The sequence below is a fragment of the Pistacia vera genome, unplaced genomic scaffold (assembly GCF_008641045.1).
Source record: "Pistacia vera cultivar Batoury unplaced genomic scaffold, PisVer_v2 Contig65, whole genome shotgun sequence".
NCBI lineage: Eukaryota > Viridiplantae > Streptophyta > Magnoliopsida > Sapindales > Anacardiaceae > Pistacia > Pistacia vera.
Window position 1 is genome coordinate 201,850 of NW_022196501.1, and position 142,723 is coordinate 344,572.

General features: G+C 37.4%; 13 protein-coding genes and 1 pseudogene across 19 annotated transcripts; 6 read left to right on the forward strand and 8 right to left on the reverse strand.

Moving 5' to 3' along the window:
* The first annotated feature begins 1,668 nt into the window (after positions 1-1,668).
* LOC116111736 lies at positions 1,669-3,699 on the forward strand (annotated as a pseudogene).
* Positions 3,700-5,794: 2,095 nt separating this feature from the next.
* Positions 5,795-7,866, forward strand: LOC116111737 (probable LRR receptor-like serine/threonine-protein kinase At3g47570). Its single transcript, XM_031397884.1, has 2 exons — positions 5,795-7,756; positions 7,858-7,866. Exons 1-2 carry the CDS (start codon positions 5,795-5,797, stop codon positions 7,864-7,866), a joined length of 1,971 nt encoding a protein of 656 aa, XP_031253744.1.
* A 61-nt stretch (positions 7,867-7,927) lies between these two features.
* LOC116111738 (probable LRR receptor-like serine/threonine-protein kinase At3g47570) lies at positions 7,928-13,934 on the forward strand. The gene is given in 4 exon segments (XM_031397885.1): positions 7,928-8,438; positions 8,551-8,949; positions 10,586-13,321; positions 13,431-13,934. Coding segments are annotated over 4 exon segments (4,059 nt in total). The 3' UTR covers positions 13,844-13,934.
* A 136-nt stretch (positions 13,935-14,070) lies between these two features.
* LOC116111710 (pleckstrin homology domain-containing protein 1) lies at positions 14,071-15,721 on the forward strand. Its single transcript, XM_031397856.1, has 2 exons — positions 14,071-14,618; positions 15,512-15,721. The coding sequence occupies exon 1, from the start codon at positions 14,184-14,186 to the stop codon at positions 14,616-14,618; it is 435 nt and encodes a 144-aa protein (XP_031253716.1). The 5' UTR covers positions 14,071-14,183; the 3' UTR covers positions 15,512-15,721.
* Positions 15,722-21,218: 5,497 nt separating this feature from the next.
* LOC116111739 (secreted RxLR effector protein 161-like) lies at positions 21,219-21,791 on the reverse strand. Its single transcript, XM_031397886.1, has one exon. The coding sequence runs from the start codon at positions 21,789-21,791 to the stop codon at positions 21,219-21,221; it is 573 nt and encodes a 190-aa protein (XP_031253746.1).
* Positions 21,792-55,310: 33,519 nt separating this feature from the next.
* Positions 55,311-58,462, reverse strand: LOC116111740 (receptor kinase-like protein Xa21). The gene is made up of 4 exons (XM_031397887.1): positions 58,054-58,462; positions 57,359-57,619; positions 55,847-57,166; positions 55,311-55,735 (listed from the first exon to the last, which is right to left on the reverse strand). The coding sequence occupies exons 1-4, from the start codon at positions 58,460-58,462 to the stop codon at positions 55,338-55,340; spliced, it is 2,388 nt and encodes a 795-aa protein (XP_031253747.1). The 3' UTR covers positions 55,311-55,337.
* An 11,450-nt stretch (positions 58,463-69,912) lies between these two features.
* LOC116111741 (probable LRR receptor-like serine/threonine-protein kinase At3g47570) lies at positions 69,913-73,172 on the reverse strand. Its single transcript, XM_031397888.1, is given in 2 exon segments — positions 69,913-70,361; positions 70,461-73,172. Coding segments are annotated over 2 exon segments (3,123 nt in total). The 5' UTR covers positions 73,135-73,172.
* A 2,464-nt stretch (positions 73,173-75,636) lies between these two features.
* Positions 75,637-79,766, reverse strand: LOC116111785 (anthranilate synthase alpha subunit 1, chloroplastic-like). Of its 4 annotated transcripts, none has more exons than XM_031397938.1 (11): positions 79,524-79,766; positions 78,976-79,160; positions 78,699-78,888; positions 78,435-78,586; positions 77,990-78,105; positions 77,663-77,909; positions 77,528-77,584; positions 77,206-77,358; positions 76,344-76,424; positions 76,152-76,238; positions 75,637-76,042 (listed from the first exon to the last, which is right to left on the reverse strand). In XM_031397938.1, the coding sequence occupies exons 1-11, from the start codon at positions 79,696-79,698 to the stop codon at positions 75,719-75,721; spliced, it is 1,767 nt and encodes a 588-aa protein (XP_031253798.1). In that variant the 5' UTR covers positions 79,699-79,766; the 3' UTR covers positions 75,637-75,718. The 4 variants fall into 4 exon arrangements, with proteins under 4 accessions (XP_031253798.1, XP_031253797.1, XP_031253796.1 ...); XM_031397937.1 differs by having other exon boundaries at positions 76,152-76,265; XM_031397936.1 differs by having other exon boundaries at positions 77,528-77,909.
* Positions 79,767-84,302: 4,536 nt separating this feature from the next.
* Positions 84,303-88,775, reverse strand: LOC116111782 (probable zinc metalloprotease EGY2, chloroplastic). Its single transcript, XM_031397931.1, has 12 exons — positions 88,452-88,775; positions 88,297-88,363; positions 87,954-88,103; positions 87,275-87,325; positions 87,067-87,177; positions 86,683-86,757; positions 86,488-86,593; positions 86,247-86,340; positions 85,852-86,005; positions 85,206-85,413; positions 84,797-84,957; positions 84,303-84,716 (listed from the first exon to the last, which is right to left on the reverse strand). The coding sequence occupies exons 1-12, from the start codon at positions 88,604-88,606 to the stop codon at positions 84,468-84,470; spliced, it is 1,581 nt and encodes a 526-aa protein (XP_031253791.1). The 5' UTR covers positions 88,607-88,775; the 3' UTR covers positions 84,303-84,467.
* A 324-nt stretch (positions 88,776-89,099) lies between these two features.
* LOC116111742 lies at positions 89,100-91,579 on the reverse strand. The gene is made up of 5 exons (XM_031397889.1): positions 91,468-91,579; positions 90,987-91,048; positions 90,775-90,867; positions 89,714-89,879; positions 89,100-89,527 (listed from the first exon to the last, which is right to left on the reverse strand). Exons 1-5 carry the CDS (start codon positions 91,577-91,579, stop codon positions 89,217-89,219), a joined length of 744 nt encoding a protein of 247 aa, XP_031253749.1. The 3' UTR covers positions 89,100-89,216.
* A 16,639-nt stretch (positions 91,580-108,218) lies between these two features.
* LOC116111765 (auxin transporter-like protein 2) lies at positions 108,219-112,090 on the reverse strand. Of its 4 annotated transcripts, XM_031397909.1 has the most exons (10): positions 111,614-111,872; positions 111,167-111,358; positions 110,898-111,083; positions 110,687-110,799; positions 110,406-110,589; positions 110,216-110,313; positions 109,481-109,688; positions 109,137-109,394; positions 108,408-108,617; positions 108,219-108,324 (listed from the first exon to the last, which is right to left on the reverse strand). In XM_031397909.1, exons 2-9 carry the CDS (start codon positions 111,338-111,340, stop codon positions 108,408-108,410), a joined length of 1,431 nt encoding a protein of 476 aa, XP_031253769.1. In that variant the 5' UTR covers positions 111,341-111,358; positions 111,614-111,872; the 3' UTR covers positions 108,219-108,324. The 4 variants fall into 4 exon arrangements, with proteins under 4 accessions (XP_031253769.1, XP_031253767.1, XP_031253766.1 ...); XM_031397907.1 differs by lacking the exon at positions 111,614-111,872 and adding an exon at positions 111,955-112,090 and having other exon boundaries at positions 108,219-108,617; XM_031397906.1 differs by having other exon boundaries at positions 108,219-108,617.
* A 10,765-nt stretch (positions 112,091-122,855) lies between these two features.
* On the reverse strand, positions 122,856-126,209 carry LOC116111767 (syntaxin-31). Its single transcript, XM_031397911.1, has 6 exons — positions 125,880-126,209; positions 125,199-125,449; positions 124,981-125,123; positions 123,974-124,012; positions 123,594-123,791; positions 122,856-123,395 (listed from the first exon to the last, which is right to left on the reverse strand). The coding sequence occupies exons 1-6, from the start codon at positions 126,097-126,099 to the stop codon at positions 123,236-123,238; spliced, it is 1,011 nt and encodes a 336-aa protein (XP_031253771.1). The 5' UTR covers positions 126,100-126,209; the 3' UTR covers positions 122,856-123,235.
* An 810-nt stretch (positions 126,210-127,019) lies between these two features.
* On the forward strand, positions 127,020-129,097 carry LOC116111714 (60S acidic ribosomal protein P0). The gene is made up of 5 exons (XM_031397859.1): positions 127,020-127,466; positions 127,565-127,633; positions 128,108-128,206; positions 128,288-128,680; positions 128,797-129,097. The coding sequence occupies exons 1-5, from the start codon at positions 127,209-127,211 to the stop codon at positions 128,938-128,940; spliced, it is 963 nt and encodes a 320-aa protein (XP_031253719.1). The 5' UTR covers positions 127,020-127,208; the 3' UTR covers positions 128,941-129,097.
* Positions 129,098-129,525: 428 nt separating this feature from the next.
* Positions 129,526-131,490, forward strand: LOC116111712 (60S acidic ribosomal protein P0-like). Its single transcript, XM_031397858.1, has 5 exons — positions 129,526-129,861; positions 129,960-130,028; positions 130,503-130,601; positions 130,683-131,075; positions 131,192-131,490. Exons 1-5 carry the CDS (start codon positions 129,604-129,606, stop codon positions 131,333-131,335), a joined length of 963 nt encoding a protein of 320 aa, XP_031253718.1. The 5' UTR covers positions 129,526-129,603; the 3' UTR covers positions 131,336-131,490.
* Positions 131,491-142,723: the final 11,233 nt, after the last annotated feature.

Consider the following 142,723-nt stretch of genomic DNA (forward strand, 5'->3'; position numbering starts at 1 on the left):
TCTTCATTTGACATCTTTTTAGGTTTTGCTTCTAAGAGAGGTAGATGTAATTTTCTGCCATACAGATGATCTTCAATCTGCATTTTCCAAAATGTGTAATCTGTTCCATCAAACTTGTTGATCCCGGGTGCAGATTCTCCTTCTCCAACCATCGCGTTCTTCCTCAAACCTAGCTCTGATACCAGTTGTTGGGGGTATTTAATTGAATACTAGCAAATCTTAAATCCCTAAAAGTGAAAATAATGCGAACAAATGACCAAAAAAATAATAATAATAATAACCACACACACAAACACAAGATTTATAGTGGTTCACTCTCCGTATGAGAGCTACGTCCACTTTTTTACTGCGGCATTTCACTATGAAGAAAAAGAAAAAATACAAGAACTCTCAAGCCTCACAAATTGGCTCACTCACTAAACCCTATTTGGTGGCTCTCACTCTCTAATTGTGGCTTTGCCTTCTATTCAATTTGTAATATCTAACTCTAGGACTTAACCCCTTTTTATAGGTAATATATGGGACACAATTCCTAATAGGACTCAAATCCCATATCCTAATAAGAATTATATTTTAATTCCTAATACAATTATAATCCTATTTCCTATTGTCTTCCTAAAAGAAAACAATTCTACTTAAACACAAATTAGAAAAACCCATGTCCTAATCCAACTCTAATTTGGATTGACTTTGGCTTCACAATCTCAACATTGAGATACTTTCAGCAAGTAGAAATCAATTTGAAGGAAGAATTCCAACAACACTTGGTCGGTTGAAGAGGATTCAAGTTATTCAAGTAGAAGAAAATAAGCTATCAGGTACAATTCCTCCCTCAATTTATGACATATCTTTGCTCGTGGTTATCAGTTTTCAGTTGAACTAACTTAAAGGGAGTCTACCCTTAGACCTAGGCTTCACTCTTCCTAATCTTGTACAACTATATGTTGGTCTCAACCAATTTACCAAACCCAATCCTCTTTCAATATCCAATGCCTCAAATCTAATCAGTCTTGAGATTGAAAGAAATAGATTTCGTGGAAAGGTGCCCACGTTGGAAAACCTACACAAACTACAGAAGGTTAGCCTTTCTCTAAATGAATTAGGATATGGTAAAGAAGATGACTTGAAGTTTCTCAATTCCTTGCAAAATGATTCGAGCTTAGAGCTACCGACTATTAATGATAACATATTTAGAGGTATGTTGCCAGAAGTGATAGGAAATTTGTCAACCCAACTCAAAATACAAGCAGTTATGAATAATCAAGGCTTCGTTTGTTTCGCTTTTGGGAATACTATTATTAGTATTCCCAAAAAAGTTAAACAGTAAAATGTCATTATTCCCAAAATATTATTCTATATTTTTCAATTTCTTTTAAACCTCCTAAATTTGTTAATTTAACTAAATACCCCCAAATATTTTTTTTAGAAATTGCAAAAACACTCCAGCCACCCTTCGGCGGTGGTGGCCGGCTGTCCATATTTAATGGGTGGGTTGGGGGTGTTTTTGTTTGCTTTTAATATTTTATTATAGGGGTGTTTAATAAATAAACAAACATAGAGTATATTTTTATTAATTTTCAAATCCTACATCGTAATACCCGCCCAATTTAACTTTTTTCAAAAGATTATTCTAAAAACTATCAGAATAATGAACCAAACGGACCCCAAATGTTTGGAAAAATCCCAACAGGAGTAGACAATCTTGTTAACTTGGAGTGTTTACATCTAGCAAGGAACCATTTCACAGGCCATATTCCCAACAATATTGGGAATCTTCAAAAGCTACATGTTATGCTGGTCCAAAAGAACAGGTTATCTAGGGATATACCATCTTCTCTAGGCAATCTAACATTGTTAACAAAATTTAGATTAGATAGAAACAACTTACAGAGGAACATTCCTTCAAGTCTTTGGGAGATGCACTAATTTAGAAGTATTAGATCTCTCTTATAACAATCTAAGCGCTGCCATACCCCCTGAAGTGATTGCTCTCTCATCCTTGTCAATTTATCTTGATCTATCTTGAAACCAATTGACTGGTTCCTTGCCCTCAAATGTTGGTGACCTTATAAATCTGGGTGGTCTATATATATATCTAAGAATAAATTGTTTGGTGAAATTCCTGATAGTTTAGGCAGTTGCATTAGCTTGCAACAACTATTCACAGACGGTAATTTTTTTCAAGTGAATATCCCATCATCCTTGAGTTCTTTTAGAGGCATTGAATATCTTGATCTTTCATCCAACAACTTGTCTGGCCAAATACCCAAATTTTTAGTGAACTTCCCCTTTTTGATGAACCTAAATTTATCTAACAACGACTTCGAGGGTCAAGTACCAATTGTGGGAGTCTTCAACAACGCAAGTGTTGTTTCACTTTTGGGAAACGATAAACTTTGTGGTGGCATAATCAAGTTACATGTATCCAATTGTCCAATCAAAAGATCAAAGCAAACTCGATCTATTTCAAAAACAGTGAAAATTCCTATAATTGTTGGAATGTTGTTGCTAACTATGTTGTTATGTTTGATAATTATTCGTTGGTGGAGAAGAACATAAAGAAATTCCTCTTCTGCATCACCATTGTTGGCTTCACTTCTACAAGTGTCCTATGAGAATTTGCTAAAAGCAACTACTGGGTTCTATTTAGAAAATTTGATCGGTTCGGGGAGTTTTGGTTATGTGTATAAGAGGATCCTAGACCATAACAAAATGGTAGTGGCAATGAAGGTTCTTAACCTTCAACATCGAGGAGATTCCAGGAGTTTCTTGGCTGAATGTGAAGCCTTGAGAAGTATCAGACATCGAAATCTTGTCAAAAGAATAACTGCTTGTGCAAGTGTTTATAACTAAGGAAATGATTTCAAGGCTTTGATCTATGAGTTTATGGTTAATGGGAGCATAGAGGAGTGGTTACATCCCAATCTAACAACGAATGCATTGCAAGTGGCGCCCAAGAATCTAAATTTTCTAAAAAGACTTGATATTGCTATCAGTGTTGCTTGTGCAGTGGATTGTCTTCATAACCATGGCCAAACACCAATGGTTCATTGCAATCTCAAGCCAAGCAATGTTTTTCTTGATGATGAGTTGACAGGACATGTAGGTGACTTTGGATTGGTCAGATTCCTTCCAGAGGGCATCCATAGCCTTTCATGTAATCAAACAAACTCCATTGGTGTAAGAGGAACTGTTGGTTATGCTGCTCCAGGTAAATACTTTTACCTATTTTATCATTCCTTTAAAATGTGGTTATACAAGCTATATTATATATAGGGAGGTTTTTTGTCCAAATATATGATATTTCCAATTGCAGAGTATGGTATGGGAAGCGAGGTTTCAACTCATGGTGATGTGTACAGTTATGGCATACTTATATTGGAGACGTTTACAAGGAAGAGGCCAACCGATGAGAATTTTAATGGCGATCTGAATATTCATAATTTTGTGAAGGCAGCTATCCCTAAAGGAGTCATTGAAATAGTGGATCCAGTTCTTCTTCAAGAAATAGAAGAAGGGCAGACAAGCTTGAGAAGTCACAATGTTCAGGGGTGCTTGATTTCCATATTTGGAATTGGAGTCATTTGTTCTTTAGGGTTGCCTAGTGAAAGGACGAACATGGATGAAGTTACAACCCATTTGCATTCTATCAAGAACAAACTTCTTCAAACTCCAAGACGGGGTGAGAGACTACTGTAACTATATGAGTAATTTTCTTGTGTTTTATAATTAAATGTCTTATACAACTTTAGAATAAGGTCTGTTAAACAATTTTCAACTCGCAATATGTTATAAATGGATGTATAATTTTATTTTTTACTGATAATAAATAAATCTGGGTAGTCATTGTTTGCCCTTAGAAGGTAACTGATCAAATTTATATTAAGAAGTGTAGTGTATGAATATTAAGCATAATCCAGAGCATATACTGTTAAGATTTTGAGGTTAGTGTAACTGAAACATAAGCCAAGTTCTGAAATTAAGAATTATTTAGTTATTATGTAGTTATGAAGTGCTTAATATAATATTTTTTTTTTTTGGAACATTAAAGTTTGTCTAAAATAACTAGGATTCAAATTAAGCATCACATACGGCATAAAACTTTGAATTAGAATTTTGTTGTGGATATATAGATTTCTAAGTCAATTGGAGCCGTTTTGGTTACAAACTTTGAATCAACTTACACCAATAAACCAAATTTTTCCACAGACAACGACAACTGATGAGTCAAGTCTTTGTCTTTAGTAAGATTTGCATTGATTAGAGAGCCATGGTAAAATAAAAAATCTTTATGATATTTTATGAAATTTTTTTTTCCTTCAAGAAATTAAGAATTTCAAAATTATAAAAATAGACTGATTTTGATTTTCTTGTAGCATCTTAAAAGGATAAAAAATAAAATAAAATAAAAAGAAATTCTACTTTATACACCTTTTATTAACCTTTTCTCTTCTTTCATCCAAGTTTGGCTTACGTTAGTCTGTTAGACCCTGGTATCACACACGACAGAAAAATAAAACATGAGATTCGTAATTGTAGATCAAAACACCAAATTTTCTCATCACATAACACGGAAAGGAAATTTTTATTAAAGTTATAAATATACAGTGAATCAAGTCCTCGTTTCAAGCCCAAATTTAGTTTAATTGACATGCCATTGAATTGTCGTATGAGCTCTACCAATGCAGAATCATCGAGTTCTTTTGGTTTATAATTTAAGTTTTGAGTTGGTGACTTGCTGGATGAATATCATTGTTTTGGAAAATTGATTAAAATTCTTTCTAACTGCAAATTCGATAGTATGTTGCAAATATGCTCCTGTCGCTTTACTTCTGTATGAGTTTTACATAAAGTGCTCTTGGTTTTGTCAACTTGATGGGGATTTTTGTAATTTTATATATACATAATATCATATAATTGAAATAACAAGAATTAAAGAACTGAGGAATTTGATTTCGTGTGTGGTCTATAATCTGGAATGGTCCTCTAGTAGAAAAAACTAGAAATGCAGTGAAAATTCATTAGGGAATGTTAGGATACCATATCGGAATCTCACACCTACCAAGTTTGATACTTAAGCCTAAAGGGTCTCCCACCTATGAGATTGATCTTTTAGGTTAAGCTCTTTTTTAGACTTAAATCCTAACATTGGTGCTTTCGTAGAGAGTTTGATTGCAAAATGGCCTGTTTATATGCTAGATTAAGATGCAAAGTCCAGACTCCAAGTATTCAAACAGTACTTGTGATAATTAATCGCATTTAAAAGCAATTGGTAGGAGAAATTTTGGTTATCATGATTCGAAATGAAAGGTGAAGGCTCTTTCTTCAACATAGATTTTTATCTTAAGTTGTCGGTTTGTGTAGCACCTTCCATTCCAAGCCTTTCATGCAGGAAAGTCAACCTTATAAAGCAAATCAACCGTAGAAATTAAGAGTAGCTTTTAAGGTTATGGCAACGTCTTGTGGAAATGAAGCGTTGAATTGGAAAAAGTGTTGAATTCAGCAGTATGAAAGCTAGAAAAATAAGCCCAAATTATCTTCACCTTTAAACACGATGTAAATGAGAATACATGAAAAAAGTTTATATAAAATGAGTCCAGTCCTTGTTTTAGTTTCATACTAGCACTTTTTCCTTTGAATTTTGAACTATCATTTTCAGAAGCTCCATATATATAGTTACAAAGCTAGCTGAAGCTCACATAAACTAAACAGAAAGACAAGCAAAACCTAATCGCTTTCTGCAGCAATGAGTACAAGCAATTTATACTTCTTTTTCCTTTTTTGCCTCATAGTGATGCATTTTACAAATTTTGCCGCTTCCACCACCTTTATCGCTAGAGAATTGGGTGAAAATGAGACTGATCATGTTGGCCTGCTGGCCTTCAAGTCAAAGATAAGTGGTGACCCTCATGGGGTCCTGAACTCATGGAATGATTCTCGCCATTTCTGTGAATGGGAGGGCGTTACATGTAGTCGCAGGCATAAAAGAGTCACGGTCCTAGACCTAAGGGTAAGAGCCTTGTTCGGATCCTTGTCCCCCCACATTGGCAACCTCAGCTTCCTGAGGGAGATCAAACTCTCAGGAAACGAAATTCAAGGTGAAATCCCAGGCGAAGTTGGCCGGCTATTCAGATTAGAAGTTCTACTTCTCGGCAATAACTCACTTGTAGGGAATATTCCTGCCAACTTGTCCCGTTGTTCCAGGCTCAGAGAACTATATGTGGGACGCAACGAGCTGACAGGGAAAATTCCAATGGAGTTAGCGTCTTTGTTCAACCTGAAAGAATTAGGTACACACTGGAACAATCTGATAGGAGGCATCCCCCCTTTTCTTGGGAACCTTACCTCCCTTGAAGCGTTATCTATATCTTACAACAATTTCGGAGGAAATATTCCAGATTCATTGGGTCGATTGAAGAAATTAACATCTCTGGGACTTGGCGGAAGCAACCTCTCCGGTACAATTCCTCCTTCCATTTTCAATCTTTCCTTGCTTGCTAATTTTACTGTGTCTGAGAATCAACTTCATGGAAGTCTTCCATCAAATTTAGGCCTTGCTCTTCCCCATCTCAAATTTTTTCAAATCTCACAAAACTTATTTTCCGGATCCATTCCAATGTCTTTATCCAATGCTTCTAAACTCGAATTTATTGAAATGTATGATAACAATTTCTCTGGAAAACTGTCAGTTGATTTTGGAGCAATGCAACACCTTTCATACCTTAATGTAGGCAACAATAATTTAGGAAGTGGGGAAGCTGATGAGATGAGTTTTATCAGTTCTTTGGCCAACTGTAGCAGTTTGTATAGTTTGACTTTAGCTGTAAACCAATTCAGAGCAACATTGCCTCATTCATTAGTTAATCTTTCTACTCATCTCCAACAGTTAATTATTAATAGGAATCAGCTGTATGGAAGCATCCCTTCAGGGATAGGTAATCTTGTTAGCTTATATTTATTGGGTATGGAGCGTAACCAATTTACAGGCACAATTCCCAAAGAAATAGGTAAGCTTCAGAACTTACAATGGATGGCTCTTAGTGACAACCAGCTCTCAGGGGAAATTCCTTCTTCTCTGGGAAACGTGTCGGAATTGGTTGAACTTCTCTTGAACAATAACAAGTTATCAGGAATCATCCCTTCTAGTCTAGGACAACTGAAACGGTTGTATAGTTTGAATCTTTTCCACAATGATCTTCGTGGAACTATACCCATAGAGATTTTCAATAAATTGAGTCTGTCACTCTCACTAAATCTATCCCAAAACCATTTGGTCGGATCTATACCTCCAAACGTTGGTAATCTGAAAGATTTAACAGGATTTGATGTGTCTGACAATAACTTGTCCGGAGAGATTCCAAGTGAACTTGGTTATTGTTCTAATCTTGAAAAGCTTTACATGAAGGGCAACTTCTTCCATGGATCCATTCCATCATCAATGAGTTCTTTGAGAGGTATTCGAGAGATAGATCTTTCTCAAAACAATTTGTCTGGTCAAATTCCAAAATTCTTGGAGACTCTGTCCTTGGAGAATCTTGATTTATCCTTCAATGACTTAGAAGGTGAAGTGCCAGTGAAAGGAGTTTTCGGAAATGCGAGTGCAATATCTATTACTGGAAATAGTGATAGACTTTGCGGGGGCATAGCCGAACTGCAACTGCCCAAATGCACCAACAACAACTCAAAGAAAGAAAATATCTCTCAGAAACTCAAAATAATAATCTCAACCACAAGTGCCCTTTTCGGATTAGCCATGGTGTCATTTTTAGTTTTCTATTTTCTTAAAAAGAAAAGACGAAAACAACTTTCTGCAGAAACTGTACTGAGAAAAGCACTTTTGAAGGTGTCTTATGAAAGGCTTCTTAAAGCAACCGATGGGTTTTCTCCAACACGCTTGATAGGTGCGGGAAGCTTTGGCTCTGTGTATATGGGAAACCTTGATGAAGATACTGTTGTTGCAGTTAAAGTACTTAATCTTCAACGCCAGGGAGCTTTCAAGAGTTTCATGGCCGAGTGTAAAGCATTGAGAAATATCCGCCACAGAAATCTTGTCAAGGTTATAACTTCTTGTTCTAGCACTGATTTTCAGGGTAAAGACTTCAAAGCTCTAGTTTATGCGTACATGCCGAATGGGAGTCTTGAAAAGTGGTTGCATCCAGCTTGGGAAACAGAAGGTCGGCAGCTTGAAATTCGGCATCTTAACCTTGTTCAGAGAATAAGCATTGCAATCGATGTGGCATCTGCACTAGATTATCTTCATCACCATTGTCAGGAACCAGTCCTCCATTGCGATCTAAAGCCAAGCAATGTTCTTCTTGACAATGACATGACTGCTCATGTTGGTGATTTCAGGCTAGCTAAGTTTCTTCCAGAGATCTCAGATGCAAACCAAAGCAGCTCCATCGGAGTAAGAGGAACAATTGGATATGCAGCCCCAGGTAACCACAATATCTTGTTCTCTGCTGATACTGATACATGCTTTCAACATAACTGTAAATGTCTACAAAAAAAGTTGTATAAATTTTAATGTAAAATCTTGTAAAATTGCAGAGTATGGCCTTGGAAGTGAGGTGTCAACAAACGGGGATGTGTACAGTTATGGGATCCTACTATTGGAGATGATAACAGGAAAAAGACCCACAGACCACATATTTGAAGGAGGCCTTAATCTTCACAACTTTGTTAGAATGGCGTTGCCTGACCGGTTGATGGAAATTGTGGATCCAATGCTTCTAAACAGTGATGACGATGAAGCTGATACCAACTATAGGCTGATTCAACAAAGAAACAACATCAGAAAGGAATGTCTCGTTCCTATGGCAAGGATTGGAGTGGCATGTTCAATGGAATCACCACCAGATAGAATGAACATAACCGATGTTGTCCATGAATTGCAATTGGTCAGAAACTTTCTTCTTCAACCTAGAACGGTGTTCATTAATCAAAGAGGTAAGATTCAAAAAATTCTAACAACTTCCGTTCTACTTCTACGTAATGACATGAAATTTCCTGTAGCTGTTATCAGGTAATGTAAAAAAAAAAAGTGGATATATCTGGGTGAGATACAACAGGGCAGGACGTAGTAGTAGCTGAATCAATTTTCTCTAATATTCTGAGTTTCGTAGGATGGAATTTAAGCTTTGAAATTAGAACTGAGGTGAATTGGATATTCAACACTCTAGTTTTTTTTTTTTTTTTCCCTAAGAAGATACTTCAAATTCCATCCAATTCTATTTATATGGTTGAGTTCCATGCCTCCAGACTCTTTGTTATGAAATTTATAGTCTAACCTGAGAAAAGTTCTGTACTCTTTTTGTCTCCCTTTTATTCTTTAATCTCTTTAACAATACCCTTTTAACTCATCACAGGGCAATCAAGTTAAGAGCTTCATCAATCAAAGCAGTAAACGGTGGCCGCATCTTATCAACTTATTTTTGTGCTTTGGATTTTATGATTTTATTTCACGTCATTGGTGATTATACAATTACCATAAATAAAATTTAGATTTTATACTACATTTGAGAGTGTATTTAAAATGCGAAAGTACCCTACCGAAATCTGGGCCATGCCAGAATTTTCCATTTTGTGGGTCTGGTTAGTAGTTTCTTCTTTCAAGGTGTTCTGTTATGTATGCAATGAATGTGTTTGTAATTTGTAGTTTTCATCGGATCTTTCCTGGAACAAGTTGTTGCAACCTTCTATGATTCCTTGTGGAAGATATTTACACCTTTTGTAAAAAAGTCGAAAGAGAATTTGGCATTTTCTGCTCACCTTTCCTTAACGTGAAAATTAAGTGCCTCGACAGTGACAGACTCCAGCTTTGACTATTAGGGTTTAGGACCCTACCTAAAATTGAGAAAACGGATACTGATTAGGTAATTTCTTGTGTGTAAAACTTCATATATTTTGTAAAAATGAGCTTGATGAAAACAGTCAAAAAAGTTCCACTAGTTAGTGGGGAACATTATAAATCACTTCCATCATTTTCAAAAGTCAACCACTAGTTAGTGGCCAAAACCAGGAGCGGATGCAATACTAGTTGGCCCACCCTCAAATTTTTTTTAGTATACCCTAAACCCTATAGCTGAACAGAGAGGAAATTTACAGAATAATGGAAATGTAGCTTAAATAAGCCAATTATCTTGGTTGAAAATGCTTTTAAACAATCAGTAGAAGTACCATTCATGGGTTATCTTTATTTGAAATGAAAGCCGAAGCCTTCGAGTAATGTTCCATTTCTTTTAAACATGTCTAATGTCTACTGTCCCTCAATTTGATAGATACTAACCTTTCTGAAAATCAGATACCTTGAACTTGTTGATGAAGTTAGAATTTGTTGTCAAAATATGAACAGTTGAACTGGACTTTTCAATTCGTAATTTTGAACCAATAATCAACCAAATTTTCTTCACCTTTAGATGGGACATGTCATGGAAATTTGTGTTGAAGCTTTATCCAGTGAGTCAAGTCTTTGTCTTAAGCTCAGACTAATGCTAGTGCTTTTGAATTTCGATTTATGAGTTCACATGCGTCTAAGCACTATATAAGCTTTGATGAAACTCAAATAAATGAACAAAAAAACTAGTTCAAGCAATTGCCTGCTCTGTTTCAGAAATGGGTATATGGATAGGCTGTTCAATTTATTTTCAGTCTGTTTTTCTTTTCTGCATCACAGTGATGCAAGTTACAACCATGGCTGCTTCCTCCCTTTTCATCACAAAAGAATTGGCTGAAATGGAGACAGATGGTGTTGCCTTGCAGGCCTTCAAGTCAAATATTATTCATGATCCTCAACGGGTTTTTAACATGTGGAATGATTCTCGTCATTTCTGCGAGTGGGAGGGCATTACATGTGGTCGCAAACATAGAAGAGTCAGCCTGCTAGACCTAAATTCAAGAGGCTTGATTGGCTCTCTGTCTCCTTACATTGGCAACCTCAGCTTCCTAAGGGAGATCAATCTTTCAAACAACAGTTTCCAAGGTGAAATCCCTCGTGAACTTGGCCGTCTGTTTCGGTTACAAGTTCTACATCTGGGTAATAACTCCCTGGTTGGGGAAATTCCGGCCAATTTGTCCCATTGTTCCAGGCTCACAGACTTATTTTTGGGCCGCAACAAGCTTGAAGGGAAAATTCCATTTGAGATCACTGCCTTGTACAACCTCGAAACATTAGCTGTACACTTTAATAATTTGACAGGAGGGATCCCAACTTTTCTTGGGAACCTTACCTCCCTACAGATTATATCTGCTTCATACAATGCTTTTGGAGGAAATATTCCAGATTCTCTTGGTGGATTGAAGGAGTTAACATCTCTTGGACTTGGCGGAAACAACTTGTCCGGTACAGTTCCCCCTTCCATGTACAATCTTACTTTTCTTGCTATTTTATCTGTGTCTGAGAATCAACTTCATGGAAATCTTCCACCAAGTTTAGGTCTTACTCTTCCACATCTCCAATTATTTCAAATCTCACAAAACTTCTTTTCTGGATCCATTCCAGTATCTTTATCCAATGCTTCAGAGCTTAAATTTTTTGAAATAGTTGGTAATCATTTTTCCGGAAAACTGTCAGTTAACTTTGGAGCCATGCAACACCTTTCATACCTGAACCTAGGCTCTAATAATTTAGGAAGTGGGGAAGCTGATGAGATGAGTTTTATCAGTTCATTGGCAAACTGTAGCAGTTTGCAACAATTGAAACTGGATCAAAACCAATTCAAAGGAGAATTGCCTCATTCAATTGCTAATCTCTCAACTCAATTCCAGTACCTAGTCATTAATATAAATCAGTTGTATGGAAGCATCCCTTCAGGAATAGGTAATCTTGTCAACTTAAATTTATTAGGCATGGAGAATAACCAATTTACAGGCACAATTCCCAAAGAAATAGGTAAGCTTCAGAACCTACGTTGGTTGGCCCTTCATGACAACCAGCTCTCTGGGGAAATTCCCTCCTCCCTAGGAAACTTATCGACACTGGATGAACTTCACTTGAATAATAACAAATTATCCGGAGTCGTCCCTTCTAGTCTAGGAAATCTGAAACGATTGCAAATTTTGCATCTTTTTGAAAATAACCTCAGTGGAACCATACCCGAAGAAATTTTCAATATTGTACATATGTCAATTTCCCTAAATCTAGCCCAAAACCATTTTGTAGGAACTATACCTCCAACTATCGGTAGCCTGAAAGACCTAACGAGATTTGATGTGTCTAATAATGAGTTGTCTGGTGAAATTCCAAGCGAAATTGGTCTTTGTTCTATTCTTGAGAAGCTTTATATGGACAGCAACTTCTTCAATGGATCTATTCCATCATCGTTAAGTTCTTTGAGAGGTATTCGAGACATTAATCTTTCCAGTAACAATTTGTCCGGTGAAATTCCGAAATTCCTGGAAACTCTTCCCTTGAATCATCTGGACTTATCCTTTAATGATTTAGAGGGGGAAGTACCAATGAAAGGAGTTTTTGCAAATGAAAGTACAGTATCAGTAGCTGGAAATAGTGGTCGACTTTGTGGGGGAATAGCTAACCTGCAACTACCCAAATGCACAAACAATGGCTCAAAAAAAGAAAAGACCTCTCGAGCATTCAAAATAATAATTTCAGCTGCAGGCGCCTTTGCAGGATTAGTCATGGTGTCATTTTTGATTTTCTATTGGCTCAGAAAGAGGAGAGGAAAGCAACCTTCTGGACTGATCCTGAGAAAGAAAATTTTGAAAGTATCTTACGAAAGGCTTCTTAAAGCAACCAATGGATTTTCCTCAACACATTTGATTGGTGTGGGAAGCTTTGGCTCTGTGTATAAGGGAATTCTTGAAGAAGATGGAACAGTTGTTGCCATCAAAGTACTTAACCTTCAACGTCAAGGAGCTTCCAAAAGTTTCATGGCTGAGTGTAAAGCATTAAGAAATATTCGTCACAGAAATCTTGTCAAGGTCATTACTTCATGCTCTAGTATTGATTTTCAAGGTAATGACTTTAAAGCTATAGTTTATGCGTACATGCCAAATGGGAGTCTTGAAGAGTGGTTGCATCTTGCTCCAGAAACTGAAGAAGAGCAACTTGAAATGAAGAATCTTACTCTTCTTCAGAGAATAAACATTGCAATCGATGTAGCATCTGCACTAGATTATCTCCATCACCACTGCCAATAGCCAGTCCTCCATTGCGATCTAAAGCCAAGCAATGTTCTTCTCGACAGTGACATGATTGCTCATGTCGGAGATTTTGGGTTAGCGAGGTTTCTTCCAGAAGCCTCAAATCCAAACCAAAGCAGTTCTGTTGGTGTCAGAGGCACAATTGGGTATGCAGCCCCAGGTAACCACAAGATATGAATTTTCCTACCATGTTGATAATAACATACCCTTTCTACATAATCTCTACAAACTAATAATTACTTCTCAAAAATCATATTTGTGGATTGCAGAGTATGGTCTTGGAAGTGACGTTTCAACAAATGGGGATGTTTACAGTTTTGGGATCTTATTGTTGGAGATGGTAACAAAGAAAAAGCCCACAGACCTTTTGTTTGAAGAAGGCCTCAATCTTCACAACTTTGCTAAAATGGCCTTGCCTGACCGTGTGATGGAAATCGTTGATCTAATGCTTCTAAACAGCGGTGAAGATGAGGCTGATACCAACCATAGGCTGATTCAACAAAGAAACAACATCAGACAAGAATGTCTCGTTTCTATGGTGAGGATTGGAGTGGCATGCTCAATGGAATCACCACAAGATCGAATGAACATAACCGATGTTGTCCATGAACTGCAATCTGTCAGGAACTTCCTTCTTGAACCTAGAGCCCGGTTCAGCCGGCAAACAGGTGTAAATCAATAGCTTTTGTTGTATAGGAGTTACATTCTACGAAGGCATTTGTCATGTTTTTGGAACTATAAGTCCAACTTTGGTATTATGATAAAATAAAAGGATCTAAATGATATATATCAGCACCACATGAGCGAGTGACAACCGACAACACACATCTAGAAAAATTATTATAAATTCAGTTTTGGCGGGTATATTTGATATATCTTTAAAAGTATAAATACCAACAAGTAATTTACCAAAAATAAAGTAAAAAATTCCATTGTACTTTGTGCACAGAGAGACGGCCAAACTTTTAGCTCCTTATATTCCTACCAACAATTCGACCGAAACCCAACCCACCAATTAACCCATGGCTAGCCTCTGGCGGGCCGTGTCGGGCCAAACTAATCAGCTCAGCGACTACGACGGCGTCGAGTTCTGGTCAAACCCTGAGCGAACCGGCTGGTTGACCAAACAAGGCGAGTACATTAAAACGTGGCGTCGCCGATGGTTCGTTTTAAAACAAGGCAAACTCTTCTGGTTTAAAGAGTCAACTGTCACACGCGCCTCTAGGCCACGTGGCGTCATCCCAGTGGCCTCCTGTCTCACAGTGAAAGGAGCCGAAGATGTTCTTAACAAGCAGTACGCTTTTGAGCTGAGTACGAGGAGCGAGACGATGTACTTCATCGCCGATTCGGAGAAGGAGAAGGAGGACTGGATTAACTCAATCGGACGTTCGATAGTTCAGCACTCGAGATCGGTGACGGATTCGGAGATCGTTGATTACGATAGCCAGAAACGATAGGTGAGGTTTTGGTTTGGTTTAGCCACGTGGCAATAGTCGGTTAAATAAGTTTTGTTTGGTTGTACTTTGTATATCATATGGTGTTGCTTAATACTTCAATTGTGTTAAATAAATTTGTGATTAATAGTTTTTGTTTCTAATTGCGATGTTTGTTGTTATAGTAAAGGAATTACTTCAATTGTAGTATAAAACTGAAATGAATTTTTCGTGTTAATTTTTGTACTGTTACTTGAAGTACTTTCAATACTTATTGCTTAAGATTTATGTTCATGTCAATGGATGGCAAATTTATTTATCAATTTTTTTTATTTTTTGGGGTTAACTGTTCTGAAATACTCAAACTTGGTTTTAAATAGACTTCCCTATTGAGTTGTAAACCTTTTCGCTACTCAAGTAAGCTTACAGGGTTCTGTTCTGATTCAGAATATTGTGTTAGGGTATTGTGGTTGAGGGTTATTAGTGAAATGTACATAGTGATGAAAGCTAGAAGGTAGGATTTTGTTATGTGAGTTAAAGCTCAAGCGTTGATAATTAAAGCTTGTGGAGTGGGAAAAGATGATTATGTTAAATACTTCATGGAAATTGAGTTGGTTGTATTGTAGATAGTGACTGAAAACTGAAAATAGAGATAGTTATTCATGAAATTCAAGTTCAATAGTTGCATTCTTATACAGTTATTGTATTCTAGAAACTGGCTCATGGAGATATATTTCTCCCTGTACTAATGCCTAAATTTACTGATGGACTTCACCTTTATAAGCAGTTTTTATCAAATGCAATTACCTTACCACGTCTGTTATTTGCATCTGGTGTCTAGCATTTATCATTGAACATGAAATTCCAATCCTCAATACTGAGATCATGTACTCCTGCTTCTTTGTGTCTTTTTCCAGCGGCATATGTGGGTCAAATGTCGATCACTTGATCAGGCAGTGCCTTTCTAGTGAGATTTTGGAGATTCAGATCTTCCTTAAACATGTCACGGTTGGTCTCTTTGATGTAAATAGTTCTAGCAGAAATATCCGATAACTTACGTATCTCCCTGCATAGACTCCTGTTCACACATACCGTACTCTGCGGTGAAATTTATATTAAATTGATGAGCCGAGTTATTTCTAAAACGTTTGTTTACTGTCCAAATATTATATAGAAGTTAACATGGTTTTATATATATACTTGGAGCAACATATCCAGTAGTCCCCTTTATTATAACTGTGCTAGATTGTTCATTCACATAACCACTAGAAATCTTAGAAAGAAATTTTGCCAACCCAAAGTCTCCTACATGAGCAACCATGTTTTCATCCAGAGGGCTTGAGATCACAATGAACTGCAATGATAGATTCATTCTGATGAAGGATTCCTTTATAGACAGAACCATAGCCACCAATACCAATTAGATTATCCTCAGTTTCAGGAACTAGCATTTCTGAATATGCCAGTTTCAGGAACTGCACCTTCAAGCTCATTGAAAGAGAGATTTTAACTTTTGCAGAAAGGGAAGCTCTCCTAGATAACCTGGTATCATCACTGACAAGTTATTACATGAGAGATCCAGCTCATCTAATCCTCTCAAAGCATGTAATGCTTGAGGGATTGCTCCTTGAAAAAAAATCCCTTTAATGCAGAGAGACACCAAGCTTAACAAGAGCCAGATAGGTCTGAAATGCCAACCATCAACTTGTTCTCGGAGACATCTAATCGTTCAAGTTGTTCCAGATCAGCAGCCAGAAGAGAACAAACAAAGAATTATGAGATAGGTTGATATATATATATATATATATATATATAGTAGAGAAAAGGCTACAAATTGATGGAGTTGTATCACCATTGATGTTATTGTGAGAAGTATACAACATTTGTAGCTTTTGGCAGTTACTGAGACTTGGTGGTATTTTTCCTGACAGTTCATTTTGCCCTAAATGGAGATCATACAAATTAGTTAGGTTACCAAGGAGGGCCAGAATTTGCCCTGACAATCTGTTTCCTTGGATGTACAGTTGTAGCAATTTTTGTAGATTGCCAATAGTGTAAGGAATATTCCCATTCAACAGTAAGTACTGCATATCCAAGAACTTTAATTCTACTAGGTCCCCAATCCCTACAGGTAGAGTACCACATATCAGACTTGCACCTAATGATAAATATCTGATGTGGTTTGAGAGATTTGCCATGGAATACAGCAATGGGCCATCTAGAAAATTGTTGCCTATTGTTAGAATCTCTAGTCTTGAGCAATTTGTCAAGGAAGGTAGAAAATTTAAATCATTTGCTTCTCTAGTTCCTTGCATGTTAGCTCTGAGAACAGCAATGATAGATTCACTAACCTTCCTAGTTCCGCTGGTATTGGTGCACTGAACCTATTTGCTGTAAAAGAAATAAGTTCAAGATGTGAAGCATTGATAATGAGACTGGAATGGCACCTGAGAGTCTGTTTCCTCCAAAAGCAAGTTGATGTAGGTTGGGTTAAGTGGAACCAATATTAGCTGGGAGATTCCCCTCCAGCTTGTTTTTGGGTGCTGCAAAATTGATGAGGTCTGAGAGGTTATAGATGCTGGAGGGAATAGGACCATTCAGATTGTTATGTCCCGTTAGCAGATACCGCAATCTTGTCAATCAACTAAGATCCTTGGGAATGCTTCCTCGCCCGTCTCTGTTAGTGAGAGCAGAATCAGAGATGATAAATTGCCTAGGGCAGGACAGATTTTTCCTTTGAAATTATTTCGATCAAGGCCCAGAACAACGAGATATGGTAGAGAACTTAGGGCTTGTTATCAATAAGATTGAGTTGCTTGAGGTGTGACTGGTTAAATTTGCTGGAAATCCTCCTTGGAAGGAATTATTGTTTAGGTGCAGTATATTTAGACGATGCAGCTGACCAAGCTGTGATGGAATTTCTCCATACAAGCCCTTTTTTTGGAGTATGAGGATCCTGAGAAAGCTGAGGTTCCCTATATGTGGTGAGAGGGTTCCCACCAAACCCTGTGAGCTTAGATCCAGGACTGTCACCCTTTCTCAATGCATGCGGCTGCACAATACTCCTTGCCAGTCACAATAATGAAGAGAATTGTTCCATGACTTGAAGACTTAATGGGGATCCTGGGTTACATCTTGCTTGAAAGCCAGCAGAGCTAGTCTATCTGTTTCATTCTTAAATCTTGTAGCATACTTCAGGGAATTAGAGTTTATCCACCACAGGATGATGTTATGGAAGATGAATGACCAAAAAGCTCTCATTCTTAAACTCATACAGGGCACTACAGATTTCTCCTTCATAAACAGTGCGTTTAGATTTTTGCTTGTGGATTTATCTGTATTGCATATTAGCATCACTCAGCTTCATTCTACTTGGTTTGGCTTTATTAATGTTACAGATCTATCAATCACCATTGGATTGGAATCTTAAATAGTATACAGTAAAACAAATAGTGGTAATTGACGGACCAGTAACATTACCTATTTGGTACCGTATTATTTGCCCCTTCTAGCAACCTATGGCTTTCCCTTTTTTCTTGTCTATTAACAATACCATTTATTGCTGGACTTGTTGCCGTGCAAATTTTCGTGAACTATATCAACCCTTGTACCCAGAAATGATAATGTTAACGAGGTTGGTATAGACTATAGTATGTCTGGTGAAAACCACAAAGGCCTAAATCAAATAACGGTAAAGCCTAAATCAAATCACTTCATATGTTTCACTTGAAACTCGTATGGTTGCAGAAATTGAAAATCATACAGCCAAGTTTGTTTGTTTGTTTTTTTTTTTTTTTTTTTTTTTTTCAGTAAACCACTCAGCAAAATCAAGTTTGAAACTCAAGTTATAGAGTTTGACTGGCTGAATTGTAGATAGAGAAAGAAAACTGAAAATTGGAGCACTTCATTATGAAGCTTCAAGCTCAATTATGGCTGAAAAGTTATTGTAAGCTAAATACTGCTAAGCAAAGACGCCTCAGTTTATGGCTAGCCGTCTCCTGCATAAGACTTTTTTATCAGATGTAATTCCTCTACGCTCTGATTACCATCCGGTCCCTGGGAGTTTCCATTGAACATGACACTCCAACTCTTAATACCTGCTTCTTCTCTGTCATGTCTTCTTCGAGCAGCAGACGTGGATCCACGATGTCCATCACGTTGGACAGCACCATTCTAGTAAACCTGTGGAGGTTCTTACCGTCCTTAAACATGTCGTCAGTTGATCTCTTTGCTGTGAGCAGTTCCAGTAGAAGTATTCCATAGCTATATAGATCTCCCTAAATGGAGATTTGTTGACCCATGCCATATTTTGCAAATATGTCCACATGAAATTGATAAGCTGTTTTAGAGACCAAAAAGTTCTTCGACATAAACAAGGTTGTATATTTATACCTGGAGCAACATAGCCAATGGAGCCCTTTATAATGTTTGAGCTAGATTTGACATTTAGAGAACCACCAGAAATGGTAGGAAGAACTTTTACTAACCCAAAGTCACCAACATGAGCAACCATGTTTTCATCAACAAGTACATTGCCTGGTTTTAGATCACTATGAATTATTGGTGTTTGGCAGTGACAGTGAAGATACTCAGCCGCAGAAGCAACAACAATGGCAATGCTTAATCTCTGAACGAAACTGAGATTTCCACCTCATGCTCAGAGTCTGCAGCTTGTTTTAGATGTGACCAATTTTCTAGACTTCCTTTCGACGTAAACTCGTGGATTAAAGCTCTGAAATCATTACCGTGATAATCCACACTTGAGCAGACACTTTATTTTTACAGGAGATTCCTGTGGCGGATGTTTCTGAGGGCTCTGCATTCCGAGGTGAAGCTCTTTGAAGCTCCCCTTCGCTGATTGATTCCCTTGGGCGAAGAATTCCTTTATAAACGGAACCATAGCTACCGACACTGATTAAATTTGCTTCAAAGAAAGCATCAGTCGCCCTAAGAAGCTCACCATAATAAACTTTCTTCAACTGAGGATCAAATGAAGCAGAAGAAGGCTTCTTAGTCGACTTTTTTCTCTTGTACAGTTGTACCTGCTAACAAAGTTAGGCAAACAGCTACTGCAATTATTGCAATGACAGGTTTAAGAGTGCAAGAATTTCCTCGATTGTTGTCATTAACAGAGCAGGCTTGCAGTTTCAGTTCAGAGATTCCGCCACAGAGCTTTCTGTTTCCAGCAAGAGAAATAGCACTAGCATTTCTGAATATGCCAGTTTCAGGAACTGCACATTCAAGTTCATTGAAAGAGATGAGAAATTCCAGGATCCTCAGGAATGCTTCCTTCTAACCTTGCCTCATTCAGTGAGAGCTGGACCAGAGATGAGAAATTCCCTAGGAAAGGTAGGGATTTTTTATTTTTCCTTTGAAATTGTTTTTAGTAAGGACTAAAACTTCAAGCTTTGGTAGAGAGGTCAACTGAACTAGCAATTTCCCTGCCAGATTGTTCTGAACAAGAATGATTCACTTAAGGTTTGTACAACCAGTGAGGTTTGTTAGAACTTCTCCATGGAAGGAATTGATATCCAGGTGAAGTACTCGCAGTCGATGAAGCTGGCCAAGCATTGACGGGATTTCTCCATGAAAACTGTTCTTTTGGATGTTGATGATCCTGAGAAAGCTGAGGTTCCCAATGTGGGGTGACAGGGGACCCACCAAGCCATGTGAGCTTAAATCTAGGATTATCACCCTTTCATGGTGCCTACTGCTGCACGATATTCCTTGCCAATAACAATAATGAGCAGAATTGTTCCATGAGTTGAAGACTCCATGGGGATCCAGGGTTACAGCTCTTTGAAGGCCAGCAGAGCTAGTTTATCTGTTTCATTCTGAAAGTTTGCGGCGTATCCCAGAGAGTAGGAGTTCATGTACCACAGGATCATGTTGTGGAACATGAAGGACCAAAGACTGGTCATTCTTGAACTCGATTTCATCTCAATAAATTTCCTTATTGAGAATTTTGTTATGGCTGTTAGTGTTTTTGTAAATGCCGGTTGTCCAAAGAAAAGAGAGAGAATGAATAACAACTGGACTACTTTTCATTAGACAGAAAACTGAATATAACATGCTGTTGTTCAATGTTCCAACTACTGTCAGAACTTTCACTTAATCTCAGCTAAACCACTCACTTCTAACAACTTCAAACAACTTCATTACAAAATAAGCTGAGTCAACTAATTCAAAATTAACACTAAAATATACAGAAGGACTTAAGCTATTGAACTTCAGAACAGCACCATGCACGTCCATCCACAGCAGCAAAACAACTTCAACTTACAGCAAATCTTACTTCCAGCACAGCACCAATCTTCAACACTCCACCTTGGTGCTTTGGCTGGAAACACCAAGTTTTAGCCTAAAGGCTTCAAACTTGGATTTGCACAATGCCTTTGTCATTATGTCAGCAATCTGATCTTCCCCTCTGCAGTGCACTAAGGTTACTTCCCCACTCTGTTCAGCTTCCCTAACAGCATGATACTTGATTTTAATATGCTTAGTTCTGCCGTGGAGTACAGGATTCTTAGCCATTGCCACAACTGACTGGTTATCACATAGGATCAGCATAGGACTACCCTGCACTTGGTGCAAGTCATCCAACATTTTCCTCAGCCACATAGCTTAGTTCACTGCTGCTACAGCAGAGACATATTCAGCTTCAGCAGTAGACTGTGCCACAGTCTCTTGCTTCCTTGATATCCAACTGATTGCACCCTTATTCAGATAAAACACATAACCAGAGGTGCTTCTTGCATCATCCAGGGATCCAGCCCAATCACTATCAGTGTACCCCAACAATTTCAGACTTTCAGCCTTCCTAAAACAGATGCCTAACATGATAGTTCCCTTTACATATCTCAGCACATGTATTGCAGCCTTAAGGTGCAATTCACTTGGGTTGCTCATAAACCTTGAGAGATAACTTGCTGTGAACATAAGGTCAGGTCTGGTGGCTGTATAATACAGCAGACTTCCCACTAAGCTTCTGTATTTCCCTTCATCAACCCTCTCTGCACCATCTGTTTTGCTTAATTTCAGGTTGGGAACAAGAGGAGTATTCACTGGTTTGCAATTCTCCATTCCAAACCTTAAGAGAAGCTCGGTTGCATATCTTTGTTGACACACAAAAATCTCACCGGCAGCCTGAGTTATCTCCATGCCAAGAAAGTACTTCATCAATCCCAAATTTGCCATTTCAAATTCAGCTTGCATATTGATGAACAACCCAGAGGATTGGTATACCATAGGAAGGGCAAGAGGGTAAAACAGTAGAGGAATAAGTAAAAAGGTTGGAGTTTGTTAGAGAGGACAGATGGCTTGACAGGAGCAAAAATAGGAATTCGGTTAGAAGTACAAAAGGTGCCAGGAATGAATAAAAAGGGGAGGAGAGAAAAAGAGGAATCAAGCAGAAAATTGTTAATTTGGCAAGGAGGCAGCTAACCCTCGAAGTCAGTATTCTGGGAGGTGACTGACCCTCGAAGTCAGCCTTAGTACCATTTCCTTTATTGCGTTTTCTGTGTTTATTTAGTACATTTGATTAGTGAGTACTGATAGAGCAAGGCTACTGGAAGTATTGTTCTAGTTGTAGTGTTCTGTGCAGATATTAATAGAACTGGGCATTTTATTGTTGATTGTGAGTGACTGGTTGTGTGTTGTGGTATATTCTGTGGTATTGCTGGTGTTTTTGCAGGACAGGTTCTATCACATATCCAACTTGAACTGGTCCAATTCATCAGGATTACTCCCTGTCACCAACAAGTCATCAACATATAGGGAAACCACAGCCACTCCTTTCTCAGTTTTCCTAATGTAGAGAGTGTGTTCATTAGGACTTCTAGTGTATCCAAGGCTGCACAAGTGGTCATTTATTCGGCTGTACCAGGCTCTAGGGGCCTGCTTCAAGCCATACAAGGCCTTCCTCAGTAGGTACACATAGTCCTCATTTCCCTCAACCTTGTAGCCTTCGGGTTGCTCTACATACAGCTCCTCTGAAATCCATCCATTCAGGAATGCTGACTTGACATCCAGCTGAAAAATTTTCCAGTTGAACTGAGCTGCAAGTGCCAACAGCAGCCTGATTGTGTCTTGCCTAGCAACCGGGGCAAAGGTTTCTAAAAAATCAATACCTGGTTGCTGTGCAAAACCCTTTACCACCAGCCTTGCTTTGTGCTTGTAGATTGAGCCATCAGGGTTGATTTTCAGTTTGAAAATCCATTTCACCTGAATGACTTTCCTTTTTTCAGGTCTTGGTACCAATTTCCAGGTTTGATTTTTATCAATCATACTCAGTTCTTCCTGCATTGCAGCCCTCCACAATTCAGATTTTGCAGCATCCAGGTAGCATCTTGGTTCCACCACTGCCATATTGCACCTATCATACACATCAGCCAGAGTTCTAGTTCCTCTAACAGCATGTTTTTCTTCCTCATCTGAATCTGCCTCTTGAATCAGTCCCTCACTTCTCTCATTCTGACTTGATTCAGCCTACACATCAACCCTTTTTTCTTCCCAATTCCAGACTCCACATTCATCAACCTTTATGTCCCTTGTGATTACAATCCTTTTGGACTCAGGAACATAAACTCTATAAGCTTTAGAGTTGCTGCTGTAGCTTATAAATATCCCAATTTCTACCTTGTCATCCAACTTGGACCTCTTGCTGGCTGGGATCATCACAGAGGCTATGCTTCCAAATTCTTTCAGGTTCCTTACTGCTGGCTTGACTCCACTTCATGCCTCAATTGGTGTTTGATGTTTGACTGCCCTGGTGGGCAGCCTATTCAGTAGGAAAACTGTTGTATTAACTGCTTCTGCCCAGAACATTTTAGGGAGGTTTTTTCCAGCCATAATACACCTGGTCATTTCCATAATGGTTCGGTTTCTTCTTTCACAAACACCATTCTGTTGAGGGGTGTATGGTGCTATGAACTGCTGCTGTATTCCAGCTAGGCTGCAGACCGTCTTGAACTCATTTGAAGTGTACTCTGTTCCATTGTCTGTCCTTACTGCTTTGATCAAGGTTCCAGCTTCATTCTCCACCAGTAACTTAAATTGTTTGAACACAGTAGCCACTTCATTTTTCTGCTTCAAGAAATAAACCCAAGCCACCCTTGAGAAATCATCAATGAAGAGTACAAAGTACCTGCTGCTATTTAAAGATTCTGTCTTCATTAGACCACACACATCCGAGTGGATCAATTGCAACTTGTGACTTGCTCTCCAGGCTTGATCCGAAGGGAATGATGGCCTGCTGAGTTTGCCAAGCTGGCAGGCTGTGCACAAAGTCCTTTTCTCTTCTATCTCGGGCAGGTCTAATACCATGTCCCTTGACTTAAGCTCTTTAATTCCAAGGTAATGAAAATGTCCAAGTCTTCTATGCCATAACTCAGACTCTTCAACCTTGGTGATTAATGCTGAGTTTTCTGGTTTTTTCCAGTCCAGAGGAAAGCTTTTACCAAGCATCCTCACGCTCAACAACTCATTTCCCTCACTATCCTTTATAATGCAAGAATGGTTTTGGAAATGCAAGGTATAGTTTTTCTCTAACATTTGACCTACACTTAGCAAATTTTGTGCAATTTCAGGTACAAATAGAACATTAGAAATAACCTTAGTCCTTGCCTGAGTTTGGACTGCTACATCTCCAATTCCTCTTGCTTCCACATAGTCCCCATTTCTAACCTTAACCTTGGAGCCGTAAGTCCTGTCCAGTCTAACAAAATTCTCCACATTTGCTGCCATGTGGTTAGTATATCCGCTGTCTATCAGCCAAACATCTCTGTTGGTCTGCATTGAGTAGCATGAAGCTACAAACAGTTGTTCTGGTTCACTGGTCTGCTGCTGGTCATCTGCACTTTGTGCTTGCTGTGGTGGCTATGCAGCCTTGTTCCTACACACTTTTTCAATGTGGCCGAACTGCTTGCATCCCCTACATTGAATCCCAGGCCTGAACCAGCACTTGCTGTCCGGATGTCCCTTCTTTTTGCAGTGGGAACATGGTGGATAATTTCTTCCTCCACTTTGCCTTCCCCACTGACCACCAGCCTTCTCTTTTCCTCTCTTATCTCCAGCATATTTTCTATTACTTCCCTGCATATTCACTCCCTTTTGAGCAGCAAGGAAGCGGGACGTAATAAAGAAAAAAGAAGAACAAAAGAAAAAAGTAGTGGCTAGTTGGGTTCTAAATGCTAGATAGAGCCTAATTTATGTTTCCGCTTGTTCGCTGCGAACATCCTTGTCTTTGTTGCTTGCAGTTCTGAGATAACATCTTCAATGTTCATTGCTCACCAGGCATCTGCAGAACATGCAACTCCGATTTACAAAAAAGAACCAACACTCCAGCATTTACCTTCTACAAGGGCCCATTTCTTACATGGAGATGTTTTCATCCAATAGTCCAGCAAATCCGAATCCACGATGTCCCTCACTCGCTCTGGCAATGCCATTTACAGAATTCATGCAGGCTCAAACCTTCATTGAACATTTCATCAGTTGGTCTCTTCCTGTAATCATTTCTAGCAGAAGAATCCCATAGCGTAGACATCCCCTTCTGGGGACACAATAGCGCCCACTCCATATTCTGCAATAAGTCAATAACTATTTTAATACACAAACAATTTAAAAGCACAGTAGATTACCTTAAAAGTGCTAGACTATATTAAAGGGATAAAATAGTGGAATGTACCTGGGGACATAGCCTATGGTCCTTTAACTCCAGAGGAAGTAGTTTGATCTCTACTGAAGTTGACAAAAGCCCCAGAAAGGGCTTAGCCAACCAAAGTCACAACATGGCAACCATGTCATCATCAAGAAGAAATTGGTCGCTTTAGATACAATGAACGTAGCAGTCTCACAATGGTGATGAAGATAATCAATGCATAGCCACATCGATTGCAATATCTAACCTTTGCATAGGTTCAAATTTCTCATCCCGATTGTCAGTTGTATGCAACCATCTTTTAAGACTAACCATTAGCATGAACTCGAAAACTAGAGCCTTAAAATCATTGCCTTTGTGTCCAAGCGGAGCAGGAGGTTATTATCTTGAGAGATTTCTATGTCTAACTTTGCTCAAAACCTTGCATTCAGCCATGAAACTCTTTGAAGCACCACGATTTGCAGGTTAGCACTTTATGCAAACAGGTTTTTCTAGTTGTGAATGGATCCTTATATACTGTGCCAGAACTTCCAGCACCAATCAAGTTATGGGATGCAAAATTATCGGTCGCTGAAGAAGCTCTTTGTAGGAAATCGCAAAAAGCTACCACCCAATATGGATGTAGGGCAAGTTGTTTTCCATATGTTCGCCTCCAGCAAAGAATAAGAAGTACAAACACTATAGTAGTAGAAAGAGAACGCAGAGGACTATAGCAATAGTGGCCTTTGTTGACAGAGAGTGAAGTCTTTCTCGGCTCTGATTTGGGCATAAAGGGAGCCGTATTTCAGGAACTCCTCCACAAAGCTTATTGTTTCCTATGATGAAAAGCATTTAATCCTTAAAAAGCCTCCTGTCGGTACCTCCCCTCGAGTGGTTAAAACAGATTCAAACTTTTCAAGAAAGAAAGATTTTGTAGTTGTTGGGGAATTGTGCCAGATAAACTATTACGGGAAGATTCAACATTTCAAGAGATTTCAGAGAACCCAATGACAAAGGAATACTACTTGAAACAAGTTTCCCGCCAAGTCGAGAATTGATAACTCAGAACATTCACCAAGGCTCGCTGGAATTTCACCAGAAAACTTGTTTTCACTGACAATCAGTACTATAAGATTCTTCAAATTGCCGAAATCTGATGGGAGGGGACCATTGAAGAGGAGTATAAGATATGTTAACAACTATCAAGCTTTCACAAAAGCCAAATACCTGATCCGGTATATTGCCACTAAGGATTTTCGCCAAGGTACAGGTTCTGCAGATTGGTGCAGTTCCTTAGGGTTAATGGAACGCTTCCTTCAAATTGTTAGTGTGTAGATAAAGATCAAATAATCTAAGAGATTGCCAATGATGACGGGATATTACCAGATAAGTTGTTTTAATGAAGAAACAATCTTCCAAGATTTTTTAGCTTTGCAATGGAAGCCGGAATTCCACCCACAAGGAAGTTCACATCCAACTCAAGAATAGTTAAACTGGACAGACTCCCCATTCTTCAGGAATACTTCCAGGATCTGATTTCGTCCCATGTATAGCTCTCTGATCTGGGTTGATAAATTGGCTACAGACTGCGGCAACTTCCCACCAAATTATTACGTCATAGCTAGACTTTCCAAGGGCTGCAGTTGGTTAAAGAGGAAAGAAAACTTAGTCACCAGTTTTCCCACTTCCCAAACTGTTGTAGCAACTCAACAGCTGAAGATTCTTCAGTTTCCCCAAGTATTAGTACCGACCCTTCAAAAAAATTGTTACTACCTCAAGTTGCATATTAGAAATATTGGATAAGAAGTCGGAATGGTTCCAGTAAAATAAACTCCTACAAAGCATCTCAAGATTTGGAAAAGCAAGATCTATGTTGGGAATAAGACTCCCTGAGAATTGGTTTGAACCCACATCTAAAACACCAAGGATGAAAGATTGTAAGTGGAGCAATCGTGCAGACAGACTATGTCAAGATAAGTATTCTCAAGCTTGACATCCCACTCATAACATGAGGTATACTTCCAAAATTATTGAAAGCAAGTGAAAGAAAAGATAGGGATGAATATTAGCCAGAAAAGGTGGAAAACCCCGTTAGATTGCACCAGAAATAGGAGACTTAGCTTCAACATATATCCAAACTGGAAAGGAATTTCACCTGTGTGGTTTTGCGAGTTAGAATTAGGACTTGAGATTTGAGCAGTTGGAAGCTCTACAGGAATTTCCCTTGCAGTTTATTAGACGTCAGGTTAGAAACTGCAGACGCCTTAAACGGCCGAATCACTGGGGATATTGCCTCTCAACTTGTTCTAGGAGAGTTCAATCTTGCTAGGAAAGTTAAATTACTTATAGAAGGAGAATATACCAGCTAATTTCAGATGTTCATGCTAAGCAGTGACCCTCTGGTGCCGCTTACACCAACTAACACCTTGCCACTACAAGAAGTGGAGAGAATCATTCCAAGAACTCAAAGCTCCTGAAATGCCATCGTTAGCTATCCTTCAAAGCAACAATGCTAGTTGTCGGTTTCAGCCCCCAAGGTTAAAGCATAGTTGAAGGCATAACACACAGTTGAGCAAGATAACAAAAAGCAGAAAGGTGATTTGAAGGATCGAGAGGTTTTTCAAATTTGAGAGGATTATCCATTATTTCACAATTATAATAGACTGGAAAATATCTCAGGGAAAAGGCTTCGAGCTTTCTAGTTATTGATGTCTTGGTAGTGATTCAAGAAAGTGCACTAATTAACTAGTAATTTTCTTCAAATTGCTGGAACTTCCATGTGTAAACGTAAAAATCTACCTGTACGAAAAAGGGGGTCTGATCCCGTGAGGTCAAGGCCACTAGCGATCTGCTGCACCTGACACGTAAAGAAACACACGCGTGAAGCGAACGAGAAAACACCGGGGTGGTGTTGCCGTAGGCACTCCGACGCTCAAGTCAGCAAGGCTGAAAGGGGCTAATTTAGTGAGGGCTAAGGAATAAGGGTTTACCGGAAGTTAGTCGGGGACTGTGACTACGGCGAATTAGTGATACTCTAGAGTAAAGAGTCTCGGGTGTGAGGTGTAATTCGATCTCCCTTGTGAGAGGGTGGCCTTGTTTATATAGTGATCGTCTGGTCTCCAATCTTGGTAGAAGTAGGAGTCCTAGTACGACTCTGATGCAAACCCTAGAAGAATTAGGGTTGTGGTAAGCTGTCTTACCAGTGTCGTATAGGAAGGTGATTCTGATTAGGAGAGTAACTCCGAGTAGGAAAGTGATCAGGAATAGGAAGGTGACCTTGAATGGGAGATTGATCAGGAGTAGGAAAGTATTCTTGAGGGGGTTGTGGGTTTGGATTTGTCCATGGACCTAGGACATGGGCCAGGTTTGAGAGGCTTGTGCCCGCTCAGTTTGGGCTGGTTGTTCCTCATGTTAGAAGAGAACTATGGCTTGGGCCTTTGCAGGACTGGGCTGGTCCTTCTTCACTAATGGTCTTTTTCTATTTGGGCCAAGGACGATTTTTGGCCCAACAGTTTGTCCCCACTCTCTGAGTTGAGTATCTCAAGTTAGAGAGTAGGTCGTACTCAAGGCGAGTGCGTTCTTTCCCATGGAGAGCAATTATTGGGAGAAAGTTGACGACGTAAGTGATTTGATGGGTCTTGTCGGTATCCATTCCCGAACAAGAGCTGCGCCCACGCGTTGTGCCTGATCGGTTAGATGAGCCGAAGAGCGAAAGCTAGGGTCGGGTCGCTCGGTACGTTAGAACGATTATCGCGGAAACACCGCGAGGGCGGTTATTCGTCCTGCCAGGTCGGGCGAAACCAGGAAGTTTACCGAGATCCATTCGGTCGGGCTGTAGGGACGACCAGATAGATGGGGAGACCAAACATGTTGACTCCTCGTTCGCCTCGGATGGGAGAATGGACGAGGTTGATGGCTTCCTGAAGGTTTTACTTCGGGCTACGCCGAGCTCGTGCGTCCATCGTTCGGGCCTTCGCGGTTCGGTCGAACGTGAGACGTCTGAGAGGCTCCTGGCCTGAGAAGCTCGATCGGTGGGATGGGCCGACAAGGCCATGTGCGCTATTGGGCGTATCAGGACTGACTGCTGGATGTTCCGGCTGAGTCGGTCGGGAGGGGCGGTCAACAGAGATGCGGAATCTGTACAGTTCCACGATTTCCCAGGTGGTTAGGATCGCTGCCACGTGTATGGTGAGAGAAATGATTCGTCGTTTGAGAGCGGGAAAACGAAGAGACTTCTGACAATGATCAATTATAGCCTGCCGGTGTCTGCCTTTTTCTTTACAAAATTGGGGAGCAGACTGTTCATCTTCCATTTCAGTTTGGTTTTGCGTTTCTCTCAAAAATCTTCTTCCTTTTTCTGCGTTTTGTCCCAGGTTCTGAGCGAAAGTGATCTATTTCAGTCTTCCAAGGTAATTCTTCTTTTTCTGGCGTCGTTTTGTGTTCTTTAGGTGAGATTTTTCTTTTGATAGGATTTCTGGAAAGTAAAAACAAGGAAGTTTGAGTTTGGTGGGTTTAAACTGGGTTCTAGGCGTTTTTGGTTTTTGGTGTTAGGATTTTGGTAAATTTTTGGTGGTGTGAGTTTTCCGGTGAATTTCCGGGGAAGATTTGGTTGTGAGGTGAATTTTCTGGGTTTTGGGTTTAGGTCTGGAAGACGAAGTCAATTTTGGCGTGGTTTGGTCGGTCGGTACGTCTAACGAGTGGCGAAAAGTGTGATTAGGGGACGGTTCGCTCAGGGCGAGTGAGTAGTGATCAAGGATAGCAGACTGATAGGGTTGAAGTTCGGGGTGGATCGGTCGCCGGGGTGAACAGAGTTGGGTGTTGAATTTGGCTTAGCTCGTTCGGTGGAGAGGTGACCTAGAGGGGTAATATTTGTGGTGAGAGCTCGACTAGCAAGTTCGCCCTTGGGTGGTCGGCTGGGTGGGGCGACGTGGTTCAACTACGGTAGAAAGGGTCGACCGAGGCTGAGGAGTCGGTTTTGAGGGCCCGTTCGGTGTGAAGGGCGATCTGTGGTTGGTTTACACTTTGCTTAAGTTTCATTAGGGAGTCGGTCGGTTGGAACGGGGAGTGATCGATGTAAGAGGACGTCCGCAGGTTCGAGTCAAGAGGTGGATTGTGGGGACGAGTATGAGCGTGCCCAGACTATGGTGGTAATGCCTGAAGGGAGTGTTCCGGCGGTGTGCGACCGGTGTTAGTGTGGCTGCTCCAGGGTCGAGCGGAGCTGGGCCGAGTGGCGCGGTCGGTATGATAGGAGTGGGGAAGACTGGAGGAGTGACAGTCACATCTTTTTCGGGAGTGGCTCTAAGGAAGAGCCGAGCCAACAGGGCAGAGGGATCCTTACTAGAGGACTATCGCCGTACTAAAAGACAGTGATGTGTGGGCATCCGAACCTTGTATCATATCCCGAGCTCTGTTGATATTCGGACGCCGCGGTCGTACGAGCGAGTTGATGGGAGGCGAAGGGTGGGTCAGTGTTTACGAGAAGTGGGTTTCACGAGGATGAGGTTGCTGTGCAGTCGGTCTGGGAGGTTCTGAACACGTAGATTGCCCCGTCTCAACTTATGCGAATGCGTGGAGATCTGATGGCTTTGGAGGACTTGCGTTCGGAACCAAGTGAGGTTGGGTTGCACGAGCTGCTGAGATTCTACTTCTTGAAGGAGAACGACAAAGAGAAGGGTCGTACTTGTTGAATTTGAGGCATGATCGGTCTCACTGGTGACCGACTGCGGTCCAGCGATAAAAACTGAAAGACCGCTCTTCTCTTGAGGGGGGTCAGGCCGTCTTCGGGGAGAGGGGCCAGGGCGAGATCACGTTTGGTTGGCGAGATATGGTGAGCACTAAGTGATTCCTTCATACGTGATTACTAAAATCTTGATTGTGTTTTTGTGGCAGAGCTTGATTTCAATCGGCGGTCAGAGTGGGGACGGCTTGGACGTGGTGACCAGAGGGTGTTAGCCATCCATAGAGCAAAGGGACATGGCGGAGTGTGTGCTAGCAGAACTAACTGAGGAAAGGTATTTCGGGTTGGGTAGAAGCTATCCAGAAGGTATCCCGTTCCACGCTGAAGAGAATTGGGATGTGCTCCTAAGTCCGATACTGCAAACCAGTCATTTTTGGGAGTTCGAGCTGAACCACTAACCGTTGGAGATTTGCACTTGCAGAATCGCTGATGAAGAAGTGGACCGTTCGAGCCGGCGCAGCGAGTCATCGACCGAGCCCGAAAAAGGAGGAGACGAGTCGGGCTAGGGCAAGAATTGTGTGAGGACAGTATTGGAGGACACCGCCGAGTCAGAGCAGCCGAGCCAGCAGCAGTCTGCGGGGCGCGGTCGTCCTCGGCTGCGTGGGATGAGGAGGCCGGGACATTACTATCACGATTCGGCTAGCACGACTTACTCTGACGCGACGTCTTAGAGTACAGCGTGGCGACTCTTTTTTGTTCAACAGCGGATTAGGGCGCGCATGAACCAAAATGGGTGCGGTCGCTGAGCTGATGGGGGGTAATCCCGCGCAGGTTAGGTATGGCAGTACTAATTTAATTTTCGTTTTGGATAGGCTCTCACGCTGAGTTTCGTTGTGCAGGTACTCAATAGCAGTCGTCATCGAGGAAGTCTATCGCGCGCGCAGGGAAACGGCATACAGGACGATCCAAGGCAAACTGGTTTGCGCCAGAAGGGAAGCGCGGCCCGGAAGGGCTGAGCGAGGAGAGGTCAAGCAGCAGCCCTCGGAGAGTGAAGCCGAAGTCGGAGAGGTTCTACGAGCGTTGGCCGGGAAGACCGAGCTAGATACGGAGTCCCTTCAGGGAGCAGTGCATCTCCATTGCTGAGTGACGCTATCATCAAGGCCCGAGGCGAGCCATGCTGGAGTTCAAGGCAAGGACGGACCTCCTCAGTAGGATCGATGACAGCATTCGCTCATGCAGGAGTTGCTGAAGAAGGGTGTCATCAGGGGGGCCAGGTGCGAGCAGGGCGCCGACTCAGCCAGCCGAGGCAGTTGGATGTCGGTAAGACGGGAGTGACCATGCTACGAATGCGAGTAATAGGGGTGCGAAGTGGACGATGATTTTGATGTGGAAGCATGAAGCTCAGCTGAGGGGCTTAGCAGCTTAGATTTCAGTTTTGTGGGCATGCGACGCCCTTTGTCTGGCGTCTGTGCCACTTTGTATTCTAAACTGGGGCGGTTGATGCCATATATACCCATTTGACTACTCTGATTTTAGTATCGTATTCCTCTCGGGTGAATGGATTTGTTCCTTATTCTCTCTGTTGGGCATTACGTTTGTGTATGTTAGGCTGGGTTGGTGTGCTGTCACGGTGGTCAGAATGAGTTCGATCCAGTAGAGACGGACGAGTGTAGTAGTTTAATGGATGGGTGACGTTGCATTTCAGTTTAGTTTCTTTGGTTGAAAGAGGCCGGTTACGCTCGGTGCCAAGTCGCTTGGGGAAAACCAAGAATGTTCTAAAAGGTGTATCGCTGACTCAAAGCGGGTTGATTCGAAGTTGAATTAATTCATCGGGCAAGGCTGATTTGAAGGGTCGAAACGCTCATCGGGCCGGATCGATTGGAGTGTACAAAACGTCATCGGGCGAGGCCGATTATGAAGGTGTCCGACGTCATCGGGCGAGGCCGATTTGAAGGTGTCGAAACGCTAGGGCGAGGTCCGATTTGGCAGGTGATACAAACGTAATCAGGCGGAGGCGATATGAAGGTGTCCGAACGTTCATAACGGGCGAGGGCCGATTTGAAGGTTTTCCGAAACGTTCATGGGCCGAGGCCGATTGAAAGCGTGTGGGAACAGTTTCATAGGGGCGAGGCCGATTTGAAGGGTGAGAACGTTCACGGGCGAGGCCGATTTGGAGTTGTACAAACGTTCATCGGGCGGGCCTAGAGTTCGAGTGTCGGGCAGAGGGATGTGAAGGTTCGGAAACGTAATCTCGGGCGAGGCCGATTTGAAGGTGTGACGAACGTTCATCGGTCGAGGCGCTTTGAAGGTTGTCGAGAACGTTCCTCGGGGCCGTGAAGGGCCGAAAGTTAGGGCGGCGATTTGAGGTGTCTGACACATTCACGGCAGAGGCCGATTTGAAGGTGTGAAAGCGTTCATGGGCGGAGGCCGATTTGGAGTTGTACAAATGTTCATCGGGCGGGGCGATATGGAGGTGTCCGAACGTTCAGCGGGCAAGGCCGATTTGAAGGTGTAAGCAATCTTCAGACCGGGGTCGATTTGAGAATGACAACTTCTGAATAATATTCATTAAAGTTTGCCGTGACAGCCGATTGTCTAAGAGAGATGGATAGGCCCCATCATCCTTAAAAGAAACGAAACAAGAACAAAATTAAAAAAAAGAAGGTTCCAAAAACCCCCCCCCCCCCCCTAGAGGTAGTAGCGTTTGAGGTGAGGCATGTCCAACTATGGGATGTCTTTTGCCCTCAAGGGGCTGGAGTGAAGGCCTTTCACTGCTTCTTTGATTACTGTGTAGGGGCTTCCAGGTGGGTCGGAGTTTGCCCAGAGGTAATCTCCTTGGTGTTTTGGGAAACTTTACGAAGGAACCACGTCGCCTATCTTGAAAGTGCGGATCTCACGCTGTGTATGTTAGACGGGCGGCTTGGGGGGGGTTCTGGGGGTGGTAGGCTGCGTTTGGGGATACTGATGTGTTCTCGTAGTCGATCACAGTGCAGGTCTGGACAAGGTTTGGCTATTGATTCCTGCGTCAGCCACTGGAGCTGGTGGATGGAACTGATATTTCGATGGGCGGGGACTGCCTGATCGATACCTAAGGGAGAACGGTGTTTCGCAGTTGATGATCGGCCGTGGTGCGGTTAGAGACACAGAGGAACTGGGCTAGCTGTCGCCAGCGCCCTTAGCTTTCTGTAAATCGTCTTTCAGTGTCTGCCCATGATTGTTTGGTTGACGACTCGGCCTGGCCGTTAGAACTGGGGGTTGCGGGGTGGTCGGAGAAGCTGAACTCTTACTCCCAGGTCACAGAAATCCCTGAAGCCCGAACTAATGAACTGGGACCCATGTCGGTGACAATCTCTTTGGTATTCGAACCGACAGATCACGTTATTCCAGATGGAAAGCTTTGACTTCTCGTCTTGACTTGGGCCATGCCTCGGCTCGAACCACTTGGTGAAGTAATTGTTACGCCAAACATGAACCCGATTGCCCTGGGGCAGGAGGTAACCTTTCCCACGATGTCCATTCCCCACTCATGAATGGGCATGGTTGTCAGAAATGGAGTGGGTACGTTCTGGTGGGAGGTGTGAGGACGTGGGGCAAACCTTGGACAGTGTGTCGCATCTCTTTGCGTAAGCCCGATCGAGTCGGTACGGAAGTCGGCCAGTAGTAACCCGACGCAGTGATCACCGGTAGAGCAAGATGCGTCCCCTGCGTGGTTACCGCATTCGCTTAATGGGAGTTGAATAGGGGGGGGGGGGAAACATTTGGGCTCTTTGGGCTTATGCCATTTGAGGTGAGGGACCGAGAAGACTTTTCTGAGGAGATCTGACCGGCATGTAGGGGAATCTGGCGGCCTTTGCTTTCATCGGCGTGCTTCGTTCTTGTCTAGATGGGAGTTATGTCTTCCAGGTACTTCACATCGGATTCACACAACAGTACGTTTGCTCAACTGCCCATGGCTTCTCTAGCAGAGATTGTTGGGTGGTGGTCTTTCCAGTAGCTGGCCCACTGCAGGAAAGGAGGGGATGGATGACTAGGGAACATGGGAAGGCTGAACCAAGGTTGGCGAGGGCGTCGGCATGGCTGTTATCAGCTCTTGGGGATCTGTGCTATCGAGACTCTTCGAATTCGGCCTGAACTCTTTGACCATGCATTAGATAGATGTGCATTTAGATTGGCAGTGCTTGGACGTACCTTGTATTGTTTGACCACGAGTTGAGCATCTAGACTCACTTTCTAGTCTCTTGGCGCGATTCTCTGGCAAGGTGAGCCAGCTAGGAGGGCTTCGCTATGGGCCTCAATTCGTGCACTGAACCCACAAGGGACTGCTCAGCTGACTGATGTCCCCTGTGGTGTGTATCAGTCATATTCGATCCGCTTTCCGTTGAATTACTCGATCGTTACTAGGAGGGTCCACATTTGACGGTGTCGCCGTTCATGCATAGTAAGTCTTTGTCGGCCTGGGGTTTCGCTGGTGTGAGTCGGCAATGAATCTGTAGGCTTGGGAGCTTGACGGCGGTGCGGGTTCGTATGATACGTGTACTCGCTGAGTTCTACTTCCATTGCAGCGTGAGTCGGCCTGACAGCTCTGGCTTTGTGCAATATTTTCTTGAGCGGGAATGCAGGTGATCACAACTATAGGTGGCATTGGAGTACGGCTCATGAGCTGCCTGATGCATGGATCGAGGGAAAGGGCAAGCTTTTCCAGTTGGTGTATCGGTTCTTGCGTCGAGGAGCGACTTGCTAATGTAGGTAGGACGTGATGCTCGTTTCATTCTTACTCGGATAGTACTTGTGATATGGCGTCTCCTGGAACGCTAGGTAAGCGTAGAGCTTCTCTTGTTCATGGGTTGGACAACAGCAGGGTGTAGCAGATACATATTCAGTGTTGTAGGGCTTCTTCGCATGAGGGGGTCCAGCGAACCTGGTTGGATTTTTTGAGGGCGTGGAAAAGAAGAGGTGCATATGTCAGCGGACTGGAGATGCAAGAGCGGCTCAGGGCGGGCCACTCGTCCTGCAAGCGCTGGACGTTCTGACGCAAGTTGGGGATGGTATGCTTGAGAAACCGCTCTGATCTGGTCGGGGTTTGCTTTATTCCGTCGCTGAGTCAACATATAACAAGAATTTACCTGACGAGAGACGCAGAATGAGCCTTTCTGGGGGTTCAGTTAATGTGGTATTTCGGAAGAATGGCGAAGGCCTAGGGCTAATGGGTGGTCAAGGTGTTGATTCAGCATCCGGGATTGAGAGCTGCTCCGTCGAGTTAAACTTCCATAGTATTGCCCAAGTGGCAGAGAACATTTATTGACAGGCGTGGTAGGTGGCTCGGCGGGGTTTTTTTCAGTCCAAACGGCCATTACTTGACAAAGGTTCCCCTCTTTGTAATGAAAGCTGTCTTTCTCATGGCGTCCGCAGCATTATGAATTGATTTGTATACCGAGAAGGCATCATGAAACTGGAGGGAGTTCGTCGCCGTGCGGTCGCGTCTAATCTGTCGATATTATGGGAGCGGGAAAGAAGATTGGGGCAGGTTTGTTTAAGTCTGTGAAGTCGTGCATACTCTCACCCTTCCGTGTTCTTCTTTACGACCTACGACGTTGTAGCAGCCATTCGGGGTAGGTGGACTTCTCTGATCATGCCGTTGTTTCAGGCGTTTTCGATCATCTTCACTTGATGATCGGGGTTACGTTCAGCTGCGAATTTTACCTTTTCTGATTGAATGGACGTGGGTGGGATCTGGATCTACTTGACTGGCTGACCATTGCGTCCGGGTGATCCGGTCATGGCGGCATGGGACCAGGCGAAACAGTATCATTCTTTTTTAGAAAGTCTATGCAGCTTCTCTCTTGTTCGGGTCGCGGCCCGGGAGCTAATGTTTGTTTTCTCTCTGGTTCATCGGAGATCTGCACCTCATCCGTATATCCGTTTGTCGGTTGATCGGGCTCGGTTAGGAGGGGTACGGTGAGACTGTATGCTATGAGAAGCCCTGCCTTTGAGGCGTCTTGGTGCAATCACTAGAAAGGCTTTAGGGTCGCCTTGATTCCTGTTACTCCCCATTGTTGGGAACCTGATCGTCTGGTGGAAGGTCGATGGCACTGCCCGATGTCATGGATCCAGGGTGACCCAAAATGACGTTGTAGGGGGGCTTATGGGCAGTCGATCACCAGGAAGGAGTTTGTTGTTTGTCACCCCGACCGGATAGATAGGAAGGCGGGTGATTCCCGATGTGTACTCCTGTTTCGAGTGAATCCAACCAGCAGTGTTCGGTAGTCTGTTGTATATTTGTCTCTTCAGTCCCATCGCTTTTACATGCTTTCGAGGAACAAGGAATCGCTGACGAACCCCAGTCCACGGAACACCCTTTCACTTAGGTGTTGGCTATTTGCAGGGAGAGGCCATAGAGCATCGTGGTGCAGGGGCAAAAACCGGGTGATCGGCTCGTCATCCTCGAACTGATCACGTTGATGGGAGTCATGACGCGCGACTTTTTCCCCAGGCTTTTTTCTTCCACCCCCAGCATTTGAACAGACATGGCATTTTTCATGGCTGGTTGGTTACTAGCATACCGCCCTTGGCTGGCCGAGTAACGTACCCCACTGATTTCGACCTCGGAGATGACCGCGAGCAGGAAACCCTTAGGTGCGGTTCTCGCCGGAGGGGGCGACGGTGTTTGGAGCTTTTCTGCCTAATGTTGTTCTCCTTTGCGGGAGTAGGTAACGGGAGGGGTCCTTTCTTAGGAGTGCGGGCAACCTCGAGCCGCCAAGGCGATGCAATCCGTGGGTTAATGACCATGGTAGTTGTGAAACACTCGCACCACTTGGGTGGTCTCTCCTTGCTCGGAGAGCTCATACAGGCCATTGACAGCGGATCCCAACCTTTCATTATCGCTACGACCTGGGTTGGTTCGATGCTGCGTGAGACTATATTCTGGTATGTGTGAAATGATTAGAACCCGCTTGTCTGTTATTGCTTCTGAGGGTTGGCGGTCATATGTCTCCTGGCTCTGACTCATATTCTTGAGGGGGGTTGGTAGCGGTGCTCTGCCGGTCTAGGTTCCGGTGTCCTGTCGTTTTCTCACTTAGGTTCGTATCTGGATAGGGGGTCGGTTTTATTTCTTCCTCCCACCCTATCTGGATCGCGGCTCGGGACACCGAGAGTCTTCCATGGTGTACAGCCTAGCTTGTGAGACCTTGTATAGTTCCCCGTCTGGAAGAAGGCCTTCATAAAAGCGTCAACAGCAGTCTCGGGGTTACAGGAATGATAGAGATTTTCTCCTGTGAATCTGCTAACGTACTCTTCAATGGTTCCCCTCTAGTGGTATATCGTACAAGTCGGCCGACAGCTCTCTAGCTTCTTGCTGTGGCGAACGGTTCCACAAACGTGTCAGTAAGCTGAGGCGACGAATTCGATGGATCCGTTCGGGGATTCGTGTATCCAGTGGAGCGCCGTTCCAGGACAAAATAGAACGAAACTTTTGCACCTACCGGCTTCCTAAGCGGTCTGGGTATTGACACAGTAAAAATCCGCGTTTGTACGAGGCTATGTGGTCGTCCGGGGTCGGTGGTACCGTCTGTATGGTTCATGTTGGGGCTATGAATTGTTGGGGCAGTCAGCCAGGGCGATCTCGTCCGCAAAAGGTGAGGTCCGCGAACAATTCGGTTGCTTTTCTTGTTGGGTTGGCATTCCTGGGATAGCCTATTACTGCCTCGACGTAGGCCATTCTTTTAGCCCATAAATGTTCTAGGGGGAAGGAAATGCTATAGGGTCATCCCGTCTTACCGGTATGGACGCCTGTGGGGTAATCCCCCGGGGGGGTTTTTTTTAAGGTGGGGGGGGTGGGGGGGGGGGGGGGGAATGAAGGATAAGTCCGTCGTGCGTTCCCTTGGTAGCATATGTCTCGTTCAACCTTCTGGATGGATGACTCCCATTGTCATCTGTTCTGTTGTTCTTCCCATGGATGGTCAGGGGAGGTGTTGGTAGCGTTCGGTCTTTCGGGAGTGGGGTGATGTTCAAGAGCTGTGAGTTGGTTTGGTTTGGCTGTTAAAACCCGCGAGATGAGCTCGGCAGGAGGGTGTTGGTTTGAGTGATGGAGGGGGGAGTGGCATGGTGGAAATGGGAATCCTAGGATTCTCATTAGATCGTTTTGATCGTGAGGCTGGGATGGATCGAACTGAAACGCGCGCATGTGTCTTTATCTCCGTTAGTCGAACGGAATAGCTGGCACGCAACGCGTCAAGCGGACGCGGCCGTTACCGAATCCGAGGGTTGATGCTATGGTGTGGAGAGAGGTGTGCCAGAGGGGATAATGGTGCCGGAACCGGTGGAGGGGCTTGGCGGGAGAAAACTCGAGTTACGAGAATTGACCGTACTTTCTCTTTCAGCGAATGGTTCTAGACCGGATGGCGGCATTTCAGGTTACAGTGCGACCACTTGTCTAAGTTCTGTTGCATGAGGCGGTCAAAGCTCTCGTCGGCCTCGATGACTGAGGTTAAAGTCCTCCGGATTGTCAGCCATGGAATATTCCTCCAAGTAGCAGGGTTAGTCACGCCGATTATGAGTGCTAGAGGCCCCACGTGTGGGCGCCAAACGGTAAAACGTAAAAATCTCATGTACGAAAAGGGACCCCCCCGGGTTGATTCCCGTAGGAGGTCAAGGCCAATAGCGATCATGCTGCACATGCACACGTAAGAACCACACCGCGTGAAGCGAACGAGAAACACCGGGGTGGGTTTGCCGTAGGCAACTCGCACGCTCAAGTCAGACAAGGCTGAAAGGGGCTAATTGTAGGGCTTAAGGAAATAAGGTTGACCGGAAGTCTAGTCGGGGACTGTGACTAGGCGCAATTAGTGATACTCTAGAGTAAAAGAGTCTAGGGTGTGAGGGTGGATGTCGATCTCCTTGTGAGAGGGCTGCCCTCTGTGATATAGTGATGTCTGGTCTCCCAATCTTGGTAGAGTAGGAGTACTAGTACGACTCTGATAAAACCCTAGAAGGGTGGACTTAGGTGGTGGTAAGCTGTCTTACCAGTGTCGTATAGGAAGGTGGATTCTGATTAGGAGAGCTAACTCCGAGAGGAAACGTGATCAGGAATGGACGGTGACCTTGAATGGGAGATATCAGGAGAGGAAAGCTATTCCTGCAGCGCGCGGGTTGGGGCTTTGGATTTGTCCATGGACTAGGACATGGGCCAGGTTTGAGGGCTTGTTGCCCGCTTCAGTTGGCGGTTTGTTCCTAGGTTAGAAGGAAACTATGCTAACAAAACTAATGTGCTTATGCAGAGCTATCGGGGCCAATCGAAGAGTGCTTTACGCTATTGGGTACCAAGACATCTTTATGCCTAACCAGATTTAGACCAAAAAGGCAACTGGGTCAATGAAACTGAAAGTCAACGACCCCCAGACCACTTTTGGGAGTGAACTGTTGATTTTTCATCAAGGAACTCTTAGGCTCCACTAGGGAGGAAAAATCCTGTGGCATTTTTCCATCAATAAGTAAGTTGAGTTGTCGAAAAGGAGCTGAACTGTTTATGCTGTGTGAATAAACTCCAAAGGGAATTGTTCACTAGAAAAATGATATTATATTTGCACATCCACAGAACACTCCCAAACCTTACTGAATTCCTATGTTGTACATTTTCATTTCAAGTACTTTTCACCAAAGCACTTGGGCTTTTCACTTTTCCTTAAATTTAATTGAAAACTAATATCTTTTAAAATAAAAATCTGTTCATATTTTAAAAGTCAAAGAGTAGAAAAACACCCTTCGTAATATAATGTTTGATTTTGACACTAACTATTTGCACAATCAAATACTAACAAGTTCTTAGAAATCACGTGATATGATTCATGAGAGAAGTGTTTATGTTGTGAGATTATATATGTTTGTAAAAACATAAAAAAAAATGGCAAGAGAGATTTTATAGTGGTTCGGATGTTAAAGGAATCATACGTCCACTGTTCTTTTCATTATTTCTTGGCTATTCTATGATATGGCGGTAAGGCATAAAAAGAATGGAGAAAATATTTTTTTACAGAGAAAAATAATAAAGCTCAAATCTATAGCCTCAACTTCCTTTTTTACGAAGAGAGAAGTCTATTTATACAGTGGGATGGGTCAATGTAATTAGTGTTTGTAAGTATCTAACATATGAAAACTCTATATCATTCCTATTTTAAATAAGGAGGGTTGATATAACAATCTTTAAGACGGTTTAGGCTTGACAATTATATACCTGTATCTTTTAGGCACTTGTTGAGTGGACAGTTATGTTTTTAGGCCATAACAAATAAATTAGCAGTTCTTTATTTATCTTGAAAATTAGTCAATCAGTAGCAATTAGATAAAAGAAAAGATAAATAAATGGGTGGAAGATATTATAAACCAGGCATGCCATTCTGTCATCCAAACGATCGTTCTCAAATGAGAAGAAGGATAGGGCCCGTCTAGAACAAAAAATCGTAGGAAAAAATGTAATCCTTTGAAAAAAATTTGGAAATTAGGGAAAAAAAAAAAAATGAAATTGACTTGCGTGGGCTTTTCTTCAGTAAGTGCTAGTGGTTCAACTACATGGCTTCAACGCGCCATCAGTTAGCATGTATTTTCATTGCCTGTGCACTCAAGAATGGCACCACAATTCATGGTATTTTCTGAAAATGCTTGCTACTGCAAGCATTGAAGCACTTGTGGACTCCAGCTGTAAGGCTTAGTGACGGCTTTCTGTGTTTAAACTAAAGTTAATCCCGAACACCAGTCAGAGTCCATGGATTTTTCCAGAGTAAAGATGATATTGGTCGCCTGCCTTAACCGGGCACAAGAATGGACGGTCTAGTTAGCTAAACCACAAGCTGATCCAGCAGCTGAGAAGACTAATTTCTCTAAACTGTAAAAGGAAATTCGTGTGCTCTACGTGCTACGGTTCCTCTGGGTCAAATAAGTCAATCCAGACCAATGACCTAAATCATATCTATGCTGTTGAGTGATTAAAACAAAGGGATACTGTGTTGGGTGGCTCCAAGCATGAGTAAGACCCAGCTGTCCATAGAAAGAATAAGACTTTCAGCATGTGTTTGCTTCATTATTTATACATATATCCAAAATACATATGTTTCTCCAACCTAAAAATTCATTTATTTTTATTCAACTATTTTAAACCTCTTAGGTTTGTTAATTTAACTAAACAATCCAAAGAAAAAAGTTTAAAAATTGATAAAAAAAAATCCATCACCCACAGATTAGCCACCTTCATTCGACCACCACTGTCAGAAGCGGCCAGGAATCTGACATAATGATGCACTACCAACTAAATTGGGCTAATGTTGCCGATCTAACTTTTTCCAACTAGATCCAATGGATTTGACTGAAAATGGTAGATTTATGGCCAAAGATCTGGCCGTTAGTAGCTAGTCGTCAACAATGGCGATATCTTTGCCCATCGTTGACGACCAGACGTGGCCAGATCTCGTGATGCATTTTCAGTCAGATCCACCGGACAAGCCAGTCGACACACGATACAAAATAGATCAGCCGATTGTGTCATTACGGTGATAACGACCATCCAACGGTGATAGCCACTTCAGTATTTAAAATACTGGGTGGGGAGTGTTTTGGTTAATTTTCAATGTTTTATTGTAGGATGTTTAATAAATTAACTAACCTAGGAAGGTGTTTTATTAAATTTTTAAATTTATCTCGTAATAATCCACCACTCTAACTTTTCAAAAAACTATCCAAAATAATAAAATAAAACACACCTCAGATGGCATACTATAAATTTTGTGAAAATTTGGAAGTGTAGAATATAAACGAGAACTGTCTAGCTCATTAAGTATCAAACTTAACAATACTAGATTTATATACACGCCAATTTGCTCTACTCCAACTCTTGTGTTATTTTTTTTTTTTTTTTTCTCTTTCCCTAACTTGAGTGAAAAGTAGGCTTTAATAGCGTAAGGGTAAGATAAACCCCTAATCCTTACAAAACAGAAAATTCTAATAGGAGTGGTTGTAGAAAAGTAATTTAATAAAGACATGACCCACGTGTTAAATGCAAATCTACATTCCCCACTTCCTTCTGTTCTCATGCAAGCATTTGAAATTGTAGGGCCAATTTCACTTTGGTCTCTAAATTTATTCTTCTCACATGGCTCCTCCTAAACTTCCTCTTGGGCTACATCTTCACTTGATCTTCAGTTAACTAGTCCAAATAAAGCATACTTTCTCTCAAATTGGACAAAAAAAAATATAATTAAATTAAATAATTAACAAAATATATTTAAGAGTAAAATAAAAATAATAACAAAATATGTGACAAATTCTTGTTCAACACTTAACGACATGAAAATTTTGAATCTTCAGTTCTGACTCAACTTGAGTTCACCTTCTTCGAACAACCTTTTTCAAGATCTAACATTTGTCCTTATGTTCTGAATTTTTGCTATTCTACTGCTGTAAACGTGAATCAACCATGGCGCTTATTTATTCCAAAGATTTCTTAAAAGTTCAAATTTTGTAACGTATTATCAAATCTTAAATTTCTAGTACTGTTGCTAATGTGGATCAGTTTTTCATGGCGCCTTATTTACTCAGTCGCAAGAAGTTCTTGATCATTATGCATTTGTATTGGCATACTGAAAACAAACCGATGTAGGAAACTTATTTCTGTTTCCGATTGGCTTTTGTTCTCCCTTAAAATTCTGGCAAGATTTAAAAACTTTGCACTACCAAGCTATAACTTAATAAGTGACCAACAATGCCAAGTAAATCAATCCATATATTTATTCCACCAGCCTAGGTTATACAAAGAATCTGGTTTCAATTCTCCGTAAACACGCAAAAATATTGAAGTCATAACTTGTTATTTGGGGTTGTTCTGCCTCGCAATTCTAAACAGCCTCTAGTGACAAATTGCTTGACTTGCATGCATCTTGACTCCAGCTAGGCTAGTGGGGTTTTCACCAAAACTTGACCACACACCAGTCAAGTCCATGGAATTTTCCACCACAGTAAAGATGCGGGTACGTTTGTTTTCTATTTTGAAAAATCTTTTTCTATCCAGAAAAAAAAAAAAAAAGCATATTTGTCTTATCTTCTCAAAATCTCATCTCAAAATCTATCTAATAACATTCAATTATTTTAAACCCACGTAAGTTAGTAATTTAACTAAAAAAAATAAAATAAATAGAAACACCCCTATCCCCAGTTGTCAGATTCCGACCACCCACCCTATAGAATATGGTGTCATTGGTACATGACGGTCAGATCTAGACCTGGTACGTGCACCGTCTATGGATTTTCCAGGCCAGATCCACGGCAAAGATCTGGTCTTGATGGCTCAAATTTTGGCCAATTGGCTGTCCAAAAACGTGGCTAAGTATATGGTCGTCATTGACTATTACTCGGCTAATCTCGGCTAGTCAGTTGAGGCCCAAGTGGCCGATTCACCGTCAACGGCCAGATCAGTCGAGTAGCGCCAAAAAAGGCCATAGCAAGCACCGTGATCGGGCCAAACATGGTCTTTTGCGGCCATGACACAAATTTCCTGGCCAAAATTTCGACGGTGGTGCGGAATTGGCCAATTGTGGAGGAGGGGGAGTGTTTTTTTCCAAATTTATAAACTTTTTATTATAGGGAGTTTAGCGATAAATAAAAACTATGAGTTTTTTTTTTTTTTTTTTGTAATTTTTAAATTTACCTCATACATAATAACTCACTCATACTTAGCAAAATATTTCAAAAATATCTACTCAAAATAATAAAAACAAACACACCCGGCAATGTCAACCTAACCAGTACATGAAATGGGTAGGGGAGTTATGTTGAAAAATGGATTTTAGCACAAATCACATGTGTAGAAATGATAATGGAGAAAGGTTTAGGAACTTACTTATATGTAATAGGACGGCAAGAAAAATGTTGTTGTCCAACATTGAGTAGATTGAAAAGTGGAAACTTGTGGCAGGCTATATATAAGGACCATATCATGGTATAGAAGGCACCCCCAGTGTAATCCATTATACTTCTTTTGTTTAGGGTGCTTCTTTAAGGACCCTTTAGATTTGACAGTTTTGTTGTATCTCCCTTTGTTTTGGGTTATTTGTGTATTGCCCAAAAGTTTGTATGTTTTGGGAAGTGGAGTTTTCATTTGCAGCGCCCGAGGAGTAGGTTGTAATAACCGAACCTCGGTATTCCTTGGTATTCTTTATTTTGATTTAATTTTGGCAATTTATTTATGCTTAGTACTTGTATTATTTTTTCAAAAGCTAGCGTTAGAGTTTATGTTTCCGTTGCATAACAATGTATCAGAGCCTAGGTTTGACAATGAGAGCTATTTGTATGGGTTAATGTATATAGAAAATTCTGTCAAAAGACGATAAAAGTCGTAAGGAGACTGGATTTAAGTGGGACCATTCGTGACCCCCGATTGTTTCTTTGGGAATTTTCCTGGTGCGTATTAATCATTTCAAGCACTTACTACTAATAGGGCTATTGTTGATTTGTTGGTTAGCTATGAATATAATAATTTGTGGAGCTTGGTGTTTGGGAATTGTTTACCAAGTAATTGAGTAAGAATAAATGCATCATGTCCGAGATTCATCGTCGATGGCATCACCGTACGCGGCACCCCATCCGCACCAGGTAAAGATGATAACGTTTCAAAATGCAAAAATTGATGGTGAACCCCAATTTGATGGCAAAAAATTTTGGCTTTGTGGAGAGTGAGGTAAGGATGCTTGTATCAGTGGGGATTAGATATCGTCTGGAGGAGGAAAAACCAGAAGATGTCATGAGAAAGCTTGGGTGAGGTGAATGTAAAAGAGTGTGGGATGATCGGCTCATGTCTTGTGAGAGCAGAAATATCAGTCATGAAGAGACGTCTGCCAATAAGTTATGCAAGCGTGGAAAAACAAATATATGAAGAGAAGTAATGGAGAACGGCTCATTTGATGAAAAGACTGTTTAGTCTTCAGTGGAGACCAGGTAGAATATCAGTAGCCATAGTGAACATTTAACAGAGTAATTGATGAGGATTGTTAAATTTGGATGAAAACATTCACAGCTGAGAATTAAGGCTAGTGGTTTAATGGATCTCTTCCAGATGACGTTGACTATCTAGTATTACACTCTTCATGGGAAAGAAAATTGTCCTTTGAAGAAGTTTGTGCTGCTTGTCCAATCATGAAATTCGGAAGAAGACAGGATCAAAGGAGAATAGAGATGAGTCAGCAGAAGCTTTGTTGCAGAGCGGCGGAGTCAAAATCAGAGTCGTTACGAAGGAGGAAGAGGAAGGATTCGTTTCTAAGGGAAAACTCACAATAGGGATCCTGTGCTTTGCGTGAGAAAGGGCATTGGAAGAAAGATTGTCCGACGTTGCACAAAGAAAGAGGGCAAAGGCTACTTCTGATGCATACATTGTGAGCGTGAAGAGGATGAGTATGATTTCTGTCTAGTCAGCTACCATCCACCGTTGGGAATCAAATGAAGTGGATTAGGGCATTATAGGTGGTACCTATCATATGTGTCCCCACAGAGTGGTTCTTTGAATTTTGAAAGAACTGATGGTGGAGTGTTTCTATGGGAATGAAATGATTGCTGTGTAAAAAACAATGGGATAGTTCAATTTCGGTTGAAGAATCATGATGGAATCTTTTTTTTTTAATAGAACGCTGCAGATTTCGGTATGTACCGAAGTTGAAAAAGAATTCTATCTCTTTGGGAGCGTGGAATCTAAAGGCTTCACAGGGAAATGCGAGATTGAATTCTAAAAGTTTCTTCAGGCGCTCTTGTGGTAATGAAGGCACGAGAGAAGAAACAAATTGTATACTATATGGTAGTACAGTTATTGAAACGACAGTGCAGTCGTGCAGAGGAGGCAGATACAGAAATGCTCAAGCTATGGCATATGCATTTGGGCATGCAGTGAAAAGCCTTACTCCGTTTGGTGAATCAAGGCTTATGAAGGTGCAACGACCCTGTAAGCGGATTTTTGTGAGCATTGTGTTCTGGGAAAACAGAAAAGAGATGAAATTCAGCACCGCAACCATATATACTAGGAGTATTTGGATGATGTTAATTGATGTGTGGGGACTACCAAAACAACATTTTGGGAGGGTATGCATATTTTGTTCAATGTTGTAGATGATTTTTCCAGAAGAGTTTGGGTGTATGTGATAAAAACTAAAGATAACGTACTTGGTGTTTTCCTTCAATGGAAAAAAGACGATTGAGAATCAGACTGGCAGAAGATCAAGCAGGCTATGTACAGATAATGGTGGGGAGTATGTGTGATCCGTTTTTGAAAGTTTGCCCCAGATGAAGGAATAGTACGTCACTTTACATTGGAAATCACACAGCAGAATGGCGGTGGCGGAACGCATGAATCGAAATATACATGGAGAAAGTTGGTGTATGTTGTCAACTTCTGGGTTGGGCCAAAGAGTTGGGCTGAGGGCGTTATATATTGAGGTATCTCATTATCGTCTACCATCAACTGCATGAAGGAAGAAGCGTTGAGGTATAGTCTGGAAAACTGTTTCGATAGACTCTTTACAGGTTTTGGCTCCACTGCTTATGATCAGTAAGAGTCTAAGTTAGATCCGAGAACAAAGAAAGCAGTATTTATTGGGATTACCTCGGGTGTGAAAGGATACCGTCTTTGGTGTCCAAGTTCAAAGAAAATATGTTTAGTAGGGATGCTGACATTGATGGTCTTATGTTAGAAAAGAAAACAGGAGCAAGATGAAGGTTTTAGTACTTCCGCAAAGGTGGAGCATACGCAGCAACAGGTGGAGCTTTGAAACCAACATCAGTTGGGCCAGCTGGAATGAGACTCTTATGATAGAGGAGTTCATTGGAGATGAGAAGAGGATTCTCCCAAGAACCTCACAAGAATCCATTGCGTTAATAGGCAAGACGAGAAATTTGAAAGCTGACGTTTTGCTGATACCGGTTGGGCAATGCACTCCCAATGAAGATGGTGAAGTCATTCCACTTATTAATGAAAGTAGCTAGCCGTTCGACATGGTAAGTGGAGAAAGCATGAAAGAAGAGATGCAGTCTCTCCATAAGAATGAAAATGGGAGGTGTTAAATTACCAAAGAATAAGAAGGCAATTGGATGCAAATGGGTATATGCCAAAGAAAGAAGGATCTTAGAATTTGAAAAGACATCCGATACAAGGAAGGTTGGGGCGAAAGGCTACGCTCAGAAGGAAGGACTAGATTTCAATGAGGTGGTATTTTCTCCAGTGTAAAGCATTCTCCATTAGAATTTTAGTTGCCTTGTCAGATGAATCTTGAACTTGTTCAACTGATGTGAAAACGCGTTCTACCCGGTGATTTGGAAGAGGAAATTCTAATAGACTCAGCCAGAAGGAATTTAAGACAGTATTGGGAAGGAAGATTGGGTTTGTAAACTGAAAAGATCGCTTATGGTTTGAAAACCATCTACGAGGCAGTGTACAGCGATTGATAGGTTTATGATGGGTTAGGAGCCAAAGAAGCAAATTTGACAATCGTGTGTATTTTCAAAGGCTACAAGTGATACTTCATTTATCTACTTTATATGGTGATTGCCTTCAAGAATGTAGAAGAAATTGAGAAGTTAAAGCTCAAAAAAGATCAAGAATTGAGATGAAAGGATTTAGGGGAAGCCAAGAAGATTCTCGGTGGGATATTAGAGCTAGAGGAAATGGCAAGGTTGTTGTTGACACAAAAGCCGTATATCAAAGAGGTCTTACAACGTTTTGGCATAATTGAAAGTACAAAACCTGTAAAGTACTCCACTTGATCTCATATAACAGCGTAGTGCGTAATTATCTCAAGTAACATGAAGAACGAGAGTATATGTCAAAAGTCCGCTATTCAAAGCAGGTTGGTAGCTCGATGTCTTCAATGGTGTGTACTAGGCCGACATTTCACATGCAGTTGGAATTGTGAGCAGGTATATGCACATGATCCGGGTAAAGGACATTGACACGCTGTTTGTGAGGGATTTACGGTAGATTATAGGTTACTGGACACATTGGTTTAGTTTTGGCGGGATGAAAATCTAGTCAATTTGCTGTTGGTATGGATTCGATTATGTGGTGTGATTTGGACAGCGTGGTCAACTGCTAGATGTAGTGTATTACTCGTGCTAGAGCTTCCAGTAAAGTTGGAATCTTCTTGGCAGTCTACATTGCTTGTCTAACTACAGAGGATAATACCTGGCAGTAAGAGGCTGCTGAAGGAAGCTATTTGGTACACGGATATGGAGGAATTGAAAAAGTCAGAAGAAAGATACTATATATTCTGATAGTCAGAGTGTATTCACTAGCAAGAATCAGTATTCCACTTTCGCCACCAAGCAATATAGATGTTTCGTTACACTTTGTGCGGGAAATTATTTCTGAAGGAAGAATTTATTAGAGAAGATTGGGACTGTGAGAATCTGCAGATGTAGTTAACAAAAGTAGTGGACAATGATCAAGTTCATCACTGTTTGAACTTAGATCAACATCCTGCGAGCTTGATTGTGTTTTGGTACATTTGGAGGTGTTGCAACAATTTGACAAAAGAATACAAAACTTTGAAGGTTTGCTAATTCGCCAAGGTGGGAGATTTGTTGAAAAATGGCTTTTAGCAAAAATCACATGGGGTAGAAAAATTTTTGAAATGAGAAAGGTTTAGGGACTTATATGTAATGGGCAAGAAAAGGTTTTTGTCCCACATTGATTAGGATGAAAAGGGGGAAATTTTGTCGCTATAATAAGGGACCATATCTTGTTATTAGGCCATCCAAGTTGTAAGTCTATTATATTATTTTGTTTAGGTTCTTTCTTTAAGGACCATTTAGTTGAAAGTTTTTTTGTATCTCCCGTTGTTTTGGGTATTGTTGTATGCCAAAAGTTGGGTAATGTTTGGAGATAGTGGAGTTTCTTTGCAGCGCCGAGGACGTAGGTTTAATACCGAACCCGTAATTCCTGGTATTCTTTATTGTTGCATTTAATTTTGGCAATTAGTTGGATTTATTACTTGTATATTATTTATTCAAATAAGCTAGCGTTAACGTTTATGTTCGTTGCAAAAGTTAGAAACTAAAGCTGACTCAAGCTTACAGAATACAATGGTAACGGCGAACTGTCAGGCATAAGGGAAAAAAATTTAACTGTGTATTAGATGACATGGATGTAGGAAAGATGTTTCTGACCTTCTATATGCACCTAAACACTTGACGCCATGAAACGTTGAACTCTTAAATTGGTCTTGGGGTTGGTTTGCTCTTCAGTCTGACTCAAAGTGATTTGGTTCTGATTAACAATCTTCTTTCAGGGAACATAGACGTTGTGCTAGTAAAGTTGACTTAGTGTCAAATCTGAATTCTCTACTGTGTAAATGGGGAACAGTTTCTGAGAGAACCATGGCGCGTTATTATTCAGAAAAATCTTAAAAGTTAACTGAAATTTTGTGACGTAGTCTCGTATCCTACATTTCTACTGTCATGAATCTGGATCAGTTTCTAAGAGAACCAAGGCGCCGTGTTTAATTCCATAAAGAAGTTCGTGATTCTAATCTTAAAGGGATTCCGATATAATTATGCGTATTCACATATTGCATTGGATTTGAACATAGTTAGACAATAAGTAGGAACTTTTTTAGTTTCCGAATTTTTTGTTCTACTTACAAATTCTGTAAGATTTAACAAATGTACACTACAAAGCTATATACAGAAGAAGCTGACAACAGTGTCAAGGGAATAAATACATATCCGTTATTCACACAGCTAGTTCATACCAAAGAATCCTGTTTCAAGTCCTCGAATGAAAACACGCAAAAATATAGCTAAACACAGTAAATCCTTATATTAGATCATTTTACGTATTTATGTGTAAATAATGCTACAGAATTTAAAATTTATTCAGCTGAGATGTCCCTCACCAGCAGTTGAATTTAAAGTCTCTCGCATGAATGCCTCTCCAAGAGACACTCATTAGTTATATTCATCTCATTACTATATCACTAATTCACTCGTTCCCTCGGTGTTCTGTGAACAAGCAACTCCAATTCCTTACAGCGAAACAAGCATTCCTTTCTTTTAGCTTATGCTCCTTCATTGTCAATATCAATAAGTTTCACCAGGTTCTTCTTCTAGTAGCAGTCGAATTATCAACAATCTCCATCACTGGTCAGGCAATTGCCGCCTTACAAAAAAGATGAAGGCTTAGGCATCTTTAAACATTCATTTGTGTCTCATCCCTGTGACTATCTCTAAAGAAAAATCCAAAAGTCGACACATCTCCTTGTGTGATGCTATCACCATTACCATATTTCTATACTTACATTTCAGTATAGACTGGTGCGTAAGTTTTATTATTATTTCGAAGTAAAGAATATGAACAAAAAAATGGAAGGAATTGATTATAACATGGTTTTTTTTTTTATTTTTTTAGTGCAAAGTTATCCTATAAAGCCTCTGGGTCAGTTGAATGGTCTGGCCATTTAATTGGATTGCTGATATTATAGGAAGTAACCTGGCCAACCCAAAATCTCCCACAATGAGCAGTCATATCACATCAAGAAGAACATTGCTTGGCTTCAAATCACACATGAACAATTGCGTGTTCACAGAATGATGAAGATCTCCAGATGCAGTAACAAACGTTACTGCTAGGTTAAAGCCTTTGAGCGAGGTGTAATTTTCTCTCCGTATCTTACGTGGATGCAACTGGTTCGTTTTTGTAATGCGTGATTCCCAAAGAAAGAGAGAGAGAACTCTAACAATGGGACACTTTGTACATTAGACAAAATCGATATACAACTTCAACTAGTGTTCAACAACCACGTCAAGAACTTTCACTTAATCTCAGCTAACACCACTTCTAACAATAAACAACTTCATTACAAAAGCTGAGCTATTAATAACAAATTAACACTAAAATATACAGAAGACTTAAGCTATGAAAACAAGCACTCCATGCACAGCTAGCAGAGCAGAACACTTACAAGGTGCTAAGCAATCTACTTCCAGCACAGCACAATCCTCAACAATCCACCTTGGTGCTTTGGCTGGAACACCAAGTTTTAGCCAAAGGCTTCAAACTTGGATTGCAAATGCCTTTGTCATTATCATGCAATCTGATCTTCCTCGTGCAGTGCACTAAGGTTACTTCCCACATCTGTTCAGCTTCCCTAACAGCATGATATCTTGATTTATATGCTTAGTTCTGCCGTGAGTACAGGATCTCGCCATTGCACAACTGACTGGTAACAATAACATAGGATCTTTGCACTTGTGTAAGTCATCCAACATTCCTCAGCCACAAAGCTTAGTTCACGCTGTACAGCAGAGACATATTCAGCTTCAGAGTGACTGGCCAATCTCTGCTCCTTGAACCAATAGATGCCACCCATTCAGATAACCACTAAACCAGGGTTCTTGCACTCATCCAGGGATCCACACCTCACTTCAGTGTACCCACAACAATTTCAGACTTTCGGCTTCTAAACAGATGCCTAACATGATGGTTCCCTTCTACATATTCACACATTGCAGCTGGGCAATTCACTTGGGTTGCTCATAAACCTTGAGAGATACTTGCGTGAACATAAGGTCAGGTCTGGTGGCTGTATAATACAGCAGACTTCCACTAAGCTTCTGGATTTCCCTTCATCAACTCTCTGCCCATCTGTTTGCTTAATTCAGGTGGGAACCAGAGGAGGTTTACTGGTTTGGAATTCTCCATTCCAAACCTTGAAAGAGCTCGGTTGATATCCTTTGTTGACACACAAAAAATCTCACCGGCAGCCTGAGTTATCTCCATGCCAAGGAAGTACTTCATCAATCCCAAATTGCATTTCAAATTCAGTGGCATATTTATACCTGGAGCAACATAGCCAATGGAGCCCTTTACCCTTTATAATGTTTGAGCTAGACTTGACATCTAGAGAACCACCAGAAATGGTAGGAAGAACTTTTACTAACCCAAAGTCACCCACATGAGCAACCATGTTTTCATCAACAAGTACATTGCCTGGTTTTAGATCACTATGAATTATTGGTATTTGGCAGTGACAGTGAAGATACTCAGCCGCAGAAGCAACATCAATGGCAATGCTTAATCTCTGAACGAAGCTGAGATTTCCACCTCATGCTCAGAGTCTGCAGCTTCTTTTAGATGTGACCAATTTTCTAGACTTCCTTTCGACGTAAACTTGTGGATTAAAGCTCTGAAATCATTACCATGATAATCCACACTCGAGCAGACACTTTATATTTACTGGAGATTCCTGTGGCGGATGTTTCTGAGGGCTCTGCATTCCGAGGTGGAGCTCTTTAAAGCTCCCCTTCGCTGATTGATTCCCTTGGGCGAAGAATTCCTTTATAAACAGACCCATAGCTACCGACACCGATTAAATTTGCTTCAGAGAAAGCATCAGTCGCTCTAAGAAGCTCACCATAAGAAACTTTCTTCAACTGAGGATCAAATGAAGCAGAAGAAGGCTTCTTAGTCGACTTTTTTCTCTTGTACAGTTGTACCTGCTAACAAAGTTAGGCAAACAGCTACTGCAATTATTGCAATGACAGGTCTAAGAGTGCAAGAATTTCCTCGATTGTTGTCATTAACAGGGCAGGCTTGCAGTTTCAGTTCAGAGATTCCGCCACAGAGCTTTCCGTTTCCAGCAAGAGAAATAGCACTAGCATTCCTGAATATGCCAGTTTCAGGAACTGCACCTTCAAGTTCATTGAAAGAGATGAGAAATTCCAGGATCCTCAGGAATGCTTCCTTCCAACCCTAGCTCATTCAGTGAGAGCTGGACCAGAGATGAGAAATTCCCTAGCAAAGGTAGGGATTTTATATTTTTCCTTTGAAATTGTTTTTAGTAAGGACTAAAACTGCAAGCTTTGGTGGAGAGGTCAACTGAACTAGCAATTTCCCTGCCAGATTGTTCTCAACAAGAATGAGTCGCTTAAGGTTTGTACAACCAGTGAGGTTTGTTGGAACTTCTCCATGGAAGCAATTGATATCCAGGTGAAGTACTTGCAGTCGATGAAGCTGGCCAAGTCTTGACGGGATTTCTCCATGAAAACTGTTCTTTTGGATGTTGATGATCCTGAGAAAGCTGAGGTTCCCAATGTGGGGTGACAGGGGACCCACTAAGCCATGTGAGCTTATATCTAGGATTATCACCCTTTCACGGTGCCTACGGTTGCCCGATATTCCTTGCCAATAACAATAATGAGCAGAATTGTTCCATTAGTTGAAGACTCCATGGCGATCCAGAGTTACCGCTCCTTGAAGGCCAGCAGCGCTTGTCTATCTGTTTAATTCTGAAAGTTTGCGGCGTATCCCAGAGAGTAGGAGTTCATGTACCACAGGATCATGTTGTGGAACATGAAGGAGCAAAGACTGGTCATTCTTGAACTCGCTTTCCTCTCAATAAATTTCCTTATTGAGAATTTTGTTATAGTATACAGAAGTTTTTATTTTAGTATATGTATATATGAACATCGGTCATTGATTTGCTCTTTATTTTCTCAATGGCCTTACCATTTGGTGCTAGACCCTTAATCTCTACTATATTCTAGAATCCTATTACCAAATTTCAAAAATCTACAAGGTCATTTCATATCATTTCTGCTGAGAACCACGAAACGCAAACATATGGAATTTGGTACTATTTCTAACTGCAAATTGGTTGCAGCCGGCTCAAATAACTTATTTGAATGCCATGAAAAATTGAATTCATAACTTGTTCTTTGGGTTGTTCTGTTGCGGAATTCTTACCATCTTCGCCAGTCAGCTTGCTTTCATTTTCATTTTAAAAACCTTCTACAGGAAATACTATTGAATTCTGAAATTTTGGTTTTCTATGGAAAAGGTCGGCTTCTTAATCTAGATTTTTCAACCAAGCAAGCTGGATTTTGCGATACATGATGATGCTAAATTATTCATTTCATAAATTAGATACAAACATTGGTAGTAAATTAGAAAGTGTAATATAATCGTATTAATATTTTGACTCCACCTAGATTCTCAAAATGAGTCATGGTTTCAGTAAACGTCTATTTGTGTTGAGGCTGATCCTCCCATGCCATATTCTATACATACATTTCAGGATTCAGCCGATGCAATAATGCTTATTATAATCTTTGAAGTAAAAAATACGAACAGAAAATGAATTCATTATTTCTATATACGAGTTTTAGATAAGAGACAGAGATGCAATAATATATATTCAGCACATCTGATTGACAGAAGTGTAACCGTTAAAAATTGCTCAAATCATATAACAGGTATCTTCCAATTATATAAATATTGTAATTCATCACATTGCGTACAAAACATAATAGAAAAACAGCTAGTAATGAGAAGGAAGCTGGCGTAATTAAAAGAAAGAAAGAAGAACAAAAGAAAAAAGTAGTGGCTATGTTGGGTTCTTCAACTGCTAGATAGAGCCTAATTTATGTTTCCGCCTTGTATCGCTGCCTGAAGCATCCTTGTCTTTGTTGCTTGCAGTTCTGAGATAACATCTTCAATGTTCATTCGCTCACCAGGCAATTCTGCAGAACATGCAACTCCGATTCTACAAAAAGAAACCAAACACTCCAGCATTTTACCTTCTACAAGGCGCCCATTTCTTACATTGGAGATGTTTTCATCCAATAGTCCCAGCAAATCCGAATCCACGATGTCCCTCACTCGCTCTGGCAATGCCATCTTACAGAATTCATGCAGGCTCAAACCTTCATTGAACATTTCATCAGTTGGTCTCTTTCCTGTAATCATTTCTAGCAGAAGAATCCCATAGCTGTAGACATCCCCTTCTGGGGACACAATAGCGCCCATTCCATATTCTGCAATAAGTTCAATAACTATTTTTTAATACACAAACAATTTAAAAGCACAGTAGATTACCTTAAAAGTGCTAGACTAAATATTAAAGGGATAAAATAGTGGAACTGTACCTGGGGGAACATAGCCTATGGTTCCTTTAACTCCAGAGGAAGTAGTTTGATCTCTACTGAAGTTGACAGAAGCCCCAGAAAGGAGCTTAGCCAACCCAAAGTCACCAACATGAGCAACCATGTCATCATCAAGAAGAATATTGGTCGACTTTAGATCACAATGAACGATAGCAGTCTCACAATGGTGATGAAGATAATCCAATGCATAGGCCACATCGATTGCAATATCTAACCTTTGCATGAGGTTCAAATTTCTCAGTCCCGATTGTTCAGTTGTATGCAACCATCTTTCAAGACTACCATTAGGCATGAACTCGAAAACTAGAGCCTTAAAATCATTGCCTTTGTGGTCCAAGCTGGAGCAGGAGGTTATGATCTTGAGAAGATTTCTATGTCTAACTTTGCTCAAAACCTTGCATTCAGCCATGAAACTCTTTGAAGCACCACGATTTTGCAGGTTCAGCACCTTTATTGCAACAGGTTTTTCTAGTTGCTGAATGGATCCTTTATATACTGTGCCAGAACTTCCAGCACCAATCAAGTTATGGGATGCAAAATTATCGGTCGCTTGAAGAAGCTCTTTGTAGGAAATCTGCAAAAAGCTACCACCCAATATGGATGTAGGGCCAAGTTGTTTTCCATATGTTCGCCTCCAGCAAAGAATAAGAAGTACAACCACTATAGTAGTAGAAAGTAGAACGCAGAGGACTATAGCAATAGTGGCCTTTGTTGACAGAGAGTGAAGCTTCTTTCTCGGCTCCTGATTTGGGCATAAAGGGAGCCGTATTTCAGGAACTCCTCCACAAAGCTTATTGTTTCCTAAGATTGAAAAGGCATTTACATCCTTAAAAACGCCTCCTGTCGGTACCTCGCCCTCGAGATGGTTAAAAGACAGATTCAAACTTTTCAGGAAAGAAAGATTTTGTAGTTGTTGGGGAATTGTGCCAGATAAACTATTACGGGAAAGATTCAACATTTCAAGAGATTTCAGAGAACCCAATGACAAAGGAATACTACCTTGAAACAAGTTTCCCGCCAAGTCGAGAATTGATAACTCAGAACATTCACCAAGGCTCGCTGGAATTTCACCAGAAAACTTGTTTTCACTGACAATCAGTACTATAAGATTCTTCAAATTGCCGAAATCTGATGGGAGGGGACCATTGAAGGAGTTGTAAGATATGTTGTAAGATATGTTAACAACTATCAAGCTTTCACAAAAGCCAAATACCTGATCCGGTATATTGCCACTAAGGTTATTTTCGCCAAGGTACAGGTTCTGCAGATTGGTGCAGTTCCTTAGGGTTAATGGAACGCTTCCTTCAAAATTGTTAGTGTGTAGATAAAGATCAAATAATCTAGAGAGATTGCCAATGAATGACGGGATATTACCAGATAAGTTGTTTTAATGAAGAAACAATCTTCCAAGATTTTTTAGCTTTGCAATGGAAGCCGGAATTCCACCCACAAGGAAGTTCACATCCAACTCAAGAATAGTTAAACTGGACAGACTCCCCATTCCTTCAGGAATACTTCCAGAGATCTGATTTCGTCCCATGTATAGCTCTCTGATCTGGGTTGATAAATTGGCTACAGACTGCGGCAACTTCCCACCAAATGTATTAACGTTCATAGCTAGACTTTCCAAGTGGCTGCAGTTGGTTAAAGAGGAAAGAAAACTTAAGTCACCAGTTTTCCCACTTCCCAAACTGTTGTAGCCAACGTTCAACAGCTGAAGATTCTTCAGTTTCCCCAAAGTGTTAGGTACCGACCCTTCAAAAAAATTGTACCCACCTCAAGTAGTTGCATATTAGAAATATTGGATACTGAAGTCGGAATGGTTCCAGTAAAATAATTAACTCCCACATAAAGCATCTCAAGATTTGGAAAAGCAAGATCTATGTTGGGAATAAGACTCCCTGAGAATTGGTTTGAACCCACATCTAAATACACCAAGGATGAAAGATTGTAAAGTGGAGCAATCGTGCTAGACAGACTATTAAGATCAAGATATAGTATTCTCAAGCTTGACATCCCACTCATAACAGCAGGTATACTTCCATGAAAATTATTGAAAGCAAGTGATCAAAGAAAAGATAGGGATGAAATATTAGCCAGAAAAGGTGGAACAACCCCGGTTAGATCGTTGGCACCGAGAAATAGGAGACTTAGCTTCAACATATATCCAAACTGGAAAGGAATTTCACCTGTGAGGTTATTGCGAGTTAGAATTAGGACTTGAAGATTTGAGCAGTTGGCAAGCTCTACAGGAATTTCACCTTGCAGTTTATTAGACGTCAGGTTAAGAAACTGCAGACGCCTTAAACGGCCGAATTCACTGGGGATATTGCCTCTCAACTTGTTCTTAGAGAGTTCAATCTTGCTGAGGAAAGTTAAATTACTTATAGAAGGAGATATATACCCAGCTAATTTCAGATTGTTCAGTGCTAGAGCAGTGACCCTCTGGTGCCGCTTACCACAACTAACACCTTGCCACTCACAGAAGTGGAGAGAATCATTCCAAGAACTCAAAGCTCCTGAAATGCCATCGGTTAGCTGATCCTTCAAAGCAAACAATGCTAGTCTGTCGGTTTCAGCCCCCAAGGTTAAAGCCATAGTTGAAGGCAGTAACACACAGTTGAGCAAGATAACAAAAAGCAGAAAGGTGATTTGAAGGATCGAGAGGTTTTTCAAATTTAGAGAGGATTTATCCATTATTTCACAATTATAATAGACTGGAAAATATCTTAGGGAAAAGAGCTTCGAGCTTTCTAGTTATATTTGATGTCTTGGTAGTGATTTCNGTCTCAATTAGGGATAGTTATAAATAAGAATAAACTTTACATTGTAATAAGTTATAATTTTTCCAATTCTCGCCTTAAGAAAAGTTGTCTCTATATAATAATAATTATCTGTATATTATAAACAAATATATGTTATGGTACATTAAATGTTTAAGATGAAATAAAATAGTTATCTTAAATTGTTTGGGATAATGATTTATGTTTTAGAGTTGTTATCACATTCTTTATCTTACGAGTACATAATACCTCGCTAGATTAGACATTTTCTTATTGAAGCAAAAATATTTTTAGCTTCTCAAGCATGTTTAGGGCTTCATAGCAAGAAAATTTTTGTATTTCCACATTATCATCCTTAAGATTATTTCCTTTCTCGTCTTTCTAATTGCAGTAATAACTTCTTCTTTGGTTAAAGTATATACGATTTGTTGTTCATTTGGATGATCGAGGAAGACATTAATATCCATTTTATTAGCATAGTAAAGATGTCAAATCTGATCCCTCAATTTTGCAATGACTCTTTTATTTACCTCATCCACTTCATTTGTAACTTGCAATTCATCGACACTGTGGGTTCTAATTTTGTGGTGCTTAAAACCATTGGTAATTATCTTTGGCTTCACATCAATTGACCACGCATCAACTGCATTTACAGTTCCATCAATGACACTTATTTTTGTTGGTTTCAAGACACGGTCTTCTATACATTTCAAAAGTAGACAATTGAAGCATTGAATTGAAATCCTAATACTACTAAAATATAAATTGAAATCCTAATACTATACTACTAAAACATGAATTATAAAATCAAAAATCAAAACAATAATTTTTGTAACTACACCTCTATTAAGTTATAATCTTTTTATAATAATAAAATTAGTTAATCCCATCGGTATGACTATAGAGAGGTTTTGTTGTACTTGCATGTTTTTCATTAAACTCTTTCTCTTGTATAAAAAAGAATTTACACCATCTTTAGTAATTTTTTTGAGGGATAATATCATAATTAAATAAAAAAACGAGGTTTACTAAGACAAATTATGAGGAGTCAATAACATCACTTTAAATTAATTCACAATTTTGATTTACATGGAAATGAAACAGAAAAGAGTGTACTTGGGAAAGAATAATGATCCACATGTTTATTGATGAGTAAGGTTTCTTTATATACAACAAGATAACCATAGTTAACTACTAACTTGAGTTAACTAAATTGACTAAGTTAAATAACTGACCAACAACTTTACTAACAGACTAAACTGAATGTATTAACAAAACTAAAACAAACTAAACAGTTAATACATATTTAATACTTCCAATACCCCCCTCAAGTTGGAGGGTGGTAAAGATCTAGCACTCCCAACTTGTGTAGCAAATGATGATAAGGATGCTTCCCAGGAGCCTTGGTAAGGATGTCAGCTGGCTGCTCAAACATTGGGATATAGTCAGTACGAATGAGGCCAGTTTTAAGCTGCTCTTTGACTATGTGGCAGTCAATATCAATATGTTTGGTCCTCTCATGAAACATAGGATTGGAAGCAATGTAGGTGGCTGCTTGATTATCACAGTGAAGGGGAACAGGAAACAAGCCAGAAAACCCAAGTTATTTAAGAAGCTGGACTACCCAAATGATCTCACAAACTGTAAAGGCCATAGCCCTATACTCAGCTTCAGAGGAAGACTTAGAAATGGTCGCCTGTCGTTTTGATTTCTAAGAAATCAAGGAAGAGCCGAGGAAAATGCAGTAACCAGAAACTGATTTCCTAGTCATGAGGCAAGAGCCCCAAACAGAGTCACTATAGGCAGACAAAATCAGGGAGTTAGTTGCAGGGAAAAACAAACCCAATCCTAGAGTTGATTTTACATACTTCACTACTTTGAGAGCTGCTGTCATATGGGATTGCTTGGGCTGATGCATTAATTGGCTCAGCAAGTTGAGTGAGAAATTAATATTAAGTCTGGTGATGCACAAATACAACAATTTCCAACTAACCTTTGATAAACTGAAGGATCTGGAAGGAGAGGATCAAGACCAATAGAAAACTGACTATCATAGGCTGTAGAAGTGAGTTTCAAATTGGATTCCATAGGCATAGTAAAAGGCTTAGAAGTTGCCAAACCAAAATCTGAAATAAGCTCCAAGGCATACTTTCGTTGACATAAACTAATGCCCTTGGAGAATCTTGCAACTTCTAATCCCAAGAAATATCTTAGTAGCCCCAAATCTTTGAGTTTGAAATTAGAATGTAGCAAGTCCTTTGTCTGTTGTATCAGGTCCAAACTAGTACCAGTGATGACAATTTCATCTACATAAACTAACAAGAGAACAATGTGAGAATTTTGGTGCTTAACAAACAAAGAATAGTCTGATTTCGATTGCTGAAATCCACCATCTAAGAGAGCTGAAGTGAGTTTGTAGTTCCAGGCCCTAGATGCCTGTTTCAAGCCATAAAAACACTTGTGCAACCTGCAAACAAGATCCTTCCCTTCTTGCTTTGAAAACCCTTGAGGAAGACTCATATAAATTTCTTCCTGCAAATCTCCTTGCAAGAAAGCATTATTAACATCTAGTTGATAAAGAGGCCAATTGTGCATAGAAGCCAAGGCCAAGATTGTCCAGACAATAACCATCTTTACAATAAGGAAAAAAGTTTATGTATAATCAATACCCGCTTGTTGTGTGTAGCCTTTAGCTACCAAACGTGCCTTATATCTGTCAAGAGTACCGTCTGTCTTATATTTCAGTTTGTAAACCCATTTACATCCAATGGGAACTTTTCCAGGAGGTAAGGGTACCAATGACCAGGTGTGATTAAGCTCCAAAGCTTGGATTTCTTTTTTCATAGCATCAATCCAATGTTGGTCTTTAGATGCTTGAGCAAAGGAGCTAGGTTCAACTAGGGAAAGATTGGAGAGAAAGGCTTTATATGAGGGTGAGATAGTGGAATAAGAAATAGAATTGGAAATGGGGTACTGAATATGGTTGGTTGAAGAAGAATGGGAGACAGTGGGACAAATAAAGTCTTGAGTCCAAATAGGGGGACAAGTATGTCTATTGGATCTCCTCAAAACAGGAAGAGAAACAGTAAAGGGAATAGGGGAACAGTCTAAAACGTGGTGATGAAGAGAGGATAAAGGAGATGAAACAGTAGAGTTTGGAACCTGGAGAGATGGTAAAACATTATCTGAAGAGGGTAAAGATGAAGAAAGATCTGATTCTGAAACAAGAAAGTCAGAATCAGGGGAAAAAACAAGTTGGGAAGGCTTGGACAAAGCAAAAGGGAAAATNAAGCAACCCATTTATTTTCTAGAAAACAAAAACAAGACTCATGATTTGGTGTACCATAATGGTTTAGGCCTAATGTATTAGAAAAGATACCCCTAAGGAGGCATTTGGTTAAGGGTTATATAGGATTAGTAAGGTTATGTCATTTTATGTTATTTGATTACCACGTTTAGTTGTCAAGTAATATTAGATTCTGATAATTTTCCAATACCAACAGTAGTTGTTGTTAGTAATATTGGAGGTAATCTGATAACCTCCATATAGGAGTAGATCTGGCCGAAAATGGCCAGAACTATTATGGTCATTTCCGACTATATCTACTCTGATATGGTCGTTTTTGGGCCATCAATATGGTCATATCGAAGCCTCTTGGTGATGGTAGGCTACTCACAGTGATTTCCAACTTCTTTCGACGACTTCCGACAGCAAATGGCGGTGGTCGACAGTGGCTTAAGGTGATGGGGGTGATTTTGTTATAAATTAAAGTTTTATATAAGCTGAGGTATTTTAGTTAAATCTGAAATGTTGGAAGTTAAAAGAAATTATTCAAAAATTAATAATAAAAATAATATTATATTAATATTTAAAAAATGGGCAATTTAGTAATTTAAATAACATACCCACCAATTTATTCCTCTCAACCAAACATATTAATATAACATACTCACTAATTTATTCCAACTAACCAAACACATTTTCCTAAAGATTCCCAGTAATCTTCAAGGTAATATAACTTTCCATTAATATAACATTTCAGATGCGTTTGGTTCAGGGAATGTTATATTACTGAGGAATATTGTACTACTGAAAATATAGATTACTAGGGAATCTTTAAAGAAATGTGTTCAGTCGATTGGAATAAATTAATGAGTATGTTATAATAATATATTTGGTTGGTAGGATAAATGAGTGGGTATGTTATGTAGATTACTAAATTGCCCTAAATGAGTGGGTATGTTATATAGATTACTAAATTGCCCTCCTTTTTAATTAATAATATATTATTATTTTATTCTATTATTTTTTAAATTATTTTTTTTAACCTCCCTATATTTGAGATTTTGCTAAAACATCCCAACCATATACAATTTTAATTTGTAGCAAAATCACCCCCAGCCATCATCGATAGCCAGCTACCACCGCCAGCAGCCGCCGTAATGGCACACAACCGACAGGATCTGGTTGGTCGCGCGTCAGTAAGGCCTAATCCGACCAGATCTGGCCGTTTCATGGCTAGATCTAGTCATGAATATGTCCATTTCACGGCCAAAGATATGGTCATGAAACGGCCACAGATCTGACCTTTTCATGGCCAGATCAATGGCATTTCACGGCCACATCTTTGGCCATGAAATGGCCAAATCTAGCCATTTCCGACCATGGATCACAAATCCATAGCTAGAAACGTCTTTACCGACACACGACCGACAAGATCCTGCTACTCTTGTGCCGATATGACGACTTTCGCCGGCGGCCAATGGTGGTAGCTAGTGGCTGACCGTGGTCTTGGATGGTTTGGGGTATTTTGTTAACTTTTAAACTTTTTTGTAGCAAGAGTATTTTAGCTAAATTCTCAAATATAGGGGGTCTGGGTAATTGTTATTTAGTAGACATATGAGAGCAAATGTGTCCGAAATAATAAAAGATTAAGGGCAAAATATGATCAAAATTAATATTATCTCAGTAATCTTATATTAACACCCCTTGAGAAGGTAATCTGATTACCACAAATATTACCAACAATAAACACTATTTGTAATAAAAGATTACGTAATATTTTATTATTTAATAACCAAACGAGAAAATCTTGAAAATTAAACAAAGATTACAGGATTAATCTTATATCACCCCGAACCAAATATTGTCTTCCAGTAATCTAACAATCCATAAACCAAACGCACCCTAAAGGATTAATTGGCCCAACAATCCAAACTAGCCTCCATGAATAGTTTAATACATGTCACATGCTATTAAAGCCCAACCACTAGCATCAAACTAAACAAATATCGACGGATAGCCATAGTAGAATGTTGAGAAATGATTTAGGAAATGCATCAAATAGCGATTTTTATTTTTAATATATGCCTTTGTTAGATTAACTAGTAAAACTTTAAAAGGTTACAGTATCTCAAAGGCCCTAGCATCTTAGTTGCAAACAAAGATAACTCAAGTCTTAATTGCAAATTAACACTTCTACAGCTCACTTATTTTATTATGAAATTAAATTCCGCTCATAATTAATAATAAGAATGTCCACAACAACTGTGATAGCTGCTGGTAATTACCCAGTATAAACAAAGGAAGCTAATCTTACAGCTATGAGCTATTAAACTTGCAATTTAAAAAAGAAAAAGGCAACATCATAGTTCATGGCTCTCATTTATTGAACCAGTAACAGAATACCATGTACAGGAAAATATAAAGGTGCATTTCAACATCCACCNGGACATGGGCCAGGTTTGAGAGGCTTGTGCCCGCTCAGTTTGGGCCGGTTTGTTCCTCATGTTAGAAGAGAACTATGGCTTGGGCCTTTGCAGGATTGGGCTTGGTCCTTCTTCGCTAATGGTCCTTTTTCCCTATTTGGGCCAAGGACGATTTTTGGCCCTAACACCATGCATCTTGACTCGAAAAAGGCAATGGGTTCAATGAAACTGACAGTTAACGACCCCAGACCTACTTTTGGGACTGACCTGTTGATTTTTCCATCAATGAACTCTTAGACTCCACTAGGGAGGAAAATTCTGTGGATTTTTCCATCAATAAGTAATTTAAGTTGTCTCGAAAAGGAGCTGAACTGTTTATGCTGTTGAATAAACTACAAAGGGAAATTGTTCACTAGAAAAATGATATCTATATTGCACATCCACAGAAACTCCCAAACCTTTACCTAATTCCTATGTTGTACATTTATTTTCATTTTTCCCAAAGCACTTTGGCTTTTCACTTTTCCTTAAATTTAAATTTGAAAACTAATCTCTTTTAAAATAAAAATCTGTTCATATTTTAAAAGTCAAGAATGTAGAAAAACGCCCTTCAATAATATTAATGTTTGATTTTGATACTAACTATTTACACTTGCAAAGTACTAATAAAGTCTTAGAAATTACACGTGATATGATTCATGAGAAGTGTTTATAGTGTTGAGATTATATATGTTTGCAAAAACATAAATAAAAAATTGGCAAGAGAGATTTTTATAGTGGTTCGGATGCTTAAAGCTAATCATACATCCACTGTCTTTTTCATTATTTCTTGGCTATTTCTATGATATTGCCGGTAAGGCATACAAAGAATGGAGAAATGTTTTATTTACAGAGAAAAATAATAAAGCTCAAATCTATGTTTAGCTCTCATATGCCCAACCTTCCTTTTTTCACGAAGAGATATGTCTATTTATACATGTATGAGATCAATGTAATTAGTGTTTTTGTAAGTTATCTTAACATATAAAGAGCTCTTATTCATCCTTATTTTAAAATAAGATGGGATTGATATAAAATATCTTTAAGACGGTATAGGTTTGACAGTTAATACACTGTATCTTTTAAGCACTTGTTGAGCTGGCATCAGTATGATTTTTTAGGCATAACAAATAAATTGGCAGTGTCTTTTCATTTATCTTGAAAATTAGTCAATCAAGGTAGCAATTAGATAAAAGAAAAAGATAAATAAATGGGTGGGAAGATATTATTAAACAGGCATGCCATTCTGTCATCCAAACCGATCGTTCTTCAAATGAGAAGAAGGCATAGGTAGCCTCGTCTATTGAAACAAAAAATCGTAGGAAAAAAATGGCTAATCCTTTGAAAAAATTTGGAAAAAAAAAAAAAAATGAACTTACGTTTCCGAAGGAGTACCTAAATCGCTTTCCTTTAGCTGTTTTCTTGCATGTGCACCAAGAATGGCACCACTAATTCATTTGTAATTTTCTGCAAATCGCTTGACTTGCATGCATGCATGCATTTTGACTCCAGTAAGGCTAGTGGGTTTCATGAACTAAGTTAACCACACCAGTCAGAGTCCATGGATTTTTCCAGAGTAAAGATGATATTGGTCGTCCTGCCTTAACCGGTGCCAAGAAATGGACAGGTCTAGTTTAGCTAAACTACAAGCTGACTCCAGCAGCCTGAGAAGACTTAATTTCTCTAAAACTGTGAAAGGAAATTTCGTGTGCTCTACGTGCTACGTCTCCTCTGGGCTAAAATAAGTCAATCCAGACCAAATGACTAAATCACTTATCTATGCTGTTGAGTGGATTACAAGGGATACTGTTTTGGGTGGCTCCAACGCATGAGTAAGACCCAGCTGTCCATAGAAATGAATAAGACTTTCAGCGTGTGTTTGTTTCATTATTTGTACCATATCCTACCCAAAATACATATATGTTTCTCCTATCTAAAAATTCATTTCTATTTTATTCAACTATTTTAAATCTCTTAGGTTTGTTAATTTAACTAAACAACTCCAAAAGAAAAAAGTTTAAAAATTGATAAAAACACCTCCATCCACCCACATTTACCAGATTCCGACCACCATTGTCAGAAGATGGCCAGAATCTGACGTAATGATACACTACCAGCTAGATCTGGCTAATAGTATGCCGATCTAGCTTTTTCCAACTAGATCCAATGTGAATTTGGCTGAAAAGGATTAGATCTATGGCCAAAGATCTGGCCGTTAGTAGCTAGTCGTCAACAATGGCCATATCTTTGGCCATCGTAGACGACCAGACGTGGCCAGATCTAACCGTAGATCTGACATTTTTCAGTTAGATCCACCGGACAAGCCATGTCGACACACGATCAACTAGATCCAGCCGATTGTGTGTCATTACGGTGATAACCGACCATCCTCCAACGGTGATAGCCACCTTCCAGTATTTAATTACTGGGTAGGAGTGTTTTTGTTAATTTTCAATGTTTTATTGTAAGGATGTTTAATAAATTAACTAACCTAGGGGGTGTTTTTATAATTTTTAAATTATATCTCATAATAATCACCCAACTCTAACTTTTCAAAAATACTATCCAAAATAATAAAACAAACACACCCTCAGATGTTACTACTATAACTTCTTGTGAAAATTTGGAAATGTACGAATATAACGAGGACTGTCTAGCTCATTAAGTATCAAACTTAACTAATACTAGATTTATATACACGCCAATTTGCTCTACTCCAACTCTTGTGTTATTTTTTTTCTCTTTCCCTAACTTGAGTGAAAAGTAGGCTTTATATACACGTAAGGGTAAGATAAAACCCTAATCCTTTACAAAACAGAAATTCTAATAGGAGTTGGTTTAGAAAAGTAATTTTAATAAACACATAGGCCCACGTGTTAAATGCAAATCTACATTCCCATACTTCCCTCCTTCCCATGCAAGAATTTGAAATTGTAGGGCGAATCTTCCTTTGGTCTCTATAATTTATTCTTCTCACATGCTCCTCCTAAATTCCTCTTGGGCTCCATCTTCACTTGAATCTTCAGTTAAGCTAGTCCAAATAAAGCATACTTTCTCCTCAAATTGGACAAAAATAAAATATAATTAAATTAAATAATTAACAAAATATATTTTAGAGTAATAAATATAATAAAAATAATTAACAAAATATGTGATCAAATTCTTGTTCAACACTTAACGACATGAAAATTTGAACTCTTCAGTTCTGACTCAACTTGAGTTCCCTTCTCATGAACAACCTTCTTTCAAGACTTAACATTTTGTTCCTTAATGTTCTGAAATTTTTGCTAATTTCTACTGCTGTAAACGTGAATCAACCATGGCGCTTTATTTATTCCACAAGATTTTCTTAGAAGTTCTGAAATTTTGTTACGTATTATCAAATCTTAAATTTCTAGTACTGTTGATAATGTGGATCAGTTTTTCATGGCGCCTTATTTACTCCGCAAGAAGTTCTTGATCATTTATGCATTGTATTTGAGCATACTGAAAAATAACGATGTAGGAACTTATTTTCTGTTTCCGATTTGGCTTTTTGTTCTCCCTTAAAATTCTGCAAGATTTAAAAACTTTGCACTACCAAGCTATAACTTAATAAGTGACAACAATGCCAAGTAAATCAATCCATATATTTATTCCAGCGCAGCCTAGGTTCATACAAAGAATCCTGGTTTCAATTCCTCCGTAAACGCGCAAAAATATTGAATTCATAACTTGTTATTTGGGGTTGTTCTGCCTCGCAATTCTAAACAGTCTAGTGACAAATTGCTTGACTTGCATGCACCTTGACTCCAGTTAGGCTAGTGGGGTTTTCACCAAAACTTGACCACACACCAGTCAAGTCCATGGAATTTTCCACCACAGTAAAGATGCGGGCTACGTTTGTTTTCTTATTTTGAAAATATCTTCTTTCTATCCAGAAAAAAAACAAAAAGCATATTTGTTTCTCTATTCTCAAAATCCTCTACTCTCAAAATCCTATCTAATAACATTCAATTATTTTAAACCTCCGTAAGTTTATTAATTTAACTAAAAAAAATAGAAACACCCTTATCTACCCACAGTTGTCAGATTCCGACCACCACTATAGAAATCTGGTGTCATTGTACATGACGGTCAGATCTAACCGGTCGTGCACCGTTATGACTTTTTCCAGTCAGATCCACGGCCAAAGATCTGGTCGTTGATGGCCAAATCTTTGGCCACATCTGGCTGTCAACAACGGCTAATATATGGTCGTCATTGACTATTAACTACGGCCTAATCTACGGCTATCGTTGACGGCCAAATGTGGCCAGATCTAGCCGTCAACGGCCAGATCCAGTCGTAGATCTAGCCAAAAAAGGCCATAGCAACACACGACCGGCCATACCTGGTCTTTCGTGCGCAATGACACAAATTTTCGGCCAAATTTCGACGGTGGTTGTCGGAATCTGGCAATTGTGGATGGATGGGAGTGTTTTTTTCAATTTATAAACTTTTTATTATCGGGGATGTTTAGCTAAATTAACAAACCTATAAGTTTTTTTTTTTTTTTTTTTTGTTAATTTTTAAATCTTACCTCATAATAATAACCCAACTCATCTTAGCAATAATATTTCAAAAATACTACTCAAAATAATAAAACAAACGCACCCGGCAATTGTTCAACCGTAACCAGTAACATGAAATGGATAGGTGTCGTTTAGCTAAACTATAAGCTGACTCAAGCTTCCAAAATACAATGGTAACGGCCGAATTGGAAGGCACAAAGGAAAAAATTATAACTGTCTGTTAGATGAAATGGATGTAGGAAGATGTTTCTGCCTTCCGTATATGCCACCTAACACTTGACGCCATGAAAAGTTGAACTCTTAACTTGGTCTTGGGGTTTTGCTTCTTCAGTTCTGACTCAACTTGATTTGAGTTCTGATTAACAACCTTCTTTCAGGAACATAGACGTTTTGCTCCGTAAAGTTGACTTATTGTCAAATCTTACATTTCTACTGTTGTAAATGTGGACCAGTTTCTGAGAGAACCATGGCGCTTTATTTATTCCAGAAAAATTTCTTAAAAGTTACTGAAATTTTGTGACTTATTCTCGTATCCTACATTTCTACTGTCATGAATCTGGATCAGTTTCTAAGAGAACCAAGGCGCTTTGTTTATTCCATAAGAAGTTCTTGATTCTAATCTTTAACAGGATTCCAGTTATCATTTATGCTTATATCACATATTTGGCATTGGATTTGAACATATTTAGAAACAATAATGTAGGAACTTTTTTATGTTTCCGAATTTTTTGTTCTCCTTCAAAATTCTGTAAGATTTAACAACTTTACACTACCAAGCTATAACATAATAAGTGACAACAGTGTCAAGGGAATCAATACATATCCGTATTCCAACACAGCCTAGGTTCATACAAAGAATCCTGTTTCAATTCCTCTGAAAACACGCAAAAATATAGATAAACAACAGTAAATCCTTTATATTAGATCATTTTACGTATTTATGTGTAAATAATGCTACAGAATTTTAAAAATTATTCAGCTGAGATGTCACTTCACCAGCCAGTTGCATTCTTATACGTCTCTCGCCATGAATGCCTACTCCAAGATACACTTCCTTAGTTATATTCATCTCCATTACTATATCACTAATTCCAATCCGTTCACTCGGTGTTTCTGTTGAACAAGCAACTCCAATCCTTACAAGCGAAATCAAGCATTCCTTTCTTTTAGCTTTGATGCGTCTTTCATTGTCAATATCAATAATAGTTTCACCAGGTTCTTCTTCTAGTAGCAGTCGCATATCAACAATCTCCATCACTCGGTCAGGCAATGCCGCCTTACAAAAACTATGAAGGCTTAGGCCATCTTTAAACATTTCATCTGTTGGTCTCCTCCCTGTGACTATCTCTAGAAGAAAAATTCCAAAACTGTAGACATCTCCTTGTGCTGATGCTAATCCACCCATTCCATATTCTATACATTACATTTCATTATTAGACCGGTGCGTAAGTTTTATTTATATATTTGGAAGTAAATAATATGAACAAAAAAATGTGAATGAATTGATTATACCTAGTGCAACGTATCCTATAGAGCCTCTGAGTCCAGTTGAATTGGTCTGCCCTTTAATTGGATTGCTGATATTCATAGGAAGTAACCTGGCCAACCCAAAATCTCCCACATGAGCAGTCATATCCTCATCAAGAAGAACATTGCTTGGCTTCAAATCACAATGAACAATTGGTGTTTCACAGAAATGATGAAGATACTCCAGTGCAGTAACAACGTCTACTGCTATGTTAAGCCTTTGAGCGAGGTTTAACTTTCTCGTATCTTCACTTGGATGCAACCAACTTTCTAAGCTTCCATTGGGCATGAACTCGAAGACAAGAGCTTTAAAATCATTACCTTCAAAATTTATGCTGGAACAAGCAGTGATTATCTTGAGAAGATTCCGGTGCCTGGTCCTCCGTAGAGCTTCACATTCTGCAATAAAGCTCTTGGAAGCTCCTAGCTGTTCAAGATTGAATACCTTCACTGCTAAAGGTTTTTCATCCTGCTAGAGCTTTCCTTTGTACACAGAACCAAAACTTCCAATGCCAATCAAGTTTGTCGAAGAAAATCCATCGGTAGCTTTGAGAAGTTCGTTATAAGATACCCTCAAAAATTCCTCTCCAAGGGATGATTGGGAGGACAATCTTCTCGGTCTTCTTTTCCAACAAAAAGCAAGCAAAACTATTAGCAGTATCAAACAAAAACCCACACTGACTAACATTATAATAACTTTAGCTTTAAGATGATTCTTCTTCTTCGACTCTTGAATGGCACAGATCGGTAAGTGCAATTTAGGAAGGCCACCACAGAGCTTTCTATTTCCAACAACTGAAATCACACTTGTGTTGGTAAAAGCACCTTTGGATGGCACCTCACCCTCTAAGCTATTAAAGGACAAGTTCAAATTTTCAAGAGTGGTTAGTGTCTCCAGATTGATCGGAATCGTTCCAGACAATTCGTTTCGAGAAAGATCCAAACCTACAAGTCCTTTCAGGGAGCCAAAAGAGGAAGGAATGCTCCCCTGCAACAAGTTACCGCGTAGAATAAGGTGTTCCAATCTCAAACAATTTCCAAGCGTGCTTGGAATTTCGCCAGACAACTTGTTCTCAGAAAAGTCCAGGTCCTGTAGATTATTCAAGTTACCAAGCTCCGCCGGTAGGGAACCTCTGAACGTGTTATGAGCAAAGTTGATGAAAAATAAGGTGGAGATAAGGCCAATTGTCATAGGTATAGAACCATCAAGGTTGTTATGAGAAAGATTTAGGATTTGCAACCTTTGAAGGTTCTGAAAGCCTTGTGGGATGCTTCCTGTCAGATTGTTCTGAGCCAAATTCAGGTGGAAGAGTTGGGTGAGTTTGCCAAATGATTCCGGGATTGAACTAGACAGTCTATTTCCGCTGAAAGTAAAATGTTGCAGGTTTTGAAGCTTCCCTATACTGAAAGGAAGAGAACCTGAGAGAAGGTTTTGCTCTAAGGAAAGATCAATTAAGTTGACATAGTTTGATATACCATCTAGGATGTTTCCAACAAACTGATTACCTCCAGCATCCAGTAATCTAAGTTTAGTTGAGAGATTGTAAAACGAAGTTGGTAAAACACCACCAAAACCGTTTTCGTCTAATCCCAATATTTGCAAATTGGTGCAATTGGTTAAAGAATCAAGAAAGCTAAGGTCATCAGTACCCCCAGTGCCAAAACTATTAGATCCCAAATTCAGCCACCGAAGATTTTTCATTTTTCTTCCAAGATCTGAAGGAACCGGCCCTGAAAGTTGAGAGTCGGACAAGTCAAGAAGTATCATTCCAGATGCATTGGAGAAAGAAATCGGAAAACATCCAGTAAATAGGTTTCCTCCAACAGAAATAAATCGGAGGTTAGGGAGTGTAAGGCCTATGTCTGAGGGCAGACTACCTGTTAACTGGTTGTCTGGAATAACTAAATCTGTGAGAGATGAAATGTTGTAGAGGGAAGGAGGGACTACACCAGAGATATTATTCAAACCAATACCAAAATACAGGAGATTGGTGAGATGGCCAATAGAATCTGGAATAGTTCCTTCAAGGTTGTTTGTTCCTAGAGAAAGTGTTTGGAGGAAGGTTAGGTTACCAAGAGATGGAGGGATGGTTCCATGGAGATTGTTGGAGAATAAAGATAGAGAAGTGAGCTTGGTTAGAGAACCAAATGTTGCTGGAATTTTCCCAACAAGGTCATTGAAATTCAATTCAATTTCTCTGAGCTCCAGACAGCGTGACAAATTGCTTGGAATCTGCCCCTGGAGAGTATTATTAGTGAAATTCAGATTCTGCAAGCGAAACAGACCACCGAGTTCTTGCGGGATACTTCCTCGGATTTGATTATGTTGAAGGTAAATAGACCTGAGGAAGGTCAAATTGCCAATGAAGGGCGAAATCGAGCCCGTCAATCCCTGAGACCTCAAGTCCAACTCCACAACTCTTTGGTGCCGGCTACTGCATTTTACTCCCTGCCACTCACAGAAATGGATAGAATTGTTCCATGAGATCAGCATTCCAAGGGGATCCTCAGTGATCAAATCCTTGAATGCAAGCAAAGAAATCTTGTCTGTTTCATTACTGCATATAGTAGCTGCATTACTTGCAGTACAAAGGAAAGCTGATAAGCAAAGCAGCAAGATCATGTTAATAGAATTTCTGATAAGACGGGAGGAAAACATTAAGCTTATCGTAAAGCTGAGTTTATTGTCAAGTTAAGCAGAACTTCGCCAGCTTTATAGTTGAACATTATTTTAGACTCTCTCATATTATAAAGCACTTAATACCTCCACTGGTATTGCACTCGACAGGTCAAATATGGTTGCCATTTACTATTTTTCGAATCTCCATCTTCTAGTTTTGACCTCAATCTCATTATGTTGTGAAAGTATAATATTAGTCTCCGTTTTCTTCAAAATGCTTGACTTGCAGTCATCTTGACTCCACAAATTGCTTGACTTGCATGCATCTTGACTCCGGTAAGCCTAGTGGGGTTTCACCAAAACTTGACCACACACCAGTCAAGTCCATGGATTTTTCCACTCCAGTAAAGATGGCAACTATTCTACGGTAACCAGTAACATGAAATTGACAGGTGTATTTTAGCTAAACTATAAACTGACTCAAGCTGCCTGAAAAGACTTTCTTCTACACGTCAGTTTCGTGTGTTCGACGTTACTTCTATTATCGGTTATGATTCATCTCTAAAAAAGATCGATTTAAGGCTTTAACTTTTAAGTATACATCAATGGATTAATAATTGATAAAATAGCATGTTCGGAGGGCATATTATGCATCCACCTATCAAATAGTGGGACTCAGAGCGTATTCCTATTGATTCGAACTCATAAATTCACTAAGAATACCAATCAGACCTATAATTCAAGCGGTACTCCAATTTCTTTTTTGCTAATTCCTTTTCAATGACGAAATCCTCGATTCGACAAAGATAATTTCAACAATATCTTGACAGATATTATATATTAATTCCATTAGCAAATTCTCAACTACAATTGTATTTGAATATGGTTCATGGTTGCCATTTATTATTTTTCGAATCTCCATATTCTAATTTTGACATCATTCTCATTATGTTGTGAAAGAATAATATTAGTTTCCTTTTCTTAAGATAATTTTTTTTATCTTTCCATTTCATCTGAGACATAATTGAATCTCCCTCTGAAATAGTGAACAAACGATGCTAAAAGGACATATTATTATCAGAAATAAATGAATCAATAATGTAAAGTATGGTTGACACAAACAATCAAACATTCCACATTCTAATCTGGTTGGTGTTTATGGTTTACTTTTACCAGAAATAATTGAATGAATAATCTGAAGTATGGTAATCATAAACATTCCACAGTCTAATGTACTTGGCATTAGTCAATTCTCACATAGCAGACTTCTAGTATGCGATGTATGAAAAATGAAATGCTGTGGTCAAACTTTGAGGCGGCTTGCCCAGATACATCTGTTTATTGCTAGATATGATTGAAAACCTACATTTGATGAAATAAAAATTCCTATTCAACCATTATTTCTCCACACCTTATACGCAATAGGATGGCTCATTGTTCATATAATCAAACATCATGATGGAGAATTGGAAAGGAGCTTTACTTGACTGAGTGAGTATGATCTACACTGAAGTTGACTGAAGCCCTCCCCCAGAAAGGAGCTCAGCCAACCCAGAGCTGCCTACATGAGCAACCATGTAATCATCAACAAGAAACAATGGGAATCTCACAATTGGTGATGAACATAATCCAATGCATAAACCATATGAATCGCAATATCTAACCTTTAAATGACGTACAGTTTTCTCAACTCAGATTCTTCAGCTGTATGCAACCAGCTTTATAGACTTCCACTTGTCATGAACTCAAAAACTAGAGCCTTAAAAATAATTGAATTTGTAGTCCAAGCTGGAAAATAAATTATGATCCTGGCTTCAAAAGAGTTCAAACCACCAAAAAGTATATGCAGTATCTTAACCTATAGAATTATTAGAATATAAAACTTGGTATCCTTTTGATAGAAAACTACGAAACTATGATTAATAAACCATAGTCTAATCTTACAATACAAATTACTACTGATTTATTAAAGAGTCTATGCAGTACCAAAAAGAGAACAAAATCTGATAAGAAATTAATCTCTCTAATAAACATAGTTAAAAGCTTACAACAATCATCATCATCAAACCGATCTTTCTTCGAAGGAGACGAAGGCTTGGGAGGCCTCAGCGGACCCGTCCCCTTCTCCTTGTCTCTTGGCCTCGCCTATTACAACAAAAAACCATTCAATTTACTACTAATCCTTTATACTTTTAGAAAAAGCAGATTACTTAATGGAGGCGGCAGAGAGAAAGTAGGGAACGAGACTTAGGAAGGAGGATTCTGGACCGAACGTGAACCTACGGAAGTTTGGAAAGAAGATAATTTCGATGAAATAGTAACGGACTGAGAGAGCATAGGAAGGACTCGTTCAACCAGTGAAGCCATGATTCCGTCTGAGAGAGAGAGAACAGCTATAGACTCCGTTAAGACGATGATACTGATTAAACACTAACAAAGAAACGCCGTCGTATATGCATCATCTACGGATTTCTCATTTCTCTTTCGGTTAATGCAGTTACAAGTACATTTAGTTACATCAGTATGATGTTTTTACATGTATTTTTTTTTTTTTTTTTTTTTTAATTCTCTGCAGCAAAATCCAAGTTGAGTTGATTCCCAAAATTTTATTCTGTTATTGACATCATTTGTTAACGAAGGCAGACTCAGCCAAGTCGATGGCTCGGGCTAGCGCAGCAGCCTTGTTCTGACACTCACGGTGCTCATCATCAGGGTCGCTGTCAGCGACAACACCTGCACCAGCTTGAAGATATGCAACCCATTCCCGGCGCATGTTGGTGTCCTTGTACGAGTACATTGTATCATAACGGGTTCCAGTTTGGAATACCATAGTCCTTAGCGCCAACGCAATGTCCATATCGCCTGTAAAGGAAACACCTCCGAACCCACCACTGTAGGGACCACGCCTATTTACTTCCAACTCATCGATTAACTCCATGGCCTTAACCTGTATCATATTGCACATTATGATTCATTGATGATCAAAACAAAAGGAAAGAGATGTATAAGAAAAGCAAGCAAGTGATTGATAAGGGTGAAATGTGCGTAGTCCCAACCTTTGGTGCTCCACTAACTGTTCCAACAGGCAGTGCAGCTCTTAGGGCATCCCAGCAGGTGAGATCATCTTTCAACTCACCTGTAACCTGCATAAAGAAGAATGGGAATGGCCTCTAAAGATTTGAGAAACATTAGATTATCAAATTCAGTTCATCACTTATACATTAAAGATTCCAAGCTTGGATTGTTACCGTGGAGCTTATGTGCATTACATGAGAATAACTTTCAACGTCCATAAGCTTTTCCACCTTCACAGAACCAGATTCTGCAACCTGCATCAATATTAAGGGTTATTAAGAGAAGCTTTAGTCTGATTTGTGCTTTAGTTTGATTGCAGCTTGCGTGCTGCACCAATGTTGCAGACAGAAAAACTATGCCCCTTCGTTAAAAGGCGGAAGAAATTATATGATCAAAAACAACTTTTTCCTTTTTATTCACAACACACTCCAATAAAAAACGAAACATATTCTCATGCAGAAGGGAATCAGATGCACGATCTTGAAAGAAACAAGAAAGCTACCAAGAGCTTGAGACCAGAAAAGGGACCAAAGCTCTGTATACTAGTGTGTCTTCCACAGATTACCACAAGGATCCCATTAATATCTTGACTTCTATACAGAAAGAGCTAAAGATCATGTGAAGAACTTAAAATTCTTTAAAATATACAACATAAAAACGGGATATCTAGCTAACAACTAGTCAAATAGTGAAGAATCTAAAGCATATTAAGTTGTTATAAAAAAGATATAATACCAAATACTAATATGACGACTAAAATGGTGAAGTCTATGGTCAAATTCATGCTAGCCACTAATAATGACAAATGTGAGAAAGAATTTACATGGTCACACATGTCATGCTACTTGCCTACAGTGAATTCTAGGAACAAAAAATGGTAAGTAAACAAACACTACACAATAAGAAAATGGCAACGATGTGAAGTGGTTTAGTTAATCCAGCCATCTATGATAGATAGATGAGTTAACTATAAGCATAAAAACTTTTAAAACATGAAGATTATAAATACATTAGAAAAAATCATTAGAGAAAAACCTTTCCAACATCATTGCGACCCAAATCAACTAGCATAATGTGCTCTGCACATTGCTTTTCATTACTTAGCAACAGCGTTTTCAACATTTCATCTTCAACAGTACTCTTCCCTCTTCGAACTGTCCCAGCCAATGGTCGATTCACAATCTTGTTCTGTATAAACATGTAAAAATAAGCATCGCTGCTGATAAATGGTTGAAAGTAAATAGCCACCAAACTTAAGAATTTGATGTTGAATTTTAGAGTAAATGCATAAAGAAAACCATCTCATGCTTTGTTCTGAAAATCCAAGTAGGTGAAATTGACAACTATAACGGTTTACCTTCTTTACTCGAGTTAGAATTTCGGGGCTTGAACCTACCAGAATACACCCTCTAGCCTGAAAACATGAAATGAATATGATAAAAATGCAACAAACTATAAAAACTAAAATAGTTTGTGAGACAAAAATGTGTACTTGTAAGTAGGTCATATAAGGGCTTGGATTCACAATTCTCAATGCTCTATACACTTCAAATGGATCAGCAAATGTTCGCCGCTCAAATCGTTGACTTAGTACGATCTGGAAAATATCCCCAGCCTGAATATGTTCTTTTGCGTCAAGTACAGCCTTCCTGTACGCTTCATTTGTCATGTTTGACTCTTTTAAATTAGGACCAAAATGACTAGTGTGTAAATCTACAGAACCTGGGGACAGCCTTGGCCTAACAAATGATAATCAAATAAATTAATAAGTTTCATAAAAACTCATGTGACCATATAAAATGTGTAAAATGTAACTCACGGGTCTGTGTGTTGTACTCTGGCGACTAATTTTTCCAAGTGTTCAACTCCCTCCATATATGCTTTCTCAACTGAAGAGTGCTGATCCAGCCTCACCCAGTGAATTACATAGGCTTTCTGAGAAAGAAATAAAGGAAAAAAATCTCTAATAAAATGCATCAACTACCCCCATAAGCAGTGACCTTCTAATGAAACCAAAATTGGCACAAATTTATAATATTCTCAGCAGTCTTTTAAAGGAAGCAAACATGAAGAAAAACATAAACACACTTAAACCATTCCAACCTTGTGCTAAGTTTTCCTTACAGAATTAAAGGTGTCTCAATCATGGCCAAGTAAAACTACCAACCAAAAGTGCACTTTTATCAAAAAATAGATTGTGCAAGCAAAATAAACAAAGACCCGGAATGTTTTAGGCATTTTTTTATTAACAGAAAAAAGAGTACCTTCTCCACATGATCAAACACAATCACATCATCATAGAGGCCTAGATGCATGTCAGCAAGGTTTCTGTCATCCTCCGGTGCCTTTGAGAATGGCAACTTTTTGTTCTCCACATAGCGAACTGTATCGTATGAGAAATACCCGACCCAACCCCCTAATGACAAAACCAGTACATCCAAAGTATGAGTTCAAAGATTTTTACAAGGCAATGAACAATACAAGCATTTCAATCTCAGCAAAATTAAGCAACGATATGAATTCTCTACCGCAAAAAGCATCAGGAAGTTCATCAATAAGTTGAGGCTTCCACCTCTCCGAGATTCTTCTCGGAATAACCATCGGATCCCCAACAACCTCCTCAACCACACTCCCTGCCACATGGTCCACTATCGTAACCTTATTTTCTTTGGCCACAATTTCCATAACTGGCTGAGCTCCAACCACGCTATACCGCCCCTGAAACAAACAATTCAACTTCAAATGAACAAATGCACAATAAAAACAAACAACTACGAATATTACACCAAATAAACAGGCTCTTACAACAGTGGAACCCCGAGAGCCCGGCTCCACCGTCTCAAAAAGAAAGCTCGGAGCTTCTCTATCATCTTCTTTAACCAGACAACGATAAGCCAGCACTGGAGTCAACTGGTCCGAAAATATGCAACGGTACAATGGAACTAAATTTCCATTTTTAGAAGCTTCAGCAAATCTCGTTGTATCATTTACTAAAACAAACAAAACACAAATAGCACGGTCTCAGAATCCAAAAACTTCCACGTCGTAGCTCAAAACTCACTAGCAAACGAAAGAAAGACCAACTTTTATGATGACTACGGCGTCGTTTTAGGAAAATTGTTTCTCCAGAACTGTTTTGCATTTTCAAACTCCGAGAATAAATCTCGGACTTTAATTTCAGAATATAAAAAATATATATATATATATATGTCGTATAACAGATTAGAAGAGAATGAATTTGCAATTAGAAAACATGTTTTTCAAATACATTATCAAACGCTTTTGGATTTATTGGAAAAGAGTTTCAGAAATTTTCTTCTCTTTTCTCGTCAGCCAAACAGTGGATTTGTTACCTAATGAGGGGCTGCTGGAGAGAGAAATGCACTTGATGGTACGAACACGTGGCGGAACGGAACATCTGGGGAAGCTTAAGCTAGAAATGCGGGGGCCCGGAACCGGAGACAGCCGGTAACTGGACGGGACCAAGCATTGAGAGAAGCACAGAGACTGCATTGCCACTGCAACCATTGAGAATGTTAGAGAAACGGTAGCGGAGGTTGCCGGTAATTAACAAGAAAAGTAACACTAACAGCAACCGTCTCTCCGGTTATGGTCTCTTCAGCTTCCCGTGAGGACGTTTTAATAGCAAAAAAGAGCCAGTGTTGCCATGTCAGCACAAAATATCATTTTCCTATTTTGCGTTGTTTTGTATTTTACTATTTTCTGCTTGTGTTGACTTTCTTGGAGAATCTTAAATAAAATGGGATAGATTTATTAATATCTAGTTATAAGAAGAAATATATTAATAAATGAATGTTAATGAAATATATTTTTTAATTATATTTTAGTTTTTCAAGTATAATATTCAAATAAATTGAATAAATATAAATAAATATCATTTAATTCCAGTGTTGTCATGTCAGCACAAAATATTACTCCATATATTTATCAAATTTCCTATTTTGTGTTGTTTTGTATTTTACTATTTTCTGCTTGTTTTGACATTCTTGGAGAATCTTAAATTAAATGGGATAGATTTATTAATATCTAGCTATAAGAAGAAATATATTAATAAATGAATGTTAATGAAATATATTTTTTAATTATATTTTAGTTTTTTTAAGTATAATATTCAAATAAATTGAATAAATATAAATAAATATCATTTAATGCAAATAAAATAAAATAATATATATGGTAGTAATCCACAAACCTGACATCGTAGATGAAGAAGTTTTTTACTTGAAGAACAATGGCTTCTAGATTTCTGAGATTTAATTAATTGAATTTGTAGAACACTATTAAGAGAGAGTTATTAAATCTCTCTTAATTCAGAATTAGGTGATTAATCTCTAACCCTCTTATATATTTTTATGAGTGATTTTTCTGACCAATATTTAATAACTGACAGAACGGAGTTAAGGCTGTTGTGATTGTGAATGTGAAAAATAGATTAATCTTTCTAAAACGGGGTCGTTTTTATTTTCTTTTATTTTTATCTTTTTTAAAATTAGAATATTGTTTCTTTTTTTTCCCCACTAAATTAGGCCTTTTTAGTTGCTGTTAACTTAAATTTTGGATAATAAATAGAGATGGGTAAAGATGGGATTAATGGATGATTTAATATTAATTTGTCTTAATCTTAAATTTATGGAGTTTGAAGAGTGATTATATATGATTAGAGGGCTAAATATTACGATAATGACTTTAGTGATTGAAAGGGACATGGACAAAACACATAAATTGACAACTACCCACTTGTATTCAAGTAAATTGTGTTTTTTAGAAAGAATATATATTAAAATTAGAAACCCACATATAGTATAGTATGATCAAGACATTTTGAACTGAAAATATTTAATTAGGTTTTAAATATATTATAATGGATGTAAATATTATATTATTGGAAAGAGATTTGTTAAGAGTATTATTTTATTTTTAGAATTTAAAAGAAAAATACAATCCGATTTTTATTTGTCACACAGCGTAATAATAAATACATATGAACATAAATCATCTTACATAAAAGTACATATTTACGTGATTTTATATTCATGTTCACCTTTATAAATGACATAGAATCCATAATAACACGTTAATATAACAAAGAGTGCATAATACGTAGACTTATATCAATTTTAAAAGACAACGTTATAACACGTTTTTCGTCAAATTGTTTGTCGGTAACATATATAAGAGTCAAATTTTACTTGGAATTGATTGGAAATAATTGGACAAATTGACATCAATTTCAGAAAGCATGGTTTTTTTGTTCTCATAACTGGCGACTATGACATATAGTTTAGAGTAATACTATAGTTATTAAGGATCACACAATTCATACACCGAATAACGTGACAAAATCATGACTACGATTATATTATGAATTAATTTAATCGATGGTTAATATACATCACATCATTCGATGTAAAAATTTAGTACGTATTCTTCGATAACTGTATTATTTTTTTTGCGTACGTTCATTATCATTCGTCCACTAGAACATGAAACAACACATAGGCCATAGCTATAAGAATCAAATATAAGAATCTTTTACTTGCTGAAAAACGTGATCTAAATATTAATTATTAAAATTGTTGTTTCAGAAATCACAGCAATTAAATGTACATACATGTATTTTAATTTGAAGTGACGGTGCCCGGTGGGGGTCAGATCTTGAAATTTTTAATAATTAACCCACGAGAAAAGATATGGCTGTGTTTATATCCGTATTTTTTGTACTATGCTATTCCTTCTTATCTAAATATTAAACTCATATAACTACTTTTCCCACCCAAGTTTGACCGCAATGACACTTTTTTATCAAAAAATTTTAAATTCATTTTTCTATCCAAACTTTATATTCCGATCAATTATCGGCCGATTCTAGAATCTTTACATACATCCATACATTATCATTCTCTTTCTCGATTATCACTCATTAAAACCCCTCAAATCTTACTTCCGCTATCTTGACAATCAAGCGATTTGTATTGTAACTGTCTCTTCTAAGTTAGATTCTGACCAATCTCAACCTCTAAAATCTAACTATCACACCAAAAGACACCAATTTCTTTTTTCAAAAGCTCCAACAGTCTGGATCGATTTTCTCTCTGTTTGACCATCGAACGAAAAGTGTATTCTGTTATAAACAAAATATATACTTTGGTGAGAAAGTAGTATTTTGAAACTTTTTAGATGGGAAAAATCGTTTCCTTATATTATACTATTAATTTATTGAATATATACTATTAATGTAAAAATATTAAACTTGTAAAATTAATTAAATTATTGGTTTAAAATCAAATCACATGGAGATAATTATATTATGCACATGATTTTGTTATCGTGATTGATGATTTCATCTTTATAGGATGCAAATGTCATATTAATACGTTGACGAAACAAAACCTCTCTCCAATATCCCACTTATCCCAAAAAAAAAAAAAAAAACATGTGATAAATATCCAATGGTTAGAAAACAAAACATGTTTTTCAAGAGCTCGGGAAACCTGGACGGTTTGGATATTACAGTTTGAGGTTCCGTATATAATATAGTTTGCACTTTATAAGATATTTCAATAGACTTTCTCACTTGAATCCCAATTATCCAAAAAAAAAAAAAACATGTGATAAATATCCAATTGGCTAGAAAACAAACATGTTTTTCAAGAGCTTGGGAAACCTAGACGTTCCGTGTGTTTTTGTTTTGTGATTAAGATGGTTTGTTATGAACGAGGAAGGTGTTTTCCTCCTATCCTGAGTCGTCTTAGAACATTAGAGACATATAGTTATTTTTTTTCAAATAATAAAATTCTGCTGATATTTCAAAATAATCTTATCATTATTAAGCCGTTAGAATTTATAATATGCCGGATAAATAAATAATAATAAATATTTACTTAATCAACCTACTTTCACAAAGATTTTTATTATTCTATAATCATATGGAAAATTTTGTTATTAAATTATGCCTAAGGAAGATTATATTTATATATTAACCTTTTATCAAATATATATATTTATTTTAAAACAACTGATTATTATAATAATTATATACAAATAATATGTAAATGATATTTATAATGTGATCGTCGTAGTGAAGACATCTCTTTGACACGTTACTGTGGTGAGTGGTGACTGAAAAACATTTATGTCTTTATTAGTAGAATAGCTTTACAGAATAATTAATAAGCTTCACGAGAAGAGTCATTTTCATGGTTAGAAACATCTCCCCTGTCTCTCACCCCGAGCCCACCTCTGAAATCCCACTAACTTATAACAAATCCAACTCTCTCCTCTGTACTAGTCAAAACTCATTTCTATGTTATGTTTTCACAGCCATGTGAACCACATGTGATGTTTTCTCATTCTACAAGTACTGCTCAATCGCTGTGGATATCAATGAAATTAAGTCACGTATGGCGACATAAAGAGACTGAGAGAGACAACTCAACGCGGAATATAATGTTGACTATTTGGACTAGTAGCCAGTCAATAAACCTTTTTTTATCTTTTGTATCAACTTCAGCTGACAAAAAATGGAAGATTAATTTATCTCTCTGATCCAACTTTTCAGGGTTAGAAACTCTCCCCTGTTTCTCACCCCGACCCACCTCTGAAACCCTCAACATTATATTAACAATCCAACTCTTCCTCAGCACTACTCAAAACTCTGTCTATACAATTCACTCTCTTTTCTTCGTTATGTTTTCACAAGCCATGTAACCACATGTATGCGTTCTCATTCTACAAGTACCGCTCAATCAACATGTAAATCCGAGTTCAAAACTGGAATCTATCGATCTCTGATTGAGGATATGCAATGAAATTAAGTCACAGTGTGGCAAACATAAAGAGACTGGAGAGAATATAATAAGTATTACTATTTCGACAAGTAACCAACTCAATAAACCCAACTACTCTTTCTTATTGTTCAGCTGCCAACTCCATTAATGTTTAATGCTTTACGAATCAAAACTTAAATGCAACTACTCTTTGTTATCACTTCAGCTGACAAAATGGAAGAATCATTTATCCTGATCCAACATTTCCGCCTACCTTTCATTGATGATTTTTGGACATTTCCCGCCTTTTTTAGCATTTGTTGAACTCATAAGAAAGGCTTGAAATTCGACAAATTATTCATGATAAGTCGCTTTCAATTAAATTCTGCTACTTTACAAGGGAAGATGTATACTTGAACAATTTGTTTGGACAAATCTTCCTAGCATTGACTCTCAAAATTCTATCGAAAAGGGTATGTTACGGTAGTAGAGTATATATGAAAAGAATGACTAGAAACTTGAAATAACTTCATCTGTGAAAGGGAATGGATAGGGTAAGCATACCAGCAATCCTAAGAGCAAAACTAAAATTCCAAGACCAACATACTTCTCCTCAGGATCTGTGATTTCCTCTGCGAGTGGAGCGATTGGTCCCCTCTGCAAGAAGAATATAAGTGCCACCCAGTAAAATGCTACATCGCTAAAAAGCGAGGATAGGCCTAGCAGCACAATGCAGAAACCCGTGAAGCGAGCTGAAGCCTGATAAATAATTAGCTTGATCATTACAAGTTTACCACACTCAAAAGTTTAAAGATTGTTTAACATATTAGATGAGGTACCTTTCTTCCCCATATTGCAAAAGATATTCGTCCTCCATCTAGCTCTCCGGCAGGAATACTGTTGATGGCATTTATAAGAAGTCCAGCCCAAGCCCAAATCAGTAGTGGGTTAACAGATATGGGAGTGCCCTCTTTGAGTACATCACCGAGTAGCAGCTTTGCTATAAAGGAAAAATCCAAAATCAGTATCATCGTTCTTTAACTATTTGAAGCCAAAGCTTTGGTAAGTCAGATAATAAACTAATTACTGAAAACAGAATAATGGATTAGCATTAGGGAGAGAAACACGTTACCAAAAGACAGATGTGACAGTAGTTTTTAAGCATGGGCCGATTAATAAATAATTGAACATATGCACACAGGATGATCCATCTTTGCATCCAATGTCTGTAAAAAGTAAAATGCTTACCTAAGCCCCCAAGAAGAAATGACTCATGAAACACTGAAGCATCAACGACGATGCCAATTCCATCGCTGGGAGGTAGGATGAATCCCAAAAGGAAAAGAACAAAACCCAAGGAAAACCCAGCTAAAGGTCCCGCTGCTGCCACCTTCAAAAGATCTTCGCGCTTTGGTACAATATTTGTTATCCTAGTTATGGCACCAAAAGAGCCTATCTGCATCAAAAGAATTCATTTAGATTTTATGTGTACCAATAAAATCAGAAAATGGATCAGTAAAAGAATTTTCAGAAGGTAAGAATTTGGACCAAAATGGGTACAAACTAAGTTGATTGCCACTAGGGCATCACTATTGATGTAATTTCCTTTCAAAACAAGCAGATATTGCAAGATCAGCACATATTTGCTCCATCAAAGTTGCCTTTAAACTGCATGCTAACACTAAGATTGGCTGCTACTGATGTGCATCACACTTATAAAAGATTAAAAAAAAAAATTGTGATTTTCACAATCAAAATTTAATTAATAGATGGCAGAAAAAGACTTTCCCATGCTAAATCTCAACGTCATCAAGAAGAGGGAGAGGAGGGGGAAAGGGAGGAGAAATCCTTCCAACATAAAGTTTAGAGTACAGAACAACAATCAATATATCACCTGCCAACTGGGAACAAAGAACGGCACCCCAAGCTTAACTCCAGAACTTTTTGCAACTATAATGTGGCCAAGTTCATGCACCCCTATAACAAGTGCAGTAACAAGAGCTCCAGGAAGGCCATCCTTTAACAAGTCGAGATTATCGAAAGTCGATCTGGAGCACAACAATCATTATGGTTGCAGTCAAGCAAATAAAAATGCAATTGATTTCACCTTAAGAAAAATATTAACCATTCAAAGCAAATGTTTACATAGCCACAGATCAGACAGACATAAACTGTGCAAAAATCATCAACGAAGGAGATAATTTTGTTGCATATTATTATAGGGTCAATCATATGCCAGAGTTTGTATTTGCTGAAGATTTGACAATTAAAAGACAGAAAAATTCTTACAATAAGTTGGACTGCAATGCAGGAACATTCCGAAGAAGTAATGTAAACACCGTGACTAACCCAAACGCACCAGCAGCAAACCACTCAGGAACAGCTGTAAAAAAATAAATAACATAAAACATAATGGTTTACAAGCTCCTTTTAAGTTTCGATAACAGGCATTTCTGACCATACTGTCATGCTAAGAAATTTCTGAAAATAGTTAGCATAAGTAATTATTTTTGCAAGAGCTAAAAATCACCAGTTGTCTCTGGTTGTAACGTCATCTTTGGAACTACAACTGCTACTGGTTTATCATCCTCTGGATTGACCAGAAGAAAAAGCTTATACAGATCTCCAAATTTATTCTGTGTATACATTGACCCATAATTAATTTTAGTAAAGATAAGTATAATATCTTGACAACATTAGAATGGATACATGCTGATCTCTACACCTGCAATCTCATTGATATCTTTTCATAGCTTTTCGCAGCCTCTCCACGTAGATTTCCTTTAAACAAAACTCCAGCCTAGCAGAAGTAAATCATCAGGTTCAAATAACTCCTAAACAACCCCATAAAAAATCAGCAGTCAACTTGAAAATAGAAACATAAACTGCCACAGATTGTCCTTTATATAATTCACAAGAATACTTTAGTTTCTTTAGAACCATATTATAAATGAACAGCGAATTACTAATTTTCAACGTAAAATTGTTATAAACATCAGGTTTCTAACCCAGGTTCCAAATTCCATAAGTTGTACCGTCTTCACTTAAATTTTTTTACACAGGAAATTTGCAAATAAGACATTAAAAGCTATCCAAATAATCTACTCACCTCGTATGGCTCCTGACTTGTCACGAAAAATGTATCAAAACCAAATACTTGATCTTTAAGAATGTCTATTGTTTCCTTGGGAAGCCTCATTGCTTCATCCAGTTGCTGTGGCTGTTCAGGAAATAAATGAAGAGAGGTGAAATAAGAAGACATGGAGATAATATTTGTGTTCTAATGCATGACACTTCAAAGCGGTAAGAATAATCACCTTTACACCTGGCAAAGGGGATCCACTAGCAACTTCAACATCATTGACATCCTGCATCAAACAAATATAATACAACAGGGATCAAAGGAACTAAAAATCATGCCCTACTCAACAAAATAAATCAATTTTTTTCTTCATCATCGGAAAGTAATGAAAACTAAACAAGTGCAAAAACTTTGAACAGACAACCTCTTCTGTAAGGAACTAGTGTTTATTTCCGAGTTCAAGCTAGCGCACTAGTAAGATCTCTTCAAGTTGTACAAAAGGTCTTGGGATCATATCCTAGCCACGACAATGTTTGTGTGAAAACTTGATGTCTCTCAGACAATCGGTCAGAAAGTAATGATCTAATGTGAGATTCAAAGAACATGAACAAGCTGATAGACTTAAATGCTACAGGAAAAAGTCAATATCTTATTCTATAATGAAATTTCCCGAAGCCATTACATTGAACAAGATTTCTACCTTGCAAATCAAGAAGTCTACGACAACAAAAGAAAATAAATATGAAGCAAATCACATCCCCACAATTTCAACTACTGAGGCAAAGCATGGAAAGTTGAATTCATCAGATAGCACCGACTAACCAGTAACTAAACCAATCAGCATGCAGCAAAAAACATATCTATTGACTAACATTTAGGTTAGCAATAATTCAATAAAAATCAGAAATAAATACCTGCACACCACCACCGAGACCATTTGTTTCTGTATCATTGTTGATTACCCTATTCACAGCATCAAGCTGCGAATCAAGCTCAGGTTTGTCATTTTTCTGATGGGTATCAGTAGCAGGTGGGTTTTCCCCATCTTCATTTATTTGTTTTTCCTGTATATATTCATATAAACTTCAATATCAATTAATGAAACACAAACATTTTGATAAAGGAATATGCTTTATAGGGCCAAAACCAAGCCCCAATCCCGAATTCAAAATACGTGCTTAAAAAAAAACCATACAAATGCATTTTATCTGCATTGAATCTTAACAAAGAATTTTGAACATTCAAAGACAAAATCACCTTATCATTATTGCTATCTGGTTCAGTATCTGTGTCAGTTACTCTACAAACAATCTCTCTCTTCTTCCTGCAAAATACACATTAAACACAATAATTCATTACTTGAGACACCAAAAAATAAATAAATTAAGAAACAAAAAAAAACTAAAATTTACCTTGAAACCTGGTATGAACTAAAACTTGCAAAACGACAGCGTTTTGAGCGAGGAACATGAAAAGAAGCTAAAAATGGCTGGAAACGAACATGGCAGCAAGAACTACACTGTGGCAACAAACTCAAGTTCCCGCGAAAACTTATCGTGATATTCATGTTTGTAATCGAAAAAACAGAAGCTTTAGTTGGATTGAAGCAACATTGGTGTCATGAAAGCTGGAGATTTTAAGGTTTTTGGGTGTAAATTTGGAGATTTTTTTGAAATCTTATCTTGACACTAAAACAACATTGGAAATTATCTGTTTTTATTTTCCTGGTTAAATACCCGCCCAATGATTTTTATTCTTTTTTATTTTTGGATATTTATAATATCAAAAGGCGAACCTGGAATTCCCAATCAGAAATTAACACGTGTCATATCATAAAATCGTGGACTTGGCTGATACTTTTTCTTGTTTGAAGGGTTATTTTAATATTATCAAACATTTGGTGGAAACTTAAAATCAATACAAGGAATTCAAGAAATTTGAGCCAACTCCAAAAGCTCAGAAAGGAGACTGTTCTTTTGAATTTTAATATCAAATATAGTCTTAGATAGTGTACTAATTTCATGGTAATTCCCATAAAGCAATAATTTTTTAACAATATCTTCCCAACTATTTTAATTTATATTGTTTTGCTTCAAGTCATTCCAAAAAAATTGTCTCCCATAAATAGGGGAAATGGTTAATACCATGTATTTACACTTTAAAGTGAGACCAAAATGCTACATATCCTCAGGCCTCAAGTCCCACCTAGTCTTGTGTATTTTCCACACAACCCTCCCAAAAAGGACCTTTTGTAACTCCTCAGAATGTGATGGAGTCCCAAAATCCACAAGCTCTGGCTCGTCCTGGCCATTGCTGATAAATCCATGGTAAGGTCTGCGCCTCCTAATTGGAAAGCCGTCTGCTGGTTGTTTGGACTCATTGGCGTTTGGAGAAGCTGTGAGTCTTTTTTCAGAGCTCTTGTCCAAGTTGATGTCTTGAGAGCTACCTCCTTCGACAGATGGTGGGACAAGGGTGTCAACGTTGTCATCTAGTAATCAAGAGCATAACTATGAAATTCAGAGGTATGGTTTTGATGCAATTTTACTTTAAATGAAGAAAGGAATTCAGAAGTCTATAGTACATAAAATGGGGCATGATCTAAGTGACTGAACTGCAGAGAAGGATTCTTTCTTCTACACTCTTAAGACACGAGAAAAAATGGAAAGCCACGTACCAGATTTGTGAATCACTAATGAAGTCTCAGAAATGCCATCCATCTGTGATGCTGGATCCTCAACTTCATTGGTTGGCAATGCAACATTTAAAGCCCCAGCACAGACAAGAGCCGAAGAGCCACTTGAAGATCCATAAATGGCTTCCTCCTTCGCAAGTTCTTTTTTCTTTTTTGAAGGGTAAAAAAAGGTAAACAATGTTGTCAATACACTTAACTAGCCTTAATAATACAATATTCTTACCAAAAAAAAAAAAAAAATCTTACTGGCAAAGAGAAGAGGTAAACTTAAACTACCATCACTTCTGGAAATTTTTTGGGAACTTGGGTATTTTAATTTTAAGTTATTACTTATCTATTTAGATTTAGTTTTCCTACAAAGAGGACTGCCCCATTACAAATAGCATCATATTTTTTGCTTTTAGTAAGACTTACTTTCAATAAACGGTTGAATAATGAAAGTTGATTTTCTTCCCAATTCAATCTGTTTACCTCCCCCTCTCTCTTAAACTCTCCCATTTCTTTTCTCTTTACTTCTCCCTATTTTTTTCCCTCCCTTCTTCTCTGCCGACCTTCTAATCAAGCCAACAATCACCTCCACCAATAGCTATAGTATGACAGAGATGACAATCTAAACAAGATGTATCACTATTTCAAACTAAACTAGGAGATCATAAAGTTAAACCTCGGTCAAACAAATACAAAGACTGGAAAACTAAATATGGATTAGAAAAAACTTGGGGCTGAAAAAGTGTCAGCAGATAGGGACTTAAAAGATAACTATGTAAATAAAATAGCAGCCAGTTTTATCATTATCATAAATCAAAACTTCAGCCTCCATTTTGCACTCAAGAAATTTAATGTTAGAAAGCAAAAACTCTGGATTTCATTTCTTATTTTATTTGGTATCCCAAATCCCAATAAAAAAAAAATGAAAGAGATTTGCTGAACAAAATGAATGATTACATAACACCTAAAATTAAAGTGAAGTCAAAACTTTCCCACCTCTCCCACATCAACAGCATAACAGAAAATAAAGACAGAATTGAGAAAAAAAAAATTACCTGCTGCTGCTGCTGCTCCTCTTGATCAAGAATGCTTTCAAGCAGGACTTGGTAAGAACTTTCTTCAATAAAGGACCAATTTCCAACGTAAAGCTAGACCAAAACCCACTCCACAATTTTTGAAGTCAAAACAAAAACCCATTTTCAAAAGCATTGTGAACATAATTAATTAATATATACTCACATCCAAAGTTCATTCACTTTTTGAGAACTAAGTCATCCTCATAACCATAGGTTCGCATAGCATTGACGCCGCAACCATTCGAGTGTTTTTCTGGAGAACCAACCAAAGAAAAATGAAATGAAAAGAAAAAGAAAAAACAAAAGACCTGTTGGGAAAAAGAACGTGGGAAAGTGAGGGAAATGTGAGTTGATTACCATTGACATTACCTTTCTTGGTCGTCTTCTTGGTGCCATTGTTAGTCAGTCTTTATGTGCCTTCAAAAAACTTAAAACTGTTTTTCACGAAAGATAACCCAAGTTGATTGGGGTTATGGTATTACGGAGGTTATGTCATTTTGTATTATTTAATTATCACGTTAGGTTGTCAAATAATATAAGAATTCGGTAATCTTTCGATACAATAATAGTTATTGTTATAATATTGGAGGTAATTTAATAACCTCAATTTTCTTAAATGTCTGAGATTATCAAGATAGTCTCATTTTTTATACAAATCTAATTGCAACTCACCTAAGCCATCACTCCCACCCACAGTTTGCTGCCTGTTGTCAACAAACCACTGCCAGCCGCTCAGAAGTGGTTGGATTGTCCCAAGAGGCTCCAATATGGCCGGAATGGCCATATTGGTGGCAAAAAACGATCATATCAGTAGACCTGGTCGGAAATGGTAAAATCTATTCTGGCCATTTCGGTCATTCACCGATTTATTCTAACTAATCACGTATTTTCTTAAAGATTCTCAATAACCTTCAAGATAATCTAATTTTCATTAATATAACGTTCCTAGTAATCTCATCCACTGAACTAAACGTATCCTAAAACAAATGTGCATCACCTACACAAACATTCCACACAATATAAACCCAAAAGAACATTAAAATTTCCGTGTTGAAGGGACCTATATTACCTGATTTATGGTTTCCTTCTTGTCGTAATTGGGACTTGAAACTCTTTCTCTGTTGTCGTGTTTGTTACCTTAACCGAAACAAAATGGAAGATGAGAAGGAATTTTCTAACATTATTTTATGTTTTTTAATGAGCCCACGCGGACACACAGAAAAACACTGCCTATCCAAAAAAATAATAAAACACAAGAACCCATTTTACAGTCGGGCACAAACCACAATAAAAAGAACGAAAAGAAAAACTAAACACGTGCTTGATTCTGTTGGCCATACAGAAATCTCTCCAAGACCGCTATGTCCAAGCTTCAAACCATGATTTTTACGGTTTGGGGTTCACAACTTTCTCCTCACTGCTTAAGCGCCACTGCGCCGGACTGACGATACAGAAATGTGGAAAGGCAAGATTTTTCTGGCCATTTTCCCAAGGACATGTGTCCTTTCCAAGGGTAATGCTTCCAAGAAGCTTCGAATAACATTTGAATTTTTATTTTATTTTTTAATAACAAAGACCTCCCTGCTTTAACTTAATTGCACTGCTGTCTGCAGGAGCCGGGACGAAAACTTTTTCGAAACTATCGCCTGAAAGGGATATTAAATTAAATTTTAAATCCCATAGTATCAGTAGACCTGGCAAAAGGGGCGGGTGAATCGGGTATGCGTCAGGTTCAAACGGATATAAATTCAATACGGGTCTATATACGGGTACAAAATATTAGTTGGAGGTGGAAAAGTAATCTGTTCGGCCCAGCCCGCGGCGGTTCATGTTTTGCGGGCTAGGCTCAACCCGCCCGCCAACAAGACGGGCCGGGTTAGGCCCGCCAATAGGGAAAGTGGCTGGCCCAGCCCGGCCCGCCAGCCCTAACCCGCCGGGTTAGGCCCGGTCCGGACCGGGTTAGCCCGATTTTTTTTTTGTGTTTTTTTTTTTGTTTTTGTTTTTTTAATTTATCTTTTCAAATAAATAATTATAATATAATTGTTTTTAGTTAACTTTTCAAATATCAATAATTCAATTCAATTCAATTTTTTTTTTTTGTTAACATTTCAAATATTAATTCAATTTTAATACAATAAAATTGTAATATAAGAAAAATTAGACTTATTCATTTATCAAAAAATAAAATAAGAAATTACAACAATTATTGCCTCGTTAAAAACCTCACCAAGAAAAACCCAATGGGAGAAAAACTTGGTAAAGAAAAAAGAGTCAATAATTGACAATTAATTTACAAATTACATTTTACAAAACAACTAAATTGGGGGTGGCTCACTAGGACCTCCCTCATCTGTATCATCTATATTACAAAATTGAAATGATTCTACTAAAGCATTGTCGATAACCTCGTATTGATCTTGATGGCGCGATCGTTCCCAATCTCGAAGACATGTGAGGACTTCAATCATTTTTGGAGCAAGTTTAGTCCTCCTTTCATTTAAAATCCTTCCACTTGCACTAAAGTTTTTGTTCGGATGAGACGGTTGAGATAGGAACAGCGAAAACATCCAAGGCAAGTCTTGATAACCGGAAAAATACTTTTCTGGCTCTCCAATACTCTAAGAGATCAAAGTGACTTGTTGAAAACATTTCGGGGGTTGCCAAATATTGTTGAAGTTCTTACTCTGCGACTCCATGGAGGACAGCATATTAGTTTGTTGTTGGTGGTGGTGGTGTGTCTGAAGAGGAGGCTGTGCTTCAGACTCGGGTCCTCTTCGGCCTATTCAGTGCATTCCAAGAGAATAAGTCTTCATTTGTTTCTTCTGCTACAGCTTCTCTGGATATTTCGCCTCTTTGCGACTGCGGGTTCCTATACTTTTTTTCATATTGGAAATTACTTCGAAAAGACTATTTTTTACCTCTCCTATTTGATTGATATATGATTCGTTTTGTAAATTTTCACTTAAATTGTCAAGACCATTTTCTAAACGTGCTAATTTAATTCTAGGATCAAATATAGCACCTAAACAATAAAGAAAATGAACGGGTCTCCAATATTTCAAAAAAAAAATTTCCATTGCCTTTATTGGTGCATGTAAAATTTCATCATCTTTGTTTTTTGTAAATAACTCGAAATTTTATAATTGCATGTATTACCAATGGACTAGTAGGGTAATACACACCAGAAAGTTGTAAAGTGGCTTGGTAAAAACATTTGAGAAAAGAATGAAATACTTTACTTCTTCCAATCATTTTCTACCAAGATGAGGACCTCTATTATTTGCTACAAAATAACTAATTATATTAGCATAAGGTAAACATGATCAAGCATTAAATAATATTATTCCATCTAACAGGCATATCTAATGCAAAAGTTCTAGGAGACATATTTGATTTATACAAGCTTCTTGAAATTCCCATTTCTTTTATTACGACTAGTAATCCAAGCTAAAGATTCCCTAATTCTATCAATATTTTTTTTAATTGTTTTCATACCACTTTTCACAATTAAATTAAAACATGACATGCACAACGTTGGTGAAAAAACTTCAAATTATTATATAAAAAATAATTATTTGAAAAAATTTTATAGCTTTACTATTAGAACTTGCATTATCTAAAGTTAAACTTATCACTTTATCAATAATATCATAATCTTCTAAAACTTCATAATTTTATTATAGATTTCTAAACCACATGATCCACATCCATTAATCTAAATCCAATAAAGATTTATTTAATTAAATTATTATCAAAATAATGACTAGTCACACATATAATCTTGTTTAGCTCTACCACTCCAAATATCAGCAGTTAAAGCCACACTAATATGACAAGTATGAAATTTATTTTTTAATTCTAATTTCATTTTTTTAAACTTTTATTAAATCATTTCTAGTTGCAGTTTTAGAATAACTTTTAATCCTGGAAAAAATGAATTTTGAACAAATCTTTCAAAATATTTATCTTCTCATATTAATAGGTTGATCAGATGCAGCATATATAAGCTAACTGTTCCCTATATACATCAGAATTATAACGCCAAGTAGTACCCATATTAGTTTTTGAGTTTGATTGCTTTCTCTATTTCCATGTTGATTAATATGTTTATTAGCATGCCTTTTTAAAGTACTAGTACCATTACCTGAATCAGCTTTAAACATTTGCACAATATTTGCATCTTGCTTTCTTGACTTGAACGCCATTTTCTGTCTCGTAAAACTTGTCGAAATGCGCCCAACGTCTGATGTGTGTCTGTTTTCGCTTCGACGGCAGTTATGATCCCGCCTCAGCTTGAGATGAATTGGAGAGGACGACGATTACGAGGACGACTTCTAGAACCACCGGGCGCTATTGGAATTGACGGCATATTTTGAGGTGTATCGGATTCTGAGACTGGATTGGGACAGCGGGACTATTTGAATCTCCTGCATTCATAGTAAAATCAGCGGGACTAGGACTAGGATATAGTTTTCTTCCTCATTGAAATTGATGGAGAGAAATATCTACCTTGTAACTTGTAGTTGAAAAAAAAAATGATGTAAAAGAAATAAAAATTAAAGAAAGAGATTTGGAATATGGAAATTGGAAATATGAATTGAAAATTGCAAAACCTAATAAAATAAAATAAGAGCAAATTGATAACAAAAATATTAAGAAATAAATGAATAATTGAAACTTGAGAGTTGAGAGAATAGAGATTAGAATGAGAATATGAGAAAATGAGAGAATTTGAGTTGTGAGAAAAATATGAGAGTTTAGGTCCAATTTATAGAAAAAAATAGGGAAAGAAAATGACGAAAAAGACCCCTCCAACGGCTATAAACGGCTGATTTCAAGGGTAAAAGTGTAATTGAAAAAATAAAAAATATTACAATTTTTTTTTTTTTTCGGGCCAACACCAACCCGCCAGCAACCCGCCGGGTTGCGGGCCTCTTGCAAAGAGGACAAATTAGCAACCCGGCGGGCCGCCGGGTTACCATTGTGTAACCCGGCCCACCCGAGGGTTGCTGGCGGGTTGGGCTCAACCCGGCCCGCCATTCAGGCGGGCCGGTTTGAGCCCTCTTTAACGGGCCGGGTTAGGGTTGCCCCCTAACCCGGCCCATTATTTCCAACTTGGACCTGTTTTATCAAGTCTAGGTATCAGTATTACTCATGACCCCTTGCTGTTAGTCACTTTTCGTTAGTTTTCACAGTGAATAGATGAATGACCTTAAAACCCTCACCTTCCCTCGAGCCCCATCTTTCTTCCTCACCATGCAAGTAACTCCCCTCCTCCCATGGCCAGAATCCTTCAACTCCTCCCCTTCACAACCCATGCAACACCGTCTCTAAATTTCAAAGAGGGAAACTCTTTCAAAACCAATTAATCAAACCAAAACTACACAAAATTCACAAACGAAATAACAAAAAAACCCATTCAAAGCCGCTCACCACCACTATAACGACACAAACGAAAAAAAAAAAAAAATTGACTCTCCCCTAAATCGTTTTAAAACCCATTTCAACAAACCATGATTACAGATTTTAACACATAATCCACATCACAACCCAAATTTCAAGGGAAAAACAACAACATAAATTTTGAAAATACAAAGAAAATATATGGCAGGGGTGCATAGGGCTTACTGCAATCACTTCTTTCAATTTTAGAACAGCCATGCATTTCATTAGCAATTACATTCAATATTTCAGGATATTACCGCGGTTATTTAGGTTGTATCTTCAGGTTGAAAAGACTGAATTCTTCCACAAGCACGCGAAACAAATATATGAACTAATTTAATAGATGAAAAAAAGATGTTTCCATAAGCTTTTTCTACATCCATATGATACTAAAGCAGATCGGTATTGCTTATCAATGAAAGAAAATCGTAAGAAATCCAGCCTGTCCGATGCCCAAAATTGATTTCCGTGACAAATTAATTGCTTAATTAGGCTACTTATAAATGTGGTTGTTGGGCTGAGCAAAACTGGATAATTATACCGAATTCAGCTATTTGAATTGGAATTCATTAGGATAACTGCAACATTACTGAGAATGCATTTGAATCGGTATTCAGGACGGAGGTGGTCACTAAATGCCCAAATAAACAGTCGCAACCTTCGGGTGCGTTTGGTTTAGTATTTTGGATAGGATTTTAGGGATAGTATTGGGTTATTGGATATGGGAGTATTACGAGGTAAATTTTAAAATTTTAAAAAAGCCCTTAGGTTTACTAATTTAACTAAAGCCCCAACATTAAAATGACAAAACACCCCCACCACCTGCAGTGTCAGATTCTGGCCACCACCGCCGGAATCTGGCCGGAAAATTTCGTTACGGCACAGACTAGTTGGATCTGTGCCGTAACACGTCGTTATGGCCTTTTCCGGCCAGATCCATGGTGGATCTGGCCGAAAAAGGTCATATCTACGGTCTGTTATGGCCGTCGACAGCCGAAAAGGCCAAATGAGGGCCATCTTTGGCCGTCGTTTTCGGTCAACGACGCCAAGATTTGGCCGTCATTGACCGTCGCTGACGGCCAGATCTGGCCTTTTCCGGCCAGATCCGTGGTGGATTTGGCCGGAAAAGGCCACAGCGGTGAACTTCCGGCCATTTCTGGTCGGAAGTTAGGCCTTTGTACAGATTCCGGCTATCACCGACGGTGGTTGCCGGAATCTGACAAGTTGGGTTGATGGGGGTGTTTTTTGTAATTTTTAAACTTTTTTTCAGGGGTATTTAGTGAAATTATAACCTTATGGGGTTAAAATGTAATTAAAAAAATAGGTAATATTTTTAGAATATTGTACCAAACATTATTTGGAGAATAGGATCCAGAATAGGGATAAAAATTAAACCAAACATGCAGGAAATTACTCTAATACTCTTTTTCCCGTCACATTTACTCAAACGTCTGTTAACTGCAGAATAAAATACTAGTTTTCGAAATTGACGTCCCTACTCCCTAACATGATAAAATTATAATTCTCCCTTAGCGTATTTAGGTTTTTTCCATATACATGATAAAATTATAATTCTCCCTTAGCGTATTTAGGTTATTTCCATATACATGATAAAATTATAATTCTCCCTTAGCGTATTAGGCTATTCATATGGCAGTAGTTAATTAATTAGTGGGTTAATATACTTACACCCGAGACAGTTTGGAAATAGTCACTTACATCCCCTGTCGTCTCTTTTGGTCGATAAAATGGATGGGAAAAGGGCAGGAATGACACTTGAACTTGCTGTCTCTTTTGGCCGATAAATTAATTATTGTGTTCGTATTTGTATTTATGTTTTAGTGTTTATGACTTTATGCATTTGTTTTCTATATGCTTGTTGGTTTTAAATTGATTTGAAAATGAGTTGATTGGGAACTCTTTTGTTGAAATAAATTGAATATGAAGTATTCGGTTGTGGGAGTTTAACTGCAAAAAATAAAAAACTGTAGAAATTGTGAGGGTGTAACTACAAAAATTGAAAACTAGAGTGAGAAAATGCGAGTACCTGCATGTCAACCTATACCCGCATAAGGTAAGGTACAGGTCCAATATTTTGAACTCGTATAGAATCAGTCATTTTTTACCCGTACCCATTAGACCCAATCCGTACCCACCCAACCCAACCATTTTGTCAAGTCTAGCTAAAATGGATGGGAAAGGGCAAGAATGACATTTCAACACGTTAAATTGGTACATAAAAGACTTGAACCCGTGGCCTCTAATTATAAAATTAAACACGTTAACACTTTGCTCAAGGCATTTCATATAGCATTTATTTGTATAATACATAAACATTAATATGAAAATCTAACAAAGCTTTTTTGTGAAAATATTTTATGTTTAATTATCAAATTTAATATATTTAAAGTAATATTAGAGATATTAAATTTCATATTTAAAATTATTGAAAAAAAGTTAAAGTTAATATAATTAAAATTTTGACAAAGATATTTTATCAAAAAATTTAATATTTTGATTTTTGACAAATAAATCATGGGCAAATTTGTAACTACATCGATCAAACTTGGCCTTTCATCTATTTTTAATGGCAAAAGAGACGGCAAGGGTGTAAGTGGCTATTTACAAACTTTTCCAAATATAACTTCTTTTATCGATACTTTGAGGCGGTGTAGGTGTCAATAAACTTTAATTACTGGAACCCCAAACAAAAGTGAGCGGCGATTCCTGCTTTGAGGAGTGGAAAGAACATGACTGAGAAAAGGCTCTTTTACTTATTCATTAAAGAATTAATACTTTTCAGTGTTGAAATTTTAAACGTTCAATTTCAATTAATAAATTTTGACGGCTAACACCAAGTCCAATGCAATCAACATTCAATACCCGTTTCTGATGAGAATTACATAAGTGTTTTTTTTTTATATTTATATATGTACCATTTCATCATGTATATCTTGGAAGGAAACAGAAATTGGCTTCTCTTCTGGCCATGGCAAAAGACTTCCAATCGTTTCCCTTTGGCGTCCCTGATTCAGTTTCGAAACCTTGTAAGTACTTAAACACACTCACTCTACAGTAAAACACTATATTTCTGTACTTACAATACACTGAGCTTCTTATTGTCTCATGAATTTGCAGCTCTCTCCAACTTTCCACCCATGACGGCAGAGTCAGGATCCTCTATCTGTGTACCAACATCTAGTATTGGTAAGTATATCTACTTACTCTCACACACAAATTTATCTATATATATATATAGACATAATTAAGCTTCATTCTCTTCTTAAATCGCCGCCTCGACAACAGTTCCACCATTACCCTTCACCATTCGGAGTTCTGCTTCAGTACCTGGTAAGTATTTCTAATCTCGATCACTCAAATATGTTAACTGTTTTTGCTTCCCCTTTGGATCGTCACCTGTTAATTAGTCATCTACTTAAAAAACAGCCATGACAAGTACTGTTTCAGCACCCATCAACCCTTGGTGTTTCGGTTCAACACCAACTGGTAAGAATTTCTACTCTCCTTCAGTCACACGAGTATGTTTTAAGTATCAATACTTCAACATCTAGTAAGTAAATATATGTTGTGTATGTATATCACTTTGAGCTTTACTCAATCCTATGTTGTATGTCTTCTCTCTCGTTCTCTAATATAATAATGGCAACCATGTTTCAGCCGTGGATAACAGTGGAGTTTTTGGCACTAAAAGTAGCAAACAAAAAATGAAAAAAAATTCTCGTATACGTCAACAACTGTCTCGAAGTGAAGCGCCCCCCGTGTCGACACAAGCTCCGGCAAATCAGTCGTCTCCTTTTAGTTTTAATAATAGTAGCACAGCCGCTATCAGTACAACTGCATCTCCCAGCTGTGTACTCACAAATGCTGCACCAGCACCGGCCTTTAGGTCTTCATCAGTACAGTCATCATCTCAGACAAAATCAGACTATGGTGATTCTTCATCTTCAGTTGAGGTCAAGCAAAGGAAAGCAACAAGAGTTGAAGCAAATAAAGAACCAGTGAAAAACTCGCCTTTACCATTGACAACGGTTACTAGAATCTTGAATGGAATACCTCAAAACCCACATTTTTATCAACTTCGAAACTTCTCTGAACTAACACGAGAGAGGTTAATATCTACATGGGATCAGATTTTTGAAGAAACCGTGAAGGAAATTCATTTTTTACAAGATGTGGATTTTTGGGTCAAGGCTAAAAGACTTTGGCAAACGATGGAGGAGTTGCAAAATGTAGGGTACAATTTGATACCACTGAGGAGAAGATTGGTGGAGTTAACTGATGTTATGATTGAGCTTAAGTTATCACAACTTGAAATAAAAGGGCTAAAGATAAAGGCTGAAAATCATAGAATGGAGAAGAGTAGGCTTGAGAGTTTGATGGTGAACTTGCAAGCAATGGCCAAGAAAGAAGAAGACTGCATGGAGAGTGTGTTGATTGAGGCTTCAAGGTTGGAGAATGATTTACCAAAATTTGGTGGGGTCTTCACTAAGCTAGCTATGGAGTTACAATAATACTATACTTACAAAGAAATCTTACAAAGATTTCTATACAAAGTGAGGTGGCAAAAAATGAATGGAAGAGTGAAATAAAAAGTCAAACTTATTAAATTCACTATTCCATTCATTTTTTGACACATCACTTTGTATAGAGATCTTTGTAAAATTTCTTTGTAAGTGTAGTATTACTCATGGAGTTATTGGAGCCATTGTCGTTGACTCATGATTTAGTACTCTGTAACCAAGTCTCATATTAGTGCATGTAAACTCGATCTTAAGGTTTGTGTGGTTAAAATCAAACTAAACCCCCTTTAGTATCAGTTTTACTCACGCCCCCTGCCGTTAGTCACTTTCCGTTAGTTTTCACATTGAATAGATGAATGATCTTAATACCCTCACCCTCCCTTGAACCCCACCCTTCTTCCTCACCATGCCAAGCAACTCCCCACTCCATGCCCAGAATCCTTCAACTGGTCCCCTGCACAGCCCACGCAACACTGTCTCTAAATTTCAAGAGTAATGTTGCACTCACAACTTTTTTTTACAAACTTTCTCTCACAACCTTGATGTGACAGTTCACAATTAGTCAACCGTAATGTATCAGGTGAGACCTATTACAAGTTGGCCAATTAGGAGTTAAATACATCAGGATTGTGAGACGAAGTCTATGAGAAGTGGTCGTGGATGTAGTATTTTTCAAATTTGAAAGAGGGAAACTCTTTTCAAAACTCAATCAAACAAACCACAACTACACAAATTTCACAAACAAAACAACAAAGAAACCCAATTCAAAGCCACTCACTGCAACCATAACCACTCAAACAAAAACCATTGACTCTCCCCATAAATCATTTCAAAACCCAAGTCAACAAACCACAATTACAGATTCTAACACATAATTCACATCACAACCCAAATTTCAAGAGGGAAACACCATCAGAAAAATTTGAAAATACAAAGGAAATTTGTGGCAGCAGGTGCGTAGGGCTTATTAAACAATCACTTCTTTCAATTTTAAAACAATCGTGCATTTCTTTAGCAACTACATCCAATAATGTTAGGATATTACCGCAGTTATTTAGCTCGTATCCCCAGATTGAAATGATTGAATTCCTCCTACAAACACACGAAGCAAATATATGAACTAATTTATAAATAGAAATGGAAAAGAGATGTCCATATGATTTACTAAAGCGGATCGGTATTGCCTATGCAATGAAAGAAAATCAATAAGAACTCCAACCTGTCTGATGCCCAAAATTGAATTTTTGTGACAAATTAATTGCTTAATTACTAATTAGGCTACGTATAAATGTGATGTTGGGGCTGAGCAAACCTGGATAATTAGCATTAGGGCAACTGCAGCATCACGGAGAATGCATTTGAAATTTAGTATCAAATAATATTTGTATGTTTTATATTTAAAAATAAATAAATTTTGAATCCAAATTCAGATTTTTAGATTGTGCACTAATTTCATAATGCACATAAAACCCCAATTCGATCACGATATCTTTACAAATCCCAACTTTTGGTTTTAATTTTCTCCCTGTTTGTTTAACTTTTCCAACACTATTCTATCCTAAAAAATAAAAAACGTGTTTATTTTAATATTGTTCAAAATCCAATCATATTCTATTCAACTCAAAACATTTAACAATTACCTTTCTCAATAAAAGTTTATAAATTAACAAAAACACCTTCACCCACCTAAGCAACAGTCGCTCGCTAGTAACCAACATCGACCACCAGCCGACACGTCAGAACGACACAGGAGTGGCTAGATCTGGTCGATTATGGGTCGATCTATCTGTTTCTAACCAGATCCACCATGGATCTAGCCGAAAACGACCAGATCTACTGCCAAAGATCTGGCCGTTAACAAATGTCATATCTTGGCCAGCGTTGATGGCCAAACGATAGCCAAGATATGACCATCATTAACAGCCAGATCTTTGGCTGTAGATCTGGCCGTTTCCGACCAGATCCACGTTGGATTTGGCCAAAAACGGCCAGATCGGCGCACGAACAGCCAGATACAACCAGTCGTGCGCCATTCCAGTGACTTCTGGGCACCGTCCAACAATGGTGGCCGGCTGCCGACAATCAGTTAGGTTGGTAGGGGTGTTTTTGTTAATTTATAAACTTTATTGTGGAGGGGTGTTTAGTAAATTAACAAATGTAAGGGGTTAAAATAATCTAAATATTTTCAGAAAATGTTTTCCAAAAATGTACTAAACACATTCTTAAAATACTATCATATTTGATTAAATCTTATCCTATCCTATTCAAAATATAATATTATTCAGAAAAGTGTATCAAATGGAGCCTTTACTTTTAAAAAAAAAATATTGAAATTACTCTAATTCTCCTTTTCCCATCACATTTACTCAAACATTTGTTAACTGCAGGGACTAAATATAGTTTTCGAAATTGTTGTCCCCAACTTAGGATTGAAATTTTATTCTCCCTTAAGGTGCGTTTAGTTCAGGGAATGTTAGATTACTAGGAATGTTATATAAATGGAAAGTTAGATTATCTTGAAGATTATTGGAAATATTTAGGGAAATGTGTTTGGTTAGTTGGAATAAATTGGTGGGTATGTTATTTAAATTACTAAATTGCCCTCATTTTTAAATATTAATATAATATCATTTTTATTATTAATTTTTGAATAATTTTTTTAACCCCCAACATTTCAGATTTAGCTAAAACACCCCAACTTATATAAAACTTTAATTTGTAACAAAATCACCCCGACCCACCCCAAGCCATTGCCGACCGCCAGCCACCACAACTGGGCACCGCCTTCCGCCACCTAGAGTTGCTGATAGATTTGGCCATTAACGGATCTAACCAGAAATGGCTACAATAGATCTGGCCATTTCCTGCCAAATCTATAGCCATCTGACCATTTTCGGCCATCAATATGGCTGGAAGCGACCATATCGACATCTCCCGGTAGTGGCCGATGGTGGTGGTTGGGTGGCGGTGATAGTCTGCAATTTGTTTTAAATATAAGAATATTATTGTTCAAAAACTTAATTAAACAAGAGTAAAATTGCAATGGTAGATTAATGTAAATTGATTTTAAAAATGGAGGTAATCAGATTACTTCCAATATTATCAACAGTAACTACTATTGGTTTTTGAAGATTATCGAAATTTTATATTACTTGACAACCAATCGTGATAATCAAGTAATATAAGATGACCTTACCTCAGTAATCCAACATTACCTTCAACCAAATGCACCCTTAGTATTTAGGGTCTTTCCAAATGGCAGTAGTTAATTAGTGGGTTAATACACCGAGAAAGTTCGGAAATAGCCACTTACACCCCCTTACACTTGACATTAGTTAAATTGGCACATAAAAGACTCAAACCCTTGACCTCTCAAAATTTTTTGTGAAAATATTTTATGTTTAATTATCAAATTTAATATATTTAAAATTTTCGTATTGAAAATTATTGAACAAAATTAAAGTTAATATATTTAAAATTTTGACAAAGATTTTTTTTTTTTTAATGACCGGTGTGTCCAGGCCAGCTTACGTGCACCTTAACTAATTCTCGGGGCCCATTGAACACCTTACAAGCCTAATATTTTAAGGTAAACCACAAATTATGGTAGGTGGCCGCCTGGCCGGTGGTCTTAAGGCGGTTTGAATCAGGAAGTCAATGAAAAAAACAAACATTTTTTACAACTAGACCAACCTCTTAGGGTTTGACAAAGATATTTTATTAAAGAAAATATTAAATATTTTTACCAAAATTCAATTACAAAGATATTCCTATTAAAAAGAGTATTAAAATTAAAAAAAAAATTGAAATTTAATAATATTATAAAAATTTATATATTTTAAATATAACTTCTACGGGGTAAAATTTAATATATTTTACAAAATTATAAATATAATTTAACAAAAAAATTAATATACTTTAACATAAATGTTCAATAAACTTTTTAAAAAAATGTTTAATATAATTTAGCATAAATATTAACTACATTATAACACAAATTTTAAATATAGTATATATTTTAATAATTTTTGGTATCTTATTAGGTTTCTGTTTTAAAGAAATGTCCTTGCAATGAACTTATGCAAATGTGTTTGGGAAACTGGTTGAGCAATTAACATTTTGATCTTGAAAATTAAATCATGGGCAAATTTGTAATTACACTGGTCAAACTTGGTCTTCCATTTTTATCTTGGCAAATAAATCATGGGCAAACTTATAATTACACTGGTCAAACTTGGTCTTTCATCAATTTTAAATGTTAATTATACTTAAGTAAGAAGGAAATAGAAATTAAAGGTTCTTTTCTTCTGGCCATGGCAAAAGACTTCATCTTTCCCCTTTGGCGCCCCTGATTCAGCTTCCAAACCTTGCAAGTATTTAAACACACTTTAAATTAAAGGTTCTTCTACTTATTCACTACGCAAATTATACTTCAGCAAGAAGGAAACAGAAATTAGCTTCTTTACTTCCAATCTTTTCCCTTTGGCGTCCCTGATTCAGCTCTCTTCCACTTTCCACCCATGACGGCAGAGTCAGGATCCTCTTTCTTTGTATCATCATCTAGCATTGGTAAGTATATCTGCTTACTCTCACACACAAATTTATATATATATATATATACATAGACATAATTAAGCTTCATTCTCTTCTTAATTAGCTGCCTCGACAACAGTTCCACCATCACCCTTCACCATTCGGAGTTCTGCTTCAGTACCTGGTAAGTATCTGTATTTCTAATCTCGATCACTCACAAATATGTTAACTGTTTTTGCTTCCCCTTTGGATCGTCACCTGTTAATTACTCATCCACTTAAAAAACAGCCATGACAAGTACTATTTCAGCACCCCTCGACCCTTGGTGTTTCGGTTCAACACCTACTGGTAAGAATTTCTACTCTCCTTCAGTCACACGAGTATGTTTTAAGTATCAATACTTCAACATCTAGTAAGTAAATATATGTTGTGTATGTATCACTTTGAGCTTTACTCAATTCTATGTTGTAAGTCTTCTCTCTCGTTCTCTAATATAATAATGGCAACCATGTTTCAGCCGGGGATAACAGTAGAGTTTTTTGCACTAAAAGTAGCAAACAAAAAATTAAAAAATTTTCTCGTATACGTCAACAACTGTCTCGAAGTGAATCCCCCCCGGTGTCGACACAAGCTCCGGCAAATCAGTCGTCTCCTTTTAGTTTTAATAATAGTAGCACAGCCGCTATCAGTACAACTGCATCTCCCAGCTGTGTACTCACAAATGTTGCACCAGCACCGGCCTTTAGTTCTTCATCAGTACTGTCATCATCTCAGACAAAATCAGACTATGTTGATTCTTCATCTTCAGTTGAGGTCAAGCAAAGGAACGCAACAAGGGTTGAAGCAAATAAAGAACCAGTGAAAAACTCGCCTTTACCATTGACAACGGTTACTAGAATCTTGAATGGAATACCTCAAAATCCACATTTTTATCAGCTTCGAAACTGCTCTGAACTAACACGAGAGAGGTTAATATCTACATGGGATCAGATTTTTGAAGAAACCGTGAAAGAAATTCATTCTTTACAAGATGTGGATTTTTGGGTCAGGGCTAAAAGACTTTGGCAAACGATGGAGGAGTTGCAAAATGTAGGGTACAATGTGATACCACTGAGGAGAAGGTTGGTGGAGTTAACTGATGTTATGATTGAGCTTAAGTTATCACAACTTGAAATAAAAGGGCTAAAGATAAAGGCTGAAAATCATAGAATGGAGAAGAGTAGGCTTGAGAGTTTGATGGTGAACTTGCAAGCAATGGCCAAGAAAGAAGAAGACTGCATGGAGAGTGTGCTGATTGAGGCTTCAAAGTTGGAGAATGATTTACCAAAATCTGTTAGTGTCTTCACTAAGCTTGCCATGGAGCCATTTTAGTACTCTGTAACCGAGTCTCATATTAGTGTATGAAAACTCGATCTTAAGGTCTACGTGGTTAAAATTATGAGTCATGTTGAATCTAGTTTCTGCTCTTTGATGAATACTCCTTAGAACTAGCACATTTCAGGCTAGGATCTTCGGTTTTTTTTTTAAAGGTTTCTCTAAGCATGATCCAAACCCAGAATGGAATGGAGAATATTATTTATTGTATCACATGCATTACTCAGATTTTACTTGTTTAGCGAAGGATTGTGTTCAGAATTTGATAGAGTGTGTCAAGAAAATATTATGAATAAAATGTTAGTGGAAAAGCCCAAACCCAAGCATGAACTGAAATTTGTGGGTTCACAGCCCAACCTAAAAAGAGAGAAAAACTTATATGACAGCACGAAAAGAAATCAAAGATAAGAGAATTGAAGTGATAGACATTCAAGTGCTATAAATTAAGTCACAATAAAGATTGACTCATAATTTAATTTTGTAAACTCTCTCTTACAATCTCGACGTGGTAGTTCATAATTGATCAGATGGAAAAATTCATCAGAAATCAATTGCGAGCTGTTATGTCGGGATTATAAGATTAGATTGTAAGTGTAGTATAGTTTATCAAACCAAGGCTTGAAATTTGATTATGATAAAGCCGATAAGGAATAAAGTGAAATGAATTGATATATGATAACTATCCGGGGAGATAGAGCTATAGTGTCTTCTTTACAACTAAAATGAAAGTCACTTTTCTCTAAGCTTTTATGTATACATCTTTTATTTTATACATGAATCAACATGCTTTACAATGAAAAGGCATTGACTATATGAAAACATGTGATGCTTATACTCTCTTTATCTTAACAAAGTGCTTTTACCTTAAAATTACTTTTTCTAAAGTTGTTTGTTTAAAAAGCTATGCAAAAGCAAACAAGATTTATACAATCTTATTGGGGACAAAAGGACTTTGTACTCTTCATATATGCCATATTGGAAAAATTTACCTTCATCCCAAGTATAAAAACAAATAAATTAATTAAAATATAATTTGACTAGTCAAAGTGATGTAAAAGAGGGTATGATTGAGCAAGAAGACAAGCATAAGAGTAATGGATTCATGTGGAAGGGAGAATCCCAATTATTAGTCAAAGGACGTGGTTTAATTTGGATTATTAAGTGTAATTATCTGTTTTGGATTCATGTGGGCTCACATGCAAAGAGCCTAGCAGAAGCCAGTCCAATCTTTTAAGTTTAACCCATGTGCCCAGTTGCCCATTTGAGATTTTTCTTTCATAACCGGGGTGTCGGGACAACTTATATGTTATTATGATAAATCGGCCCAAGGTTTGAATCCAAAAACTTAAGAAGGAAGCAAACCTCCTTGACCACCCAACTACTTGAGGTTGGCTCATTTGAGTTTTCTTATAATCAAGATGGAAAAATTATAGGCAAAACTTAATAAAATCATAGCACAAAGTAATGGTTCTAGAATTGGAGATTTTGTAAATATAAACTTTGCTTGAATACAAAAAAGAACATCACTAATTCACCATTCAAAATCATCTAGTAATTTTTATATAAATGTTGAACCAAAGAACAAAAGAGGGCAAAATACAGCAACCTACATATACGGGGAGATGGTGAAGCTTCCCTGTTTATATACAAGAGAGAATGTAAGAATGCTGTGGTGGAAATTTGGGAAGATTTCAGGTTCAACAAAGTTTAGAACCATACTCAGTGATGTGTTGTTGCAGGCGTTGGGGGCGGGCACTGATAGCACTTGGCAAAAAGTCCAAATGTGTCGACTTGTTTGATGAAATTGGTCATGCTAGCCCACCCGCCTAATCCGAAGCCAACGACAAATACCCATACGACCACAAATGCGTTCACCACATACACGGCTGTCCAACTTGGGAGGAAGAAGGGAAGCTTCTCTTCTGCATTCTGCTTAGACAAGACCAAAATGTGTCAACTTGTTTCACTGATATAACAGAATTTAAGGTACTTATATTTATGCCTTTAATGGCAATCATGGTGATGGGTGAAAAAGGGTTTACATCTAGTTGATATAAAGAATTAAGATAAGTAGGTTGGGCTGCCAGCTACTTCTGGGATGTGGTTAGTAAAGGAGTATAATTTATGAAAATAGCAGAAAACTGACAAGGAGATGCCACCAACCTTATCTTTGGTTCATAAATTTGTATTTTCAAGCATTAAACTCACTAGTGGGCCTAGAACTGAGTGATATTGAGAGTACAAGTCCTACAATATGAAACTAGCTAGAATCATATCCGTAAAACAACTTGATTTGTACAATCCTGTAAAACATGGAACAGAAGATGCCCTAACTGTAAAGCAATGTGACCGATAATGCAGTGATTAAGTATATCAAAGACCAGAACGCATTAGACAAAGGGCAGTATGGTATGTATATTGGGTAGAAATATGGGACCAGTTATATACCTTTCGAGCAGAGGCTGATCTGTAAGTGAGCATATGGGCTAAAGCAGGAATGATGTAGACGGTGAAGCTGACCAAAAGAGCCCCCACAGCAGAGTTAATAGGACCAAAGAAAGGAAATATAATGGCCAAGAACCATATAGGTATCACCACAGGTAACCGGGCAAGTGCCCTCAAAAATATGCTCTTTGTGTCATGCATTCCCAGCACTTTCTCCCACACAAAATATAATGGAGTACACGCAAACCCAAATGTTATAAACTGCAAAATACATAAGCCAAGATTATATTTCCGTGTAGGCTACATATAAATATGAATGTCGGTGACTTTTGACATTATGAGCAAACCTGGTGAATTAGCATCAGGATAACTGCAGCATCACGCCATCCACTGCGTGGAAGCAGTGAGAATGCATTGGAATGGGTGAGGAGCTGGTCACCAAATGCCCAGTAAACAGCAGCAGCTGATGGAATGGTTAGGGTAAACACATAAAGGGTGGCAAGGAGATATATGTACTTGAATTTCTGAGGCTTCCACATAGCGTGCATAATTTCTCTGTAACATTAAGATCATAAATTACTTATTTCTACACATAATAATTACTAGTCAACATTCACTCACAGCCATTTATTTACTTTCGAAAATCTGGGACCAAAATGAATATTGTGGGGCATCCATATGGAGACCACTTTTTAGTAAGGGAACACAATCAAGATCCTCTGAAAAAAGAGGAAAATCTTCAAGTAAAGTAGCAGAGGAAATGAGGACCACCCTCTGGAGTAACAAGGATAAAAACCATCTAAAATCATGAAGATAAGTGGTAATTTTTTGTATATGACTCGCCGGAAGTCAATTGACTAAAATTTTAAAATCCACGTAACAGCAGGACTTTTTGTATACAGCACCACACACACACAAAATAAAGCATATGACTGACTAATCTGAGGCACCAAAATATGTCAAACGAGAAATCGACTCTTTGGCATTTGCTATACAGATGGAAACCATTTTCTGATACTAATGAGTCTATCCAAAAAGTTTTGTTCAAATTTCAACAATAAAAAATATTATTGTTTACTTACACGGTGACGGCATGTCCACCAAAAGTGTAAAGTATATTGGTGGCGCCTGTGAAATACAAAACCAATTTAGATGGGCCTGAGTGAGTTACACCATCAGTCTGCAAAAAAGTAAAAGAAAAAGGGGTCAAATCCGACGGCCGAGAAGCAAAGAAGACACCAAGAAAGCATCAGGGCAGTTGAATCAATTTACCTGGCCATGAACAAGGGCTGCAATGGTCAAATACCAGGCTGTGTAGGTGGTCATACCAAGGCCAAGAAAAGACCAAATTCTGTAGTTGTGAAATGAGGGGATGAACACAGTGGTGGCACAACAAGCTCCAAAGATATAAGTCCATGTCCTCTTATCTAAGTTGTCATTTATGTAGTATATATTACTGGAATCACATCAAGAAATTTACCACAATTCAATAGATGAAGTTGAAGTAAAGAACACATAATGGCATAAATTAAAAATGTTAATAAAAATTTTACCTTGCACAAGCTATAAGCTGGATGACAGATCCAAAGAGGAGAAAAGTACAATTGAAGGCTAATCCAGCAGCTTTCCAGTACGGACCCAGAAGACCATCCAGCACTTCAAACCACTGCAGGTTTTGACAAAACAAGTGATAGGAAATTGAATTTAGAAAACAGTGTTTTTATTTTATGAAAATGTTGTGGTGATTGTTCTTGAAAAACTAACCTGTATGACGTGGTTCTTGAAGCTGACATTCTCTTTCTCCTTTCGGCTTCGGTACTCGACATAAAGAACACTGATAAGATAAGCCGTCCAGCTTCCTAGAATACCGTAAAATATCTGCAATATAATGCCTGATAGCATTCCCAGTTGAGAGAAAGAGTAGGGAAGAGTCAACAAAACCTGAGCAACCTGCAACCACCCAAAAAAAAAATAATAAACAACAATATTTTTAAAGCTAAAACTAGTTGAAATGATAAAGAAGTGTTAAGTACCTGGTTTGAGGCACAGCTAAACCAGGCATCATATACAGAACCGCCATGCCAAAGAAAACTTTTGAGGCCAAACTTTGAGTGATCTTCCATAATTTCTTCATCTTTCTCTTCATGTTGATCATTCTCGTTAAAGCTGGTGACCATGTCTTCCTCTGCTTGTTTCAGTGATAACATTTGCTTGAATATATAGATCTGCAACACATGGCAAAACTTATTAAAAAAACAGACACTTAAAACAAACCCAGAAATCAAAATCAATCAAAACTCAAACCTTAGAAACTTATCCTCTCAACAGTGTATATTATGAATTAGGCTTGTGTGTTGCTTGTGATGTATAAAAGAAAGTGAAGGTTAAAATATACTCTTTTCACGACAAATGTGTGACCACTTTGCTTCTCTAACTCTCCTTCTAAGGAAAGAGACACAGAAGGGATTATCTAGCTTTACCTTTTAAAGCAACAATCCAGAAAATATTGCCACCCGTTTAGCTCAGCTCTTTCGGTTTTATTTGAGACTCAAAAAGAGTTTCAGAAAACCATTAAAAGCTTACAAGAAAAAGTACTCCTCGCAATCTTAAATGACTCCCCCCTCTTAAATTCTCCTCTTTAACAACAAGATTAAACACAACAACAAGATCTGACAACAGGCCAAAAAATTAAAAAGCACCTGAGGGGGAAAACAGAAGAAGTGTTTTCAGAAACAAAGAAAACAATTAAACAAAACAATGTTATATTTTTGGTTTTTGGTTTTTGCCTGCATGCTTTATTTAACTTGGTTATTATACTTACACTGAGACTCTGTTTCTGTTAACAGCTATAGAGATCCTTGAGCCTCTATGATCTATCACTGTACTTGCTTTGTTTAAATACTCTATTTTCTTTTTCTTTCTTTCTTTTTCTTTATATTTTTCTGTTCTGTTTGTTTTACTGTACTGGACTGTATAAAAAGACCGGGGTCTGCGTTTGTTTCCTTTTTTCTAAAAATACTATATTCCTATCATGAAAGAAATTGCAAGTTTCTTTTCCTATTCTAAGAATCATATAATATAATATTCAAACCATTTTAAACCTTATAGGTTTGTTAATTTAACTAAGCACCTCTAACAAATTTTTTTTTTATAAATTGATAAAAACACTCTTATCTATTCATATTTGTCAGATTCCGACAACCACCATCAGAAGGTGGCCGAAATCTAACGTACTACCGACTAGATATGACTGTTAATGCACTAATCTGACCAAAAAAGTCAGATCGGCCACATCTAGCTATCAATGATGACTAATATATGGCCATCGTTGTCCGTCAACGAAGACTATATCTTTGGTCGTCAACAGCTAGATTCAGTCATAAATCTGACATTTTTTTGGCCAAATCCGTGGTGGATCTAGCCGAAAAAAGCCATAGCGGCTCATGACTGGCTAGATCTGGTCGGTCGTGGGTAATGAAACCAGATTATGGCAATGGTGGACGAAATCTAGCAACTATGGGTGGATAGGGGTGTTTGTATCAATTTATAAACTTTTCATTATTGAGATTTGAGGATGTTTAACTAAATTAACAAACATAGGGTTTTTTTTTTTTTTTTTGTTAATTTTTAAATCTACCTCGTAATAATAACCCAATTCAACTTAACAATAATGATTCAAAAATACTTCTCAAAATAACAAAACAAAATATTTGTAACTAATTTTGAAGATCCCAATCCTTTTTTAACTATCTGCATTAAATTTTTATTAATGCAGTCCCCCTACAATATCATTAAAAATAAGTCAACTTAATTATTTTTTTAATGAAATTAATGATTCGATTTAATCTTTATAATGTTATGCATTATAACGCAATCGTATTTAATTTTGATATAATCTAATTTAATCCCAAAAAAAATTAATCAATTTTGATGTTTTAATTATGATTTTGTGTATGGTCCAACCCAAAATCTCACAAGCAAAGTCATGTCAATTTATTCTTATAATACGACAACGTTGAGTGTATAAATACATCTTATTTATAATTATATTTTTTTATATTGATATTATCAGAAGTTCATAATTTTATAAGCATAATGTAATTCATAATTGGGTATTATTGAAAAAAAACATTATAATTATAACTTAATAATGAACATTTATTTTATAAGCAATTATGAATTACAATTTTTTTTTTTTAAATACGCAAGTTAGCTGTCAGTTAAAGATAATTAATCATGATACCGTAGATTATAATTTATAGAAATTAAAATCTATGAACATTTTATTTATCACTAAAGTTTTAAACCAAAATTAATTGAGAACCAGCTTCTATTTTTTTATGAATATAAAAGTCAACTATATTAAGATTTAATTAATTCCCGGTTTGTTAGTTTAATTTTGGGTATAATGGAAATTTCTTATTGCTTAAATAATTTATTCATTTTATACTTAAAAGATATAGATAAAGATATGGTGTAATATTTGGAAAGATTACTCTATAATTGTTATTTATTCTCTTTGTTTTTTATTATTATTGGAATGGTTTATTTCTTAGTAAAGCCTGTTGGTTGGGTTTATTTACGGATTAAAATGGTTTTTAAAACCATAAGCACTTATGATTTTTTTTTTTTTTTTTTTTTTATACTTTTTTTGGTAATGTATTAGAAACCCTTACAAGTTTTAAATAATTGTTTACGCTTAAAAAGCTCAAAATTTGAGTTTTTTTTCTAAGCTCTTTGATCAAAGTGTTAAATGTAAAAATATATGTTTACTATTTATATATTTGACTTAACGTATTCTTATATTAAAGCTCTTTTTGGTAGATTAATACTCTTTTACATTTTCCTAACTAAACAACTAACAACATTTTCATGAAGTTATTTCATAATTTCTCTTATAACTTCTGCTCGAAGAAGCCTAACAACACTTTAAAACTTTCTCGTTAACATTTTTTTTTTTTCTAAATTTTAACTTTGAAGGGTAAGAAATGTGAACCAAAGGGGTTGTACAAGGCTTCAACCCACAGTCCTAAGTTCAATTTTTGTTGGCGCAAAAGTAGTATATTTACCCTAATTTACTCGGGGGTCACACGTAGGTTATTATGGAATAACTCTTTTAAGAAATATTAGAGGTGCATATAAACTAAACCGAACACCCTTTAACAAAAAAAAAATGTGAAAACAAAATTAAAAATTTTGAAAAAAAATTGGGAGGAAAAAGTGAGAAGAGGTACAATCTTGAATGAGAGGACCAATCAACCAGAATTTGGTGAACTACTCATCTTGAGTGGTCAAAGTGGCTAAGAAATTGATATAAACTTATGATATTTTATTAAATTAATTAGAGATTGTAATGGAATTATTCGAGCGTATTATGTCAATTCTTATATGATGAGCTAATAAACTGTTTAGATAGTGGGTGGAGGGGCCTTCTCTTCACTTAACTTTATTTCATAATATGCTCCATACCTCTTTCTTTTTTTTCTTTTCTTTTTTTTTTTTTTTTTTTTTATACTTTTGACTCATATTCCTTCTTAAATTTAATTTAATTTTTATGTGGCTCCAATTATATTTCACCCATTTACAATATCATTTTCATACTTTATAGTTCCATTATTCTATGGGATTAGTTACGTATAGACTTTGGTTTATTCCACCTTTAATTTCCGAAATTATCTTTTAATTCTAACTTTTCTCAAATAAATAAGATTTTTTATTATGAATGAAGACTCACAGGGATTATACATTCTAATCCACAATTTGGTTCATTCCCGTTGAGCGTAAAGGTAATACTTTTACCCATGATGTATCAGGAGGCTATAATAGTGGGTTGCTGTAAAATAGTTTCCCCTTAAAGATTAGTCGAGATATATTTAAGTTGCCAGACACCTCTATAATATAATTTCTTTTTGATAGCACTAATTTAGAAGTTTCTAAACTTTAATTGATTTTTTTTTTTTTCATTTTCTTTATTACATTCATTATAATAAACTCAAAATGTATGCAAATCTTAAGCACATTGAATTATAAATTAAATTTAATGTGAAAAATGGAGTACATTGTGTGAATAAATCTAGTGGAGTCAGGAGGTTAGGATAAGCTATGGGTTTATATAACTAATAAAAATTCCTTTTTGTAAAGGTTATATATGACAGTGTTCTAAAATTCTACGTTAATAAAGAAGATTAAATTAAGGTAGAGATGAAGGAGTGATTAGTGGGGAACCTAATGATTAAAGGAATAAGTTGGCAGAGTTAACTTGAACCCTTTACCGTAGAAAGTTCCTAATAATGCTTTAATTATCTTTAGTTTAACCTTTTACTGTTACTTAATCATGTCTCTTCACTTTGTCCATTCAATAATTTACAAAAAAATAAAAAAAATAAAAATGAAAAAAAAAAACAATTTCTTAAAGAAAATTTCCAAAGTTTATTAAATACCCCAACATATAGTAAGTGTGTTTGCAAAGATATTATCCGCTTTAGGCCGTAGAATTAGTACAGTTTTGTCCCTTTGGGAGGTGAGGAGTCCTTAGACTATATAAATATAAAGTCCCTCGTCTCTAATCGATGTACTTTGACATCATGATTATTATTATTATTGATGCTTGACTTTGACACCAACTAATTGCACGTGAAAAATGCTGAGCTGACTCAAAAGATACACGTGTATATAGGGGGGTATTTGATTAAAGAGTGAAGAAAAATGTTAAAGTAGTTCGGATGCTTAAATAAGCAATCCTACGTCCACTAGTATTGTATTATATATAAAATCAGGTCGCGTTCAGCGAGCCGATTTATCTTAGTGAATACAAGTGAATACACGAGAGAGAGAGAGAGAGAGAGAGAGAGAGAGAGAGAGAGGAGAGAGAGAGAGATATGTGTATTTTAGAGAAAAATTAGCTATCCCACAAACAGGAGAGGACCCCCTATTTATAGTGGGATTGATTGAGGTAATGATTACTGATTTGTGAGTGAGTCAGATTGCGTGCAAATCTTTATTTGTGTCCCGTTGCTCACCTGCTCGGTGATTTCCTCGACTTGTGCAGGGATTGGACACGTGGAACAATTTCAGCCTTTCGTCATTCTGGCACATACCCACTGCACTCGGCGGAGCATGCCCTCACGTCATCATGCGACATGATGTGTCGAACGGCTACAGAACCTACCTAAGCTCTGATCGTCCACGCTGCAAGCTTGGCGTCAATCTTACTTTTTCAGGTATAACAAGTATTATATGCTTTCTCACGATCTTACTAACCATCTTACTAACTGTGTAAATATAACACATAGTACAGGTACCATAAACATAGTATGGGTACTATATATAATTTTAATAAAGGTGATAAGATGGTTAGTAAGTTCGTGAGTAAGCTAGCATTACTCTTATTATTATTATAAAATTCTTCAGAAGTTAGTAGAAATGAGAGAGATGGATGAATTTGGGTTTATCCTAATCTTTTATAAACGATATATTAAGATTATATGAATTAATTAAAAGCATTGTGTTTAGGTATTTTTGTGTCACTTCCTAGGCTTTAGAATCTGATCTGTTTAAGGCGTAAACAAGCATCTAAAAGCATGCTTTTTGGCCCACAAATTATTTTTATTTTAATGGTAACTTTGATTGACATCTAATGGGACAGAAATGATTACGTGATATATTTATATATATTAATTAATTACTAATTAATTATAATAATTGCATTGTATTTATGCCGTTACATTTAAATAATTAAAGAATTTTAATGGATAATTATTAACGTAGGACATTCTACTTTTATTTGCTTCTCTTCATCCAAAGTCCCGCACCATCTCTATTCATCAATTCCAATGCAGCAACTCAACAATTTTTAAAATAAAAAGTAAAATATAAAAAACAGCTTACGTGAGGCTAAATGGCTTCGCAAAAGACTAATGTTACATTTATATTACTCTTTTATACTATTTTTATTATATAATAATATAATATATATCATAATTATATAAATTTTTAATTATTTTTAATTTTTAATATTATAATAAAATTTATATTGTGTGACATATACCATATTATGATGTAATAAAAATAGTATAAAAGAATAGTGTAAATGTAGCATTATTCTTCACAAAATTGTCACTTATCACTTATTTGGTCTAATTAGGCTTATAGGCTATTAATTAGACCTTTGGGGTTAGTCGAGTTTGTGTAAACCTATCAGATTTATGGCTTATCTGACTCAATTAGGTTTATAAGGATCTCAATAGACCTCAGAGATTAGCTAAGCTTATTGTATGTAAGTTGACTTAGATATCTTGGTTAATATTATAGGGTGTTTAATAGATCTCGAGGATTAGTTGAGGTTACTATACACAAGCTGACCATGATACCCTGATCGATATTGTAGAGTGTTTCAAATGATCTTAGGGATTAGTTGAGGTGTTGTACGCAATCGGGTCAAAAACCCTGGTCAATAGAAAAATTAATTAAATAATAAGATGTAAACTCAATAGATTGAATAATACCCATGTCTTATTATTATGATAGTTGGTCAAAATTTCATAAAATAAGGTATGAAGCAAGTGGCAAAATTTGGGCAGCTTTAATCAATACTAGCATGACTATATTGTAATCAACACATTACAAAAAATTTGATTGTATGGGTCCAAAGATTACGATTTATTATTACATACCTTCAATTGCATATAATTTACTCTCAAGTGCACAGTTGACTTTCTATTCAATATCATTTTTGTCTACTTCCAAGGTCACAATCCAAATACTATCCAAGGTCACAATTAATATTACCATTATTTAAATAATACAAAAATAAAAAATAAAAAAATTCACGGTTCATCATATTCAAAATAAAATTTATCGTTATTTGAATAATATAAGAAAACCAGCGCGTCATCCTTTTATTTTATATAAGATTTTACGAGGTATGTATTATGTTCTAAAATTCTACGTTAATAAAGAAGATTAAGATTAAGGTAGAGATGAAGGAGTGATTAGTGGGGAACCTAATGATTAAAGGAATAAGTTGGCAGAGTTAACTTGAACCCTTTACCGCGTAGGAAAGTTCCTAATAATGCTTATTAATTATCTTTAGTTTAACCTTTTTACTGTTACTTAATCATGTCTCTTCACTTTGTCCATTCAATAATTTACAAAAAAAATAAAAAAAATGAAAAATGAAAAAAAAAAAACAATTTCTTAAAGAAAAATTTCCAAAGTTTATTAAATACCCCAACATATAGTAAGTGTGTTTGCAAAGATATTATCCGCTTTAGGCCGTAGAATTAGTACAGTTTTGTCCCTTTGGGAGGTGAGGATGTCCTTAGACTATATAAATGATAAAGTCCCTCGTCTCCTAATCGATGTGAGACTTTGACATCAATGATTATTAGTATTATTGATGCTTGACTTTGACACCAACTAATTGCACGTGAAAAATGCTGAGCTGACTCAAAAGATACACGTGTATATGGGGGGTATTTGATTAAAGAGTGAAGAAAAATGTTTAAAGTAGTTCGGATGCTTAAATAAGCAAATCCTACGTCCACTAGTATTGTATTAATATATAAGATCAGGTCGCGTTCAGCGAGCCGATTTATAGCTTAGTGAATACAAGTGAATACACGAGAGAGAGAGAGAGAGAGAGAGAGAGAGAGAGAGAGAGAGAGAGAGAGAGAGAGAGAGAATGTATGTTATTTTAGAGAAAAATTAGCTAATCCCACAAACAGGAGAGGAGCCCCCTATTTATAGTGGGATTGATTGAGGTAATGATTACTGAATTTGTGAGTGAGTCAGATTGCTGTGCAAATCTTTATTTGTGTCCCGTTGCTCACCTGCTCGAGTGATTTCCTCGACTTGTGCAGGGATTGGACACGTGGAACAATTTCAGCCTTTCGTCATTCTGGCACATACCCACTGCACTGGCAGGAGCATGCCGCTCACGTCATCATGCGACATGACTGTGTCTGAACGGCTACAGAACCTACCTAAGCTCTGATCGTCCACGCTGACAAAGCTTGGCGTCAATCTTACTTTTTCAGGTATAACAAGTATTATATGCTTTCTCACGATCTTACTAACCATCTTACTAACGTGTGTAAATATAACACATAGTACAGGTACCATAAACATAGTATGGGTACTATATATAATTTTAATAAAGGTGAATAAGATGGTTAGTAAGTTCGTGAGTAAGCATAGCATTACTCTTATTATTATTATAAAAATTCTTCAAGAAGTTAGTAGAAATGAGAGAGAATGGATGAATTTGGGTTTATCCTAATCTTTTATAAAAGCATATATTTAAGATTTATATAGAATTAATTAAAAGCATTGTGTTTAGGTATTTTTGTGTCACTTCCTAGGCTTTAGAATCTGATCTGTTTAAGGCGTAAACAAGCATCTAAAAGCATGCTTTTTGGCCCACAAATTATTTTTATTTTAATGGTAACTTTGATTGACATCTAATGGGACAGAAATGATTACGTGATATATTTATATATATTAATTAATTACTAATTAATTATAATAATTGCATTGTATTTATGCCGTTACATTTAAATAATTAAAGAATTTTAATGGATAATTATTAACGTCGGACATTCTACTTTTATTTGCTTCTCTTCATCCAAAGTCCCGCACCATCTCTATTCATCAATTCCAATGCAGCAACTCAACAATTTTTAAAATAAAAAGTAAAATATAAAAAACAGCTTAGCGTGAGGCCAAATGGCAAGACCTTATTATAAGGTTTTAGTATTCAAGTTTCACCAACTTGTTACTTATGACTTATTTTGTCAAATTAGGTTTATAGGCTATTAATTAGACCTTCGAGGTTAGTTGAGTTCGTATAAATCTATCACATTTATGACTTTTCTAACTTAATTAGGTTTATAAGGGTCTCAATAGATCTCGGAGATTTGTTGTATATAAACTGACCTACCTAGATACCCTGATTAATATTATAGGATGTTCAATAGATCTCGAGGATTAATTAAGGTTGCTATATACAAGTTGACCATAATACCCTGATCAATATTATAGAGTGTTTCAAAGGATCCTGAAGATTAGTTGAGGTGTTGTATGCAAGCTGACCCAAACACCCTGGTCAATAGAAAAATTAATTATATAGTAAGATGTAAACTCAATAGATTGAATAAAACCCATGTCTTATTATTATGATAGTAGGTCAAAATTTCATAAAATAAGGTATGAAGCAAGTGGCAAAATTTGGGCAGCTTTAATCAATACTAGCATGACTATATTGTAATCAACACATTACAAAAAATTTGATTGTATGGGTCCAAAGATTACGATTTATTATTACATACCTTCAATTGCATATAATTTACTCTCAAGTGCACAGTTGACTTTCTATTCAATATCATTTTTGTCTACTTCCAAGGTCACAATCCAAATACTATCCAAGGTCACAATTAATATTACCATTATTTAAATAATACAAAAATAAAAAATAAAAAAATTCACGGTTCATCATATTCAAAATAAAATTTATCGTTATTTGAATAATATAAGAAAACCAGCGCGTCATCCTTTTATTTTATATAAGATTTTACGAGGTATGTATAATCAACGGAATTAGGTTAAAAGATGAATTTTGTAATGTATATTAGCTCTCAAAGGTGAGCAAAGAGTAAAGAGGGAACTCATATTATTTAATATGAAAAAGAAATTTAAAATACATTAATTTTTGTTTTACAATTATTAGTGTTCTTCTTGAGGTGATCACATCAATTCAAATCTGCTACATTTTATTGCTATCAGTATCACACCATATATCATAATCGAAACCATGACCTAACCCACAAATGAAAATTGACTTCTTCCACACCCAAATTGAACAAACATGAACAAGATTTTGACTTGATAAATTTTATAGCACCAATTTAGTTAGCTGATATCTTACTCTTCTCCAAAATTCAACTATGGCCTAATTGTTGCACCAAAAATAAGAAAACGTCACATCATATTCAACGATTTTCATAAAAACAAAATCCATTAAATTTTATATATGCTCTATACGCTCTACTCCACCATCAAGATATTGTTTGCTTTAGATTACACTCACACAGTGTTTTGCTTTTGATAACGAGTCCGGATGTTACATATGGTCAGATGGCCTTCAAAGTTATTTCTTGCACTACAATGCTAAAAATTTGAAGTGTTATTATCTAAAATATTGTCAGTTTATGGGAAAATATGGTGAACAAATTTTCAAGTGATGGTGATGAGTTAGGCCTGATGGCAAATTCTACAGTATCTGTATGCTTGTTCATTTGTCTTTTTATGATGAGTTTCTATCATCTACCGACTCTTTCATGGAAAAATGAAGACTTGAAATATCAGGCTCATTTCTGCCATTAATGGTAAAAATCCCTTCAGAAATGGTTGAAGGGGTAATGAATTTTAGATGCTCATTTGATGTAACCTGTTAAAGTTCGGCATACCAGAACATCCAACAGAATGTACAGCTTAATTTGGACCCAAACTTTGACATCTCACTTGTCTAACTTTAGAGTTGAGCCAACCAGCCCAATGAAACAAAAAAATATTTCTATTTATACCTTCAAAAATGGTAGTATTGGTAGAGACATAAACTCTTCACACAATAGAAGTTTTTTTTATGAGAAGTAAGCACAAGAAAAGGATAGGGAAGAATACAAAAGAAGTATAGGATCCAAGTAAGAGATCCTGAGTTCAAATCCTCCTCAATTACTAATATGGGCAGCCATTGGAACTCTTACCCGATCGGTAGTTCTAAAACCCCGAAAAATTAGTTGAAGTGCGTGTAAGATGGTCCGGATACCTCCGATCATAAAATAGAAAAAAAAAAAAAAAAGTATGGATTAGAGTAATGCAAAGCAAAGTGAGGTGTTTGAGACAAGTCTTGGTGGGTAGTCATAAAAATGGCTTTATGGGACAAGTCTTGTAACAACTTTAATCCATTTCGGAATTCCGTAAAAAATGATGATTCTAAGCAACATGTTAGGTCTTATCTTACTAGTAATAATGGAAGTTGAGATTGCAAAAGGAAGAAAAGCTATTTGTATTCTATACTTCCTTGTGATAATCGTCTTTATCCACGTTCGTGTCTATCTTGTGTCCTGTAACCAAAAGGAGAAAGTCTTCTCTGCATTCGTTGCACATAAAACCAACTCGTTATGAAGCAAGTGTATGTAGTCAAAAGAGTAAAAATATAATTTCAATCCAGAAAAGAACACCAATAGAAGTTTTGCTTGTCCTGAAGATTCCTCTTTATGTTAGGTCTTTGGTCTGTGATTCAGAAAAGAGTTCCTTATATGACGCCTCTCAACAATTTCATCAAACACTTGGTGTGTGTCACTTAGTCCGAAGGGAAACAATCAGGCCGTAACACCTAGAATTCAAAATCACTCCAACCAAATCAGTGAACTGTTGTATCCAGATTTGGTATAAACCATCAGCTTTATTCGCCAATTTTCTAATGGTTTTATGCAATCAAAATATTGTGGCCAACAGACACACAGAATTCCACTAGAAATTGTGTGCAGAAAGGCAGAAAATAACTGGGTGGATTGACTGGATTCCACCAACATATTTGATATACTCAAATAATTTACTCATTCACTCAATAGAAAGATTCAATTGGTTATTCTAAGTAATCATTGAGCACAGAGAAATTTCAAACCCACAAAGGAACAAGCGATTCTTGAAGATAATACAGCATGATCAAATCTTGTACAACTATCTTATTCAATAAAAGACAAGGCACGATTAACAAGCGGCTGTTAAAAGAGAGGAGAAAGATCCATATCCTCCTTTATCAAGACATTGTCCAAATCTTATCAGTTTGTAATACTGTCATAAAGGTAATAGAACAGATATTCTTCTCTAATTATAGCTACAATTTTGAAATTTTACAAGTTATAACCAAATACGCGAAAAAAAGAAAAAAAGAAAAAAAAAAGGGGAATGCTAGTTGAATTTACAGAATGAATACGGCTGCTATAGCCAACAACGCAATCTATATTTGACAAACTGTAAAAGGACAGTGAAAAACCCACATATCCCTAGCACCATAAAAGTATAGGAGGTTCAGTATTCAATCAAGCCACAAAAAATATGAAGACCATCAGGAAAAATATTATGACTGCAAAGATCTTGATTAAAAGCCATCTATTTGATGAAATTTGATTAAGATGCCTCAGTAAAGCACTTCGAGCACCTTCAACATTTGCCAATGATTCGTCCATGTTATCATCAATCCTGATCAGAGAAGTCAAAGAGATTCAACTCTAACAAGTTCAAAGTTGATGTGATATTAGAAAAATCAAGAAATGAAAAAATCAAAATGCAATGCCATAGTTTAAGCTTCTTTTCAGAAATGAATGTCAGATTGACAAAAGCTTTTCACATGTAAAGACAAACATGCAAATATCAAATACTTAAGCAAAATGACCAGACCTGATTGCCAGTTCCCCTTGCTGTGCAACCATTGTGGCCAAATGTGTAAAGATCCCACCGAGCTCTGTAATTGTGGATTCAACATTTTGAAGAGCAACAGCCCTACCTTGTGCATAATTTTCTTGCCGTGGAACTACCTGCTGTAACATTGACATTTCCATGTGGTTTGAGGGAGTGTTTTCCACAGCTGGCCTTCGCCTGTTTGCCAAGAGTAACACAAGCTGTTATATATAGCATCAAAACACATCTACAAATTGTTACCAAAAAGCAACGAGCATCATCTTTCAGCAACCAGGTCCACAAAAGGGCAAAAAGGAAATGCCTACAGACTAAAAATGTATCAAAGCAATAAAAAACTGCTAGCTAAGATAAAAACAAACCTCAGTTGGCTGCCTACTTGAGCTCCAGTTGACGGTGATCTGATTAAAGGGAGAAAAAGAGAAACAAATCATATAACAACTGAAGCAAGCTAGCGTTCTGTAAATAACAAACATAGGAGTACCCACATAGCATAGGCTATAACACCATTAAGAATTTTAAGGAATACTACTACAGGACAGTTTTACAAGAAAACTCCACATACACATGGGTTTATCAAGTACAAAAAAGAACAGTGGTGCTATTTGCTTCAACTACAATTTCCTTATGACCAGGAGGCAGGGCATCATTGTCTATGTTATATATGAAGCTATACAAAAATATCTGTTTAGTGAAAATTCTTGATGGCATTTGAAGTCTCCCCAAGTATTTTAGTTTTTTAATTTTTTAGCAAACAGAACTGTATCAAACAGGAGATAGACAAAAAGTTTCAAAAATGGTGAAAAAGCAGTCCAACCATCAGCAGCGAAAATACAAAAAGAAAAAACAAAATGAGAGTCTTCCCTAGTGATTAGACTATGTCTCAACCTTGTTGTGCACGGTACTTTAAATTGACTCATTATAAACAAAAAATACAAACAGTCCAGAAGAGTGTGAAAGTAAAGCCTTATACTTTCGTTATCAATAAATCAAAATTAATAAAGACTAATAGCTAAGATCAATGTAAATTACTAAATTCATAATACAGTTACTGTTATTTGAATAACTAGGATTCATGAAATAGTTACCTACTGACTACTGTTAACAATCAATCTTTAGTAATTGAAAATAAATATGAATCATATTAATAAGAAAATTAAAACTCATTATTCTACCAGAAATAAGAATGCCAATGCTCCAAAAGTAATGCATGCACAGTGGCCAGAAATGAAAGAGCATTTTACATTTATATTTCTTCTGGATCTAGGTAATTTTGTTTATCTTAGTTTACAAAAATCATATTGTTTGTATGAGAAGTTGAAAAGGAGATTAAGGTATATGATCACTGAAATTCCAAGGAAATACTTACGCTGACGGTTGTGAATTCTCAAATGCATTTCCTGAACTCAACCATGGAGGTGGCTCAGTCACAGTTTTTGTTTGTCTGAACGGGCTTTCTCTTGATGCATTAGTGGAAAATATTTGCCTCCTATTTTCATGAGCCTTGATATTCTGCAAGGAAAACACCGTAAAACATAAGCAAAGACCAAAATAATGAACAAACATTAAACTCTATCAAGAAAAAACCTCAGTTCTTGCTGTTAAAACTTGTTGAAGCTCTTTAGTGGCACCCATGAGCTTGCTTTTCAAGTCATCACAAACAGTCGTCGAATGCACAACCCTGTCCTCAGAAAACTTTCTATCCGCAATCTCAATGTTTTGAAGGGTTTGCAAATCTGAAACAGCCATATTCAGAGCCGTAATATCATTCTTTATCAAAGTAGTCAACTCCTGTATCTCCACAAGTGGATCATCGAACATGGATGACCTTTTTGCCACTACATTAAAGCAAAGTCTACCATCAGCATAACATCAAACAAAAGGCTTGTTTAAGAGACCATTTTCTACCATCAAATTAGTTTTCACAAAGCACTTTTACGTCCATTTTAAATCGTTTGGCTGAGATACAGTAATCATAAACGCGTTTAAAATAAAAAATTATACACTCTCTCAATCAGAAAACCACTTAAAAGTGAATTCTACAGAAGCACTTCATACTAGCTTAATAAACTAAAATGAGCAACTAAAATGTTCTTTTCTACGGTTACTTCTAAATGAATAAACAAATTTTCTCCTAAACACTATCCAAACACCTCCCAAATACTCTCAAGTCTCAAATCATAAATCTTCAATAGCTTTAATAACTAAATACATTCTAATCCAAATAAAGAAAAAAGAAAAGGTATAAGCTAATCAAAAGTGGCTTACGTTTGGCAAGTCTTGCGATTTTTTGGGACGTTTCCTGGATGCCCAGCCCGATCAGTGAAGCCTTTTTGTTGAATTCAGATCTAGAAGAATGTGGGACCGGTGATTTTGATGGGGAGAGTACGTTATCAGATGGATTAACGGCTGCAACTCCGCCAATCTTTTTCAGTGTTTGCGACATAAATTGGAACTCGGCCGTCCGATCTCTGTATTGGGAGGCCATCAAGGGAATGGCGTTTGATCGGACGGTGGAAGATCGGAGTCGGAGCTGGAGTTCGTTGTTTGGAGAAATGATACTATGAAGTACCGTTTGTTGGCGGGGACGGGGCTTTTGGATCTCAAACGAACCTTATTTAACCCGCTTTTTTTTTTTTTTTTTACTCATATATTTATTTTTTATTTTTGGTAAAAAAAATAATAATAATACTACTCTTACAAACATTTTTCACTACTCTCTCTCTCTCTCTCTCTCTCTCAAACGCCTGATGTGTCATTAAGTTGGCTTTACACTTTAAGTTACGAACTTTGATTAAACATTAATAATCGTTACTTAGGAATGAATGACTATTCATTCATAAGAAACGGTCATTCTATTCATAAAGAATGATTGTTCTCATAAAAAATGACTATTCCATAAGATAGAACGAGTATTTCGTCTTATGAAACAAGTGTTTCATATGGAATCCCCGTTCTATGAAATATAATGTGGGTTTCATAAGATGGAACACTTATGGAATGGGGATGACCATCCCACCATTGGAATGGTGGTTTAAGGAACGACGGTCCTATTTCATAATAGTCGATTTCTATGAAGGAATGAAATCATTTTGCGTTCCGGAGGTAGCTGTCAACTTAGTGCCACGTGTTACTCAAAAAAAAATTTAGAATATTTATTTTACAATTTTATCCTCTATTAGGAGCTGGGCTATTTAGAAAACATATAGTCATATATGATATACGATAACATCTCTTCCTGGTTTTCCCAGCCCAACTAACCAATTCAACAGCCCACCTCTGGCCCATTACGAATAAACACTCCCAAGCGTCCGATCCTCCAACCAAAACGAAACACTAACCGTCCGATTTAGGTCTCCTCGAAAAACCCTAATCTCCTCTCTTACCAGTATATAAACACATTGACGCCACACTACCCTAGTTTAAAACCCTCAACAGCCTCCCATTTCCAAGGTATTACACAAATCTACGTCAATAGCGAGGTTAAAGAGACGGCACTGTTCCGCTGTCCGCCTTGACAGAGCCCTAGCGTCGTCTTGGCCCTCATTTTTGCTTATTTAGTTAGAAAGTTAAAGCTTAGAAACAGAACAAGATACAATGGTGGTGAAAGCATCCAAGGCCGAGAAGAAGATCGCTTATGACGCCAAGCTATGCCAGTTGTTGGATGAGTACCACCAGATCCTGGTGGTCGCCGCCGACAACGTGGGGTCCCAACAGCTCCAGAACATCAGGAAGGGTCTACGCGGCGACTCTATTGTGCTTATGGGAAAGAACACCATGATGAAACGCTCAATCAGAATTCACTCTGAGAACACCGGTAACGAGGCCTTCCTCAACTTGATTCCACTCCTTCAGGTAAATTTTGTTTTCATTCTGTTGTGTTTTGTTTCTGTTTCTGTTGCTTTGGTTTTTGATTTTTTGGATAAGAGTTTTATGATGCTTTTGTGAATCAGGGTAATGTGGGGTTGATTTTCACCAAGGGTGATTTGAAGGAAGTGAGGGAGGAGGTGGCCAAGTACAAGGTACAGTTATCTATATGCTGTCCTTTCAGTTGTTCGCTATTTTATGTATATAATTTGTTCAAAGTTGTACGCATTCCTAACTTAATTTATTTTGTATTTAAGAAGAGAACATTGTATGTTTACTGAGTATGTATTCATTTTGATATGAAGATTAGAGTTGATATCACTTGTTTTTATAATATCTCACGTTATCCTACATGTAAATGATGGTCTTGATTAGCAAGTGGGATTTTATGCTGTTTCAATGAGTGTTTTTATCATTTTTCTTAAATTTTGTTACAAGCTACATGTTTTTGCGTGGTAATTGATAACGTGTAAAAAGTTGAATTCTTGCATTCATTTTGTTTCTCAGAGGATGATATTTTTCAAGGCTGGATTGATTTTTAATTTAATGATCTTTCCAGCTGTGCTTCACAATGTTAGATGTTCATGTCTATAGAATAGCTCGTTAACAACGATCTTCATATGTGATAGGTCGGAGCTCCTGCTCGTGTTGGTTTGGTTGCCCCAATAGATGTTGTTGTTCCACCTGGCAACACTGGGCTCGACCCATCTCAGACCTCTTTCTTCCAGGTATGTGATTTCAGTACGTAGAATCATTGGTGTTGTGTTGTTTTGCTAGTGTGATATCTTACAGTTATAATTCGGTAACAGGTCCTTAATATTCCCACCAAGATTAACAAGGGTACTGTCGAAATTATCACCCCTGTGGAGCTTATCAAGAAGGGTGACAAGGTGGGATCTTCTGAGGCTGCTTTGCTGGCAAAGCTTGGGATTAGGCCCTTCTCATATGGTCTCGTTGTACAGTCTGTCTATGACAATGGGTCTGTCTTCAGCCCAGAGGTGCTTGACCTGACTGAGGATGACCTTGTTGTGAAGTTTGCTACTGGTGTCTCAATGATTGCCTCTTTGTCACTGGCCATCTCTTACCCAACTGTAGCTGCTGCACCACACATGTTCATCAATGCCTACAAGAATGTGCTCGCTGTGGCAGTTGCAACTGAGTATTCCTTCCCTCAGGCTGACAAAGTGAAGGAGTTCCTCAAGGTTTGTGCAACATAATTTCTTTGGTGGAATTTACCCCTTGTACTTCATAGTTCTTTGAATTCTTTTGTTCTTTGTTCTTTGTGCATCCCTTAAACTGTTTGTATATTAAAATGCAGGATCCTAGCAAGTTTGCTGTTGCTGCTGCACCAGTTGCTGCAGCTGGCGGTGCTGCTCCAGCTGCTGCTGCCAAGGAGGAAGAGAAGAAGGAAGAGCCCGCAGAAGAGTCTGATGATGACATGGGCTTCAGTTTGTTCGACTAAGCACACTCTCTTCGTTATGCTAAAGTCTAGGATGATGACATCTATGATTACGTTTTTGGATTTTTTACTATAGTTTTTTTGTTATGTCTTTCTTGACTCAGCTTTTTGTTTTCTGAAGATTAATCGGTTTTATATATTGTGTTTGTTTAGGCAGATATACCTTCTTCTTTTCTTTTGTTGCGCAACTGGTTTGTGGAGTATTTAGGGATCATCTGTAGTTTAGATCTTTGCACATAAGGGGCCTTCGATTTTAGACTACTAAATTTTATGCTGGTAACGCTAGTAGGTAAGAACNCATCTCTTCCTGGTTTTCCCAGCCCAACTAACCAATTCAACAGCCCACCTCTGGCCCATTACGAATAAACACTCCCAAGCGTCCGATCCTCCAACCAAAACGAAACACTAACCGTCCGATTTAGGTCTCCGCGAAAAACCCTAATCTCCTCTCTTCCCAGTATATAAACACATTGACACCAAACTACCCTAGTTTAAAACCCTCAACAGCCTCCCATTACCAAGGTATTACACAAATCTACGTCAATAGCGAGGTTAAAGAGACGGCACTGTTCCGCTGTCCGCCTTGATAGAGCGCTAGCGTCGTCTTGGCCCTCATTTTTGCTTATTTAGTTAGGAAGTTAAAACTTAGAAACAGAACAAGATACAATGGTGGTGAAAGCATCCAAGGCCGAGAAGAAGATCGCTTATGACGCCAAGCTCTGCCAGTTGTTGGATGAGTACCACCAGATCCTGGTGGTCGCCGCCGACAACGTGGGGTCCCAACAGCTCCAGAACATCAGGAAGGGTCTACGCGGCGACTCTATTGTGCTTATGGGAAAGAACACCATGATGAAACGCTCAATCAGAATTCACTCTGAGAACACCGGTAACGAGGCCTTCCTCAACTTGATTCCACTCCTTCAGGTAAATTTTGTTTTCATTCTGTTGTGTTTTGTTTCTGTTTCTGTTGCTTTGGTTTTTGATTTTTTGGATAAGAGTTTTATGATGGTTTTGTGAATCAGGGTAATGTGGGGTTGATTTTCACCAAGGGTGATTTGAAGGAAGTGAGGGAGGAGGTGGCCAAGTACAAGGTACAGTTATTTATATGCTGTCCTTTCAGTTGTTCGCTATTTTATGTATATAATTTGTTCAAAGTTGTACGCATTCCTAACTTAATTTATTTAGTATTTAAGAAGAGAACATTGTAGGTTTACCGAGTATGTATTCATTTTGACATGAAGATTAGAGTTGATATCACTTGTTTTTATAATATCTCACGTTATCCTACATGTAAAAGATGGTCTTGATTAGCAAGTGGGATTTTATGCTGTTTCAATGAGTGTTTTTATCATTTTTCTTAAATTTTGTTACAAGCTACATGTTTTTGCGTGGTAATTGATAACGTGTAAAAAGTTGAATTCTTGCATTCATTTTGTTTCTCAGAGGATGATATTTTTCAAGGCTGGATTGATTTTTAATTTAATGATCTTTCCAGCTGTGCTTCACAATGTTTGATGTTCATGTCTATAGAATAGCTCGTTAACAACGATCTTCATATGTGATAGGTCGGAGCTCCTGCTCGTGTTGGTTTGGTTGCCCCAATAGATGTTGTTGTTCCACCTGGCAACACTGGGCTCGACCCATCTCAGACCTCTTTCTTCCAGGTATGTGATTTCAGTACGTAGAATCATTGGTGTTGTGTTGTTTTGCTAGTTTGATATCTTACAGTTATAATTCGGTAACAGGTCCTTAATATTCCCACCAAGATTAACAAGGGTACTGTCGAAATTATCACGCCTGTGGAACTTATCAAGAAGGGTGACAAGGTGGGATCTTCTGAGGCTGCTTTGCTGGCAAAGCTTGGGATTAGGCCCTTCTCATATGGTCTCGTTGTACAGTCTGTCTATGACAATGGGTCTGTCTTCAGCCCAGAGGTGCTTGACCTGACTGAGGATGACCTTGTTGTGAAGTTTGCTACTGGTGTCTCAATGTTTGCCTCTTTGTCACTGGCCATCTCTTACCCAACTGTAGCTGCTGCACCACACATGTTCATCAATGCCTACAAGAATGTGCTTGCTGTGGCAGTTGCAACTGAGTATTCCTTCCCTCAGGCTGACAAAGTGAAGGAGTTCCTCGAGGTTTGTGCAACATAATTTCTTTGGTGGAATTTACCCCTTGTACTTCATAGTTCTTTGAATTCTTTTGTTCTTTGTTCTTTGTGCATCCCTTAAACTGTTTGTATTTTAAAATGCAGGATCCTAGCAAGTTTGCTGTTGCTGCTGCACCAGTTGCTGCCGCTGGCGGTGCTGCTCCAGCTGCTGCTGCCAAGGAGGAAGAGAAGAAGGAAGAGCCCGCAGAAGAGTCTGATGATGACATGGGCTTCAGTTTGTTCGACTAAGCACACTCTCTTCGTTATGCTAAAGTCTAGGATGATGACATCTATGATTACGTTTTTGGATTTTTTACTATAGTTTTTTTGTTATGTCTTTCTTGACTCAGCTTTTTGTTTTCTGAAGATTAATCGGTTTTATATATTGTGTTTGTTTAGGCAGATATATCTTCTTCTTTTCTTTTGTTGCGCAACTGGTTGTGGAGTATTTAGGATCATATGTAGTTTAGATCTTTGCACATAAGGGGCCTTCGATTTTAGACTACTAAATTTTATGCTGGTAACGCTAGTAGGTAAGGAACTAAAATTCGAATTTTGATTACATTCAAAATTGTTGTTTGATACTCTGGTGAACGTGTCATTATTGGGATCTTGCATTTCTTGAGACGAAATTTTATAGATATCTGGTAGAGCACAAAAAGCTGACTAGTGTTTGCGAGTAATTACTATTTAGTAATATTTTAAAAACTCAATATCGGAACCCTCGAGTTTCATGAGTTTCATTCATTTGTGTAAATTTATCCAAGCTCTGCTGCATCTCAGGCGTAAGGTGCTTCTTCCAATTCCCAAGTCCCAACAAACTCCCACCCTAAAAAAGTTCTTGTTGGGTATTTTCTAATGGTTATGGAGCACAGTTCCATTTGTATTCAACTCCAAGTTTTTAAGCCTCTCCAAGCTTGTTTCTGATAACAGTTTATCCATCTCCTCATTATCAAATGGTCATCCAAGAAATGCAGCTAGCTTTTTCACCTCTTGTTTCGGATCTTTCTTAATATCTTCAAATGTCAAGAATAGTATCTTCTGTGGCATCTTCAAACTGTCAGACCAATACTCCGTTATAAAAGGCGTCATAATCTTTTCCAAAAGAATATGGCTCTTTCATGCGATCATGTCGACCGTAAAATTTGTTGAAGAAGTGCCAGGATGACACAAATGGGTTCTTCAGGTTTCTTATGTGAACAATTTTGCAGTCTTGAGTTCTTAATCAAATCAGGCTAGGCACTGTCAGTAAGGCACGTGAATGTGAAACAGTGTAGGAGACGGCATATCTGAAAGATCATCAAATTATCAGAATTGATCAAAACAATAATACGAAACTCTATTAAGAAAACAAACATACCTGAGAGATTAGGGAGTGTTTCTCTGTATATTTGATATTCCAAGGCTCCGATATGTTCAATAAATTTGATTCTAAAAAGTCTTTACACAAAAGCATAATCACCGTTGATTTGGGCCATTTGCCTTTTGTTATGCAAACAAGAAGGGTGCTTCATAAATAATCAAGTGATAGAAAGACCAACTTTGGAACCCAATGTGATGCATTTTCTAGGGCGTTCTCTCTCTCATTGTGGATTACAATATTCTTGTTTGAATGACAATAACTTGGGCAATAAACTACCTTTAGCCAATTTGGCGGTTTACTTAAGACTTTTAAGTATATTACTTAAGATATCTTGAGTTCGAATCCTCATAACTATTAATAAGGGACACTAGAGGCTTATCTAACCATTAACTTCTGGTTCCCGAAAAACTAGTTGAGATACACGCAAACTGGTCTGGACACTTTCGGATAACAAAAATGATAATAATAATAATAAAATAACTTGGGCAATAGTTGGATTAGAATTTGACTTATTCCTAACTTTGTGATGGCAATTGCCCTTCACAGTGTCCATTTATTAATCATATTCTACCTCACATCAATGGCCACACCACAGTACCACCTCATGCTTTTCTTCTTCTTTAAACCAAATATAATGCCACCAATCTTTCATCATTACCTTCATCCATACTTTCAATTTCACTCATTTCTCTTTCTTTTATTATCTATCTCTCAATTCACTTTGTTTCCAGCTTCCCTTCAATGTATATTTCCCTTTACTATCACGTCTAACATCATTTCTCCCAAATAATTCAAAAATGTATTATGGACTCAATGTGTAAATAATTCACAATATGGTAAATTATGCCGCCATCCCTTGAGATTTGGCGTAAGTATTCCCCTTCCCTAGTTAGAGGAAGCTAACACTGCTACCCCAAATACAAGTTCTATTAGTTAAATAAAATGGTACATTCGAGAAATACGACTGTTGATGTAGTTTTTACACCAACGAAAAGTACGTAACCGGTATTTTAATGCTAGGTTAATACGAAGATAATAAGCAAACACAAAGAACAAAAAGTTTTTAGTAGTTCGAATGTAAGACGCAAATCTTATGTTCACTGTTATTTTATTACTTTGCTTTTGTGTTTTTCACGTATAAGTGAACTCAGCTCTTAGCACAAATAAGACGGTTTTGAATAGCAAAAAAAAAAAAGGGTCAAAAGATCTTCCATTAGGGTGGGAGATCAATTCATATATCGTTACAAAGATACACTTGTAAGTGAAGTAAACCTCACATAAGATGACACGTAGTTTGACTGACAATACATCCTTGAAACTTACCAATGAAGTATTATTTGATAGACTTACAAAGTAAAACAATCCTCTTATAAAGTGACACGCAACCTAGATGATAACACAATCTTGAAACACGTAGCACGAATCCACACTAAATGAATTGACCACATAAAAACGACCATACAAAACTAGTTAGTTATTTATTCAAAATGACTGATCATTTCGACTAAAACAAAGAACCATGTGGTTTAAATTATGCTTCTACCTTTTGCAGAAACACTATTTAGAGATAACATGGGAGAGGAAAAGCGTTTTCATGTCAAACCTCAAGGTTGGCATTGTAACAAACCCATTATATAATAATATGTTTATGTTTAGTATTAGGTAACGAATGAAGGGTATGTAAATCTAAGATTTGCTAATCCAATTTGCCCAAGTCTTTTTATAACAAATTGACCCCACTTAATGTTTTATTAGAAGTGGGAGCACACAACATGTTCCCACCCAAGGTAAAGCGAAATGCCAAGTTCCCACCCCTGGTTTCATAAATCCCATATTCCCATCTTTAAGGGTAATATAACGGTGAAATGGTAGAATAGTCATTTCCAATTTTAGATCCAAACTGAAAATGAGCCACCACCAGAACCACCCATATAACCATCACCATCACCACCGCCACAAACCACCACAAATTACATAGACTTCCAACCCAAATCAGTCGATCATCATACAAAAAAGAGAGAAAAGAAAAAATGGGGAGGAAAGAAAAGCACTAAGCATCAATCACGATGGCTTGTAAAATAAAGAGACAATATGTCTTTTCTCTTTTCGTTCAACCTCCTTGCTATCTCCCTCTAATGATTGATGAAAACAATTTTTTTGGGTGGTTTCTCTTCATCGTTTGTCTCTCCCGCACTACCGATTCAAATTATTTCTTAATTTCGCCATCCCAGATGAACAACTTCGGAGATGTTCATCATATGCAGCGTTCAGAATCTGATCTCATTGCGCTATTATCGGCTAACAACTCAGCGGCCACTTCTCCAATTTCAACTTGGATTTCTCACTTGATCTAGTAGATATTGATCCAAACTTCCAATTTGGCAACCCAAGCTTCCCTTTTTAGCACTAATTCAAAAGCCCTAGCCTTTCTGTCACCCCCTTAACAAAAGCCCCAGCATCCCAACGTCTGGTCATTCGCCGAATGTCGTCCACTGCCCTTTTGGTTGTTGCGCGAGGCTGTCATGATTGAGAGTCGATTGGAAATTTTTTTGGAAGGATTTTGATTGTATTTGGAGTCGTTTGCTATTGTGGATTGATTGTACAAATTTCCCGGCCAATTTCCCTTTTGCCAGCCACCAATCCACCTACCTTTGAAACACACCCACAAAACTGTTCGATTTTTTGCCCTAGCCAGCAAATCTTGGCCTAGACCATAATTCTGAACCTTCACCACCTCCTGGCCAGGTGATACTGGCCGAAATCAACTCCTGACCTGGAGATCTCGATCGGGATCTCCTGACCAGCGGTGGTTGAGGTGGAGGCAAAGAGGCGGTGAAACGAAATTTGAGATATAGGTTAAATTTTGAGATGCAAGGTTACTTTCTAATTTTCCTAATTTGGGGTTAAAAATAATTTATAAATTTATTTGTTAAAGGTGGTATAGTAATAACACCTTTTGTACATGTGTTAAAACTTAAAAATTGGTAAAATTATTAATTTAAGGATAAAAATCTAAAATTTTTAAAATCAGGGTCGGAACTTGGCATTTCACTTTACCTTGGGTGGGAACATGTCGTTTGCTCTAGAAGTGGTTATTAGACTTTTGACTTCTGACTAGTAATAAGGAGACAAAATGGTCTCATCACTTTATATAATGTCTATCCACTACGAGGTCTATGCTGTTATTAATTACAACAATTAGAGATAATGACTGTTTATCTATAATAAATAATAATTAGTAACACCGACAACGCCATTAATTTTTTTTCATTTCATATTTGAGGACAGAAGAACTTTCTTGTATGGTGTTGAATTAATTGAAATTCCTTTTTTTGATGTTCAGGTATCCAACTAATTTATACGTACTTTAATTAATCCTTTAAACCTTAAAATTATGGGTCAGATAAGAACTCTGTTAACTATCTTTATTAGTAATCAAAAAATAATTTAAACTCATAATCTGTTAAATAATACATTTAAGAGTCTCTATCAAACCATTTGGTTATCCAAGATAGTTAATTAAAATTATTTCTATTATAAATATTAATTAATTTGAGTTAAGTTAATATTTGTAGATGAATTAATTAAAATTTAAACAGTTTTATGGTAAAAAATTAATTTCTAAATATTTAAAATTATAGAAAAAAAAAAGAAAAAGAAATTTGACTTGGACATAGAAGCAAAATGATGATATCAAATTCATGGAATGTTTATCTGCTAAAACATTAACTTAAAACAAGGAGGCAAACCAGTCATAATATTAATTATTTTAATTAAACATGTCAAAAACATAATATTAAAAAAATAATTATAATAGCCGTTAACAGGACCGACATTGCCCCCCAGAATTATTGGTGGGGTAGGTGATTTTGAATAATGAATAATTAGAATTTAAAGTTGTGACGCATGAATAATTAGCGTCATGCTTAGGTTAAAACTCTAATTAATTAATTAATTAATTTGCCCGTAATTCAATTATCATTTAAATCATAAAACATTATTCGGATAAGAGTTCATTGACTATATCTGTTAGTAATCGAAGAGAATATTAAATACATGACCTCTTAAATAATTTAAAGAAATTTAACAACTTCATAACAATTATGGAATTGTTTTAAAGAAGTCCAAAACAATTATTGAATTGTTTACAAGGATTCCTATCTAAAGAAAATGATATATCAATTTTAGAGTAGAGAAAAAAAAAAATCTCTAAGAACCCTAAATCTCTCTCTTGGCCAAATTTCTTCTTCCCTTGGTGTGGATACTCTTATGCTTAATTTCTCTTGAAATTAAGAGTCTCCAAGGTTGCTAAGGACTTAAGGTAACATGTTCTATCTTACTTATTTCAATTTGATTGAATTTTTTTTTTTTTTTTAAACTATGACTATACTTGTTATAGTATGATATGCTTGATTCTCCATGCATCCATCTTTCATTTCTCACTTGATCCAGCAGATATTGATCCAAACTTCCAATTTGGCAACCTAGGCTTCCCTTTTTAGCACTAATTCAAAAGCCCTAGCCTCCCTGTCACCCCCTTAACAAAAGCCCCAACATCCTGACGTCTGGTCGTTCGCCGAATGCCATCCACTGCCCTTTTGGTTGTTGCGCGAGACTGTCACGATTGAGAGCCCATTGGAATCTTTTTGGAAGGATTTTGATTGTATTTCGAGTCCTTTGCTGTTGTGGATTGATTGTACAAATTTCCCGACCAATTTCCCTGCCACTAGCCACCAATCCACTTGCCTTTAAAAACGCCCACAAACTGTTCAATTTTTTGCCCTAGCCAGCAAATCTCGGCCTAGACCACGATTATGAACCTCTACCACCTCCTGGCTAGGCGATACCGATCGAAATCAACTCCTAACCTAGCGATCTCGGTCGGGATCTCTTGGCCAACGGTGGTTGAGGTGGGGGCAGTGAAAAGAAATTTGAGATATGGGTTAAATTTTGAGATCCAGGGTTACTTTCTAATTTTCCTAATTTGGGGTTAAAAATAATTTATAAATTTATTTATTAAGGGTGGTATAGTAATAATACGTTTTGTACATGTGTTAAAAATTGGCAACAAAAACCAGGAGTAGGAACTGGGTATTTCACTTTACCTTGGGTGGGAACATGTTGTTTGCTCTAGAAGTGGTTATTAGACTTTTGACTTTCGACTTGTAACAAGGAGACAAAATGGTTTCATCACTTTATATAATGTCTATCCACTACGAGGATTATGCTGTTATTAATTACAACAATTAGAGATAATGACTGCTTATCTATAATAAATAATAATTAGTAACGCCGACAACGCCATTAATTTTTTTCATTTCATATTTGAGGACAGAAGAACTTTGTCTTATGGTGTTGAATTAATTGAAATTTTTTTTTTTTTCCTTAGACCTGAGATATCACGAGTGGATTCTGCATAAACGTAGATGGTTTATATGGGTATAAACACGAGGTAATCATGCCATGTGTTAATAAGCCGATTTGGCCAGTGTTGTTTATGTGTGAGGACAAGTGATAGTCAAGATGAGATCCGTTGACTTGATATAGATAATATCAAGTTCTTAGACAAATGTCAAGAAACATTGAAAAATGGAAATCTCTGGCCAGGGTATATAAAATGTTACATGAAAGGTTGTTTCATAGTGACACGTTCCATATGTATTGAATTAAAATTAGATAAGATTTTGACCTACCATGAATCCATTCTTAATTGGGATAGATAATGGAAGGATGTTATACAATGTGTATGATTGTAAAAGGTTCGTTGGAGTTTATCTCATTGTGACTTAGGGGTTAGGAGCACTGTTAGATGCTTACCATAACAGTGGGAGTTTTTCATAAAGAATTATGACAAAACATATCAAGTAGTCTATGATATTGGGCCCACGGCTAGGCCACGTGAACCTAAGAGGTCACACATAAAAACTAAGGAGAATTGAGAAATAGCCAAAGAGAGTTGATTACTAAGGTTGGCTAGCATCTACCGAGGCAGCAGATGATAGTTATTTATATTATCATCTTTATATTAAATTGGATTTATAAGGGGTTGTAATTGTAAACATATAAACAATTAAGGGTTAAATTGTTATGTAAACAATTTAAGAGTTAAGTGTTTAATTGTGATTAAATGTTTAACCCGAATTATACCATTTCGACTAAAACAAAGAACCATGTGGTTTAAATTATGCTTCTACCTTTTGCAGAAACACTATTTAGAGATAACATGGGAGAGGAAAAGCGTTTTCATGTCAAACCTCAAGGTTGGCATTGTAACAAACCCATTATATAATAATATGTTTATGTTTAGTATTAGGTAACGAATGAAGGGTATGTAAATCTAAGATTTGCTAATCCAATTTGCCCAAGTCTTTTTATAACAAATTGACCCCACTTAATGTTTTATTAGAAGTGGGGGCAAATGACATGTTCCCACCCAAGGTAAAGTGAAACGCCAAGTTCCCACCCCTAGTTTCATAAATCCCATATTCCCACCTTTAAACTAAGGGAAAATTGGTTAATATAATGATAAAATGGTAGAATAGTCATTTTCCAATTTTAGATCCAAACTGAAAATGAGCCGCCACCAGAACCACCCATATAGCCATCACCATCACCATCACCACCGCCACAAACCACTGCAAATTACATAGACTTCCAACCCAAATCAGTCGATCATCATTCAAAAAAGAGAGAAAAGAAAAAATGGGGAGGAAAGAAAAGCACTAAGCATCAATCACGATAGCTTGTAAAATAAAGAGACAATATGTCTTTTCTCCTTTCCTTCAACCTCCTCGCTATCTCACTCTAATGATTGATGAAAACAATTAATCGTTTGTCTCTCCTACACTGTCGATTCAAATTATTTCTTAAATTTGCCATGCCAGATGAACAACTTTGGAGATGTTTATCATATGCAGCGTTCAGAATCTAATCACATTGCGCTATTATCGACTACCAACTCAGCGGCCACTTCTCCAATTTCAACTTGGATTTCTTGCCCTAAGAACCAATCATGTTGTCGGTTCCAAGACATTATGTTTTGTATATATATGTTAATGTATATATTTTGTATATACATTTTATTTTATCAATAGAAGAAAGTGTTCTTATTTCATATGTGGTTTATTGCTTCATATATATATATTACATGTGAATTGTCCGGATGATACAAATCTTTAAAAGATCAAAATCATCAAAGTATTCCCTACATAGGTAATATTAATTGGGCAATAATATTACATAATAGGAATAATAAATGCCTCCGTAGAATATCATGTGATGGTATTAGTGTGGGTGATTATAAAAGTTATATCACTAGGGCATTAGCATGGATACGTGGTTAGTGAACTGTTTATCGAATATGGCCATTTATGATGAATCACATGGACATTAAAATGTAGTCAATGATTTATCATAAAATCGTACTAGTGTATTATTAATATCCTTAGACAATATCACGAGTGGATTCTGCATAAACGTAGTGGTTTATATGGTGTATAAACACGAGGCTAATCATGCCATGTGTTAATAAGCCGATTTGGCCATGTGTTGTTTATTGGTAGGACAAGTGATAGTCAAGATGAGATCCGTTGACTTGATATAGATTATATCAAGTTCTTGACAAATGTCAAGAAACATTGAAAAATGGAAATCTCTGCCAGGTATATAAAATGTTACATGAAAGGTTGTTTCATAGTGACACGTTCCATATGTATTGAATTAAAATTAAGATAAGGATTTTGACATACCATGAATCCATTCTTAATTGGGATTAGATAATGGAAGGATTTGATTATACAATGTGTATGATTGTAAAAGGTTCGTTGGAGTTTATCTTCATTGTGACTTAGGGGTTGGAGCACTGTTAGATGCTTACCATAATCAGTGGGAGTTTATTCATAAAGAATTATGACAAAACATATCAAAGTAGTCTATGATATGGCCCACGGCTAGGCCACAGTGAACCTAAGAGGTCACACATAAAAACTAAGGAGAATTGAGAAATAGCCAAAGAGAGTTGATTATCTAAGGTTGGCTAGCATCTACCGAGGGCAATGAAGTTATTTATATTAATCATTTTTTATATTAAATTGGATTTTATAAGGGGTTGTAATTGTAAACATATAAACAATTTAAGGGTTAAATTGTTATGTAAACAATTTAAGAGTTAAGTTGTTATTGTGATTAAATGTTAACCCGATATTATATTTAAAGAAATTTAACAACTTCATAACAATTATGGAATGTTTTAAAGAAGTCCAAAACAATTATTAATTGTTTACAAGGATTCCTATCTAAAGAAAATGATATATCAATTTTAGAGTAGAGAAAAAAAAAAATCTCTAAGAACCCTAAATCTCTCTCTTGGCCAAATTTCTTCTTCCCTTGGTGTGGATACTCTTATGCTTAATTTCTCTTGAAAATTAAGAGTCTCCAAGGTTGCTAAGGACTTAAGGTAACATGTTCTATCTTACTTATTTCAATTTGATTGAATTTTTTTTTTTTTTTATAACTATGACTATACTTGTTATAGTATGATATGCTTGATCTCCATGCATCCATCTTTCATTTCTCACTTGATCAGAGATATTGATCCAAACTTCCAATTTGGCAACCAGGCTTCCCTTTTTAGCACTAATTCAAAAGCCCTAGCCTTCTCTGTCACCCCCTTACAAAAGCCCCACATCCACGTCTGGTCGTGTCGCGAATGCATCCACTGCCCTTTTGGTTGTTGCGCGAGCTGTCAGATTGAGAGCCATTGGAATTTTTTGGAGGATTTTGATTGTATTTGAGTCCTTTGCTGTTGTGGATTGATTGTACAAATTTCCCGCCAATTTCCCTGCCACACCACCAATCCACTCCTTTAAAACCCCACAAACTGTTCAATTTTTTGCCCTAGCCAGCAAATCTGGCCTAGACCACGTTATGAACCTCTACCACCTCCTGGCAGGCGATACCGATCGAAATCAACTCCTAACCTAGGATCTCGTCGGGATCTCTGACCACGGTGGTTGAGGTGGAGGCAAGTGAAAAGAAATTTGAGATATGGGTTAAATTTTGAGATCCAGGGTTACTTTCTAATTTTCCTAATTTGGGGTTAAAAATAATTTATAAATTTATTTATTAAGGGGGTATAGTAATAATACGTTTTGTACATGTGTTTAAAAATTGGCAAAACCAGGAGTAGGAACTGGGTATTTCCTTTACCTTGGGTGGGAACATGTGTTTGCTCAGAAGTGGTTATTAGACTTTTGACTTTCGACTGTAAAAGGAGACAAAATGGTTTCACACTTTATATATGTCTATCCACTACGAGGTTATGCTGTTATTATTACAACAATTAGAGATAATGACTGTTATCTATAATAAATAATAATTAGTAACCCGACAACGCCATTAATTTTTTTCATTCTATTTGAGGACAGAAGAACTTTGTCTTATGGTGTTGAATTAATTGAAATTTTTTTTTTTATGATCAGGATTTAATTAATTTGTCACTAATTCAATTAATCTTTAAATCATAAATATTATTCGGATAAGTTCTATTGACTATATCTGTTAGTAATCGAAAAATATTAAATACATACCTCTTAAATAATACATTAAAAGTTTTATCAAACCACTTGTTATCCAGAGATGTTAATTAAATTTTTTTACTATAATATTAATTAATTTGAATAAGTTATATTTATAGATGAATAATTAAAATTTAAACAGTTTATGGTAAAAATTAATTTCTAAATATTTAAAATTATAAAAAAAAAAAATGACTTGGCATAGAAGCAAAATGATGATATCAAATTCATGGAATGTTATCTGCTAAAACATTAACTTAAAACAAGGAGGCAAACCAGTCATAATATTAATTATTTTAATTAACATGTCAAAAACATAATATTAAAAAATAATTATAATAGCCGTTAACAGGACCGACATTGCCCCCCAGAATTATTGGTGGGGTAGGTGATTTTGAATACGAATAATTAGAATTTAAAGTTGTGACGCATGAATATTAGCGCATGCTTAGGTTAAAACTCTAATTAATTAATTATGTATTTATTATAAATAAGCTAAAATGTAATGATATATTCATCCAATTTCGTGACCTTATCTCCAAAATTCGATAAAAGGATAACGTGCGAATAAATACAGAGACATGTGACATTTATGTATTTTTTTATTTTTAACATAATCTTCATTAATTGAGATTTTCGTTAAGATCAAAACTTCTAGATAAAATATTATTCATTTCAATTCCAATGGGTTCAGTTAAG

Coding starts and splice junctions, on each gene's coding strand:
- LOC116111737 (XM_031397884.1), top strand. CDS start 5,795: ATGCATTTTACAAATTTTGCCGCTTCCACCACCTTTATCGCTAGAGAA.
- LOC116111710 (XM_031397856.1), top strand. CDS start 14,184: ATGGCTAGCCTCTGGCGGGCCGTGTCGGGCCAAACTAATCAGCTCAGC.
- LOC116111739 (XM_031397886.1), bottom strand. CDS start 21,791: ATGGCAAATTTGGGATTGATGAAGTACTTTCTTGGCATGGAGATAACT.
- LOC116111740 (XM_031397887.1), bottom strand. CDS start 58,462: ATGGCTTTAACCTTGGGGGCTGAAACCGACAGACTAGCATTGTTTGCT. Junction 57,167..57,358: donor TATTCCTGAAGGAATGGGGA/GTCTGTCCAGTT, acceptor ACAATTTTGAAG/GAAGCGTTCCATTAACCCTA. Junction 55,736..55,846: donor CATAGGCTATGTTCCCCCAG/GTACAGTTCCAC, acceptor AACTTATTGCAG/AATATGGAATGGGCGCTATT.
- LOC116111785 (XM_031397936.1), bottom strand. CDS start 79,698: ATGGTTGCAGTGGCAATGCAGTCTCTGTGCTTCTCTCAATGCTTGGTC. Junction 78,889..78,975: donor GCTCTCGGGGTTCCACTGTT/GTAAGAGCCTGT, acceptor TGTTTGTTTCAG/GGGCGGTATAGCGTGGTTGG. Junction 78,106..78,434: donor TGTTTGATCATGTGGAGAAG/GTACTCTTTTTT, acceptor TTTCTTTCTCAG/AAAGCCTATGTAATTCACTG.
- LOC116111782 (XM_031397931.1), bottom strand. CDS start 88,606: ATGAATATCACGATAAGTTTTCGCGGGAACTTGAGTTTGTTGCCACAG. Junction 87,326..87,953: donor GTCTCGGTGGTGGTGTGCAG/GTATTTATTTCT, acceptor TGTTTGATGCAG/GATGTCAATGATGTTGAAGT. Junction 87,178..87,274: donor CCCCTTTGCCAGGTGTAAAG/GTGATTATTCTT, acceptor TTTCCTGAACAG/CCACAGCAACTGGATGAAGC.
- LOC116111742 (XM_031397889.1), bottom strand. CDS start 91,579: ATGGCCATTCCGGCCATATTGGAGCCTCTTGGGACAATCCAACCACTT. Junction 90,868..90,986: donor ATGGTTATGAGGATGACTTA/GTTCTCAAAAAG, acceptor GTTTTGGTCTAG/CTTTACGTTGGAAATTGGTC. Junction 89,528..89,713: donor ATTAGTGATTCACAAATCTG/GTACGTGGCTTT, acceptor CTTGATTACTAG/ATGACAACGTTGACACCCTT.
- LOC116111765 (XM_031397907.1), bottom strand. CDS start 111,340: ATGTTATCACTGAAACAAGCAGAGGAAGACATGGTCACCAGCTTTAAC. Junction 111,084..111,166: donor TTAGCTGTGCCTCAAACCAG/GTACTTAACACT, acceptor GGGTGGTTGCAG/GTTGCTCAGGTTTTGTTGAC. Junction 109,395..109,480: donor TCCTGATGCTAATTCACCAG/GTTTGCTCATAA, acceptor TGTATTTTGCAG/TTTATAACATTTGGGTTTGC.
- LOC116111767 (XM_031397911.1), bottom strand. CDS start 126,099: ATGGCCTCCCAATACAGAGATCGGACGGCCGAGTTCCAATTTATGTCG. Junction 125,124..125,198: donor TTTTAACAGCAAGAACTGAG/GTTTTTTCTTGA, acceptor TTTTCCTTGCAG/AATATCAAGGCTCATGAAAA. Junction 123,792..123,973: donor CAAGTAGGCAGCCAACTGAG/GTTTGTTTTTAT, acceptor CTTGGCAAACAG/GCGAAGGCCAGCTGTGGAAA.
- LOC116111714 (XM_031397859.1), top strand. CDS start 127,209: ATGGTGGTGAAAGCATCCAAGGCCGAGAAGAAGATCGCTTATGACGCC. Junction 127,467..127,564: donor ACTTGATTCCACTCCTTCAG/GTAAATTTTGTT, acceptor TTTGTGAATCAG/GGTAATGTGGGGTTGATTTT. Junction 128,207..128,287: donor CTCAGACCTCTTTCTTCCAG/GTATGTGATTTC, acceptor ATTCGGTAACAG/GTCCTTAATATTCCCACCAA.
- LOC116111712 (XM_031397858.1), top strand. CDS start 129,604: ATGGTGGTGAAAGCATCCAAGGCCGAGAAGAAGATCGCTTATGACGCC. Junction 129,862..129,959: donor ACTTGATTCCACTCCTTCAG/GTAAATTTTGTT, acceptor TTTGTGAATCAG/GGTAATGTGGGGTTGATTTT. Junction 131,076..131,191: donor AAGTGAAGGAGTTCCTCGAG/GTTTGTGCAACA, acceptor TTTAAAATGCAG/GATCCTAGCAAGTTTGCTGT.